We start from the raw sequence: 144,179 nt of genomic DNA on the forward strand, positions 1-144,179 counted from the left end.
AATCAGTTATTCATGAGTGTGAAGTGAGCTTGTTAACCCTACAACCGTTCTGTGTTTATCATATATAGAGAAAAACATATTTCATCCTTCAACTATGACCAGATCACTGATAATTCCACTTATCTTTTAACACTTACAAGGAAAATATCCTTCTAATTTAAATTCAAAAATAATTTTGTAGATTAGGCATAATTGTTTCGGCAACAATTAAAGTGATAAAACCTACTTTAAGTTGTAGCAATATGAAAATATTGTTTAATTTCAATGGAATGAATTCCCCAGTAGGATAAGATCTTACTTTGATTTGTAGTTTAGATGCTAATGGGGATGGAGTTAGTGAATAAAGAAGACATAGATTGTAGGCTTAATCCACCATCTGGGTCAAAATTCTACCTAAACCCCGGAACCGAATTCGTTTCATGATTAGGACCCAAGTTTCAACCATACTTCTTTCAATCTGTCTTGGAGCCCTAAAAAAGTTACGGGTGCTATACCCTTCCTGTAACAAAGCCATTAAAAAAAAATCTTAATTTCACTTTACTTTCGCAATTGAAGGGAGACAACAACGTCTTCATTTATTTGCTATTTTCCAAACAACTGGCAAAGTCAGAATTGCGTTTTAAAATTATTCATATGCAAACTGAGTTGGAAAATGTTTTGTTTATTGACTTTCTGCCTGATAAGTTTGAATTTCAATACCACAACCGAAGTTTTTCCAATATGACATGAAAGCAGACAACAAATTTAATTATATAACTTAATTTTAATAAATCGGCCGCGCATTACAGATTGTGACCTAATATAACTTACTGAAAATAAACTAAAAACATTGGAAAACAAACACAATTTTGAAATATGCCCAACAAATATATTTTTGTAGGATACAAAGTTCCTTTTTTTTTTAATGAAAGACAATGTTGTTGACTGAATTAACTGCTAATACATATGTACCCGGCTCTGTACGTCCCTCTAATGTCCATATCCTTAATGTCAACTTAGCTTTTCATCCAGACCAGTTCGATAGAATAAAGTGCCAGTCAAGAACCGGGATAGATGGTTTCAACAAATCCTCTACCCTTTTATCAAAATTGGCAATAATTACCTGCAAATCCAAACAAAACGATGCGTGTGGATATATATATATATATATTTATATATATCCACATGTATATATACATAGAGACATGCATGCAAACATACAAAATCCAGAAGAACAAGCAGTTAGTAGTCAACAGGTATAAGGTTATATACCAACAAGGGAATGTTTCCTTCTTCCTCAAGACCAAAATTTTCAATTCTTCTAAATACCCATTATAGAGGTAAATAATTCAAAAAGCCTATTTCATCACGTCATAAGCGCCAATTAAAAAAAAAAAAAAAGATAATGCGATGTAAAAACGAAGAAGTGCTAAATATTCTTATTGACCCAAAAGGAATAAAATACAATATCGAAGTTTGAATTGAAAAACATTAAAAGCATCGAACTCGACACCCGTCGACTAAGGAACCGACCGAGAGACCCTTTCTGTTAAGTTACTTGATAACAAATCTATTTCAAATTGCTTCTACTGTCTTAAGAAAATGGAAAGAGATATAATGTGGTATTAGATACATTGTCTAAGAAGAGGAACAAAACAGTCACAGCTGAGAAACTTTTGATTAGACATGTAGTATAAAACATGGCCTATACTTAAAACAACAACCTCAGCACCGTTTTGAATTTAATTTGAGAAAGAATATACATCATCAGAAATGATACAATACATTCAAGATAGAAAACAATCTGAAAATCGACTTACAATACAATAATGAATCGACAACAGCTTGACTAGTTATAACATGTGTCGAGTTGATTTCGGTAGAGGTGCCCGGAACGATCGGGGAAGGTGAAGGTCAGCAGAGAAAAGTGAAAACAGGCGAAAATGTGAGCAGCAGGGAAATAAAAACCGTTGACAACGATCTTCTTAAGAGACGAAATTTTAAAATAAACGATAAGCAATGAATATTTCATGCGACATACACATTCTCAATACACAATAACTGATACACGTTATAGAAAATCGCAGGTAAACAAAAGCAAAAAAAGATCAAAAACTAACTTACTGAGCGACTGGAGACATAGGTGGCTTCTGTTGAAAGGATTCGCTCGATCTCTCGCAAATCAAAAGACAGTCTGAATCAGAGCGCATGCGCACAATCCTCTTCTCTTGTGTTACGCGTATTTACTGGTGTTAGACCAGGCAACTTTTTTCTTAAACAATTTAGTAAGAAAATTAATTTTTAAATCTAATGTATAAAGGCGTGACTATGTGGTAAGAAGCTTGCTTCCCAACAACATGGTGGTATTGCGTTCCCACTGCGTGGCATCTTGGGCAAGTCTCTACTATAGCTTCGGGCCCACCAAAGCATTGTGAGTGGATTTGGTAGGGGGAAACTGAAAGAAGCCTATCATATATGTGTGTGTGTGTGTCTTTATTTCTGTGTTTGTCTGCCATAACCGCTTGACAACCGGTGTTGGTGTGTTTATGTCCCTGTAACTTAGCGACTCGGTATGTAACTGATAGAATAAGAACTAGGCTTTAATAAATTAGTCAACTAAAACTCTTGAAGGTGATACCCCAGCATGGCCGCAATCAAATGACTGAAACAAGTAAAAGAAAAGAAAAAATATCATTAATAGGAACTTATGAAATAGTCTTGCGTCTAAATTTCTAATAAAGGGAAAGCGTCTTTACTTACATTCACAGTTGTTGGATACTTGCGTTACGTAATTAATTATCCAGTAGATTGTTTATTTAGTTAGTTAAGTTGTGAGCTTTCAGTTTTATAATTTTTTTAAAATGATAATGCCGTGGTGAGGGACAAAGTAATATTTACTGCATTTTTTGACTTTGAAAAAAATTAGATTTTTACAAATGTTCACTACCATACAAAACTGTATCAGCTAAGCAAATGACCTTCTCTAAATGCATTATAACATATTCAAAACACTTTCAGAGAATTATCTCTGTTCTCTAGGCGGGGCAAAATGAGTAAGACAAGATAAACTTAATCTGTTTCTTCAGTTTTTTGAAATTACATTTGAAATCAGACTCATACACATCGACATCCATTTTCATACATTAGAAAGATGAGAAATGCAGCAGAAGTTTGAAATATCTTGGACATCTGAAAGAAGATCAGGGAAATGGCACATGATATGAAATTAATGAAACTCAACTAAATCTAAAAACATAAAATATCCTTTGTAGCTTCTTCCCGATCTGCTGTAGCAGCTCTGTCCCTAATATATCTATGCACCATACCATTAAAGAAGTGAAATTATTGAAATTAGTCATTACTCATTTCGCCCCACTTTAAAGTTTTTCTTTTTTTAATTAAAAATTATCACATTGGATATTAGTGTGGGAAATATTGACTTGGACTCCAACAGAGCAAAGAATTTCGATTGTTAAACACCAAAAATTATCCAGATATTTTATTAGCAACCTTAATTACAATCAGGTTAATATTGAGAAAAATGTTCTTGGAAAAAAGTACTTGTCACCTGTTTTAAACTCTCTCAACTTCAACAACATCAACTATGCTGAGTAATTTTTACTCTCAAAGAAGATGCAGCAGTACAAAACAATGATGCAACACTTGCAATGTAATAGTTTCAAACAGGTAGGGAGAAAATAACAAGAAATCAGAAATTATTCATTTACCCCACATCCCCTTCACCTATACATTTGAAGTCTTTTTACGCTTTTACTCCTCTCAATAAAGAAGCGATGAAAACATAGCTTTGCCAACATGTAGTAAGCAATTGTGTAAAGTCACTGCTGATTTGTCAAAAGTACGCTGCAGGTTTTTAGATGTGACATTATAGTAAAATATCCTATGTCAGCAAGCTATTTATAAACAAAAAAGCATAATATAGTCATTGCATTTAAAGCAATTCATATTGCCAATTTTTTAATTAAAATATGTAGTGAAAATTTAAAGATAACTTCATAATATATTTATTAGATTTTTACAAAATACAGAACTGCAAAACTGTTTCCAAAGTGAAATTGCATAGTACCAAATGGATAAATAATACTGTAAAGAACATGCTTGCTCCACACTTTGATAATTTGAATTCTAATGTAGGAAATAGAAAATTAATCTTTCATTAGATGAATTCAATTATATCAGTTAACATAACTGAGAATGCTTAAAATATACATTTATAGCAATAACAAAAACATATTTCAAAAAATGTAGGGCAAATAGAATTGTAGATGTTTTGAAATACAATTAAGGGTAAAAGAAGTTAGAATTAAACATTTATTGGATATCTGAAGTGGCAATACTAATGTCACAATAAGAGTTAACAATGTTGCCTGTCAGAGATTAAGAGAAATTCCATCATTATTTCTGTTAAGAGTGCCATAATAAAAAAAACAGAAAACAGATACTTCAAGCTGAACCGACCAGCAGGAGACCTTGAGGGTAGACCAAGAACAAGATAGTTGGATAATATCCATAGTCTCATTTGGTCATTCTTGAGAACCCATTTGGAAAGTATAATGATGGCTGCTTCTGATATGACCCTGTGTTGTCTCTCTTCTCATTTATTGAATGAAATGCTTTCTTTCAGCAGAAACCAACAATAATCAACTATCATATTTTAATTAAAGTTCTGCTAATATATGCTTTTGGAAATATACTGGAAAGGCTCATTAGGTACAGGCGTGGCTGTGTGGTATGAAGCTTACTTCCTAACCACACGGTTCCAGGTTCAGTCCCACAGCATAGCACCTTGGGCAAGTGTCTACTATAGCCACAAGCTAACCAAAGCCCTGTGACTGGATTTGGTAGACAGAAACTGAAAGAAGCCTATCATATATAGACACACACGCACACACACAAGGTGGTGTTAAAAAGTTCTTGGCTTTGGGTAAAAGAAAATACTGGAGGATCAGTTAATTATGATTTTATCCAACATTTTCTCTTCTCAGATTCACACACTTATTGTATTTGTCCTTCAGTTTTCTAAACCATGTAAAAGAACTCAAAAGGTTGGGCCTCCAACCAGGCCTTTTGTGATACTCTTAAGGCCAGGAACCTTTCAGTACCCGATCGTATGTGTGTGTGTGTGTCTTTATGTCAGTGATTGTTCCCCATCACCACTTGGCAACTGATGTTGGTTTGTTTACATCTTTGTAACTTAGCAATTTGGCAAAAAAGAAATCAATAAAATAAGTTCCAGGCTTAAAAAAAAACATGAGTACTGGGGTTGATTCAAGGTGGTGCCCCAGCATGGCTACAGTTTAATGACTGAAACAGATAAAAGATGCTCATGTCTTATAGCTTAGGGGTGGCAGGGAAGAAGACAAGGTGAGAATGTAAAAAATGGATTTTAAGAGACATCCTATATCTCATTCTTTCATAACATTTCAGTTTGTTGTGTATCAGTTCATAGTATACATCCCTTGGATTTCCAAAAGTATATTAACATCTTCATCATTCTCTTAGTTCTGTTTCATTGTATCTAGTAATGGGGGAATAATGAATTACAGATGATATTATGAATCTGTTTTTTAGCAAAAACACCAGGTGTTAATTTAGCATCTGCCAGCATTCCAGTAAATGTGTCTCCTAAACACTGAAAACTACTATTTGAATAAGCCATAACATTCACAGAATTTGTCACAAGGTCAAATTTAATGTGAAGTGGTGGAAGATATATTTTCTGAAGTTCAACCAGTGTTGATTGTGGCTCATTATATTTACGAACAACATCTCCTGTTTTAGATTACCAATCATATTCTATAGATATATTCTATATACTATAGATATTAAAAAAGTGTATATATCATGAGTAGCCCAATTGTAAACCAAGAAGCTATGATATAACTTTAAGGTGGTCGCAAATAATCCATGTGTGGCCCTTGTATTTCATAAGATTTAGCAGTAGATCCATAGATTCATATGTCACATTAAGGTTAGTGGCTTGTTCAGTTAGGCAACTTTATGATTCTCTGTACATATGTTAATGAAAAGTTTCCATGCTTTGAGATTATAGTCACAGCCACTCTTTTGCATCAGACCATTGGTAACACTGTAGAAACAAACTCTTTTAACCTGTAAATTAAATAATGATTTCATATAATAACAGCAGAAATAGAAAAAAGAATAACAGTTTTGCTGAAGAAGATTCCAGTCTTGAAGTCTAGAACCAAGCAACTTCACCTTTTTTTTTAATTCCAAACTGCACACCAAATTGTTTAGTTCTGTTTGACTTAGCTGATGTAGAGAAACCATCTGTGTCTGGAACATATGGGTTGGCTTTCTTATTCCTTATCACTGAGTATTCAGAACTGTTGTCTATGATCCTTTTTGGTGGAACTGTCAGTGAGACTGCTTCTTAAAATGGTTCCTGTTTTAAGGCTTTGGATTGTTGATTTCTTTTTGTAAAATAAGTCATCCTTGTACAAATATAAGTTATTGCAGAAATTTGTAGGATCACCCCAAATCATTGAACAACACATAGTAATGTATACCACAAATAAATGATATCCAGTCCTGCTTATAGTCACCTACCTTACAAGCAAAATAGTACTTTTAGGCAGGTTTCATCCTTGATGATGTTGCATTGTTGTTGCCCGGGTGTACATAATCCACATATATAGCAAAAGTTGCCTGGGGATTGACGCAATCATGTTTATTTGTTGTCACACGAGATCTACAAAGTTATTAGGATATGTCACTTGATATGTCCAACCTCTCACATAAAAAATAAAAAGAAGCAAGTTTATATATTGGCCTAAATGTACACTAAATAAGTAGAATTCGAATTCACAAAATCTAGAAGTGATAGAAAAAACCTGAAAAGAAAATTGAAATAAGCACAGAAAAATTACCCAGAACCACCCATTTGTGTTCCTGTGACAAAACCTTCATTACCTAGTGTTACTGTTTGCTTGAAGCAACAAAATAATACTGGCACAATGGACATGTATATCTAACTTAAATACAAAATAGAAGTGCTGGAAATACTGAGAAATTTAGATTTCTGAAGATGTTGTTCAGATAAATTGCTTTTAAATTTGAGCACAAGGCTATCAAGCCCAGAGGAGGGAGAAAGTCAATTCATCAACCCCAGTACTCAACTGGCACCTATTTTATTGACCCTGAAAGGATAAAAGGCTAAATCAACCTCAGGAGAATTTGAACTGAAAACGTAAAGATGAACAAAATGCCACTAAGCATTTTGCCTGGAAAGCTAATGATTCTGCCAGCTCGCCACTTTGTCGACTTAGGTATGTTAACAAATGTTTAATTTCTATACTTCTTTTCAAATAAAGTGAGTAACTATCAATATGTACTCTTCATTTGGCAACATTGTTGTTGGACAGCAGCTACAAGTAGTAAGGGTACCTTCTTTTATTTGCTTATCAAAATGAAACTAGGTGACTATCAACTTAGAAAGATGCCAGACAGACTGACTTGGCATTACTAATAAGTAATTGCATTGTTGGAATAAGTCATGAATAAGTCACTGTTGCAATAAATTCCTAAAGTAATATGACTTTAATTTATTTATGCTAGCACTATAGCAAGACGTATTTCATCAAATAGATTTCTTAACATTTTATTTATAACATTTAGATACGAAGAAACAGGAAAGGAGAGAAATAAGAAAGGAAAAGAAAGAAAAGGAAGAAAGGTGGTGGGAGTAAAGCAACATGATGGAGGTGACAGGGCGGTGGGCCACATATTCTAGAACAAATGGCATACTCAGCAGCGCCACGTGATAATGATTGTTATGGTGTTGCTACAAAGAATGGCCAGCAACACTCACTGCAGAAGTCCATTTCTCCTAAAGACCACTGTTACACCCAATTTTACAGAGGAAATCAGTAGTACAGGTTCCTAGAACACCTGTTGTCTCAACAATGACTGGCACAAACTGATAATGGCTGGCCAGGACCCTGTATTTATTGATTTTTCCCTCATAAGATCTCATTTTCTTTCAAGGATATGGCTACCTCACTATACAACATTATCATACTTCATGTCAGAAACCTTAGATTAATTAGTGGTTTAGATTAATTCATAGTATTTCATTTGGAAAGTCACTGTTCTAAGTTAAAATCCTGACATCACCAACTTAGATTTTCAATACCTTTGAGTAATAAAATATTTCAATCACTCAATTGACTCTTTCCCTTGCAAAATCCTGTTTTATCGGAGCAAACATGGCTGTGTGGTAAGAAGTTTTGTTCACAACCATATGGTTTGGGGATTAGTCCCACTGCCTGACATCTTGGGTGAGTGTCTTCTACTATAGCCTCAGGGTAACCAAAGCCTTGTGAGTGGATTTGATAGACAGAAACTGTAAGAAGCCCATCATCATCATCATCATCATCATCATCACCATCATCATCATCATCACCATCATCATCATCATCACCATCATCATTTAACATCCGTCTTCCATGCAGGCATGGGTGGGACAGTTTGACAGTAGCTAGCCAAGCAGAAGTCTGCACCAGACTTCTGTGACTGTTTTGGCAGGATTTTTACAGCTGGATGCCCTTCTTAACACCAACCACCTAGTAGAGTAGACTTAGTGCTTTTTACGTGGCACGAGCACAGTTGAAGTCAATTTTGACAAGATTTTTACAACTGGATGCCCTTCTAAAAGCCAGCCAGTTTACAGTGTGGACTGGATGCTTTTTAAGTGGCATCTGTACTGACAGAGTCACCAAGTAACCTGCAAGACAAAAATCTTTTGAGAGGAGAGGGGCATTGAAGAAGGTGATCTTGTTGTGTCAGATGATGAAAGGTTATAGTGAGACAGAGACAGAAACAGGTGTCTTGCTGTAGAGGAGGTACAAGGTTACCTGACCAGAGAGAGAGGGGGGGAGATACATACACACACATGTGTGTGCGTGTGTGTGTCATTGTGTCTATGTTTGTCCCCCACCACCAACAGGTGTTGGTGTGTTTACATCCCTGTAACTTAGTGATTCAACAAAAGAGACTGATAAGAATAAGTACCATGCTTTAAAAAAAAGTGACCACTTGGATCAGTCTGTCTGACTAAAATTCTTCAAGGCAGTGCCCCAGCATGGTCGCAGTCTGATGACTGAAGTAAGAGATATTTAATAGATACGACTCATTTTTCCATCACCCACATTTCTACCACTCTCTCTTCTATCAATTCTATCATTCAATGATACAAGACCTGCCTAGTTTTTATTTCCTCTACCACCACTCTCATCACACAACCGTTCCAATCCATCTTGACATCTATGTATAGAAAACAATATTGGACCAGTTGTGCCCAGTACAATATTGGACAGTGCCCAAAACAATATTGGACCAGTTGTACCACCTCACCTCTCCTCTTATACTACCTGCTACCACCCTATTTCCCTTTGTGTTCCATCACACTCTTGCTTCTCATACTCATCCTGAATATTAGCCATTGCCCTCTTTTGGATCATAATCCCTTCTGTGATCACATTCTTCTTTTGGTCATATTGTCTTGAATATACATATTATATATATATTTTCATGTCTTGAATATACATACATATATTTATGTACATATCACTCAACCCCTACTACACATCCTCCTTATCACTTACCACTATCATTCAGCTATCTATTTTTCATGCCTCTCACTCTGTATAGAGGTTGGGGAGCAAGCATAATGGTGGAATCATAAGATCTCATTTTGTTTCAAGGACATGGCTAACTCACTAGTGGTAGCACTATGAATAATACACTCAGCACACTCTGTAAGGTGAAAGGTTGTGCGGACCTCTTAGCACTGTCAAGACAAAATATCTCAATAGTTCTGATGCTATGTAAAAGCATCCACTACACTCTGTAAATTGGTTAACGTTAGAAAGATCATTAGCCATAGAAACCAAGCCTAAAATAGAACACATGATGTAAGCACCATATATCCTGATACAAAGATATCTACCACATTATTCATATGCACTGGCATATTTTGCATCTATCTTGCTTGATTGCTTGTTTTATGCCCTTGCTTGATGGGACTGGGGTTATCCTAGGTTAGTGGTCCCAGAGACCTTATCATCCATAGAGCAAACGAAATCCACTAGTGCACTTCAACACTGGTCCTGTGCCAGCACCTCTACATCCTCCAAGGTGACGTCAAGCCTCTGGAGATCTTCCTCAATCACATCCAAGCAACTGGTGCACAGCCTACCACGAGTCCTTTATTTGGTATCTATTTTGCACTTAAAACCATTAATCTACACCCCAATTTCATCTATATACTTCTTCCTCGTGTTTTAGCAAATATCCTAAATACATATACACCCACTTAAGCACTTACATGTATTCTGTTGTTCTTCAATCCAAGACCATCACTCAAAACCTATGCGTGCACACAGTTATTCTTATCTTCCCCACTTACACCTATGTCCAAATACTGGCATCTGCCAATTCTTACACCCACAATTATGTGTACCTGTACATATATACATCTATGTATGTCTTATAGGAAGGTATGAATCTCCATATACTTACCCCATGTAATCAAAAAGGAATGGCTTCAACAATGTTCTAGCCCTTTCCTGAATTATTTAAACAACTATATGGCAAACTCAAACAATGTATACATCGTTCTATCCCTAATATATACATTCTTGCAGACAAAACAAAAATAGATGTGAAACAAAGATCTCCGTGCACAGAAGTCTTTATACAATGACATAAACACTGAGTCAAAGTTGTTCATTTCTCCTCAAAATAGATCGTACGGACCCTTTCAGCATGCTCCCTATATCACGTCAAATGTCCACGAGTCCAACTTTCTTTCTTTTATATACGTTGGATATACAGACTTCACGAAGCAGGGATAGACACAACTGTCTTCAAACGACATACTTCAAATTGCTCCACTAAACATGATACTCCAATGAATACAAACTCTCAACGATCTCTACGACTTTCTACGACTTTCACAAACTTTCAGCATCTCATACGACTTCCCCCATTTCAACCAATACGCTACTCTTTATAAGATCCTTTGGCTCTCTCCATATCATAGGTATGAGCAGATGATGTGCAGGGCCCAACTCTTATCTTGATCCCCGAGAGAGCAGCCAAAGTATAACTGGTAGATCTTCTTGATTTCACTTGTGATAGCACGTTGCTGAGCTTTGGTGGTAAATGAACCACAGGCATGACAAAATATATCAGGACTGTTCTTGCGATGCCTTGAAATTCTGATTAGAATTTGATGATGGTAATGACTTGGCACCTTAAATAGAAAATAAAATGTATGAAAAGAAAAGATTATGAAAACATAAAATTACAAAATGAATATAAATAGTTATAAAACAGAAGTCAGAATTTACCTGTATAAGGCGTTTACGTGTAGCGATACTGCTGATGGGAGTTATATACCTCTCTTATTTCATCAGAAAAACTGTGCTGGATAGAAGGAAACCGATTATATTTTTTAAATCTGCAGACAAACTACATATAAAGCACCATATAATATCCTTGATGAAAATTGGCTGTTGACCAGTGTTATTAATTTTTATGTACACAAACTTTCTCTTGTGAGCCTCGCCTAGACTTTCTGTTGAGAAAACCTTTCCAGAAACGTTTTTTCGTTCGTACTTTCTTTTATTCTGCAATGTGAGCTTTTATGTCCGATTTTTTTACAGTTAAAACATTTAAAATTTTTAAACGGACAATTATTTTATAAAATGTAGACCTCTGCACCCATAGCATGGATTTGGTCTTGATCTTCGTTTTTCTTTTTCCTTATCCGTTACAGATCGACACACATGTATGTGAGTGTAATCCTTTTCTTCAATTTTATTTGTATCATGTTGTAGATTAATAATTCTCTGACACTCCTCTGCCACTGCCTGCAGAGTCCTGTTCTAATTTTGTCAATATCCAGCCACGTATCTCTGCATCTTTGCTTGCAGTTAAACCTTGAAGAAAAATTAGACATTTGAACATGTCCGGGATTAATTCTTTTAGTTTGAATTTTTCGCATTCTCAATTGACAACTCCGGCATTGGTGACGAAATCTTCATCTTTTTTTTTTTTTACTAAATTCAAACACTCGCAGCGTGTATTGGACAGGGAACTTCCCTTACTGAAAATTTTCGATAACTTAATTGTTTCCTCGAAACAAATTTCACGTTTTATTTTTTTTTATTTTTTTTTTTTTGACAGAATGTAGTTACAGTATTTTTCGTGTTCGGCAGAGGATAATTTTCATGTCGTCGTACCTTTTCATTGTCCGTCCAACTTCTACATTCCTCTGAAAATTTCTTCATATCTCCGGAAATATGCAGAAAAAGTAATACCTTTTTCTGGGTTATAACTAAATTCTGAAATTGCGTTTGCTACGCCGTCTGGCAAAAACGAACCTGAAGTATTTTGGGATCTTTTTTAAAACGGGGGCCACATTTTTCATTAACGAAACACTTTGAAACTTGGAACACTGGTAGAATGTGTCATATAAAACATCTTTTTCTCTTAGTCTTCTTTAAAAAAAAAGAAATCCATAAGTTATTCCATGTTAAAGTTGTCGTATTTCTGTAATTTCAACCAATCACTGACGTCCATTCAGCCGATATACATTAAGTGCCGACTACATAAACAAACGATTCTGAAACAATTAACCCTAACCCTAACCCTAACCCTAGGGTTAGGGTTAAAGCAAATTTAAGATGAAAAAAGCAAATAAAACGAAGGTATGGAGATTAAATACGCTTTACATCGCTTAATCAGCCAAAAGAGTAAATATAAACAACTGAATACTTGTCAGTGATTGGTTGAAATTATCGAAATAAGACAATTTTTTACATGAAATAAATTCGAATACAAAAATATTTTTCTGTTCTATAACACAAAATAGATAAGTATACGAAGTTTGAAAGTCTTTCCGTACCAAAAACATTACGTAAAACATTAATGAAAAATGTGGCCCCCGTTTTAAAATAGATCCGTATTTTGGGACTTCAACATTAATTCCAGTGGCTGTTGACTTTGTTGTTGTTGTTGTTGTTACTGCTGCTGCTGTTGTTGTAATTGCTGCTGTAACTGTTGTTGCTGTTGCAACTGCACCACTGAGGCTAATAAGTCTTCCATGTCAAGTAATTTTTCTTTGATTTTGCATCAAAAGAAAATATTAACGTCCGATGTAAGCTTCGAATAAACTCGTTGCCACTTTTATATCCTTCTACACGCTGGATATACAGATTTCACGAGGTGAGGATAGATACAACTGTCTTCACACGACGTACTTCAAACTACTCCACTAAACACGATACTCCACTAAATACAAACTCTCAACGACTTACTATGACTTCCACGAACTCTCAGCAACTCCTACGATTTCCCCATCTCAACCAATACGCTACTCTTTATAAGAGTTCAGCTAGTCCATTCTTCCAATCCCACAGGGGTGTCAATGACTCTCGCCACATCACTTTCCAGTCCTAAATGCAGGTTGATCAGCTACTCAAAGAGAAAAATAGGCGCATTCTCTATGTTAGTAAGTGTATTCTCGATGCTATCGATTTTCATATCAAAAGGGCTACAGGCTTGATTCTGTGGGTTGCGTCGCCACTGTAATTCACTTGTTCCACTGCATCGAAAATAAAGCAGCCAACATTCCATCCAGTTTGATACTATATATTTCTACCCTTTAATACTGAAATCATTTCCTCTTGAACACTCTAGACTTCAGTAGATAATTGACTGCAGTATCATAATAATTCTGAATACTAAGATGATTCGCATGGGGGTAAAAGGTAAAAAGAAAGGCAGCCCATAGGTCGACATTTCCTTGAGGAGCTAGCTAGCTCTGAGTTATCTGGCATGTCTTAAAAAATGCACACCCACTTCACATCACAGTTCAACTATATAAAGGGATGATGGCTTGGTAATCTCTTGTCATATGAACGCCTATGTTATGAATAAATTCAGGAAGAATTTTATAAATAGCTACAAAATATTCGATCCAATTATAACTGTTACCACCAACTCAACAAAGGTCGACTTTCTGGTCCTAAACCTCAAACGAAGAAGCACTACCCCCCCCCCCACACACACACACACAAACAAACAAACTGCTTATATCCATAGCAACTTCAACCATCACAGCTGTAATTAGAAACCTAGTCACGCATATTAATAGAAGTATCTCCGATATATCGGCGGACAGAGATCTTCAACAGGGCCGCATCTTCTTTTAAGGAGTGGTTTTACTTGTAAGTTAGTGCATATATTTCGTTTAATCCTTCGTTCAATTTAGATGTTTCCACTAATGTAGATAGAAGCTTCATGACACTAATTAAATAACATTACCGGGGAGCACATAGATATCATTATCGTAAGTTCTTTAATGTCCATAACGTTAAAGTTAGATACTCATTCTTTGATAATATCGCTTCCAACATCAGACTTTACAGCTGAAACAAACACGTAACATCATAGTTTCCACATATAGCTACTGAAACTCTGCTAACTGTCCACTGAGAGGACCTTGCCCTCATACCATCCGATGGCATCACGAGTCACAACATGGGCATAATATCCAATAATTTCAAAGGAAAAAAATACATACACTTTCAAATTCAGGGAAAGAGAAACTCCAACTCCCTCTCCCGTTTCATCTGGAAACTTCAAAATCAAGGAAACGACTTCTCCAACATCATCATCCTAACTCACTAAGTTCATAATTTTCAAGTTTATCACCGCAAGAAACTGGATATATTGAAACAACCCGCTGTAACAATTAACTGGAAAATAGATCTATCCTTTGTTGTCACCAAATATACGCCGTATTAATGAACTTCAAACGACTGGCCAATAATTATTCATGAAGACCACCTTAACTTTAGCTGGCCCACAAATCGTTGTTTGACCATAGTGAGATTATTTTCTCTTCCGCATTCTAACATAGTGGCCCACTATCAGCCGGTTATTGTATCATGCAGCCTTTCTGAATACAGAAATTGACTTGTGACCTAACACCACATGATAGATAGCATTGCTAAAATGTCAAATACCAGAGACCACCGACTGCCTGATATCAACATCTTTTGTGGTCTACCACTTGAAATATGTAAAAAAATGAATTGTTGTCACAATTTAGAGTATCTACGAGATATAAGTTGAACACTGGAAGCCCAACTCTTCTCTTAAATATTTAGGTTTTCATTAAAAAAGTAGAAGTCACTCTTCACTCTCACTCCATACATCTCAACATATGGCTACGTACTACGCTAACAGTGAGTAAATCTGTTATTAAATAATTGTAACTTCAACTAGATGTTTTGAGTACTACTTTCTTTCGTCTGATCACCTACTCGCATACATACATACATACATACATACATACATACACACACACACACATACATACATACATACATACACACATACATACATACATACATACATACATACACACACACATACATACATACATACATACATACGAGGTGGTATCAAAAGGTTTCGGACTAGTTATTATTTATATATATATCATTCTTTGTCTGTCTGTTCCCTATGCATTCTCAAACGGCTCGACCAAATCAAATCAAATTTTACAAGGTAATGGTATCAGACTCCGTGAGTGTCAACATGCAATTTTTTTTCATTTGGATTAAAACAATATAACATTGGCACTGGTTCGGTATTAGGCATGCTGCAGCACGTCAGACGGAGTCTCAATACAGAAGGGAGATGAGACTTTCTCAAGATCAGCAAATGTATGCTACAGCACGTCAGACGGAGTCTTAAGACAGAAACGAGATGAAGCTTTCTCAACATCAGCAAATGCATGCGGCAGCACATCAAATGGTCTCTCAAGACGGAAGCAAGATGAGACTTTCTCAAGATCAGCAAACGCATACTGCAGCACATCAAATGGAGTTTCAAAACGGAAGCGAGATGAGACTTTCCCAAGATCAGCAAAGGCATGCTGCAACACAATGTTGGATCACTAAAACAACGTTTTAATGGTTTAGCAGAGATCCAATAGAACATCTCTCAGAAACTGACTATGTACAAATTCGTTTTTCACAACTGGAGCTGCTTTCTGATATGATCCATCCCATTCTTATAAAAATGATAATTTTGTCTCAAATTGTCGTTTACGCAAAGCTTTAAAATTTCCAAATGAAACTAATGGCATGTGCTGCTCAGGTGATAAGGTAAGATTGCCAGCACTACCAGCTCCTCCTCAACCTCTTATGGATCTTCTGGAAAGCACTTCCATCCAGTCAAATGATTTTCTGAACAATATCAGACAATACATCATTTGGTGCATCTAAGGAGATAACTGAACATTGATTTACACCGACGTTCAAATTTTAAGGGCAAGTCTCTCACCTCATTGGTTCTCTGCTACCCACAACTGAACAACCACAGTTCCTCCAAATTTACTTTATGAGTGAAGTAAGACAACAAACCCGAAGGAGGTGTCAAAACTTCAGACGATGGGACGTATTAGACACAGCGCTGACTGCCGCAAAGGAGAGTATATCCACTAACAGCTTTTTGGTGCATTCAAAAATCACATACCACCACCTCCAATTGTCCTTGACAGTTTAGGGTCTGGAATACTCCAAACGGACACATGGCATGTCGCTTAGTTGAATTAGCCCATCATTTACTTTACAAATGTTTTGTCGTCAATGCTGCACTTTCCCGTGTCACCTGTTTCAACATAACTATAATATATATACAATATATATGCCATTTTAATCCCGAGCAACGCCGGGTATCTCTGCTAGTGTTTAATAAAAGAATAACTTATTTACTCAAGTTTTAACATCATCTCTTTCGAAATAGTCACTTTGCGCAACAATACACAGGTCCCAGCGTTCCTGCAACTTTTAAATTCCAGTCTGGAAGACTTTTTCTGTAAGCGAGTCGAGAACCTTCTGCGATTCGCTCTGAATCATTTTCACCTTGGGGAAGACATGAAAGTTCGTAAGTGCTATGTGTGGCGAATAGGGCGGGTGCGGAAGTAATACCATGTTTTTGGCGAGAAATTCACGAGTAAGGAGAGCTCGGTGAAGAATCCAATTCTTCGCGCTCCTTAGATCTAGTTGCTTTCGCCGAATGTCCTCCCTCAAAGCTTCAAAACGTCGCAGAAGAACTCTCGATTGACGGTCTGGCTCTGGGGGATGAATTCTCGATGCACAATATTACATTTCCAACGGTGACGCTTGTGGCAGGTCTTCCAAATCGCTCATCGTCTTCCAGGGACGTTCTTCCTCTTTTGAAGCGCCCGTGCCACTCGAAACATTGCGTATGACCCATTGCCTCGTCACCGTAAGCTTGCCGAAGCATGCTCAATGTCTCTGTAGCAGACTTCGCAGGTTTAACGCAAAATTTCACGTTAAGCTCTTTGTTCCAACTTCCTGTTCGTGACAACATTGCTAACTACAGCATACACGTGATCACAAAAACACAAATTTCACAACTTGCGAAGTAAACACAGCGATGTCACTCGGCACACTGCTTCATGAAGGTCACTGTTAGCTCTCACTGTGCACGCAACGTGTGCTGCCATCTGTTGGCGTGCTACAGAACTACTACGGAACTTTTTGATACCACCTCGTACATACATACATACATACATACATTTGCATATACATATAACATATAATTATATATATATATATATGTGATCTTTTATTCCTTACTTGTTTCAGTTGTCAGCTAGCGGCCATGCTGGAGCACCGCCTTGAATTTTTAGTCGAATGAATCGACCCCAGCACTTACCTGGTAAGTTATTCTATCAGTCTCTTTTTTTAAACCGCTAATTTAGGGAAATGCAAACACACCAACACCAGTTGTCAAGCAGTGGTGGTGGGAAAAACAAACATAAACAGACAAAGACAGCTGTACACACAGCTGTACACACACACACACACACACACACACACACACACACACATATATAGGGAGGTTATGAGCGGTAATGGTGTCAATTAGACCCAGAGGTTTCAGGTAATGCTGAGTAAGTGCTAAGAATGGACCATAGTTAAGCTCCAGGTTCGGTGATTATGCGAATAAGGGATCCAACGTAGGTCATATATCAGCGTGTGAATATAAGGATTTACTTTTCATAATGAGATTAAAAAAAAAAAATCAAGGCTGTGTATAATATAGAACATTTATAAATAGGTCTTACAGCTGTTTCCAGGATATTTATAATATCCCTTCGTTGGAGACGGTGTGAGAGGATGGTTAAGCAATAGTTAGTTCAGATAAGATAGGAAATAGAGAGTGAATGTAGGGATATTGTATTTGTAGATCCATTGTTTAGGCAGAATGGTATACATATAAGATTCCAATACCTTGTGAGTAAAATCCAATAGTCTTTAAGATTGGTCATTGCATTTGTAAATCCATTATTAAGATTCCAATACCCTTTGAGTAAAATCCAACAGTCTTTGAAATTGGTCATTCCAAATACGGAGCTTATACACAGTGTTATTGAATCAAGGGTTCTGTTTAAAGTGACCTAAAAGTAGAGAATGTATTAGTAAGGTCAAATCGAAAACAGGAAGAGAGGAGTCAAGAAAGAGAGAAGAAAAAAGGGGGGGGGAGAAAGAGAAGAGCAATTTCAAAGACTGTTGGATTTTACTCATACATATACTGGAATCTTATATGTATACCATTCTGCCTAAATAATGGATCTACAGATGCAATATCCCTACATATCTCACGTCTATTTTCATTCCTCCACTTCACTCTCTATTTCATATCTTATCTTGAATAACTATTGCTTAACCATCTTTTCACACCGTCTCTGATGAAGGGATATAAAAAATATCCCGGAAACAGCCGTAAGACCTTCTATTTATAAATGTTCTAAAATCTTTCACAGCCTTGGATTTTTATCTCATTCTGAAAAAAAATTTTTATATATACACATGCTGATATATAACCTACGTTGGACTCCTCATTCGCATAATCACCGAACCTGGAGCTTAACTATAGTCTGTCCATAGCACTTACTCAGCATTACCTGACATCTTTGGGTCTTATGGACACCATTACCTCTCATAATGTCTTTTTTTATAAATATATATTTGCGACTTCTATAAAATAAGACCCGTTTCAATAAGTATGACCATCTTATTAAATATTAAAAATTCAAAGTCAAAAATTAGGAAATAAGAAAAAATTGGAAATCAAAAACAGTTTTCCCTCATATTTTGTGCGTAAGTTAAGAACCTGTGTGAAATTTTATCTTTATTATTTCTTGTATATGATGTCTACGTAGGAGTCGGGAACGGGGTTCAATGGGTCAAGTGTCAGAAATTCTGTTGAATTGAAAAAAATTGTTTTGAATTGAACAGCAAATTTCTGTTCAGAATATGGTCAGCTGTGCGTGCGCGTGCACGCATGTGTGTCTATTGTGTTAAGTGAATAAAAGATGGCCTGAAAGGGTTTGGAAGAAATTGATTTTCGTGTCTTCTTCATCCTTTTCTTCTTGCATGTTTGTACTAATTATTCATCCCCTTATCATACTTTTATTTATTTTTTGTTTCCTTTTACTTTGTGTTGTGTTGTGTGTGTGTGTGTGTGTGTGTGTGTGTGTGTGTGTGTGTGTGTGTGTGTGTGTGTTTGAGAATATGTTTTAGGGAAGGAATTATTTTTGTGTCAAGACATTTTTCTTTTTCTTTTCTAAATCAGAATATGGTTAGCTGTTAGAATATTGTTATATGGAACTAAGGGAGGTGGGGTCGAGAATTTTATTGAATTGAATGGCAAATTCCATTCCTATTGAGAAAAGGATCAACTGTGTGTATATATTGTGTTAAATAGAAAGGGAGGCGGATAAAGGTCTGTTACAGTGGAGAGAGCTGGGTTTGTTAGTTCCTGTTACAGTTGAGGATGGACGGAAGCAGAGAGTATGGGGCAATCTGCGTTTAGGTGCCACTTTCGATTCTTTCCTTGATCAATTTGATTAATTTTCAAGGTGTCGCCTACTTTCTACTAGTGCAAAATTCTCGGTGAACTGGAATGATGCCCTGCCTGTGGTCAACATTGGAACTCTACTCAGCCTAGATGAATTCTGCATCTCCATTGCACTCACAGTGGGAGCTGAAATCTGTAGGGGACTGAGATGTCGCTGTAGTAGACCCCACAACTTCACAGGTCTTCACAGTTTGTCTTGCCGCCTAAATGCTGGCGGTGAGCTGGCAGAAACGTTAGCAAGCCGGGCGAAATGCTTAGCGGTATTTCGTCTGCCGTTACGTTCTGAGTTCAAATTCCGCCGGGGTCGACTTTGCCTTTCATCCTTTCGGGGTCGATTAAATAAGTACCAGTTACGCACTGGGGTCAATGTAATTGACTTAATCCCTTTGTCTGTCTCCTCTATGTTTAGCCCGCTATGGACAATAAAGAAATTAAAATGCTGGTCGTTTCGCTCGTCACACTGAGTTATACTTAATCATTAAGCAGGCCCTAACTTGGATAAATATCCCCTCGGTTCTGGGGCCGGCGGGATTATCCAGAAGTGATGAGAAGAGACCAGATGGTCTTACCCTTTGTCCCTAGGTAAGAGGTAGGTGCCTCATCTGGACACCGCAGTCTGTGACTCTTTTGTTCCCTCCCAAATCCTGAATGCTACAGTTGATGAATGATTGTATTTGACTTAACTGTTGTTCACCATGTCTCAGCCCCATAGAATAACATCGCTTTTACGTTAGTGTTAAAAATTCTTATTTTGTTCTTTATTGAAATTACATTTGCGCTTCATACTTTTTTTAACAAGTGAAAAGCGGTCCTTGCTTTACTTATTCTCGTCTTAATATCTTCGTCGGTGCCGCCTGAGAACGTTATCTTACTACCTAAATACGTAAACTCGGCTACATCCTCTAGTTCACCGGTTTCTAGTTTAATACGTTCGCCGTTTTCTTCATTAACGCGCATAATTTTTGATTTGTCGCGGTTGACTTTCAATCCTAGTTTGGCAGCTATTGCTTCTAATTTTGATGTTTTATTTTGCATTTGGCTTTATGTTTGTGAAAGTAGCGCTATATCATCTGCAAAGTCGAGATCTTCTAGAGTTTCTGCATCCGTTCATTCAATGCCTGTTTGGCTTTCAATCGTAGTTTCCTTCATAATCCAATCTATAACTAGTAGAAATAAGGGAGAAAGTACACAGCCCTGTCGAACTCCTGTTTTTACTTCGAATTTATCCGTAGCTCCGTTTCCATGCAAGACTCGGCATGACATTTCTTGGTAAGTTGCTCTTATTTTAGATATACACTTGTCTGGTATACCGTAGTGCTGCATAATTTTCCATAAGCTTTCCTATCTACATTATCGAATGCTTTTTCGAAATCAATAAAATTAATATAAAGAGGTGCATTCCACTCTGCACGTTGCTCTAAGATGATGCGAAGAGTGGCGATTTGATTTACACATGAACGATTCTTCCTAAATCCGGCTTGTTCTTTACGCAACAATTTGTCAACTGTTGTCCTCATCCGCTCCAAAAGTATCCTGTTAAAAACTTTTCCGGGAGTCGATAATAACATAATCCCTCTATAATTTCCGCAAACGCTTAAATCACCATTTTTTGGCAATTTTACGATGAGTCCCTCTTTCCAATCATTAGGCACATTTTCTTCCTGCCATATCTTAGAAAATAATGGATGAAACATTTATACCACTATTTCTATAGCTGATTTCATTGCTTCAGCTGGAATATTGTCTACACCTCCCGCTTTCCCATTCTTGAGGGATTGTATAGCCTTTCTTATTTCAAACTTAGACGGTGGGTCAAGGCTGATGTTAAGATCCAAATTTCTTGGCGCAATGTTGGCTATTGTGTCTGGAGGTAGTCTATTGAGCAAATCTTCAAAATGCTCCCCACATCGATTTTTTTGTTCTAGAATTGATGTTAGCATCCGGCCATCCTTCCCTTTTACTGCCTTTTCTACTCTTACTCTCTTCCCGGATAGTAATTTAGTTGTGTTGTACAGCTCTTTCATGTTCTGGTGCTGAGCTGCACTTTCTGCTGCCGTTGCTAAATTTCCGAAATATTGTCGCTTGTCTCTTCTTAATTGCTTTTTTAACTTTCTTATTTTGTTGGTTGTAATTTCCCTGACATCTATTTAACTTTACTTCTAAGCTTGCCGATAGTAATTTTTCCTTTAGCTTCTTTCTTACTTCTATGGCTGTTTGTGTCTCTTGTGATATCCATGCCTTATTCTTTTTGTTTACACACCCTACGCATTCTTCTAATAATGAAATAAAAGCATCCTTAATTTTCGACCAAGTATGTTCTATTGTGTTGCCTTGCATCCTTTTTTATTTGCATTGATTTGCATGATGATGCTTTTCTGTATTCTATTTGGGTGTCTTCGTGTTTTAGTAAATCAGCATTGTATTTTCGTTGAACCTTATATTCCTCTTTTAAAGACCTTAACTTCAGTTGTAGGTGGTGGTCGGAGGCTGCGTCAGCCCCTCTTTTTACCCTAACGTCTAACAGTGATCTCCTTAACTTGCAGCTTACACAGATGTGATCGATCTGATTTTGCCTTTTCAGATCTGGCGACATCCATGTAGCTTTGTAAAGGTCTTTGTGTGGAAATAAAGTTCCTCCAATGACCAACTGGTTATTTGCGCAAAAATCGGCAAATAACTGGCCATTTGCATTCATGCATCCTAAACCATGTTTTCCCATAATGGCTTCATATCCTAAATTAATGTTTCCGACTTTTGCGTTGAAATCATCCATAACCATTATCAACTCTTTCTCAGTCCGTTTTTCAATTACGCTCTGCAGAGTATCATAAAATTCAACTTTTGCTAATTTATCAGCATCATTTATTGGGGCGTAGCACCTAACGATTGTTAGGAAAATCCGCTTATGAGACGTTCTAAACTTTGTTAGTATCAATCTTTCATTTATGGGTAGCCATTCTATTAATGCTTTAACCGCTTTCTTAGTCAGTATCAGAGCTACTCTCCTTATCATCTTTGTGCCCTGAGGATAACTATAGACAACTACTTCAAAACTTTCAGCTTCTATACACCAATTACAAATTCACAATTATGCTAATAATAATCGATGTACTCAAATTTTGTCAGTAAATGCCTAAGTGACAATCTGGAAAAGCTAAGGTTTTTCAAGAACAGAAATCAACCAGCTAACACACTCACTACAAATTAATTATGTAAGTGGAACAATAAAAATGTGTAAGACTTTTCTCAAGTTTAAAATTTGAATTTGTTTTTGTTATCTATATTCCAATGATGGGGCTTTCTATCTTTGTTAGAAACCAACCCCTTCCTCATAATTTAATTCAAATAATTAAAAATACCAGAGAACATACACTCACATGCATGTTTGTATGTGTGCCAATTAGTCAAACTTATTGAGATTTGCAAATTTTATTCAATAATTTCTGAGTCACCGATACCACTCGCTCTTCAGAATATATTTCTATTTATAGTTGCAAATACCACTTCACATATTCTCCTGGTTAGTTCATAGTGGCAACATACGTAAATCAGAAGAGAGAAGAGAGAGAAAGGAAATTATTTTGGATAACACTGAATAGGTTTGAGTGCATGTGTATATATGTGTGTGCGTGTGTTTGCATGAGAAAGTGAGAGGAAGGGAGGGAAACCGTTTACCATTCTGTTGCCTTCACTTATGCGTTCTTTGTTTTTCCTGAAGCTAGCTTAGTTTGTCCATTATCAATCCACCTAGTTTCACACAAACCCAAAATTTCCAATTTGTAATTGTCCATTTCTTTGCTAATATTTTCACACTTTCCAGCAGTAATCATTGTTCGAACGTTCCACGCACCAAACCTCGTGTACTCCTTTGTCGAAAGCAGTATCGGCCAACTAGCTTCCCTAGGGCTTTGGCTATTCGGCGTCAAAAAACACCTTTGACTCTGGAAACATTCGGTTAGTAAAATCATACAAGATTTGTCAACTATCAGTGTTTTCGTAATCATTTTGAAAATCCAGTGCACGGGTGATTAGCCCATTCAGCTTCACCAGAAGTTGGCCAGCTTTACCTGTTTCCATCTCTCACGACGAGGACGAGGGGTTGGGCTTTGAGAGATACTGTTTTATGATATGTATATATAAGCAGATCCACGGATATTGGCTAACAAACAAAAATTGGAAATTGGAGATCGTTTATTTGGTCAAATATCCATAGAGTATATATAACGACAAATATTTTTTTTAATGGAATGAACAATTCAAAATGTGTTATTGAGAAAACCTTGAATTACACATGAAAATTAAGCAGAAATGTTTGTATAATGATATAAGATTGATTATATTAAATTGTGACGAAACAATTGTAAATTGAAGTAGTAAAATGATTTGACTGCTCCATTTTTTAATATTTGTCATTATACATACATACATACATACATACATACGTCGTCAGTGAAGAAGGAAGTATATGTTTTTCTGACCTCAGACCAAATTAAATCTATTTTGCTCACACTGTCACCTTTGCACCTTACTACCAAATATACATTCTGTATTATCCATTCAAATGGAATTTGAATTACTGTTTCTCATTGCATGAATACACACACATACACACACGCACATACATACCCCCCCCCCCGACACACTCACACAAATAACACAGTTGAACCCTCAAATTCTCGTACCAAATAAATAAACCTAATAAATCAAAGAAAACCTAGTAAGTTAAAAAATAAGGAAGACTAAACTTACGTCCACGTGTCGTAAAACTTCCTACCCCCGCCCCTGGGCTAAATATTTTATTCAGTTCCCTCAATGCTTTGCCCCTTTCAATATACCATATCAGGGTTATGAGTCATTGAACTACCTCCCTGTAAGTAGCTCCCTGCTTTTAATTTAAACATCGATTCTTTGTTTACCAATGAGGAAAGTTTTGACAGGGAAAAAAAAAAAAAGATTTTTCAAATTGAATGGTAAGTAGCTTGGTTGCCAACCACATGGTTCTGGGTTCAGTCCCATTGCGTGACACCGTGTCTTCTACTATAGCCTGGAGCCGACCAAAGCCTTGTGAGTGGATTTGGTAGACGGAAACCGAAAGAAGCCCATCATACATATATATGCGTGTGTGTGTGTATCTGTTTGTCCCCCACTATCGCTTGACAGCTGATGCTGATGTATCTACGACCCCCGTAACTTAGCGGTTCGGCAAAAGAGCCAGGTAGAATAAGTACTAGGCTTACAAAGAATAAGTCCTGTGGTCGATGTGTTCGACTAAAGGCGGTGCTCCAGCATGGCCACAGTCAAATGACTGAAACAAGTAAGAGAATAAATGAATAACCAATGATGTCCAACAAACTACACGTCATCTATTTCATTGTCTGGCGTCGGCGAATGTATACAAATCAAAAGTTGTTGATTTCAAATCTGTCAAGTTTCATTTGAGTTTATCATAGAGCGAGGAGTGAATGACAGATGGATAGTCAGAGAGGGAAGAAGAGGTCACTTACAGACAGGAGAGAGGTGAATGCAGTCATGCGACTCATTAACTGCTATTGACTGCCCGATAATGTGAACGACCGAAACTACTGCTAATCTAAAAATAACATGGGTACACACGCATTCATTCATTAATTCATTTTTCTTTCTTTCTCCCCACCCCTCTCATCTACACAATCACAAAAGCTGTCCAAGTAAATCACTAACATGAGCACAGCATTCTCTCTTACTCTATTATTTTCCTTAGACTCTCGCTCCCATGATTACAGATCAGGTTACAATGTTAATCTCATTTTCCGGGGTTGGTTTCTCATTTTCCGATGTTATTCTGTAAGTCCCTTTTCTTGGAACCAGCGTGTTCTATAAAAACTTTTATGCCCCCGTTTTGAACTAGATCCCTTTTATATTTGATGTATATTCGAAAACGAAAATTTCTTCTGATTTATTTCAACATCCCATTTATGTTGTATGGTATTTACTATACTTGTATTTATCTATGGAATACATACGTAGATACGCGCGCGCGCGCACACACACACACATTATTTAGGAATGACAAGAAAAGTATGTATCATACTGAGATCAGCTACCCTGCTGATGTGAATATCTCTTTGAAAATAAAAAGGAAAGAGGATAACTATAGACAACTACTTCAAAACTTTCAGCTTCTATACCCCAATTACAAATTCACAATTATGCTAATAATAATCGATGTACTTAATTTTGTCAGTAAATGCCTAAGTGACAATCTGGAAAAGCTAAGGTTTTTCAAGAACAGAAATCAACCAGCTAACACACTCACTACAAATTAATTATGTAAGTGGAACAATAAAAATGTGTAAGACTTTTCTCAAGTTTAAAATTTGAATTTGTTTTTGTTATCTATATTCCAATGATGGGGCTTTCTATCTTTGTTAGAAACCAACCCCTTCCTCATAAGAAAACTTCAAATAATTAAAAATACCAGAGAACATACACTCACATGCATGTTTGTATGTGTGCCAATTAGTCAAACTTATTGAGATTTGCAAATTTTATTCAATAATTTCTGAGTCACCGATACCACTCGCTCTTCAGAATATATTTCTATTTATAGTTGCAAATACCACTTCACATATTCTCCTGGTTAGTTCATAGTGGCAACATACGTAAATCAGAAGAGAGAAGATAGAGAAAGGAAATTATTTTGGATAACACTGAATAGGTTTGAGTGCATGTGTATATATGTGTGTACGTGTGTTTGTATGAGAAAGAGAGAGGAAGGGCGGGAAACCATTTACCATTCTGTTGCCCTCACTTATGCATTCTTTCTCTCCCAACTCCTGTCAGAAACGTCTGGCAAATTGTGTAACATGATTTTCTATCTTTACAGAAATTCTCTTTTTTCACAATCATTAAATGCTGTTGCAGCAGCCCGAAGGCAAGGAAGAGAGGTGTGCATGGATAAGTGAAAAACTGTTTAAAGAAATGAAGGATAGACATCCGAAAGCCATCCAGAGTATTCCGAACCTTCCGCGGTATTTGAAGGAGCAGGAGGAAAGGGCTGCCTCACACGTGGTGAGGTCAGCCCCAACATCACCAACAAAAGGAAAAGTCAAAGAGTAAGTAGAACCCTTGCTTTTCTTTTGTTTTGAATAACTACACTTAACCTTGGGTGCTTGAATGTGCGTGGTCTTAGCTCGAAGTGGAAGCAAGCTTGTTTCCTCGACAATCTCAGATCACACGACATGCATGTGATGGTTGCTACAGAGACCAAGCTGGACGGTCTACAAGCCTTCTCGCCCCTCCTGCATGACTACGAGAAAATCATGTCTCCTAGCCGGACTGGAGGGCGAGGGGGTGTAGTAGTACTGGTTCGAAAAGGCTTGGCTCTGCAGACAAGTACAGTCTATGTAGACCCAGAAGGTGGGCTGGTCATCCTTGATGTGACATACAGCAGTAAGGCCTTCAGGTTGATCGGGATCTATGCACCTTGTGCTAGAGGATTTCAAACTGATTTTTATCGGTGCCTAGAGAACTTTCTCGTGACGTCAAAGACATTAGTAGTGTTAGGAGACTATAACGCTATAGTTGATGTGCGCATCGATAGCGTTGGCTCAATCCATAGGAAAGTAAACTCACGCCTCGTAGATCTGCTTAAGCGTTTTCAGCTGGCAGATTGTTACAGACTTGACCATCCGAACGTCCCAGAGTGGACCAGGATGAGCGGCGACGGAAGGTTCAAGTCTTACTTAGATAGAATAGTAATAAGAACTGGAGATAAGTCTAGTTTTAGCTGTCCACAGCTCGTCCATGTAGCTTACACTGACCATAGAATGGTCAAGTGTACACTGGATGTAGATAGTACAGTTAAGAGAGGAACTAGCTACTGGAAGCTGAACAAATCTATTTTGACTTGCGAGGCATACCGTAGCCGGATTAAGGGGTTAGTACAGAGGGCGTTAACCGGCGCTGTGGTTAACGACCGATGGTGGTTCGCCCTCAAGAGTGCCATTCGTTTTGAGTCTATTAGGTTTAGCCGTTAGCTAAGACTAGATAAGGCCAGAATAGAAGGGCAACTAGTAAAGGACCTAGAGGAGGCGCTGAGGTTGGGCTTCGCATCTCACATTTTGGCAGCGAGAATGGCCTTGGACCATCACCTCAAAGCCAAACACAAGGGGTGCAGAGTTCGGGCTAAAGTACATGCATTGGGCCGTGAGGGAATTAACGTTGCCGGATGGGCCCGTATGGTAGAAACCCAGCATGGCAATGATGCCACAATTAGGTCTCTTGTCGATGATAATGGGCGTTCGGTCGATGGACGGGACGAGATGTGCGAGGCGCTTCACAAGCACTTTACCGAGTTGTTCGTGAGTAGCGGGGTGCTGGATCATGGCGAGGAGGTGATAGAGGTACTGGGCGAATGCCCCGGGGAGAAGTCGCCTGGTCTCGATGGTCTGCCTTACGAATTCTACAAAAGTATGCCAGACTTGTTCGGGCACCTGCTGGCCAGCGTCTCCGCCAATTGGCAGCAGAACGGGAGAATTCCCAAGTCTGCGAGTCGAGGCGTGGTAACGTTGATCAGGAAGGACCCGAGCAAAGGGGACAAAACAGGGAACTTCAGGCCCATAACTCTGCTGAACACAGAGTTAAAGATTTTGGCCAAGGTGCTAGTGAAAAGGTTGGCACGGGTCATGGACAAACTTGTCGGGGAAGCGCAAACGTGCGCTATCCCGGGCAGGACGATCCACGACAATCTCCACCTTATACACTACTCCTTAGAGAGGGTGGAAAAACTTTCTGGCGCAGGGGGGGAACTGGTACATTTAGACCAGTCTAAGGCTTTCGATAGGGTCTACCATCGGTACTTGGCGGCAGTCTTCGGGAAGGCTGGCCTGGGCCCAACCTTCCGCGGTTGGATTGCTGCATTGTACAGCGACATCGAGTCTGTCGTAAAAGTGAACGGTTTCCTTTCGAAGCCGTTTGGGATCAAGCGCTCAGTGCAGCAGGGGTGTCCCCTGTCTCCACTTTTGTATGTGTTGGCCCTCGAGCCATTGCTGCGGAAGTTGGAGGCGATAGAGGGCGCACCGCATGATCTACAGTGTCGAAAAGGAGCTATGGCGTATGCGGATGACATCACCATCAGCGTGACGGATGAGGGCTAGTGGTGGAAGAGGCTATCAAAAGTTACGAGGCAGTAGCAGGAGCAAAAGTTAACAAGGACAAGTCGATCGGTTTGCAACTCGGCACCTGCAGGGGCAAGCCGATGTCGTCCAATAACATCGTGGAGCATTGGACGGAAGGTCCTGTTAAGCTGCTTGGAGTCTGGTTCGGGCCAGGCCTCCAGATAGAGAAAAATTGGAGCGAGGTGACCAGCAGGGTGACTGCTCTAACCCAGACCTGGTCTGGGCAGGCGTTATCCTTGCTAGGAAAGGCGGAGGTGGTGCAGATGTTTATAGCATCGGTTATCACCTACCGTCTGACTGTGATGCCTTGCCCCGATTTGTGGCTGAACAAGTTGGAAAGAATCCTTTTCCAGTCTTTGTGGAAGGGAGGAAAGCTACTCGTGAAGCGCTCTGTCTGCTGCCAGAAACCGCTAAAGGGTGGGCTAGAGATACCTTGACTGAGGATGCGAAAATTCGCGTTAAGGTTGAGGCACCTTTGGCTTTACCTGGATGGAGAGCAGGTGTGGTCACCGCATGTCCAGTTCTACCTTCCGCAATTAACGTCCTTAACAGATGTTGGCAATTGGATCAAGCAGAGACCTAGGCTGGGGGACTGGCAATTGGAATGCCGACTGGCACTTCAGCTACTCTCTCGGGCGGGCAATGCCGGCAACAAGAATTCCACTGTGGATTTTTATAGTGGGTTAGTGGGATTTAGGTCCGAAGACGCCTAGGGGGAGACCCTGGGCTACGATGAAAATCAGTTGACCAACCTGTTCAGGAGAACTTTACGGTCGGGGTATCTGGACAATTACCAGAAATCCCTGGCTTGGCAGTGCTTCCGTGCGGCGTTACCTGTTCGTGATAAACTGTCAAGGCATGGAAGTGCCGTATCGCCGACATGTCCGATCTGCAGGCAGATCAGGGAAACCATCTTGCACGCAAACATGGAATGTCCGGAATTAATGAGACTGATAGTTTTCGCAGAACAACTGTTGTCATCGATGAGAAGAGTACAGCTATCAGCTGAATCTATCATCGAGATTGTGCCGCCTCCTTCCCTCAACAGGGAAAGGAAGGCTTGCTTTTCCTGCGTGTAAGAGGCATAGTGACGGATACCTTTGTATCTGGCCAGGGGTTAGTTAACTTTTTTGTTACCACCTTAGTAGTAAGATCAGGCTGGAGAAGAGGTATCTGTCACGAGACAGATTCATGAGAAGATGGAAGCTTGTGGTGAGGAAGCTGGGAGTGTCTGGCACCAGGTAAGTGGGAGCCAAAAACAAGGGAAAGAAAAAGCAAGGGGTCTACCCTGGTGGTCGGATGCCTGTCCTTCAGGAAAGCCATTACAAATTGCATCTGTAATGAGCAATACTTCAATCGAACATTGTAAATAATTTTTATTGTGTATTTAAAATTGTAAATATTTAATCGATACAGCTTCTTCACCCCTTTTATGTTTGTCTGTCCTTGTTTGTCCCCTCTTTGTAATGCCTTTATGGCAAATATTTATGAAATAAAGAAGCTTGCTTACCAACCACATTGTTCTGGGTTCAGTCTCATTGCATGGCACCTTGGACAGGTGTATTCTACTATAGCATCAGGCCGACCAAAGCCTTGTGAGTAGTTTTGGTAGATGGAAACTGAAAGAAGCCTATCATGTATATATGTATGTATCGTTGTGTCTGTGTTTGTGCCCCACCAACACTTGAGAACCAGTGCTGTGTGTTTGTATCCCATGACCTAGTGGTTTGGCAAAAGATACTGATAGAATAAGTACCAGGCTAAAAAAAAAAAAAAGCACTAAGGTCAATTCATTTGCCTAAATATTCTTCAAGGTGCCCCAGCATGGCCGCAGCCTAATCACGTAAACAATTAAGATAAAAGATTACGTTCACATAATTTAAGGTTAACACAAAAGATCTCCATAAATATGCAGCAGTGTGCTGTTATGTCATCTTGTAATGACGTAGGTAACTAGATAAGATAGGAAACTTTATATGTGATATATTGATCAAACATCCGTCACAGGACTAACTTATACTGAATATTTTAAGATATGCTTGTTTAAATAAAACAATAACTCATGATTTTAGAACTACAGGGAAGTAACTCCAGACATTACAGTGCTACAGCTTGGCTTTGCTATAATTAAGGCTTATTTTTGCCCTTTCTCAATAACATATTAAAGAATTCAGATTGTATGGCTACATGGTTAAATTCAATTCACAATACCATTGTTCTGCATTCAGTTCCAATGTAACAACATTCCACTTTAACCTCAACACAAAATTCAATGTTAGTTACAGTGTACCTGTTTTTCAGTCGTAGACTTAATCCTTTAGCATTTAAACTGGTCATATCCAGCCAAAATATTCTCCCTGTTTTATGTTCAAGCTGGTCAGATCTGGCCTGTCACACCAATCCTACAATATCATTCTAAAAATGAACGGCTGTGTGGTAAGTAGCTTGCTTACCAACCACATAGTTCTGGGTTCAGTCCCACTGTGTGGCACTTTGGGCAAGTGTCTTCTACTATAGCCTCAGGCCAACCAAAGCCTTGTGAGTGGATTTGGTAGATGGAAACTGAAAGAAGCCCGTCGTATGTATATATATATATATATGTGTGTGTGTGTGTGTGTGTGTGTGTGTGTGTGTCCCCCTTGCAACATCACTTGATAACCGATGCTGGTGTGTTTACGTCCCCATAAATTAGCAGTTCAGCAAAAAAGACCGATAGAATAAGTACTAGGCTTACAAAGAATAAGTCCTGGGATCGATTTGCTCAACTAAAGCGGTGTTCCAGCATGGCCACAGTCAAATGACTGAAACAAGTAAAAGATAAAAGATAAAAGTTACCTAATCAAAATCTCAAAGCTACAAAGCAATGCATGATTCATTCAAAACAATGTGAATAAATAGGCATTACTTTTGATGGTTAGGGTATCTGGCTTATGATCGTGAGGTCTTTTTGATGGTTAGGGTATCTGGCTTATGATCGTGAGGTCATGAGTTCAATCCCGGTGACGCATTTTTCCTTAAGCAAGGCACTTTATTTCACGTTGCTCCAATTCACTCAGCTGGCAAAAATGAGTAGTACCTGTATTTCAAAGGGCCAGTTTTGTCACACCCTGTGTCATGCTGAATCTCTCTGAGAACTACATTAAAGGTACATGTGTCTCTGCCACTTGCATGTTAATTTCATGAGCTGGCTGTTCCATTGATAGGATCAACAGAAACCCTTGTTGCCATAAGCAATGAAGTACCAGACTTTTGACAGAACAATGTGAATGCTAAAGGTTACTCTATCCCCTTACGGCTTAACACTTTAGTAAATTCCATTCTGTTGCAAACATTCAAAAAGATCTTGAATCATGGTATCTTCCTTCCTTCACCCCGACCTAGTCTCAGAAGAGTACATCAAAAAGACTATAGACACTGAAAGAAGAAACACAGTACTATTTTGAAGTACTGAAATAAATTGTATCTGTTGGAAAGTATTTAAGTGCAAGTGGTTTGGCATTTAGCAGACATGAAATGAAAAGGAGATTACCAAATAATAGAAATTTAATGGAGCATTAAATATTTTACAGGGGTTACATAAACATCTTGACTAAAAAAAGTAAATACTACTTACCTTTTAAAAACCATATAAGCAGAATTTCTAGAAATCAAGGAAAACATGTACAAGAAAATGTAAATCGAATTAACAATAATGTCAGTATTGAGTTTACAAGTCATCCAAGGCTAGGCCCCTATATTATATGTTCCCTACTAAAGTTGAGTTCACATCACATAAGAACATTGTGACACAAAATTTTTACTTCAAATGGTCCTGCTTTATTCAATGTTATCCTGAAAGAAAAAAAAGTAATAAAAGATCCCACAACATTCAAATGGTACTGGGACAAATTTCTCCAAGAAATACCAGATAAACCACTAACACCCGGATACATCTCAGCCAACAGCTCTTAGCCCTAGTAGTCTATGGGGTCCCAAAACCTGACTGAAACGACCTCAGGGCTGATAATGGCTGAAACCAATCTAAGTTGTAAATTATCAACCATGATATCAAATACTACTCTGTTATTGTTGATTTTATGCCTGACTTGATACATGTTGACCAGCAGGTAAATGTGTCCCCCCCCCTCGAAACATTTTTTCTATAGAAAATCACTCATCCACGAATATGTCAAAAAAATACAGTAAATTATGGTATGGTGCAATGAATGAAACTTAAATGCATTTGTGTGGTTGTTGATTATGTAACCATATAAGAATTTGATAAAGAAATGTTGACTATAGCATGCATGTAAACAACAATGACAAATAGCATGAGAAATCTTGTCACTTTATATATCAAGCACTGAGAATCATTGCAAATTTTGATCAGTATCTTGACATGGAGAATTTTTTAGATTTCTTTATTCCATGGCTGAGAGAATGAAAGCTAGAATCCATAATGTTTTTGCAGGGCTTTCAAGACAAGTAAAGGAAAAGAGGGAAAAAAAAATCACAGCTCATAAGTTATCCTTAGAAGACCTGATCTAAATTTTTGTAACAAAGGGTATTCTTTTAAATGCAGCCAGGAGTCAGGTGGTTTGGTGGTGGTGTTAAACAGGGTGATGAAGTAAGTCAGCCATCAAATTAACTGTTAGTTTGCAAATGATGAGCTTTGATAGTTTTCTATCTTCTCGCTCTGAGTTGACTAAGGCTATAACAGAAGACGCCCAATATACAATGTAGCTGAATCAGACATTGAAGCTCAAGATGCAAAGCAAACTTGTAAACCAAAAAGTTGTGCCAAATATGATGGTGCCAAGTAAAAACACCAAGTACACTCTGTAAAGTAGATGGTGTCAGGGAGGGTGTCCTGTTGTTGAAATCAAGTCAAAACAGACTATGGAACCCCGTGCGATCCCTGGTCTTGGCAGTTCCTGTCAAGCTGCCCAACCCATGTCAACATGGAAAACGGACGTTAAATGATGATGATGGTGATGATGATGATGATGATGATGATGATAAAATTCTCCTTATATTTTCTGTAACTTTTGTTTTTGTTGTTACATGTGGTTTTTATATCTTACTCATTTTTTCTTTTTAGCAAGTCTTCATGAGAAGATTTGAAATAACACTAACACATTTCTGGCAACCACTCGGCTTCTGATAATATTCTGTATTAACATCTTAAGTTATTTCTATTACGTAAGACAGGTGATGTTTACCGCGTTAAGTGAATAAGTTGTAAATAGTTAATGGTCTCAACATATCAGAAATACATTTTGTAAATATATAGGACACACACAAACATACACGCACACGCACACGCACACACACACACACAGACACGCACACGCACACGCACACACACACACACACACACTCTCTCTCTCTCTCTCACTCACTCATCATTCCTTTTCAAAGACTGGAATTCACAAACGAATAACTCTTTATATTTTACGCACGTAAAAGGTCAGCAGTACTCTAGACATATTTACTTTCCAATAGAATGTCACTCCCTTTTCAATCATTTGTCTTTCTCATCGGTCACTTGACAACAGTAGATATTCCTTCATATATTACCTTTTATATGCACTGTTTTCTCTCAATTAGATAGGACGTGTATTATATTATTTCTCATTTATTTATTTACTAGCAAATTAAATAGGTCGACAACAGTAGGTATTCTATCAGACACTACTATTGATATGCACTGATTCCTCTCAATTGGATAGGCCGCAGTTAAAGATGGCTGCTTTTAATATGATTTCACATTTATCTATTTACTAACAAGTTAAATAGGTCAGCTCTACACAATAGATTACGTCATTTAAGTGTGAAATTAATTTCTAAGCGTATCTACGACAGAGTATGTGCGTAGGCATATATGTGTGTGCATGGGTGTGTAGGTGTGTGTGTGTGAGAGAGAGAGAGAGAGAGAGAGAGCAGTACAACATACAGAACAGAGTATATAACCAATAGTTATATCTGAATGTTTATTGTTTGAAAAGATGTATCTGTGCAAAGAAATATAATTACTTTCCCCGCCCGATATCAACGACAGGCGTAGCTGTGTGGTAAGAAGTTTGTTTCGCAACTACATCGGTTCCGAGTCCAGTCCCATTAAGAGGTACTTTGGGCAAGTGCCTTCTACTAAAGCCACGACCCGACCAAAGCCTTGTAAGCGGATTTGGTAGACAGAAACTGAAAGAGGCCCGTCATGTATACATGTGTGTGTGTGTGTGTGTGTGAGTGTGTGTGTGTGTGCGTGTGTGTGCGTGTGCGTGTGCGTGTGTGTGTGCGCGCGCGCGCGTATGTCTCTGTACCTGTGTTTGTCTCCCACCACCGCTTAAAGACCGGTGTCGGTGTGTCTGCGTCCCTGTAACTTAGTTCAGCAAAACAGGCCTAAAACGAAAATGAGTACTGGAGTCAATTAGGTCAACTAAAATTCCTCAAGTTAGTGCTCCAGCATGGCCGTAGTCTAATGACTGAAACAAGTGAAAAATATAAGATAACACAGAGAATATATGAGGAAGTAAAAAGAACTACATTGGTGATATAGTCATGAATTTATTTGTTACATCCTTACATGTGTTTCAGTGATGAATAGATCATGTAGCAGGGGAAACTGTTAAGATAACTTTTCCCTACAAAATGGCAAGCTTATTTAAATAAATTTTTTCGTCTTTGGCAAGTTGAGATTATTAAGGTAATTAAAGATTTTTGTTTATTTCATTGGAAGCATATGTTTAACATAACAAGTGAGTTTGCGTATGTGTGAGCATGTGTTGTTATCAGAATTTGTCTCTTTTATCTTGTATAATGCTCACCTCATATTTCTTTGTGCTTGGGTGGCCTTTTGGTAATGTGCTTGGAATTTTGGCAATAAGAAGAGGTCTTTATGAGGTGAGCATTATTATGTACTGATGTGTCTTTTAAACTAATTTAAGATTTTTCTTTAATTCATTGGAAAGCAAGTATTGTTTCGATCTATAAGTCTATTAATGTATTCATTTGTATATATGTTGCACTCAAGGTTTGTTTTCTAGTTATTATGTGATATTTTCCAGTAATGCATAGAGAGCAGAATCCAGAACTATTAATAATTGTGTGCATTCTATTATTTCCCATTTTATACATATTATTTTCTTTTAACTTTCAGATGAGCTTAGAGTGGGATGTTGCATTTATTTTATGTTTAGTTCAAACCGTGTGGGTATTGCACGTTCCTGTCCTTGCGGATTCTACTTATTGCATTGATGTAGTTTGGTTTATCCACCTTGTAATACTGCTGCTTTATAGTCTCTTTGGTTGTAAGTAGTTTTTATGTAATGGGCTTGTTCTGGTTATAGTGAAGTTGCATGAGTTTGCAGTTATATGCTGCATGTTGCTTAGTATATTGTTGATTAGTGATTGTATGGTGTATTTCATGTTTTTTTTTGTGCAGTTGTTGCTAACTTTTCTATTATTTCTGTTGAATAGTTTCTGACATGTATCTTTTAGGAAGCTGATCAATGATAGATTGGTATGTACCAGTGGCGTGCAGTCTCAGCCATGCAAGCTATGTGCCGCATGTCCTGTTATATAATCGGAAAATTAGATAAAATAATTACTTTCTTGCAAAAAATAATCCATCCAGTTTTCGAAATATTCTGTCTCCCCTTCCCCTCTCTCAGTGACTAGTAAAAGCTTTGAGAATCCAGCATATAGACACTCCCTAACTCCCTATCTATGTTAGTTTGTCCTTCCTTCCTTCTCCTCTCTCTCTCTTAGTGACCTGTCAAAAGATATGCTAGGACCGATCTCCCCTTCCCCTCTCTCAGTGACTAGTAAAAGCTTTGAGAAGGGTATGCAATGAGAATCCAGCATATAAACATTCCTAACTCCCTATCTATGTTAGTTTGTCCTTCCTTCCTTCCCCCCCTCTCTCTCTCTCTTAGTGACCTGTCAAAAGATATGCTAAGACCATAGCATATATATTTTGTACCCCTTCCTCTCTCTGTCAGTGATTCCACAAATTTATCATAGGAAGTAATGCTTTCTGATAATAACAGTTAGCTGGTTCTGACCGGAACTAGAGCAGTTCTCAAGAACTGCTATAATTAGCCATAATTCTTGGAACAGCCTGGCGGTAAGTTTGAATCTTTTATCCAAAACATCTGTTTGCACTATTATATTTTTGGAGTGTTCTGAAAACAAAAAAATGTGTCTTTTAAACTAACGTCATTTTTCCGTTTTTTTTTTTTTTTGAAATTTACCTACAATATACGCTTACACGTGTGTTACTTTTTTCCAAATGAGTGAAATGTGTGTTATAAACGATATTTTGAGAAATAGTTTTTCGAAAAGAGACTTCGATGGAAAACAATTAATTATAAACGGTGGGTGACCAAAGAATTCGTATATTTAATCAGTAAATATAACCAAAAAATGGAAAGTCATCTAGATACAGCTTCTATCTTCACTGGTCTGTCAAACCAGTGATTTCTTATTTTTGTTAGAAGTATTCAGTGACATTTTTTCTTTTACTGACGTCTTATTTAATATCCAGAGTAAAAGTCATGACATAGTGTATTGTAAAGAGCAAATAGATAAAACTAGAACTGTACTCAAAAACAAACTTGATAATTTTTCAATCTTTTATGATATATTAGGGGGAAAATATGGAGTTGATGCAGGAATCGGAATTCAGAGATCCAAAAATATATCTATTGAGCCTCAACGACATTATTAGAATGCATTGTAACAAAATTATCAGTACAGTAGTTGACCAAATAAAAGCACGATATTCATCCTTAGAAGAGTTTAAATTCATGGAACTTTAAAAATCACTTATGGCAGATTTTTTGATGTAATTCGATTACAAAGTGAGCTCAATGTGACGTATTCAATGAAAGATTTTAAAAAGCGAAGTTAAGTCATTTAATGAGTTACATTTACAGCAGTGACCTTGTTGAAGCTATGCCAGAACTCTTCAATCTGTGCAAGTTGATTTTGACAATTCCGTCTACCACTGCTTCTGTAGAGCGATCCTTTTCTGCATTAAGTAGAATCAAAATATACCAAAGAAATGCGACAGGAGAAAGAAGACTGTCTGGGTTAGCACTAATGTAAATTGAAAAAGATTTATTACAACAATTGATGAAAAGAGAAGATTTCTATGAAAATGTGATAGATATATTTGCCCAGGAAGATCGAAGAATTGAATTAATTTATAAATGAGGTAAATAACATTTTAGAACCTTAAAAAAAAAATTAATATATTAAAGGGCATATATTACAGGTTTTGGTTAGTGTTTGTTATAATGTAAGGTTCGACCATCTTACATCAGTATTGTTTGGCAGGAGAAATGGTTCGACTTCTTCGTCACGCCTAACCTACATAGGTTTTCCTTTCTGTGCTGCTGGGTGTAGTCTATTTACGGCCGTAAATGTCTTGTTTCAATCTCAGAGATGTTGACTTCTGCCACAACAGTTTTGGGGGGCTTTTTATAATGTTGAATTTTCACCGTCTTTCATTGTGTGTGTATTCATGTATATGAGTGTATTTTCAATGTGTGTGCGTGAGACGTAGTCTTTTAATATACGGAGTTCAGTAAGTCTCAGAACAGTTTGCTTGAGTATCGATAATTTTCCCAGAATTGACAAGTAGCATGATAAAACACCTGACTTGTCTTCCAGGGCGTAACGGTCTTAAAGCATGGCCATATAATGTAACTAAATGTGTTCTCTTAATTAAATCATTTCAATGCTTTTGTTTTATGAGCTAGTGGTTTTGGCTGATAGGAATGTGAGTAATTTTGTGTGGAAGATTTGAATTAGCTGTTTCTGGTTTGATTCCTGGATCTGTGCATACTTGTATGGTTTTTGTGGCGTATTGGTGGTTGTACTATTCAATTGGCTTTGGTTTCCTTGTGTTTCTATTTCCCATACATCATTTCTGAAGATGAATTTATTTTACTGGGAAGATAGTTTTTGTATGTGGCAAATGCTCAGGTGCTATAAACACAGAAAATGTGCAGAGAACAGCTTCTGTCACATTCCAGGGAGAAAAACTAGAAGTAGTTGATAGCTTCTGTTACCTAGGTAACCAAGTCAGTAGCGGGGGAGGGTGCTCTGAAAGTGTAGTTGCTAGAATAAGAATAGCCTGGGCAAAGTTCAGAGAGCTCTTACCTTTGATGGTGACAAAGGGCCTCTCATTCAGAGTAAAAGGTAGACTGTATGACGCATGTGTACAAACAGCCATGCTACATGGCAGTGAAACACAGGCCATGACTGCCAAGGACATGCATAAGCTTGAAAGGAATGAAGCCAGTATGCTCCGCTGGATGTGTAATGTCAGTGTGCATATACGACAGAGTGTAAGCGCCCTGAGAGAAAAGTTGGATTTAAGAAGCATCAGATGTAGTGTGCAAGAGAGATGACTGTGCTGGTATGGTCATGTGTTGCGAATGAATGAGGACAGCTGTGTGAAAAAGTGTCACACCCTAGCAGTAGAGGGAACCTGTGGAAGAGGTAGACCCAGGAAAACCTGGGATGAGATGATGAAGTACGACCTTCAAACATTGGGCCTTACCGAGGCAATGACTAGTGACCTGGACCTTTGGAGATACGCTGTGCTCGATAAGATCCGACAAGCCAAGTGAGACCATAGTCCATGTCCTATGCCAGTGGGTGTAACCAGCCCATTTATGAATACTCCTCATTCATTGGACAATAAACCTTGCTTGTGAAGATCTATTGAGGCAAGTGAAATCAAAATCAAAATTGCTGACGAGGCCAACGACAGTACCGCTTGATTGGCACTCGTGCCAGTGGAATGTTAAAGTCACATCCAAACGTGGGGTGTAACTGGGCCACTTATGAGTACCCCTCATTCATTAGACAATGAACTTTGCTTATGAAGACCTATTGAGGCAAGTGTAAACAAACCAAAATCACTGAAGTGGCTGATGACAGTACTGCTTGATTGGCACTTGTGTCAGTGGAACGTTAAGAGCACATCCGAGCGTGATCGTTACTAGGGCCACGGATTGGCTCCTGTGCTGGTGACATGTGAAAAGCACCATTCGAGCATGATCATTGCTAGCGTTGCCTTACCGGCACATGTGCTGGTGGCATGAGAAAAACAACATTTGAGCATGATTGTTGCCAGTGCCGCTGGACTGGCTCCCATGCAGATAACACGTAAAAACACCTTTTGAGCGTGAGCGTGTTCGTTGCCAGAACTGCCTCACTGGGCCTTGTGCCAGTGGCACGTAAAAAGCACCCACTACGCTCTTGGAGTGGTTGGCATTAGGAAGGGCATCCAGCTGTAGAAACTTTGCCAGAGCAGATTGAACTTGGTGCAGCCTCTGGCTCACCAGTCCTCAGTTAAACCGTCCAGCCCATGCCAGCATGGAAAGTGGACATTAAACGATGATGATGATGTCTGCAGTGTAACATGATCTCTGTTCTCTTTTGTAATAAATGTATGTCTTGTATAATTCTGATGTATTTTTCTATGAACCATTGGGATAAAAGAAAGTTTAAAAGAAAATTAGAATATGTGAAATATATCTCACAAAATAACAAAAGAAGATACATCATCTGGTTTAACCTTCCTTTTATCATAAGTGTATCATCCAACAGAGTTAGATGTTTCCTGACACTGAAAATAAAAAAAATGATTTTCTTGTCATAAAAGCATTCCTCCTCAGAACTAACACTTACTGGTGGTATTCCGTCTCCTATATTTTCCTTATGACTGTAAAGACTGTAGAAGCTATTGTACAAGTGTAAACAGAGGTCAAGAAAAAAATTAACATAAAAAAAAACAATGAGAAATCATAATTATAAGACAATGTAGTCAATTTGGTTCTTCTTCATCCTTTCATCATGAGTTTCAAAAATATGATTCTGCTCAAAGGATTCAGTGCTCTTAATGCAAATATCCATCATCAGCAACTAAAGCTGTGAAAGGAGTCACAGCTTTGCTAATATAACACATCTCCAGATTTTGCTTCAGTGAGTATATCAGTGTAATGGTATTCTAACAGAACACTTACCATGAGCAAGTTAACCATAAAAGAAAGCTTTGGAAATGTAATTGTCTTGTATCTAAGACATGTGAAAACAGCAGTGAAGTTGACGTCTCATGAGTAGTGTATGGATAACACTGATTTTGCATCAAGATAGGATTTCCATGTTGGACATTATGTCCTGCCACTTGATCTTACAGATTTTGCAAAGGCAATGAAGATGGAAAGTGTCTAATTGTCTATTATTCAACATCTACTTCTCATCAATGCTTGATTCAGCTTTCAGAGAAACACCAATTGGCTGCAATATACAGCCAACATTTTCATCATTCAACAACTTCATGCAAAACTTAAGATCTTGGAACCACATGAGTTGCTCTTTGAAGATGATTGTGCTCTTGTTGTTCATACTCTTAAAGATATTCAAAGAATCAGCTGTCACAAAGAACTTTTAGTGGAATTCTGGTTTAAGCACCCCATATGACTCCTCATACTTATTTTATTTTTTGGAATTTTCAGAAAATTTTTGTGAATTTCTATTCTACACAAGAATTCATGTGATTATGAATAAAAAAATTTTTTTTGTTTTCTTAAACCCTACCCCTCAAATAAATCCTAAAAAGTTCTACTCTTTTTTTAATTATTTAAAAAAATCAGTTTAAAATAGTCTGAATTTTTTGCTTAAATCCAGCCATGGACCACCCTCGATGCATCATCATTCCATTAAATGTGTTTTTGGGGAGAAAAATATTGAAAAACATCAACATATGTCAGATTGATAAAGAAACGAGGAAGGTGTCAGGTGGTTGTGAAATGTGCTAAAAACTAAATTGCCCTTGAGGGATTATATGGGGTGCTTAAACCAGAATTCCATTGGATTTTGGTCTAACAATCAGCATGAAAAAGACAGAGATCATGAACCACCTTGACCTACTTGTCTCCCAAGTAATCCATAGTGATTGAAAAGTGCAAAAAATGGTAGAGGAGTTTACCTAGTATTGCTACTGGCAGGTTTCCAAACTGGCTTTGGAATGATTCATACATCTCACTATTATACATTTTCTTTACAAGTAAACATACAGATGTTCCACATGAACATTAACTGCATTAATCTTACTGATCTTTAAGGAGCAATACCTCAGACAATCTATTAATATGTTGCTGAATTCATCTTTCTAAGAATGATTCTTTCCGTCTTCCTATAAAAGTAAACATACCATCAAAGCCAGGCATTAAATATATTTACTCCACTAAAACACTGGTTGTAGTGATGTCTGAACTTATGATTATGTGGATGCTAATGTAGCACTTTAATCTTACATGCATCTCTCCTAATAAGTTGAATAGATTTATGCTTCAGCTCTAAAAGGATTGTCTAGTTTATAGTTAGTTATTCAGTTTATAACCAGTAAATTTCCTTGCTTTATTATACATGACAATAATGTATCAGTATATTATTTATACTGCTGAAACTTGAATCAATCAAACACAATATGCATAAAAAATATTTAAACAGAAAGAAAAGGAATTGAATTAAAATAAGTTTATTATAACCAAATCTTTTCATACAAAAATATCATATAGAAACATTACAATGTTGTAAAGTATAGACTTAACAATTTCATTAATTCTTTTTATTTCAAAACTGAAATTAGTGACTGGTGTACAATAATCCGTTCTATGCAAAACTCATCTCAAAAAGAATATCTCCACTAGGTAGATATCTACTGCAGCCACAGCATTTCCCAGCACTATTGTCTATAGTTTAAACTGTCACAAACATTCCTTCAAGAAGCTATTTTCTTTTTAATCGTTATGACATTGAAAATGATGAACATAACTTTCCATATAAAGCTGAGGTGTCAAACTGAAGACAGGTTTTCAGTTTGAATCCAGGCAGTGTTGACATAACTTATTACAATCACAAGAATGTTAATATAAAAATTTTGTTACCAGTCAATATAAAATCATTGTTATTAATACAATTATTATTATTATTATTAATATAGAGCATTATCTTCTAAACAATAAATTTTGGTGAAATTAAATCTAAGACAATTTCAATTATAGTTTGAAAATGCTTCAGTAATGTCCTCAATACCTTAAGTAAAGCATGAGCATCACGACTTACAATAAAAGATCTGTTTGAAACGTTGTAGATGGACTTCAACTTGTTGGTTAACAGCAGAAATGAGAGAAATGAATGCTTTTTGTGAAATACCTTAGCTGAACATTCAAATTAAAGAAGGCCTAAGAAGAAATGTTAAATAAAACAGCAAAAGACAGCAGCGTATGTCAAATCATACTGATACAATAATATATAAAACTAAGCCAACCTTACATAAAAGTGGAAAGAAATATGATACTGAGCAATAATATATTTCAAAAAGATTACCTGATACGAACATGGTGTTTCAAATTTTGTTAGCAAAACAAAAAAAAAGAAAGTATTCTCTGTAAGATAAGAAACATAGCAGAATAAAAGATTTCTGGAAGTATGAAGACTTTAAAGGGCCTAATATCACTCCACTCCTATTATAAAATATTTTTTTAAACATAGCAAAATCTCTCAATAGAAAACAAGTCACATACTCACCGCACTACCATTCTTTTTTTTTATGTTACTTTCACTCTTTCTGTCATACTAAAGAAATGAGGAATTGGTTGTGCTAAGAAAGAATGAAGATATGATAAAGACAGATTGATTAGGTAGCTGGGAGAGAGACACAGAAATAGCCAGCAGTCAGTCAGTATGTGATCCAGGCAGTTGGTATGTAGACAAAATGAAACACAAGAAAATGGAGCAAGGCTTGAAGTTGAAAGATTAAGAATTACTAAAAAGGAGACAAAAATAAACCCCATCATTTTTGATGGGTACTTTGGATGTTTGTAAGAAACAAAAGGACCAACCATGAAACCAGAGTGAGTCATTTTTAAATCTAAATTTTATCAAAAGCTGCAAAGGGTAATAAATAAATTACGGATCTATTTCAAAACGGGGGCACCAGTTTTCATTTACGTTTTATGTAGTGTTTTTGGTACCGAAAGACTTTCAAATTTCGTATACTTATCTATTTTGTGTTATAGAACAGAAAAAAATTTTTGTATTCAAATTTATTTCATGTAAAAAATTGTCTTATTTCGATAATTTCTACTAATCACTGACGTCTATTCAGTTGAAAACAGTTAGCGCTGTAACGGTGTATATCGTATTAATCCCCTAACCCTAACTAGACTGTTAACCCTAACCCTAACTCTAGAATCCGAACTCTAAAATTGTTACACACATAGATACGCACAGCGTAATTTATTATATAAACAATATATGCGTATAAATTATGATTAAACCGGATGAAATATGTCACAGGGAATAACATTTTTATGACCGTCCAGCAGTAACTCTATTCAGCTGAATAGACGTCAGTGATTGGTTGAAATTACAGAAATACGACAACTTTAACATGGAATAACTTGCGATGTACGTTTTTTTATTAAGAAGACTAAGAGTAAAAGATGTTTTATATGACACATTCTACCAGTGTCCCAAGTTTCAAAGTGTTTTGTTAGTGTTTCGTTAAGAAAATACTGGTGCCCCCGTTTTGAAATAGATCCTAAATTACAGAATTATGTGGTTATTAAAGATTTGAAGAAACATATAGTAAACAACAACTATAAACTATAGATTATGAAACTGCTATGTAATAAACATATTGAATCAGATTTGAAAAAATATTACAAAGTATTGAAAAGAAGACAAAACAAAAGCTATAAGGATACAACCAAAATTCCAAAGGTTCTAAAGTAAATCTATTTTCAATACAAAATAATATTTCACTATCCTTTTCAAAACTTAATAATCTGTAACTCATCCATGGCTGTAATTTGTTAGTGTCGTAGAAGAATATCAAAAGAAGTTTATTTTAAAGTATTGAACAAAATAACTCTTAGAGTATTGATTGAAAGAAAATTATTAAAATAATTTGAAAGTGCATTAATTTAGGAGTTAAATTGTTTTAAGATGGTACCAGTTATAGAAACATCAATTGAAGTGAAATAAATTACAACTATTGCAAGTTTCAATTATTGTAAATAAAATGATTCAAATTATTCTTTCTTTTCCTTATAAAAAAAAAAAAAATGTAAAGCTGATCACAGAATATGATTGATTTTAAAATAACCCTAAATCAGAATCAAACTTTGATAAAAAAAAAATTATCTTAAAAAATTTGGTGAGATGAGTCTTTTTCTTCTTGCCTGTTTTTCAGATGTGACAATAACATTAACTTCATTGGATAGAATCTGAGGCAAGCATTTAATTTCGCATGCCCTCACGGAATTCCCGAAGTACTCGTTCTTCCAAATTAAAATCATACTGGTAAAAAAAAAAAAAAAAAAAAGAGAGAGAGAGAGAGAGAGAAATGAAGCAAAATTCAATATACGTAAGAATTAAATAACTATTGATAAATTTATCTTTAGTATTTTATAGCTAATGGCTTCATAACACGGAGTTATATCAATGATTACAAATGAAATTTTAGTGCAAGTATTTTTACAGCTCAATGTCATAACGTTAACTAAGACATCATTATACACTCCTTTGAATGGTATATGTCTACATGAACACAAAGCCTACAATTCCTAACACTCACCTACAATTTATCCACAAATGATTTCCAAATATTCTAGCTCAAAGCCTTACCCATTCTTCTAAATTCACTTGCTCCTAAAACTCCTTTGAATTCCATCAGATATTTGACAATTTCTCATTCTATAGTGAAGACATCAATCATATCTCATCTATCAGGAGTGGCTGTGTGGTAAGTAGCTTGCTTACTAACCACATGGTTCCGGGTTCAGTCCCACTGCGTGGCAACTTGGGCAAGTGTCTTCTACTATAGCCTCGGGCCGACCAAAGCCTTGTGAGTGGATTTGGTAGACAGGAACTAAAAGAAGCTTGTCGTATATATGTATATATATATATATATACATATATATATATATATATATATATATATATATGTGTGTGTGTGTGTGTGTTTGTGTGTCTGTGTTTGTCTCCCCAACATCGCTTGACAACCAATACTTGTGTGTTTACGTCTCCGTAACTTAGCGGTTTGGCAAAAAGAGACCGATAGAATAAGTACTAGGGTTACAAAGAATAAGTCCTGGGGTCGATTTGCTCGACTAAAGGCGGTGCTCCAGCATGGCCACAGTCAAATGACTGAAACAAGTAAAAGAGTATCCCTGAGGTCATTGCTCTTGGTGAATTCAATGAACATAACTACTTCTGACTTTCACTCATTCTACACAGAAGCTGATAGTGAAAAACTTGAATCATTTGCATTCTGAAGAGTTAGACCGATTAGTACCCACAACTACCCATAGCCATGATAGACAAACCAAATATCCAAACTCGATGCCTCCAACACACTTGATGGGCGATCCACTGCCCTCAAACAATTTGCTCCAAAATTAGCTGGGTTATTTTCTAGGTGCTTGAGCAGTAAATTTACTTCTATATGCCTGAGTTAATCTGACAAGAATAGGTACCAAGTTATCTAGGCATGTTATCTCTAACAGACTGGTATTCTATCAAAGGGAATATTTCATCTGCTTAATGCTATAAAAGGAGATAAGAATTACAGTATAAAGAGTAGAGTTTGCATCCCAGTATTGCTCATATTCCCACAATAATGCAGATAAGAAATGAAAGATGAATAATTCAGTTTTTTACAATATTCATATCAAGTTCTCATGAATGAAAAAGAAATTATGAAATAGCATATACTTGGCCATTTTTTAGGTGATTACTTTAAATCGATAGTACTATCCTAAGTTGATGCTACTACAGTAAAGTACATTTCAAAATGTACTTTACTGTAGTAAATTTTTACATTTTTCTCTAGTTTCATCCAAGCCAAGATAAAGAAGTCCACAGATATTAATTCAGATGTAAGCAAACTCAAAAGGAATAAAATTGTGAGGTATTGGAATTAAGCTTATGAAACTTATATTAAAATCATCTTTAAAAAAGTATAAATAAATTAACAAACAAACTTACATTAAATTTTTCCATAATCTTGTTCCGATCCATTTTTATATTTGGAACATTGATCTACAAATAAATACAGAGCCAGAAATGTGATATTAATGACAAGCATATACAAGGTGGTTCAAAAGTAGGTTTACAGTTATCATGTACGCACTTTAGATTTCTTTTAAAACATTTTATTACATTTAAATTTCTATCTTACAATTGACTAAATTAGCATAGAATAATGGTTTCATATTTTTTTATAATTAAGATCTAAACTGTTAGTATATGAATGCAAAAGAGATAGTTGAATAACTAAGCCTACTTTTGGGCTACCCTATATATATAATGACATGGGAGATAACAATATCATTAAAAAAATAGACAACTTGATAAACTATCGCCCTAGATCAATTCATTGTTTTATCAACTGTTTGGCATAAACATTACTTCCAAAACTTATACATTTCCCACTCTCTCAGATTTATCTATTATGATTTAGCTAAACATAAATTATATTACTTGCCAGGAGGATTATTTGTTAAACTCATTTTTTTATTCTGTTTATTATGCTTACTTCTTACATTAGAACAGGCAAAATATTCAGTGCAATCCTTTTATTACTATATTTCTGTTGAACTACACAACCTTTGTTTCAATTAATTTTGAAAATAATGAAGAATTTAATGAATTAACTGTCATTATTAAGCAGGTGTTCAGTATGTAAACAGACAAGAAATTCTATTGGAAGGTTTTAAATTGCATCACTTTAAAACAGGAAGTTTACATCAGAGTTTTGAGTGGGTGGGCAGGTGGATTAATATAAAAAGGGTTACAAACTTTCAAAAGCTTCCCTAATTTTTTTTGTATACTATTAAGAAATTATGAAAATAGGTGCAGGTATAGTCATGTAGCTGACTATTTCTCTTGACAAACATACTGTTCCAGGTTCAATTCCACTGTGCAGCACTTAGAGCAAGTGTCCTCTACTCTCAGTAAAGCAATGCATTGTGATATTTTGTAAATGGAAACTGTACTGAATATGTGTGTGTATCACCATGGAATGGTAGAGATTGTGTGTCAGTGTGGGATGGTATGTAGAACAAAAAATACCTAGTCTACATTTAGTCTCTTTAGGCCCAAAGATTTTGCCTTTTGTTCTCCCCTGGATTGATAAACTAAATACCAGATGAAATACTGGGGTTAATATAATCAAGTAAAGCCCTTGAAGGCAGGGCTTACAGCATGATTACAGGCCATTGGCTGAAACCAGTAAAAGAAAATTTATTGTCAAATCCACAGGTATAACGAAATTTCTCTCTCATAAATTCTACAATTTTCATAAGTTCAAATGAAACCTAAATAAGAGAATTCTTAGTTTAACTTACTTTAGGGTACTCAGTGTAGTTATTTACAATCTTAATTGTAACACCTCCTAAATCTCGAAGCCATCCTGTTCGGCCTGAAAAAAAACATCAAAGTTTCAAACATATATTAGGGCATTAACAGATGAATATTGAAGATAAAGGAAACAAGAGAACAGAAATAAATAAAAAAAGCTTGATTCCCCCACCGAATGTTTTCAACATCAGAAATAGCCATAATAAGGTTAATTACAGTGATTAAGGTAAAAATACTAACATTACTTTCTGGCTAAGCAAGCAAGGGAGACAAATCCAAACACTTCTGGTTTTTTAGGCATTATCAGTATAATTCACACAGGAGTGTGTAGTTAAGAACTTTATTTTCCAACCACATGATTTTGGGTTCAATCCCACTGCATGACTCCTTGGACAAGTAATTTCTACTACATAGGCTCTCAAGTGATCCAAGCCTTACGCATAAATTTAGATTTAACCATTAGAAACTGAAAGCAGTCTTTCATCTATCTCTGTATATACACGTATTCATCATCATCATCATCATCATCGTTTAACGTCCGCTTTCCATGCTAGCATGGGTTGGACGATTTGACTGAGGACTGGTGAAACCGGATGGCAACACCAGGCTCCAGTCTGATTTGGCAGAGTTTCTACAGCTGGATGCCCTTCCTAACGTATTATATATATATATATATATATATATATATATATATACTTTGGGTATGGTAGATGAGTTTAGCAAAAATTTAGATTCAGATGAATATGGTACTTAAGTTGAGGCACCAGAATTAAGTATGGTGTTATCCATACAATTTCAAAGTAAGGTGATTAAAATCAAAATAAGCAACAAGGATATCCAGAGGTAATGCAGTATGATCGTTTCATGCAACTCTATTTAATTTAACTGCAATCATTACATCAATTTAAATGCAGAGCAATCCTCAGTTGCACAAAGACATAGAATCTAATTAAATTAAAACAGATGGACACATTAGTATACTAATGACTCCTGTTTTAATTTAATTAAATTCTATGTCTTTGTGCAGCCAAGGATTGTTCTGCATTTAAACTGATGTAATGATTGCAGTTAAATTAAATGGAGTTGCATGAAATGATCGTACTGCATTACCTCTGGATATCTTTGTTGCTTATTTTGATTGTATATATATGTATATATATATATATGTTAGCAAAAACCAAAATCCTAATAAGTAGGAAGGTAGATAAAACACAAACCCCTTCAGGTAGATGGCCCTGCTCAGTATGCAGCAAAGGAGTAGGTAGTAACTCTATAAGATGTAACCAGTGCAAGCTATGGACACATAAGAGGTGCAGCAATATCAAAGGCAGATTAACTACAAAGTTAGTTTTTGTATGACGACAGATGTTCAGGTACAACACTGTAAACAAACAAGAAACAACTTCTATCTCATTCCAGGGAGAAAAACTAGAGGTAGTTGATAGCTTCCGCTATCTGGGTGACCAAGTTAGTAGTGGGGGTGGGTGCGCTGAAAGTGTAACTGCTAGAATAAGAATAGCCTGGGCCAAGTTTAGAGAGCTCTTACCTCTGCTGGCGACAAAGGGACTCTCACAAGTAAGATCGTTGCCAGGGCCCCTGGACTGGCTCTTGTGCGGGTGGCACATAAGATGTACCATCCTGAGCGTGACCATTGCCAGTACCGCCTGACTGGCCTTGTAGGGTTTTCGGGCGAGATCGTTGCCAGTGCCCCTGGACTGGCTCTTGTGCGGGTGGCACATAAAAGACACCATTTCGAGCGTGGCCGTTTTCGTGCGGGTGACACGTAAAAGCACTCTCTACACTCTCTGAGTGGTTGGCGTTAGGAAGGGCATCCAGCTGTAGAAACTCTGCCAAATTAGATTGGAGCCTGGTGTTGCCATCCGGTTTCACCAGTCCTCAGTCAAATCGTCCAACCCATGCTAGCATGGAAAGCGGACGTTAAACGATGATGATGATGATGATATATATATTAGCCATAAGTTTCATAAACTACAAAATATAAATATCCACACTGCCACACTTGAAACATACCTGTTATAACTTTTTATCTCGATTTGAATGTATGTGAAGGTATTTAGAATGTCCAAACCTATTTTTGCAAATATGGTATTGTGAGATAGTTGTGAGCATCAGTGTCATAAAAGCAGTGTTCTTCATTTCCAACCTGTCATGAAAATAAGTCCAGCCACAGGAAAATATTACATTGCCTGGAAACCAGTGTGGATTGGCAACAAGAATGGCCTCTGGACATAACAAATTCTATCTGACCCTGTACTGACACTTCAGTACATATCATACTGTATAGAGAAATGTGTTATCAGGCATTGTGCAAACAGTTAAAGTGAGTTATGGAGTAAAGATTTTATGAGTTCAAAGCTTGTTATTGCCTTAGTTAGACATTATTTCTAGCCTGGAAGCATTATATCTCAAGTAGTCAGTGTTAAGAAAAAGTAGCCTTAAAATGTAAAAATGCTATGAAAGAATAACTTTACTTAATTGAAATTATCTACTTCTGCATCAGCCTTTGTTGAAACCAATACAACTTATCAAGCTATATATTCTTATTTACTTCTTGCCAATTTTTTTAATCTTCAAAACCTATCTCTTAAATTCATCTAACACAATGGTCATAGGATACCTTTAGTCTTCTATTTTGCAAGTATTTGAGCCAAGATTCTGATGAGAGGATAACTTTCTCTCTCAGTTCCAGTGACCCTAAAATGAGCAATTGAAGCTCCTTTAAACCTTACCAAAAAAAAACAAAAAAAAAAAACTTTAAAACTAAATATTATTGGGCTCTAATGTTTTACTTATATATATATATATATATAAATATGTACACATTAAAATGCTAACTCTACTCATGTTATCACATTAGTTAGTAACAATTAAAAAAAATGTGAGTTTTTAAAAATTTATTCTTATATAACAGCTATGAAAATCAGAGCTTCCTCTGCTAAGAGAGTTGACATATGACACAAAATTGGTAGGTCACATCCTATCTTTGGTGCAAAGGCTTTGTTTTGTTTCTGTGGATTGATAATGGATTGTTACTTCTGCTTGTGTTGCTGCAAATTTTGTAGTGGAAAATTTTGGCCACAAACGGATCAAGAAGACATGGATTATTCATTCCTACATGAGGAAATAAGTAGCAATTCTTCAGAGGCTACCCCAGTCATCTCACAGCCAACTACTTCAGGACACCCTGCAGAAGGACAGGGAGTTGAAGATGCTACCTGAAATGTGACAGAAACAACAATTTTAAGACACCAGACTATGGTGCTGATGGTGCAATTCCTTTACTGGAATCCTAAATTGTCATTGCCTAACCTGCATGTCTTATCAAGCATGGTCACCACTATATAATTGATGATTGTTCAGGAAGCCTGCATTGTTAATCTTAAATCTTCCAAGTGGCACATCTATTCTTCTGAAATATATTTTCCAACTTTTGTTATTTTTGGTAATTTACTAAGCTTTCATAAATGGTACATTATTGTTTTGAATGAATATATCTTTTCACTTGAACAGGTATCTCTTTTACAAGAAGATAGTTTTCACATTCATCACTGGTGTATTATTTGGATGGGTGGCAGTACAGCATATTAATTATAACAATCCTTTGTCTTCTTGTTTTTGAGGCCCAGTTCTTTCCATGCCTTGCTCAGTCTTACTTTGCTACAGGTGCTTAACTCACTTCTACTGTCAGTGTATGCTATTCTTCAAACCAACATTCATCAAATATTTACATCCAGTATTGTTATATTCCTTATGCCTTAACTGATCAGACACCTTCTTGGTTAAGTTGTACTTCACCTTTCATGCAAGTCAACAAGAGTCATACAACAAATCATGCTCAAAACCTTTCTCTCCAACATCTGCAGGATATTTCCATTCAATGATTGTGCACTAGCATGCACTATCACGTTACTTAACCATGTTTCTTACACTGCTCTTGCTAAAGGGAGATAAACACTCTTTGACCAATATGGGTAGTTCTTGCTTACACCATTTCTCACACTATATATATAATGCTCTCACTTCAGCATTAATTAGTGCATTCTGTTTTAAGTAGTTCAAGGACAATTTCATAACTGCTACTAATACTACTGATATCTATTTATATATACCTAACTTCCAAAGTTTTTTGAGTGCTCATTTTTTTCTTGTTTTTGTATTTAGTACACAATACTAAGGACATAATTACTCATTTCCATTACATAAAAAGCAAGACTACAACTGGCACTCAGTCAGTTATGACAATGAGTGTTCCAATTGATTCAGTCGACAGAACAGTCTGCTCATGAAATTAACACACAAATGGCTGAGCACTCCACAGACATGCATACCTTTAACATAGTTCCCAAGGAGATTCAGCATGACACAGAATGTGACAAGGCTTTGAATTACAGGTACAACTCATTTTTGCCAGCTGAGTGGACTGGAGCAATAAAGTGTCTTGCTCAAGGACACAATGCACTGCCAGGAATTGAACTCACAACTGTGAACCGAATACCCTAACCACTAAGACATGTGCTTTCACTAGAGCAAAACAACATCCCTGATGGCCCAAAAATTTTGTGTTTGTTGTTACAAATTGATACTTTGGTTTTTGCCATCTTAGCGTTTTTAGCTAATCTCCCAGAATTGGAAATTTGTTTGTAATGAGAACTGGATCATTGACATGAAAAGTTCACAGAATCCTCCCATTTTGATAACCAGTATTTATTGCTATATCAAATATAATGAAGAAAAAAAACCTATGATACTGCAGACAAAACATACTTGAAAACCCATTTATGCACTCTATTCAACAATGAACTTGTTACAAAGTGGAAAGTTGTTTAAAGTCACTACATAGATAAAAAGGTTAATAGTGATTTCAAAGTTTCAGCCTTTTTTACCTCCTTCATCAGAGAGTTTGCAAGCTGAAGCTTCAAAGTCATTGCCGACCTTTTTCTTGTAAATGTTAATAAATATGAGGTGCAGTTCATTTTGTACAAGAAAACTTCTAATGCCATTTGTCTAGTGAGACAACTAAAAGTAAGCTGCTGTACCTAGCATTACCATTTGTCAAACAAGAGAAAGTCAATTAACAGAGAGCATCACCTGGTGAGCTGATGGTCACTGAGGGAGCTAGAAGTAAACATATAGCTTATGGGAGGACAGTGGTCCTGCAAGGTGAAATTTAGTAATGAGAGTAGTGACAAATTTAGTGTATGTATGTGTGCATCATGATTTGTTTAACATCTACTTTTTCATGTTTGCATGGGTTGGTTGGGATTTGGTCAATGTAAATTTTCTATGGCAGAATGTCTTTCATGTTGCCAACCCACAGTTACTTCAAGGTAACATAATGTAGGGTACCAGTAGGGGTTCACCAAGGATCGGTGCTCAGCCCCTCTTGTTCATCATAGTCTAGTCCTCCAGACAAAAACAGAGGAATTCAAGATAGGCTGCCCCTGGGAGCTCCTCTATGCTGATTATATGCTCTTATAGCTGAATCATTACCTGAACTAGAGAAGAAGTTTCAGGTATGGAAGCAAAGTCTAGAATCAAAGGGCCTTAGAGTTAACCTAGCAAAAACCAAAGTCTTAGTAAGTAGGGAGGCAGACAAATCATAAATCCCTTCAGGTAGATGGCCCTACTTAATCTGTAGAAAAGGTATAGGTAGAAACTCCATAAGATGCACTCAGTGTAGGCTTTGGACACATAAAAGATGCAACAACATCAGAGGAAGGTTAACAGGGAAACTAACTTTTGTGTGTGTGGAAGATGCACAGGTACAATAACCACTGAAAATGTGCAGAAAATAGACTCCATCAACTGCCGGGGCTGGGGGACAAGTAGTAGATAGCTTCTGTTATGTAGGTGACCAAGTTAGTAGTGGAGGGGGATACTCCGAGAGCGTAGCTGTGAGAATAAGATGAGGCTGGGCAAAGTTCAGAGAGCTCCTACCCTTGCTGGTAACAAAGGGCCTCTCTCTCAGAGTGAAAGGCAAATTGTTTGATGCCTGTGTGTGAACAGCCATGCTGCATGGCATTGAAACATTGGCAATGACAGCTAAGGACATGCGTAGGCTTGAAAGAAATGAAGCCAGTATGCTTTGCTGGATGTGCAATGTCAGTGTGCATGTTCAACAGAGTGTAAGCATCTGGAGAGAAAAGTTAGGCCTAAGAAGCATCAGATGTGGTGTGCAAGAGAGACAACTGCACTGGTATGGTTATGTGATGCATATGGACGAGGACAACTGTGTAAAGAAGTGCCGATCTCTAATTGAAGAGGGAACCTGTGGCAGAGGTAGACCCAGGAAGACATAGGACGAGGTGGTGAAGCACGATCTTCGAACTTTGAGCCTCACAGAGGCAATGACTGGTGACCAAGACCTTTGGTGATGTGCTGTGCTTGAGAGGACCCATCAAGCCAAGTAGACCTGTGCTGGTGGCATGTAAAGAACATCTTTTGAACATTGGGCCTCATGGAGGCAAAGTGGCTGAGTTCTTCTCGAGTGTTGATGATTATATATATATATATATATATATATATATATATATACACACACACTTTATTGATAAAGCATATTACTCTACTTCAGAGGATTCTTGTAGATTGAATAAAAATTTCGAAAAAGTCTTAAATTTAAAAAATGGGGAGGGGGACTTAAAATTTCGAAAACGTGATTTTTTGTATATTCGGAATTTCCGTCATCGAAAACCTAGGCATCCGATGAAAAAAAAAAAAATTCCGAAAGCTCGTTTTTTTTTGAGGGGTGGGACTCTCGCCCAGGTCCACCTATATATGCTTTATTTAAAAGCAGCAGAAATATAACAAGACTGTTACTCGGAGTTTCACGTTCCCGTTCTGTCCGATGAACGGGAACGTGAAACTCCGAGTAACTGTCTTTTGTTATATTTCTGCTGCTTTTAAATAAAGCATATTACTCTACCTCTGGTATTTGAGTACTCTTTTTTCCACCTTGTTGCACATTTTATGTGCTTACTCCGGTATATATATATGTGGGGCGAAACCACTATGACATTTTGGCTCGTTGACTGACAAGGAAAACTCAGCTGCGATTAATCCGTGTATCGTGTCTTTGTCTATATTTCCAGTCCGTGAAGTTTTCGTCTAGTTTCCTGTTAGCTCTGATTTCGAGTAACTTTTTCTCTTTGTGTTCTGCCTGTTCAACCCTTGATATGTATGTGTGTGTGTGTGTGTATATATATATATATATATATATATATATATATATATATATATATATATATATATATATATATACGCGCGCGCGCTGGGTTTGAATATAAAGCGTAAATTGATTTTTGTGATTTATTTCACAACACTAGTATTTCCGTGTGCTCAATTCACAGACGGAAGTTTATTAACTGTTTATAATCCTAAACGATGAACGTAATATTTTGAAATATAAATAAAAGTTCCAGCTTTTATTTATTCACATGAAATTACTTTCCTAACTTCAACCAGTGATATAATAATTAGTATTAATAGCCTCGCATAAAATTACACCAAGTTTTTCATAAATAAACTTTGAGTGCAGAAGAGGTGGTACCTAAAAGCTAAGATCGACTAATTGAAAGTAACATTATTGTCTAAGCTCTCATCCTTTTAAATTAGATGAAACGTCATCACTTGCACCAACTTATTTCCTTTTACAAACAGACAAATAAAATCGCAACGGCTTCTCAAATCTGCTTAAGGTAAAGGTGCATGGAAATATCTGTTTACGGTTTGATTAGATAGATGTTAATTGAAGTGAATTTGGTGTGAAAATTCGACGTCATAACACTTTTGTTGTGGTCAGCGTATGGAAATCGACGGAGAAAGTTAAGAGACTTAGTGACACTGAAATGACAATATTTTCTTCATCAGTCACAAAACCAAGTATCACTACAGTCCATTACAAGTACTTATTTAACCAACTCATGATTCAAATGAGAACTGAAACTCTCCACTCGAAATAATTTTGCCGCAACAATGACCATAGAGCATTTGAAACAAAGAAATAACATTACGGGTGACCCTAATCATTATGACAACTAGATAGGTATTCAAGAACATCAGGAGGTTAATACAAACAGCTAAAGGAAGAGAGTGGAATGGTTCAGAGTTTGTGAGTATCCGATAGATATTCCTCTAACAATAACAAAAGGTTTTGAGAGAGATGAAATTAGATATGTTTTAAACCAGTGATATACGATCTTGCTTTGCAACTTGAAACAAAATATAGTAATAAAGGAGGCACAAGGTATCGAAAAACAGTCTTTGTTGGTCAAAAATAAACAGACTAATTCCCATCTGTCTTAGTATACTAATTGGATAAACCGAGTTGATAACTTTACAGTAATACTAAATATTTAAGCAGCAACATCTGGTTTAAAATTTAACAATAGATATAGAAACCTCTAAAATGATATAATCATTGATAAGTTAACTTTATACGAAGACAGAAGATTAAGAAACTTACCAAGAGTAGTGACATGCCGATATGCTGTGTTATCTTCGTACATGATATCAGGAATCAATTTTTATCAATAAAACCCCTAAAACTACCGAAACATTTAATGTTACCTGCTTCAGAGGAGTCAAGTAGGAGTTATCTATCCTTGACTACTTCACAGAATAGAAGAATTAAAGTTTATTGTTCGGTTATTGTGGTCTGTAATTCGATTACTTGTTGAATGTTAAGAGTATAAATCATTTTTTGGGGTCCTCGTAGTTGGTACTGTTAGATGCATCACAGCTAATGGAAGAGATTTTATTCAAGAATTGATAGAAGTATTTCTGCCTCATACTTTTCAAATGACAAAGTATAGGTTCTGCATTCGCAGCTTGCTAAAATAGTTTGCCATATCAGTAACAAAGTTGTAAAATTACTCTAGCTGTACTGTATTAAGTTACAGAATTTAAAAATTTTTATTTTTATTATTGATTCAACGTTAGAGGCTATGAGATTAGGCCTGAACAAATCTAGCATTTTACTATAGACATTGGCGACTAGGTCAAGTGACGAGCTTCCCTGGAAGCTTAAGCTGCGAAATATCTTGAAGCTAATTTAGATCATATACGTTTCATACATCCTCTTCCTGGCGTTAATAGTCAAAGCACCCGACAAATTCGGATGCAGTTTCAAGCCACGCTTAAATACCAGTTCACTTGAAAGACGGCTACTAAAACGTAAGAGAAAGAGTGTTATACAATCTTATTCTTTTATAAATAATCATATCCTTTTGTAAGAAATATTTTAGATTTGATAGGAAACTTTTATTCCTGGTTGAAAGTGATTTGCTTCAACTACGCGCTGCTAATACCATTACAAAAAGCATGAATAGAGTTCTAAGCTTTCGGTCAGGGCGAGATCCACAACTTCTGCGGCCGAGCGGAACAAAATCCTGAAATACCGCGATCTGTCGGCCAACTACATTTTCAATCCTGTGGCGTTCGAGACGTTGGTGGGGTCGGACCACTTACTGCGAGATTCCTGTCTTTACTGGAAAATCACCTTGCAGAGGTAACTGGTGAGGCTCGTGAGGGCGCTTGGCTTTTTCCGGCGCATCGTCCTCGCCATCACTCGCGACAACGCTGCAAGCGTGCTGGCGTGTCTTAATATCCATTAGAAAAGTTTCCCAGCGCCCCCAACTTTTCAACCTAAGGTGGTGAATTGTTTTTTTTTTTGCTTCTTTTTCCTTCTTTCTTTTTAATTTTTTCAATTGTGTTCTCTGTTTTGTCCAGTTTTCTAGTTTGGTTTTGTAAAACGGTAAACTTCCTTGTTATAGTGTACCTTCTTATTGTGTGCGAGACAACGTTCAGTTGGATAATATTTCTGAGTCGCACAACCTAGAGTGTAAGTTTCTATACCCCGTTTGGGTTTTTTGTGGGGTATTTTTTTAGTATCGCATTGGTAAAGGCGAAATCGTAAACCAAATAACCTTCGTTCACCTAAACAATTGAGAAGCGTGCACGTATGTATGATCAAGTACAAATATGTGTTGGAGTGGCTTCAGCTTTTCATAAAAGAATGTGGCGAACGCTGTAGAACAAGTAAAACTCAAAGTTCGATGCCGTTTAAATTCTCAGTTCAATTCTGTTTGAATTTGCACTGGTGTCCTTGTTTCCTACAAATGTCTGGCCCCTGATTGTGAGAGCGTTAGTACAAACATGTTGATCAACATGTAGAAGTATACGCACGGCCTGTACCAGACCAACCGCCCCCAATTCAACTACTTCCAAGGCAGAAATACGAGAGGACACAGCCTGAAATTGGGAAGATCACACTGCAGGCCGAACATTAGAAGCTGCTTTTTCGTACAGGGTGTGACTGCCACCTGGAACAGTCTGCCGAACAGCGTGGTCGCAGCTCCATCAGTCAATGCCTTCAAGAACAGGCTTGACGCACACTGGAGGGAGCTTCGGGCAAAATTTGACCCTGTCTGTTACTATTAGCTACAACTGTCGAAGTGTTGTACCACACATGACAAATTAATTGTACTAGTGGAAAAGGACCTACGAACAAGCTCCTGGGAGCTTCAACACGGAGACCATCCAGTATCCAGTAAATTATTTTAATTGTCAACTTGTCTGAATTTGATAGCCTGGGCAGAGTGGAGTTTCAACTTATGAGTTTATTTTTGTGTGCAAGAATAGACATTTCGACATAAACATATTGTGACAGATTTCTGCTGGGTGTTCATAAATTATTTTTACGGCTTCTGCAATGCATCGTCTAAATCTGTTGCGTACAACCGATGGAACCCACGATAAAGTGTTCTGGGTACTACTAAAGCAGCACGGTCCCGAATGCGCAGTCGCGCGTCCGCACTAGCTAGTCGTGAGTGGTCGATCCTAACCCTATCCCTATCCCTAACCCTAACCCTATCTCGCGTGTGCAAATGAATACGTGTTTAGGGTTAGGGTTAGGATCGACCACTCACGACTAGCTAGCGCGGACGGGACCGTGCTGCTTTAGTAGTACCGTGTTCTGATGTTTCTGATAAAACTTTGTCAATAAACTCTTATAAATTATCTTTATTTTTCTCTTTTTTGAATTCTTCAAATTGTAAAGGTATAGATCCTCTGTTTAATATTCTGGAATATCGAGTGTGACGTTTTGCACACGTTCTAATTCATAGTTTTAAATATAGACACGTACCCCGTGATTTCTGAAGAGTTGAACGTAAGTTTTGATGCACAACTCGTATTTCATTGTACTTGACATGTTTCCTACTGTGTAAAGAAATCGTTTGTTGAGAAACTACCTCTCATCCTGTCAGAAATAGCATATTGGTTTTAAAGAATATTTAACAAATATTTGGAAACAGACCGGTAGCAATGGATATGAAAGATAAGAAAGTTGATGAGGTAAATAAATTATTTATTGTTTTTATTAAATCAATCTTCGATAAACAAGGTACTGGAGGAAATGTCTTTGATTTTAGGTCTACTCGATCAAAATTGATTTGACTCTTGACGAGGTGTCTTCTAGGGAAACCCATCCAATAACTCCCGTTCTCAGATTTTTAGCGATTGATATGCAAGTAATGACTTTTGATAGCCATTATTGAACAGGTCTTTTTATAGCTCGTTGCATTCATAAATCTGTATTCCCCAAAATGAATTGATCCGGACAAGTGTAGCTTACTCCGTTGTCAAAGGGAGTTTCCCAGTTTATTTTTAATCTATTGTCGAAAGCGAGGCTCCCCGGGGGTGACGTGGCTTTACGTCATAGAATCCATTTTGGCAATTCGGAGTTGTGGTAAACATTATATTTTTCACGTCTGTCATCTGCTGTCATTTATATTTGCTAATAACCTGAACCTTGTTCGTCTTTGTAATTATGTGTAGCTATGTATGTAATAATGCATAATGTATTTGTCTGTCAGTGTATATATGTGTATATATATATACATGTTGATGCATGTTCTCGCGTTGTCACTGTTTTATCATTGCACATTCCTGTATTTCTGTTTATTGTGTCTTTACTAAATTTGGTTTAGTTCGATGAACTCGATCACATTTACTTCCATTCGATACGAGCCCCTCTATTGTGCTTAAAAGTAATATATAATTTAGAAAGCAAGCGTCTGCCTAGTCTCTTATGTTTCTGCAGAAAAAACTATTAGGATGTCTGTCAAAGGCAATCTTTTTATTTCAGTTACTTTTGAACTTGACGATATGACTATTTTTGACGGTGTTTCTAAATTGCTGTAGATGCTTACATTATTATAAATGTGTGCGTGGCACAACACGTTAATAACTTCACACAAGTGTTGTCTTGAACTGTAGAACGTACAACTATTTCTTTAGTTCAGATCTCAGTAGCTGTCTCAGATTGATTTTTGTTGCTTATGTGGCAGTCACTGAAAACCTGTCGCACTTAAACTCTTTCGAAAACTAAAAGTTTTCTGTGGAAGTAATTGATATATGTGTGTGCGTGTGTCGGTATTTATTATTATCATTACTTGGTGATAGTTACTGTTATCTTTAAGGCAAGAAAAAATTATAAATGGAATTTTGAGTGTGAATTAAAACATTTTGCTAACGATTAGAATTCTTTGAAAAGTGCTAAGTCAAACGTTTCGAGTTTAGTCATCATCATAACGAGGAGAATGTAACTGTATCTATAATTTGAGAACAACGATCCCTCATATACAAAATTCATTAATTTGGATAAGTGCGCGTGTCATGGAGTAAGATGCAAAACATTGGAACCAGTTTACTTTGATGTACTTTCACCTGACATTTCCTGAATATAGTATAAATATTATGCAGGGTTATTTAAATACATTGAAACCCTAATGTTATTTAAATTGAATGGTCTCGGGTATACGAGTGTTATGAAATTATAGGACAACTTTAATAAAATTTTATCATGTAGAAATGTTATTGTAAAAGTTTGAAGCCCCAAACCAGGTGAAAAGATGTAACAATGTAACACTCATCCTTTAATTATTAGAATATGCCATCCCATTTTGAAATTTTAATCTGACTGTAGTCCAAGTGGAAACTCTTGAAGTGACTACAAGAGAAAGTATCAGAAATTGTTTTACTTGACTTCACAGATTACAAGCAGCATTTCCGCTATGATATTCGATTGGACTAATCAATACAAATATTCTGAAAAGTACACCATGTTACAATGTTTGTGACTACATACCCTCAATAAAAAGTTATAAGGCTTTCAGATTTGAGTTTAAGGGTAAAATTTGCTCAGTGTGCTCAATTGTATTGTACATAAAAGAGATGTTGAAAATGAACTTCATAATCTTAAAATAATGCTCATTTTGTTCTTGTGATGTGAAGGAGGGAAAAGACGGAAGCAAAGAGAGAATTACGGCAGTCTTACCTGTCGGTCCGGAAAAGGGTCGCTCTCAACGTGCACGTGCTCTGTCTCGATCTGCAAGATTCACTCAATGTCCACGTGCTGTCTGTTTAATGCATCTGCTCTCATGCGCTGTTTGCCACCAACTGACTGCTCGCGCCTCGCTAACCCCGCATGCCCACCGCAGCCCTTCCGGTAGGACCCACAGGACCCACTTCCAACAGGACATGCCTACTCCCTCACTTCCAACAGGACATGCCTACTCCCTCACTTCCAGTCCGTTCCTACAACACAGCCTAGCTCATGCGCCCCCTGATCTGAAGATCATTCAGCCAACCTGCCCACACCCTCTCCTCAACCCTGACCACACGCCTTAACTTGTCACGTATTCAGCCAACCAGTGAGGAGGGCATCGCTCTCTCTGACTGCCATGGGGCTTCAGGACTGGACTCATTTCCTTGCATGTTGCTGCTGGCTTCGTCCTCTTGTCCATTGCTGTTGGCCCCATCCTCCGTCGCAGTGATGATCCTGTGCACATCCAAAACACGACGTGGCATGCCATCTATGGACACATTGTTCCTTGAATTCACAGAGGTTATTGTCCCCTTTCCCCCACTGTGATGTGCACCGCGCATTTGGGGGTTTAACCCAGACTTCTTTCCTGACCTGCACAAAGGCATTCTCTTTCTCTTCTGTGGGTTGCGGCGATGCAGTACATGGATGTCGCCACTCGTACTTGAATATTGCCCTGTGTAACACTGACTCCTCAACCTGTCCCGTCCTGGGCAATATATTATACCAAAAAAACAACCTTGACTAGTGAGATGTAGCCCCTCTCTGCTATGGTTTTGATGGTGCAATGATGCTTCTCCACAACCCCATTTCCACTTGGCTGGTATGCCGCCCTGAAGAAACGGCTAACATGCCACTTTTCGAGTGTTTCCCCCAGCACCTCCGAGTGAAACACTGTGCCATTGTCTACAAGCAGCTCATCCACGGGGCCTCATTCTAGGAATATCTCATTCAGTATTCTTGTGGTTTCCTCTGCGGTCCCCATTTTCTTCACCCTCCATATGGCCAACCGCCCTGGTCCAGTCGACCATTGAGAGGTATGTCCCCTGTCAGTAGTGCGTCACATCCACTGCCAGTCGTTTCCAGTTGTGTTCCACTGGAATGCTTCCTGCCCCATGCACACCCGGAGTGGGGTCAATGGACTGGCATCTGTCGCAGCTCCCAACTACTCCTTGCACACTCTGCCTGGTCACGCCTGAGTCAACTTTCCTGGCTAGGAACAGGGTCCTGTTCACCCTCATGTGGTGCGTGGTTTGCAATCTCCTCAGCTCCGAGTCACTCAGTTGACACACTGCAACCACTCCTTGATCTAGATCCTCTGGCACCTGCAACCAGGCTTTCTTTACTCTGGTCAGGACGTCCACTCTATTCCTCTCAGAAGGCTCAAAAACCACACTCAGACTCCAGTTAAACTTGGCAGCTAGCTTGCCCAGAATTCCCAAACGGTGTTTTATCAGCATCTCTGTGCCCCCTTTGGTTCACACCCTCCACTTGCCAGTGACCACTAACCCCCACCCATCTAAGTACAGTGGCCAAATCGGTCCAGATCTTGACGGTATGCAGCCTCCACCTCAGGGCTAGGTTCAGCCCCTTCAACACGGCATCCAGCTCTGCCACATTGATGTGGTTGCAGTTGTCCTTCTTCCTTAGCCAGGCCACATCCTCCACCTTGACTCCTCCAATTTCCAGGACAAGTCCCATTGCTATGCTGCTGGCATCACACCACACGATCCCATTCTTCAGTTTGGGCACATACCAGTTTCCTCTTACTGGGTCCTCCACAGTCACTTTCTCCAAGACTTCTTGGATCATGGCGGTTGTCTATTCACCCACATTATCACTTTACCTCACTCCTTCAGCTTGCCTCTTGATGAAGCTATTTGCCGTCCGGAGCCATCCTGCAATCGGGTAGTGTTCCAGCAGTTTCCTCCACACAGAAAACAGTTCTCACCTACTCATCTTGGAGTCCTGTTCTGGGATCTCATTTCCTCTCCGAAACACCAACGTGCCAGCCTTGTCTCTCTGTAGCTTGAGTCCCAGTGCAGCTCCTCCTTCCTTTCCCTCTGATGGTTTGGCAGTTAGCCCAAAACTCTTCAGGTGGCTTATGACCTCCTTTGCCGACACTATGCTCTCATCCACCGGGATGTCATCAATATGGGAATTGGTGGCTCTTTTCACTTTGTCTGCCTTTCCCAGGAGGGTTTTGAGAATTGTCGCCATAATCTTCGGTGCTGAATTTAGCCGGAATCCCAAACTAGTCAGGCAGTATATATATATATATATATATATATATATATATATATATATATATATATATATATATATGTATATACATATATATATTTAGATATGTATATATATATATTTATATATGTATATATATTTAGATATGTATATATATATATTTATATACATGTATTTATATATGTATATATATTTAGATATGTATATATATATATATATTTATATATGTATATATATTTAGATATGTATATATATATATTTATATACATGTATTTATATATGTATATATATTTATATATGTATATATACTTATATATGTATATGTGTATTTATATATATTTATGTGTATTTATATATATATATATATATATATATATATATATATATATATATATATATATATATATGTTTGTGTGTGCGTGTGTATTAATATATGTACATATATGTGTTTGTGTATTTATATATATGTGTGTGTGTGTATTATATATATATATAATTATGTGTATTTCTTCTATCTTAATGAATAAAAATTCTTCTGATAGAATAAATGGGTTAATAGAAACCAATGTAGCAAAGAACACAAAATAACTGTGGTTAGCTCCTGTTTTTAAGGCAGGAACTCCTTGAAATTTTGGGTATTTGAGTATATTTAAGAATTTAAGGATTGGAGAAAACGCATGTTATAATTGCATACTTTATTCCTACATATGTTTCAAAGGATTACAACCTGTATGATCCATAGGGATCTTTGATATTAAAATTGTAACCTTGTATATATATATATTTATGTGTGTGTGTGTATCAAAGAGTGTAGGATCAAAATGTCAAGGACTTTTCCATTGTTCCTGAGCTTCAAATTGATACACCTGTTTGGTTTTCTTTCACTTGTCTTTGTCTTTTGCTTTTTGTAAATTCAAACTATATATATATATATATATATATATATCATCATCATCATCATCATCATCAATATATGTATATACTCACACATATATGTATATGTAAGTATATATATTCCTGTATATGTGTATATGCATGGATATGTGTGTATGAATATATGTAGATAGACGTGTGCACCTTTCCAATGATTACAAGCAAGCAAAATTGTTCGGATAGCTCTGCACTTTTAAAGACATGTCAAGTAAGAGATCCCTTACTTGAAAAACAGGTAAGGGTTAGTGACTTGAAGGGCATCCAGTGGTAAAGCAATACCTCAATAATATATTTGCCTGACCTATGGTAGCATGGAAAAGTGGACATAGAAATGAACAAAAACTTATTAAAGAAACTACACAATTACTTCAGCATCCCACTGTTGTGTTTCTTTCTCTGTTGCCAAGCATGCTGGACTGGAACTTTTCTGTATCTTGTACAAAACACTGCTTTGTACTAAAGATAAAATTCAAACTAAATTCCTTGAGTTAAGGGAATGAGCTACATGCTGTTGTAACTTATTGAGCTTTGCTAATATCTCAACTGCCTTGAAATGTGCATCTGGAAATTCGCAGTTCTCAGGTAGTATAACATGGAATTAAAAGTATGCATTATAAAATTCTGTTAACTTGTTTACCAGATATGTTTCTATCTCAATGTCCTTCTGAATACAAATATGTGAAGTCATTGCAGATTGTGACTTGTGGGAAATGTGAGAATATTGAATTATGAGCCAAATCCTAAAATTATTAAACTTCTCTGTCAACTGAAACATCGTCAAACTTTGTGAATTGTTTCAAATGTTGCTCTAGTCATTGTTATATATAAATAACTATACTTAACAACTCATTTTAACTATACTTGACTATACTTTCTTATAGTTACGCTCAGTCATATGAACATCATCATCATCATCGTCATCATTCATTAATGTCCATTTTTCAAGCTGGTATGGGTTGGACAGTTTGACCAGAGCTAGCAAGCCAGAGAGCTTCACCAAGTTCCAGTCTGATCTGGCTTGGTCTCTATGGCTGGATGCCCTTCCTAATGGCTACCACTTTACAGTTTGTACTAGGTGCTTCTAATATGGCACTGGCACGAGTGCTTTTACATGGCATTGGCACGAGTGCTTTTCATGTGGCACTAGTACAGAACCCTTGTAGGCCAATCCTCTCCACCAGAGGGAGGGCAGCCTTAACACTTGTGCTGTGGAGGATGGGTCTTCTTGAGTACAGCAAGGCACTAGGTATCTTAGTCCTTTGTCATCTCATCTGAAAAGTTAAAAATTCTGAGGTCGTCCATTAGTACTTCATCCCATATATTTTAAAATATATGCATGTACAATTTATAGCTAAATGTCAAAGTGGAAAAAACTATCCAATTGATGGGACAAAAAAAAAATTCAATTTTTAAGAAATGTAACATCTCTTACAAGGTTACACTAATTTGTATGTGTGTCTGTCTATGTGCTTGCTACACGTTAAAGACAACACAAGAGAATGCTTGAAAGTTTTTGCAATTTATATATTCTTCCACTGTTTTCAACTAATGGAATGTAGCCATGCTAGAATATAGCCATGCATTTTTTTTTTTACAGTTTATAATTAACTCCAAGTTTATATATATGTAATTTGATCCCTCAATTTCAAAGCCAGCCTCTTCTGTAACTCCCTGCAGGGAATTTGCCACTTGTATTATATTACACATTCTATAAGAATTTTTTTGTGCCTGTTTTGATGAATAATTTTATTAACTGTTATAATATTGATTCATTATGTTACAAATTTTGACTATGTGTTTGCTTCCATTCTATAGTTAGCCCATAAAGTGCTGGGATTTGCACTTATATAACCTGGACTGCTGAGCACATTTTATGAAAATGAGACAGACTACCATGCACACATAAAAAACAAAGAATAGTTAAAATATCTTCTTAGTATATAATGGTGGCAAGTTTTGCATCATTTGAAAAGTCGTTAGTTGAACTATTAGTCCTCCTGCATTCTGGGGGTATCGGAGCGTTTGAGTAACATTAGACCCCAACAAACGCCCATAAATTAAATGCATCTATCTGGGCCACGATCGTGGCCTGTTGACCTGTGCCTGGTGGCCATGATTGTGGCCCAGCACTCTTTATATGTTAATGGTTGTTTGAGAATAATGCTTAAGAACATAGCTATGTTCTATACTGATATAGCCGCCACTATTAACTACAATTTAACCTAGTACATGCTCTGAGATAAAATTTGTTACATTGATTTTTGCTTCTTGGCCTAAAATTACTTTGTCAAATTGTTAAATTTATATTATGATCAAGAAAACATATTGCAACTGCTATTTGAGTAAACCAGTTATTATTTTAAGTATTTTGTTAACATGAAAAGCAGTATATATTTGATTATGAGAGTAAATATATTGGCATATAAATTTGTTAAAGGATTTATGAAATTGTGAATGTTTATATACATTTATAATTGATTTTATTTTGACATACTAAGATGTAGAAGTTTTCAGTTACTCTTGTGTTAGAAACTTTAAAGAAGTTTGCAAACTGAGCCAGTTGAAAAGGAATTATGGATAATGGTTGAAGGGTTTAAATAGTACTGGCTCTTTTAACTAATCATGTGATCTGTGATACCATGTGCCATTTAAGTATTACTAACATCTACTCTAAAGTTCATGAGGTATTTTGATTTAGGAATGGAGTAGAGTGATATGAAATTTCTCTACAAGACAAAGGTTGTATTGCTTTGACACATTCCTAAATGTTTTGCCTTGGATAGTTCATATAATGTTTGTGGTTATTCTTTTATCTTTTGATTTCCAAATGTATTTGGAGACAATGTAATATTTTCCAAGTGCTGGTGCAGATTTTTGAATAGATGTTTTGGGAATGTTGGTCAAGTTATCTGTGGAGATAAATACTGACTTTGTAGAATTTTCCACTCCCCTATTCCTTAACTAAGACATCTCTATATGTAGTACTTCCACTGGAATTGCTATCATTTTACAATCAATTTTCTTCCAACTCTTCATTACACTCAACCAACAAAACTTTCATAATTCCCCTCCCAGCATTTTCAGTCTTTCTGGCATTCATAGATTATTGTCTCATGTAATTCCTTGGATCACTCCACCAACATGACAGCCAATCCCCTGCCTCCTTTTTTTGGTTTTCCATAACTTAGTCAGTGGAGGAAAGAGAACACTCAGTAACCATTTTGGGACCTCTGAGACTAGTGGGAAGAAGGGATGAAGTTATCTTCTGATTGGAAACCCTGCCTAAATCCCTGCAATGGAGTAGAATTTACAAATAGCATCAAAAGGTAAGGTGGTAGTGTTAAACCAAACAACAGACTTACTACCCAAGGACATGAACTGTCCTTAAGGTAGGCTTCCATATAATTTGTCAACCAAATTTCACTCACAAGGTTTTGGCCCTACACAGGATACCATATGGTGAGAGTGAACTTGAAGCCCCATAGTTGTGTAACAGACTTCTTAACCACTCACCCAGTCTCTTCCACCACCCTCAGAAAGTAAACTCCACAAGACCTGATTGAAATAGCTAAATCTCCCAGTACTCATCATAGGTTTCTTCAGTCAGCCCCACAAGGCAAACAATAATAGTAGTTCCCAGAGTTATCTCAGAACCTTGAGATAAATCATCAATATCCCCTCACATCAGGAATTTATCCTAACCTTTGGAAAGAGGCTTCAGTGTATCCAGTCTTCCAAAAGAATAACCTCTATGATCTTGCCAACTGCTAACCTATCATTCTCATTTCTAATATGTCAAAAGATGTTGGAAATTATTGTAAGCAATCACTGTATTTCTGTTTTCCACTTCAGTATGGTTTCCATTGGGCCAAATCTACCAAAGGCTTCAGTGTTACTCCATCAAAAGCAAGTTGTTATTATTGGTATTTATCTCTAACCAGGTCAGCCCTAATCAAGTAGACGTGTATGAAGTATACTAACTATTGCCATCCCTTTTTTATCAGATGTAGTGTAACTAAGACTACATCATGAAATGCATCCTTCATCTTTTAAAAACAGAGATGATTTGAAGGAAATTTGGCTACTATTTGTAGAGGGTCAATCGATCGCATAGAGGCTCTCCCATTGGCTCATTGCTATTGACATTATCAAAGCCTTTATGCAGCTACAATGGCATAAATGTGATTGTTATATGTGAGATGTAGAGAAGTAAATGACACTATAGTCATTGAACTATTGTTAATCAATATCTTCAAAAGTTATGCATGTTTTGAGAGCCTATTGAAGATATGTTTAACAGAAAAGAAAGAATGAAAAAATCTAACATAGATCCACTCATACTTTTGATGTAGTTTTCTTCAAACTTACTTGATGTTATTCTAGTGAAGAATTGCTTCGTGTGACAGTAGCAGGTTCACAGCCTCACCATTACCATTGTTTTTAGTCACCTTTAACATTACTGTCTTCTCATTAATTAAATCCAAAGATCATCTTTGCAATGTCAGTGCTCATCTAAATAGACAATTTTCTAATTGCAATGTTCAGAATCTAGTTTTATGTGAACTTAATGAACTATGAGAGAAGTGAAGACTTAATTGAGTCAAAGTTTAAACTTTAATAATTGTTTTGGGAAAGGCAGTGAGCTGGCAGACTTGTTAGTATACCAGGCAAGATGCTTAGTGGCATTTCGTCCATTTTTATGTTGTGAATTCAAATGCTGCCGAGGCCAACTTTGCCTTTCATCCATTCAGGGTCAATAAAATAAGTACCAGTTGACCACTGGGATCAATGTAAACGACTTAGCCCCTTCCCCAAAATTGCTGGCTTTGTGCTAAAATTTGAAACCAGTAATTGTTTTGGGAGATAGAAATATTCAAAGATACTTGAAATAGAGGGTGATATTTGTTTCTTGGGTTAGAATTGGACCTTAGTACAACCAAATAAAAAAGCCTTTCACTGGTTACTCTATTTGTTAAATGTCACAGTTGGCATACTGAAAGGACAAATTCAGTCATTTTAATACAGTTATCAGTTGTGAAGCACAACTGTCTGTTAAAGCTCCTATTACACAAATCTAAAGATTGCAGAAAGCATGAGAAGCATTGAAGAGGTCACAGGATGCGGGATGAAAGATTTCAGACAAAGAACACTAAAATAATAATAATAATAATAATAATAAATGTGGTCTATAGTATAAGATGTATAGAGGGACGATGCAGTAACAAGACAACGACGTATGTAGGTGAAACAGCACGGAGCATAGGGGAGCGGGTAAATGAACATTGGAGGGAACTTAAGGAAAGGAAGAGCTCATCAGTTCTGTACCAGCACGCTGAGCAAGAACACGGAAGCTCACTCAACAACATAGAAATTAAAATCTTATCTACACATAGCACAGACGCAGCACTTAGACAAATTACAGAAGCTACACACATAATAGAAGATAAACCTAGCCTGAATAGGAAACTGGAATGGAACACTAACACACACCTCTAACAAACCACAACATATGACAATAAATTCCCCATAAACCAATAACAATATGAACAAAATATAATACAATACATAGATAAACAAATGGAATTAAATAATACATACGTTAACAAAATTTAATTAAATACAAAAAAAAGTAGGTATAAACACATGAACAAACAAATAAATAAATAAAAACAAAAATAAACGAACATGTATTAACAGAGGATATAGATAATACAGGCACTCCCCATACACACACATGCACTTACAAAACATAGACACACATAGAGGGATGCGCATGCGCAAATGTAGACACATACAATAGGAATACAAAATGGCTGATAGTTAGCAAGGTGGGACACATAAGAAAGAAGAAAGCAAAGGACCACTGATGAGGTCACAGAAGTGTGACGAAAGAACTCTGGCCGAAATCAGATTAATGTAATGTAATCTATATATATAAAAATGAGAATGTGTGTCTGTCTGTCTGTCTGTCTGTCTGTCTGTCTGTCTGTCTGTCTGTCTGTGTGAATCCCTAAAACTCGAGAACTACGCAACCAATTTCATTCAAATTTTACACATGCCTTACTTAGGGTTCCAGTTGTGTTTTAGTAAAAAAAAATTATTAACTTCTTGCAGAGTTCGAGCACACGGCAACATAATATCTCCTCCACTATTTAAGTATTACGTGTCAAAAGTGAAACAAAAACACTCATGTCAAATACTTTCACTTTAAAAATGAAACTATTCCACTAACTGAAACAATCACATTTCGATACTGTGTAGTGACAGATACTTTCACAGAGAGAGAAAGAGAGAAAGAGAGAGAGAGAGAGATGTATATGTATACATATACATGTATATGTACACCATTTCGATACTGTAATGACAGATACTTTCAGAGAGAGAGAGAGAGAGAAAGAGAGAGAGAGAGAAAGAGAAAGAGAGAGAGATGTATATGTATACATATAGATGTACACGTATATGTATATATATATAGATCTATACATACATGTATATGTATACATATGTGTAGATGTATATATATATATATATATAGATGTACATGTAATATGTACACATATATATATATATACACCCATCACACACACATACACATGCACACAAACACACACATTAGTCATATGTTTTCTTATCCAAAACTACGTCAAAAGTACTGAATGGATCTTTATGAAATTTGGAAATTATATTCTTTGCATAACGGCCATAACTCCCATGAAAATTCATATATTTTTGATGTTGATGAAATTTTAACCCGAACATAACAGATGAGCATTATTTAGAAAATGATGTCACACGTTATCGAGGCTACCATTCTTTCTGGATGTGCAAAAGGGGATGACGTCTTTATTCCAAGAATTCCTCTTACTCCATCAGGAACAGACATTCCTTTTACATTCAGAAGACTACAATTCCCCCTTCGTGTGACTTTTGCCATGTCCATAAACAAATCTCAGGGTCAAACACTGTCTGTAGCTGGTCTTCTCTTGGAAGAGCCCTGCTTCTCACATGGACAACTGTATGTTGGCTGCTCAAGAGTGGGCAGCAACAAAAAACCTATTTGTATATGCTCCACAAGGGAAAACAAGGAACATAGTTTACAATGAGGTGTTATAATCACAACAGCAAGAAAGTATGTACATGATCACCTTCTTTTACGAAACTTCATTGACTTTCATATATTTATATTGATATACATATATATATACGTGTGTTTGGGTGCGTGTGTGTATATACATCTCTATATATAAAGATGATGCGTAGTCTAGACGGCGTTTTTAGATTTCATTATTCTCTTTAACCCGGGCAACGCCGGGTATTTCTGCTAGTGTAATATAAAGCTGAAGCAAATTAACGCCAAAATATTCAGTGCATGTGTTTTTATTGGCTAAACTGGTAATATGACCATCCCCAAGTACAACAACAATAATAATAAAGCTAAAGTGAAAAAGGAGTATATAATGTGTGTGGATGATTGTCAAAAAACAAAAAAAGTCCACCATCCCCAAAGATAACATGAAAATCATTACTGTGCTTGAATTATTGTAATATGTAATATGTAAGATTTTAAAAAATACATAAAGAAAACATGAAAATTTGATTATGTTGGAATTTTATATATATATATATATATCATCGGTACCATTTTCCTCTTTCTCCGTTCTTCCATTCTCTGAACTTTCCATCTTTCCGACGAAGGGCTACGCCCGAAACGTCATACACTCTCTCTTTCCTTTCCTGAGCGTCCAATAACACTATCCATATCACGTCCTCACTTTGTTGTTTTTTTGTTTTTGTTTTTTTGAACTTATATATATATATATATATATATATATATATATATATATATATACATACACACACACACACACATACATATTTATATAACATATATACACATACATACTGGTAAATGGTAAAGATCTGAAACTGGTGTTAATTTTCAGTTTTGTATTATTTGCATAGATCTGATGGGCCAAGATGATGGAAGAAGTGTTTAGTGATCAGCAGGCAGAGATTCTGGAGAAGCTGGAATCTTCCGGACCCTCTGCCCAAATTGCTCACCAGCTTCAAGAAGCAGCTCAGACAGATGTAATTTCCTGTGAGTAATTATTATTATATATTCTGAATGCTTATATTTGAACTTTTGTTTAAACAAAGTCCTATTTTCTTTCTTAGAAAATGAAGTTATTTTGTTTGATGTGATAGTGTGTTAGACCAGCACAGTCAAGTGTTGAAATAAGTACATCAACAGACAACAATTCTCAAGATCCTTTAATAATTTGGTTTTCCTTTCAGCTGCTGGTGGCAATGGTAATGGTAGTTCAGCTTCACCTGTGTTGTCTTCTCTTAGTTCGTCCCTCTCCAGTAGTTTTACAGATGGATCAACAATTTTCCCAACGACAACCGATGTAAGTTATTATGTTTCAAAATTACTTCAGATTTTCAACCTTTTACCTTCTATCCTTTACCTATTTCAGTCATTAGACTAAAGCCACACTGTGGCACTTCCTTGAAGAATTTTAGTCAAACTTATTTACCCCAATACTTAATATTTTTTTTGTAAAGCCTGTTACTTATTTTATTGGCCTCTTTTGCTAAACTGCTAAGTTATGGGGATATAAACACACCAACACCAGTTGTCAAGTGGTGATGGGGAACAAACATATACACAAAGACAGACACATGCACATACACACACACACGCACATACACATACACGCATATACACACACACACATGTATATATATATATATATATATATATATATATATATATATATATATATAACCAAATGTTAGCACCAAGCAGTGTTTAGGCATAAGCAAAACATAAGTTAGTTAAAATATGTTTGCGACATATTTCAACTGCCAAAAGGCAAATTCACTGCAGTTACTGTGGAGAAAATATTTCTCTTATGGTAAAAAGGTCTGAAAACACCCTATTTGTTCAGTGTTTCCATCTATCAGGAATCCCAGACATCAATGTTTCAAGCTACTTGGCTCTTATCAACAGGATGTACCTAAGTGAGGCAACTCTGAACAAATCTTGTAAAGCAATAGCTTTGTGTAAAATACAGTCAGCAATGTTAGTGTCAAGCAGTGTTTAGGCATAAGCAAAATTTAGGTTAGTTAAAATATGTTTGTGACATATATATATATATATATATATATATGTATATATACACACACACACATGCACATGATGGGCTTCTTTCAGTTTCTGTCTACCAAATCCACTCACAATACTTTGGTTAGCCTGAGGCTATAGTAGAAGACACTTGTCCAAAGTGTCATGCAGTAGGACTAAACCTGAAACCATGTGTTTGGGTAGCAAACTTCTTACCACACAGCCATGCCTATGCCGACAATATCAAGTATTTTTATGTACAGGGGTGTTGAAGATGGTAAAAAATAATAGAACAGTGCAGTGGATTACTTGCAATATTTACTTTCAGATCTCTTAATTTGATTTAGATTCTAAGAGTGTCAAGTTTACCATTCTTCGCACTCAAACCTCAATAAAATAAGAACCAGTACTATAGTGCAGTTGACCACACCTCCCCTCTACAGGATTTTTTCTTGCATCTCATAAAATACTCAGTATTTTTGTGGATTGTTACTTGATCAAATATGAAAATATTTTAAATATTAAGGTATTTTGGAAAGGTGGTGAGTTGGCAAAATCGTTAGCATGCTGGACAAGATGCTTAGAGACATTTCATCTGTCTTTACATTCTGAATTCAAATTCTGCCAAGGTCAACTTTACCCTTCACCCTTTTTGAAGTCGATAAAATAAGTAGCTGTCAAGCGCTGGGCTTGATGTAATTGATTTAACCTCTCCCGCTAAATTTCAGGCCTTGTGGCTAGAGTAGAAAGTGCTTTGGTATTTTTTGCAGAACCATTAAAAGTAATCGTGTTGGAAATTTAAATTGACCGAGTGAATTAAGACTTCATATATACAATTTATAAGTTTAGAATTACAATTTGTATTTTGATTTTTGATTTTAATCCTGATAAACATGATAATGATGGTTTTACTCTCCTTTAGTGTCAGTTTTGATCAAATGTAATGTTACAGTGCCAAAAGCCAAAATAACAAGATCAATTTGAGCTTAATTGTGCTTTTCTGTAAAATTATCTAATTTCTTTTTTTTAAATCCATAAATATCTGATATTTACAATTTCTTTTTCTTCTTTTTCAGGTCTCTTCTTCCCCCATGACAGCACTAGGAACTCCAAGGTAGGACCTTTGACAATTTTAATATGTGTTTATTTGCGTATTTTCTCTTAGTCGTTTTGTTGTTGTCAAATTTGTAAGTATATTTACAACTCTTGAGAGCACAAGTCCAGACACGTAATGTTTTATTTGAATATCTTGAAACATTTCCAAAGATTTTGCTTATCCTTGTGTTATCTTTCTTCATTTCACTTTGTGTTGCATATCGTAACAGTAGTTTACATTTGGTTGCAATTCCTTACTTGAGCACTCAGCAGATTGCACCACCATGATGAGGGATGACAGAGCTCTCTCTCATGCCTATTCTGTCAATTCTGGTGTGATTCAAAGTAGTATCCCTCACACTCTGTGCTATCATTCCACTAATAACAGTCACCTTTCAAACATTGCTACCTCTCATTTCTCCTTGACCTTTGCACTCAAATATCATCCATATGCAACCTAAGCATCTCACATCAAACTTGAACTGACTCTTAGACTAGAAACCTCATAAACATCCTGTACTAAGGTCATGTCTATTTAGTCTCCTTCAACAGTACAATGACACAATCAATACAAATATCAAGAAAGCAACCTTGTAACTACCCTCCCTAGATTTAAACAACAGTGCTAGGTCTCAGGATTACTCCCTGGCAAATGCACATCCTCAACACTAACTTTTTTCTTTAAAGCCAGAAAATATTTTGCTTGCTTCATGTTCTTGCTTGATAGGGCTGGGGTCCGACGCGGTCCACCAGTGCTCTCCATTGCTGGGGGTCCTGTGCCAACTCCTCTTCATCCTCCAAGAAGATATCGAGCCTCTGGAAAGCTTCCCCAATCACATCCAGCCAAACTTGTCTGCTGCAACTGCAGGGGCATCACACTCCTCTCCATCCTGGGCAAGCTCTTCATCAGGATCCTTGTCAGCCATGCACTTTCTGTAATTAGAAGCAGACACTGCCCTCAACAAGCCAGGTTCATGCTGAATTGATTTATTGCTGATCATATTTTTGCCCTTTGTCTCATCATTGAAAAATCTTGGGAGTTCTGCAAAGAAAATATTTTAGTTCCTGAAAAAAAAAAAGAAACTACTACTTCTCTACTATATTCAGATGTAACCACAGTCAAGTACAGCTCTCACATCTAAATGGAGATACTGCTTCACACACTGACATCCTAAATTACATTGAGAGAAAAGTAATTTTACTACCATAAAGTCTCTCACCATTACACTCCAACTTCTGGGCCACAAATGTGCTCTCTCTCATCTTTTCATTGTGACTAAAGTAGCCTTTGTTTATGGGAGCTGACTCATTTTGTACTGCTTTCACTCAAGGCACATTTTTCTCTCCTTTCATCTCCCATACTGTGTGTGTGTGTGTGTTTCTCCCCCCAGGCTACAGTCCTTTCTCAAAACATCATTCCTCGTAAATTCCCACTCTGCATGTGTTTCTGCTGAAGCTGTTGACTTACAGTTGTTCAAGTGAAATATTAATCACAGTTGTCTCATGCGACTTAGAACATATGCAGATGCTACCTCAATGTACCGACTTTCTTCCGGGACAAAACGAAGAAACAAAAAATAAAAAATCACTGATGCTAAGGGAGATAATTCAGGTTTCTCCTTTGGTTGCCAACATTGGGTAATATTTTTAATACAGAGGTCCGTCTACATGGTCCTTGCTAGAAATAGCAGAGAAATCTTCATCAAATCACATTTTGTTCAGAATATGAATTTTTCAAATATATTCTTTTATTTGTTTCAGTCATTTTGACTGCGGCCATGCTGGAGCACCGCTTTTAGTCGAACAAATCGACCCTAGGACTTATTCTTTGTAAGCCTAAGAGAGCTTTTTTCATTGGATTAAGATTCTTCTTTCATAGCAACAATTAATTTCTTCAGTTTAATGGGCCTAAAAAAATATTTAAAAAAGATCTGCTCAATTAGGGTCACCTGGGATTGAATGTGAATACTTTCTTTTCTTTTGAATACCTTTTCTCAGTTTTTCGTTGCTACAATGCTACCAAGGGTGGGATGATTTTTGTTAGAGCAATTGTTTTTATTGTACTATATACCCCCTACACTAACCATTAAAGTATGAAGTACATGTAACTCAAACAGTGAAATAAGTTTTAGGCTACATGAAAAACTCGAAGGAGACAGAAACTGGATTAGTGGAAGGGAGGTAACAAGTATTTGTAGGGGAGGCAAGGGCTGCGATTATTGGAAGGGAGGTAACCTGTATTAGTACAATAAAACTGCTCTCTCAATCTAATAAATACCTGCTTTTTTGTGAGGGAAAAGGAGAGAGAACGAAAAACTCCATCAAAATAGGAGTCGGTGGCTTGTGTAATTGCATGAGATATTGTCTTGCAAACAGTGGAGAATGTTTTTACGATACTTTATGGTTGTAACCTATTTTGTTTTGTAATGGTTTAGGGACATTTTTAATGCCTTACAACTTGAATTTACTTTTTTACAATGTGTATTTTAGATAGAATTTTTTGTGGGGTGGGGGAGAGGTTGAGGTACATTTTCTTGCATTTTAAAATTTTAATTTAGGCTTAGATTTTATTGAATTAGGTTATGGTCATTTTGAGATTTCTTCATCATCATTAAAACCACCACCAACAACACCACCACCAACAACACCACCACCATCACCATCATCATCATCACCATCACTATCATTTAACATCTATTTCCATGCTAGCATGGGGTGGATGTTTTGACAGGTGCTTGTAAGGCTGGGGGCTGCACCAGGCTCCATTGTTTGTTCTGGCATGGTTTCTATGGCTTGATGCCTTTCCTAACACATTCACTTTACAGTGTGTGCTGGGTGCTTTTTACATGGCACCAGCACCAGTGCTTTATATTTCTAAAATTATCTTTTGATAAAAATATCTTGCTAAAACAACGAACAGAGTGCTCAACAAACCTCCATTCTGGCATAATTCAATTTAAAAAATTTATCCACAACAAAATCTGTCATTAAAGTGACATATTCCAAATAAACTATAAACTAGTTCAATAAAATTTCCAAGATAAATTCCTCAAATACATTCCAAAACAATTAAATTCCTCAAGCACATTCCAAAACAAATATTTCTCAGAGTAAGCAATCTTATTTTGATAAAATGAAATAAATACTTTTAAAATTTATTCCAAATAAACCCTATTGTAAGAAAGCAAACTTACATTGTAAGCCATCACTTGACAATTACACAACACAGTATTCTATTGCCAAAAAATGTTGGAAAAAATTCTTCATTGTTCTTTAAACAATATCTCATATCATCATATAAGCTACCTCTTCTCCTTTCATGTTTTTTATTTGTTTTTCTTTGACAGATCAACACAAATAAAGTTATGTATTAAATGGACTGATTTTGATTTAGTGCATGAAAATCTTTGAAAGAAGTGAAATGAGTGTACATTCATTGAGACCATCACTTTACCAAAATTATAAAGAAGACTACAGCTCATTTGTACATTCCATTTTTTTATGGTTTTTACAGCTAGCAGTCCTTCTTAACACTAAGTACTTTATAAAATATGCTGGTTGCATTTTAGCTTGTCAGGAAAATTGAGACAATCTAAGTTAGATCTACTACTTTGGTCTCACAATAGTGATTGTAGATGGCAAAATTTTTAACTACATAGTCATTGGATGTTTTATTTGTTAGTACAGGGCTTTTGCCTAGAAGTTGGCATATATATTGTGTTTATTGGTCTTCATTGTTGCTCTTAAAAGTACATAAAATACTATAACATCATTGTCGAATTATGCAACCTATTTTCATGCTATGTTCTGAAAAATGCTCTATCTTGAATTCTTCTTCACTGACCAAATATAACCAAATATTTTATATTTCTTTTGATGCATATTTTGTTGGAATGGCAGAGTGAGGGGTTTCCATAGGGAAAACTACTGAAAAACAGAAATAAGACTTTTTATTAGAATTCTAAATCATTTATTCTCTTTTAGTACCTTTACTGTCTTCAATATAATTGTTCATTTCTTTTATTCATGAAGAATACTCTTAATTATTTTTACCTTTTTAAAAAAAATTAAAATAAGACTGTATTTACTGGATTATCTAGAATTCTTCACTGTCTCTTGTTTTGGCAAACTTCAAAAGGAGGTTCACTCAATAAACAGTGGATGTGCAGGACTTCTGGTTCAGGTGATAAAGGTTATTTCTGAATAGAATATTTCACTGTACTTACATAAAAAAAAAAGGTAGGGAAAAAGGACTCAAATAACTTATTAGTACTAGGTAACACTCTATACTTCACTATGCAAAGTTTAGTACATCACTGTAATGATGTACTAAATTTTGTAGTTTCACTTTCTATTTCATCTTTCTAAGAGTGATAACATGTGTGTTGGTTAATTAATTGGCTGTATTTTCACCCTATGAATATAATTATTATAAATAAAGAATATGTAAGACTTTTATGTGCATAATCTTTTTCAGCATGACTATGACTACCTCTTTGGTAACAGAAACCAATAAAATTGATATGCCACTGTCCAGTTTAACTATATCTCAACCCCCATCTTCCATCCGAGACAAAAGTTTCCCATCAGGTGAGTTAATATTTTAATTACAATTAAGATGGTGAGCTGGCAGAATTGTTAGCATGCTGGGCAAAATGCTTAGCAGCATTTCGTCCATCTTTACGGTCTGAGTTCAACTTTGTCTTTCATCCTTTCAAGGTCAATAAAATAAGTACCAGTTGACCACTGAGGTGAATGTAATTGACTTATTCCCTCCCCTAAAATTTCTGGCCTTGTGCTAAAATTTGAAACCAATATTTTAATTACAGTTTACTTATATAGTCAAATGTATCCATTTCAACTATTATTGAATGAAACATATTTTATTAATGGTAGTCTTAAAGTAGTTTTAAACTATCTAATGCAAGAAAGGTTGTACATTTTTAATCAAAGGTAAAATATGTTGCTATTTGCAATAATTTGACTTTAACCTGGTTGTTCTGTCATACGTTCTATTTTGTTTATGCCAGGTTAAAAAAAAAAAAGAAAATTTTAATATTTGAATATAGGTTAAGATGAATTGTATTGTTGATATTGCTTTCACAGTGTCTGATTGTTACTTGTGCTTGCTATGTAATGGACATTATTTCATTATATATCCTGTGAATTTTACTTATTAGCAGAGTAGCTATAGGTATAACTTTAATTACTCAGCCAAGCATGGAAATTCTACTTGCCACATTATTGCAGACTATTTGATTACAGGGTTTATTTTTATAGCTGAGTTCTATTCTGCGCTACTCTGGTCATTTGCTAATCCTGTCCATTTCCAACATTAGATCATGTAGAAACACCAATAATACCAAGAACTGAAACACCTACTGTCCCACAAGATACGACACAAACTCACAGCAGTTTGTTTGGTTGGTTTTCTGGTAGCAATTTTGTTTCCCGTGTTGTTGAGAAAACTAAGGTAATTTCATGTGTGTATGTATTTTGTTTTGTTTTGTTTGTGGGAGGGTTCAGTCATTTTAAACCTTCTCAAAATAGGGATTTATACTATTTAGATGAATTAAGTGAAGAAGGTATTTAATTTGAATTGTTACAGATAATTACTAAGTGTTAGTAGTTGGTTGAATATATTGGTATAATGTTCCAGATAAATGTAATTCTGGGTATAAGTATTTTGTATAATGCTTGGTATGTGGAATACAATAACGCTAACAAAAGATGCAAAACATGTGCAAGATGTGGAAAGATGTAAGAATAATCTAGTGTTAGTGGCATGTTTGAGTGTTGGATGAGATGCCTGGTAGTATCTGTTCCAGTTCTTTACATTCTGAATTCAAATTCCATCAAGGTGCTGATGGGTAGAATTAATCATCTAGCCTCAGGAATGCCTCATCCAACCTGCAGTTATTGAAGTGTGGACAGGTAGGCCTTCAACTAATATAAATAAGCCAGCAATGCCATGTTGAAGCTTTATCCATTGAGCATCAACAACAGCTAAAGAGAATGGGGAAAAAGATAGTCAAAATAATATTACATTATCTCAACTCTTAAAAATTATGGCAATCTTTTTAACTGCTGAAACTCATGGATATTTTTTTAACAATATGCATTTTAAAAATTCTGAATATTTTCTTAATTTGAAAGTATTTTTGATGCTGAGAAACAAAATTTATTTGATATATTTAGCATATTTATTATATATATGTTTCTTTCTACAGAGTTCAGTTGAAAGTGTGATTACAACTTTGGACCCTCAAATGAAAGAATATATAAGTAAGTATTCACTGAAAGTGTATCATGATTCAAGTTAGAAAATAGAGGTTTAATTATTCAGGAGTTATTAATGGTGTATGATTTTAGAAAAAATCTTGCAAAATGGATGTTTTTTGCTTTAACCCTTTCGTATTCAGATTATTCTGTCAAATGTAATTCTTATTCATCCGCATTATTTTGGATTACTCATGCACTATCTCACTGCTTTGAGATTTTGATGATGTGACTATATTTTTTAGACTAACATTGTATGGTATGTGTGAGAGTCTGGATCTGGCTGGTTTGAACATAAAACAAGTAGAATATCCAGATATAAACTGGATATGGCCAGTTTAAATGCTAAAGAAATAAACATAAAGGAGAAGCCTGTTCCTGTGATGCATTCGTTTAATTTCTTGCTGCATAGATGTTGCACTACTATAACAAAGTGATAATATCTGAGAATTTTCACATCATTTAATTAAATCAAAGATAAACACTTTGCTATTATTGGTATCAGTAATTATGCATTGAATATAATATAAAATGGATAGAATGAAGAAAGTGATCCTACTTCACATCCTTTCCTAAAAGTAAGTGAACAGTATGTTAATCTAATCAGCCTGTAAGTTTTTATGTTGCACTGCATTTCTAAATTCTACATGCTAATTTGGGGGAGAGGCAAGCATCTTAGTATTAACCACACTGAAAAACTCTAGAAAATGGCTGTAAGGATGGGGGACAAAAATATTATAATTAGGCTTACTAAGTTACAGATGAAGCAGTCTGGCATTTTGACTATAAAATATTTAATGTGTTTGATTTCATAGTAAATTAAAAAAACCCTCTCAAACAATGTTGGTCAAATATAGCTAAAAAAAAATGCTATATATGCTTTTATGTGGTGTAATTGGCAGTGAAATAATTAAACCTTGCATGCAACATCTGTTGTGTATTAGTTTGTTTAATTATTACAGTTTTTCTTTTTCTTCTTGAGAGAGTGGTGGTGACATTGATATTATTGTGGCTTCCACAAAAGAAGTGAAAATTGGACCTATTCGAGAAGCAATGCAACAAGCTTTTGGTCGGGCAACTGTTACTGGAAGAGTAAGCATCACCTTGAACTAACTTTTTTTTAAAAGTCATTGATTTTGTTATTAAAATCAATGCATCTTTATTTCAATTTTTTTTTCAATTCTTTCATTTTTCAGTTAATAATGAACTTATTGCATACAGTGTTCATCAGAAAAAGTAACTAAAACTGTATGAACAGTACATGAAATATGACAAAAATTGAACAGTGGATAATTTTGTTAAAAAAAAACTAAAAATGGGGTGGGGGTAATCAGGTATACACTGTTCTTGAATTTCAGGGAGCACAGAAGTTTTGAAGGATGTAATGTCTCAACATCTAACATGATGGAGGTGGTTTATTCCATGCTTCAGCAATTCAGTGTCTGAAAAAAATGTTTCTGAAAGTCATGGATACTGTGTTGTTTTTTGATTTTGTAAGTATGTCCATGAGTGTTAGACATATGGAATTCAAAAAGCTACCCAAGGTTGTTGTTGGGAAGACAGTGGATAATCTTGTGGATGTCTACCAAATCAGTTACCTGACATCGGAGTTTTAATGTGTTCACGTCTAGGGAAGTAAGATGTTCACAGTTTGGTAGATGCCGGTTGGTGGGTATTCATCTGGTTGCATGTTTCTGAACAGTTTCCAGGAGATAATATCAATTATTTACATTTTTTTAACTTTTGTGTTGTGTTTCATCTCTGCTTTGGCAACTTTAATGAAGATTATGCTTTAGTAATGAGGTTTTAATATTGGTTTCAAATTCCGGCATAAGGCCAGCAAATTTGGGGGAGGGGTTAAGTCTATTAGAGTGACTCCAGTGCTCAACTGGTATTTATTTAATCATCCTAGAAATGATGAAAGGCAAAGTTGGCCTCTGAAGAATTTAAACTTAAAACATAAAGATGGATGAAATGCCATTTTGCTTGGCGTGCTAATGATTCTGTCAGCTCACTGCCTTAATGAGGTTTAATACTGAAACCTGTCAGTGTTGTGCTGGAGTTGCCAAGAACTAAAAGTCATTTATTGACTAATAAGTGTTTCATTTTCCTTTTTTGTTTCTTTTATTCCATTGTTGCATAATTATTTTTCGCATTAACTAAGCTTACAAAATTAAGTTCTTTAATTCTTATATACCCACCTTAATAGTCGAGTTTATACAATGTGGTCAGAGAGTTTTAAACTGTTTACAACATTGCAATCATCTTAGAAATGCTCTAAATATTTTAACCCTTTAGCATTCAGATTACACTGCCAAATGTAATGCTTATTTATTCACATTGTTTTGAATTAATCATGCATTACCTTGTGACTTCAAGACTTCAATGATGTCATTTATTTTAAGAAAGATATGTAGGTTAGGTGTGACAGGCTGGATACAGCCAGTTTAAATGTTAAAGGGTAAAATGTATTTAGCACAAAGCTTTTTTTTTTTAACAATTTATCTAATTACAATAGTGTTGTAATTAGACTATTAGCTTTCTGCAAGTGTTAGCATTCAGTTACTTAATGGTATTTACTTCAAGCAATCTAGGTAACTTCTGTTCATACTTTAATGTTGAATATTAAAGAAACTGATTGAACAATAATTCATGATAATGATTATATTCATTAGAAAATACCCTAATTATTTCTATTCTTTTTTTCTATAAAATAGTTTTATTTTGATATAATTCAAGGCTTGTTTCTCAAAATGATACTTCCTTGTTTTTGTTGAACCCAATGTACTATTAGTCTACATAATAACTATGTAGTTTCAGTAGTATTGACAACAATAAAGGAAAGGGCAAAAAACAAAAAAGCTGAAAGCAATAAAAGATCCAAATAGAAGTGCTTAGACGAAAGGAAACTGATCCAGAAAATTTTTTTGAATCTAAAATGTTTTCGATATGATAAAATTCATTAAGGTGGTGAGCTGGCAGAATCATTAGCATGGTGTGCCAAATGCTTAGCAGCATTTCATCCGTCTTCACATTCTGAGTTCAAAATCCACTGAGATTGGCTTTGCCTTTCATCCTTTTGGGGTCAATAAAATAAGTACCAGTTGAGCACTGGGGTTGACGTAATCGACTTATCTCCTTCCCCGAAATTGCTGGCCTTATGCCAGAATTTGAAATCAATATAATAAAAATCATTAATTTTTTAAGAGGTTAATAGTCTAAAATATTATAGTCTTGTGGAGGAAGTGGAGGATAAATTTACCAAATTGTTTTCAAAGTATTCAAAAAAATCTTCATCAAACGCATCTACTCATGCACCCATGCAGAAGGATAGCTTTTTATAGGGCTGCAATATCAAATGAAATTCCAGAAACCTAATTGATTACTAACCAGTCATGTGACTTGAATCAAAGGCTTGGTAATCAAAGAGAAGAACTTATGACAGTATATATATATATATATATGTATATATATATATATATATATATATATATATATATCTATATATACACACATTTACATTTACACATATTTTTTGTTAGAAACAGCAAAGTAATTGAGATCTGTTAAGATCACTAGAGAGGTTACATTTGAAACCTGTAATCAAATAATGACAGAATAATGATTCAAATAGTAATGTAGGTTTCAAATTTTAGCACAAGACCAGCAATTTCAGGGGAGGGCGTAAGTCAATTACACCCCAGTGCTGAACTGGTGCCTACTTTATTGACCCCGAAAGGATGAAAGGCAAAGTTGACCTTGGTGGAATTTGAACTCAGAACATAAAGATGGATGAAATGCTGCTAAGTATTTTACCTGGCATGCTAATGGTTCTGCCAGCTCGCCACCTAAATTCAAATAGTAATATTGATATTCAGTGAGGCAGCAGAATTGTTAGCACACCAGGCAAATGCTTAGTGGTATTTCACTCATATTTACATTCTGAGTTCAAATTTTGCCACAGTCAACCTTGCCTTTCAACCTTTCAGGGTTGATAAAATTAGTACCAGATGAACACTGAGGTTGATGTAATCAGCTTACCCCTCCCCTGAAATTGCTGGCCTTGTGTGAAAATTTGAAACTAATATTAATATTCAGCTTATTGTGTTGGTGCATTTGTGTGTTATTTGGTTTTAAGTAATGAATGATGAAATTATTTCAATTATATTTCCTTAGGATAGTGAGACCAACACTGCTGCTCAACCTCTTGGCTATGCTGCTGCACTTAGAGGAGCTCAGGAAAGAATATCTCGCTTACGTCAACAAGATGATATTAAAGAGAAGCAAGCAATTGTTGCAATTGAAGGCTTTATAGTAGAACTTCAAGTTGATGGGTAATGTTTCTAATTAATTGTATTTAACAAGAAAACCTATTGCTGTTATGTTATAGTCAGAGATTAGGTATTTTAACATGCATGAAATGTGAATGGAAACAAAGTGCATCCTTCATTGCACTAATCAAATTTAAATTAGAAGCAGCTTATAAGATATTTCACAGTTATATTGTATGGAAAGATTGCTGAAATTTTCTTTTGTCATTCTTTGAATATTTTAAAGATATACAAGTTGGAAAGTAGCAATTGATGGTTTTCAGGATTGTAAGAAGTTATCTTGCTATATCTTATCATTGGCACTATACTGTGTTCTCAATTCTCACTAATTATATTGATCTAGTTATAAAATAGTTTATATAAAGAGGCACAGTTCACCACTGTATGCAGAGTGTTCACCTAGAAGAAAGGTAATTTTTATTTTTCATCCAATTAATTAGTGTCATTGTTATAGCTTCTGGCCATTTTCCTATTGGATTACTATATTGTGTTAACCATAACTGAACTATATTCCAGATAAGTCTATTGATTTCTTGCATTGTTCATTGTGGCTCAGATTACAAAAAGTAGTACTTTGATATGTTGCAGGATTTTTTAGTCTGTAAAATTCTGTACTCTTTAAGTTAGGACCATTAGTCAAGTGTGGAGTGAATCTAGTGATGTATAAACTGTAAATAGATTTGGGATGTATTTAATTGCCATGGCAGATTGGTAACAGAGATGCATCAAGAATAAGGAATACCCAGTGGCAACTGTGAAAAAAAAAATGATTTCCTATTTTCAAATAAAAGGCTACTTCAGCTGTTCAAAGATTTAAATGAAGAGTGAACTTAGTGTACAGATTCTACTTGGTCACACAACCAGATAGAAATTCCATCCAAACTTCCCTCCAGTTATACACTTTGCTATCTTAAAAATTAAAGGACAATTTGGATAATGTTGTCCTAGATATACCATCTGAAAAAGATTGAATGGTTGCAGCTGGAAAGCTTTGATTGTAGTTGAGCATATATGATCTTTAGCTTAACAAGATAATTATTATCATATGTTTTTAATACTTCTTTTGACTAAAATATCCAAATAATAAACATTGCTAATTGGAGGCTTCATAATTCTGAAATGTTTTAAGATATCTTTAGTTGCAGGGAACAGTAACATAAACAATCATCATCATCATCTTTTAATGTCCGCTTTCCATGCTGGCATGGGTTGGACGGTTTGACTGAGGATTGACAAGCCAAGAGGCTACGCTAGGCTCCAATTCTGATCTGGCAAGGTTTCTATAGCTGGATGCCCTTCATAACGCCAACCACTCCGAGAATGTAGTGGGTGCTTTTTACGTGCCACTGGCACGGGATCCAGTCAGGCGGCATTGGCAATAACCACACTTGAATGGTGCTTTTTATGTGCCACTGGCATGGGAGCCAGTCTGGCAGCACTGGCATCGATCATGCTCGAATGGTGCTTTTTACGTGCCACCAGCATAAGTGCCAGTCAAGTGGCATTGGCATTGGCCACGACAACAATTTCACTTGACTCAACAGGTCTTCTCAACTGCTGCATATCTCCAAAGGTCTCATTCACTTGTCATTGCCTCTGTGAGGCCCAGCGTTTGAAGGTCATGCCTCACCACCTCATCCCAGGTTTTCCTGGATCTATCTCTTCCACAAGTTCCCTCTACTGTTAGGGTATGACACTTCTTCACACAGCAGTCCTCATCCATATACAACACAAGACCATACCAGTGCAGTTGTTTCTCTTGCACACCACATTTGATTCTTGTTCTTCAAAAGCCTGGTTCCTAATGATATGCAAATCTCTTACAAACATATGATTGTATCCTCTTGATATAAGTATGGACATGTGATTGCTATGCATTTGTCTCACACTTCTGATATCAAGAGTATATAATATATACAGTTTCACTAATAATAAATATCCATGTTTTTTCCTAATGACATGGTAGAATTGTAATTACCTTACTCAATAATCTCTAGCATGTATCTTGTGGAATGATGAACATGATGCTCTCCTTCAAGCAAAGAAAGAGAGTGAGACAACAGAAACAGCTTCAGTGCCACTGGCATGGGAGCCAGTGGCACCGAAACTTACAAAGCAAACAAAATTGGTTTTACACAAAGCAATTAATTGCAAGTGAAATTAATAGGGCTTTTTTTTTTATCAGGAACATGACATGAGAATGTAACAACACAATTATTAACAGTGGCAATCGGTGTTAATAACATTAATTATCTATGCTCAACTTAGTTTTATTCATCATCGTTTAACGTCCGCTTTCCATGCTAGCATGGGTTGGACGATTTGACTGAGGACTGGTGAAACCGGATGGCAACACCAGGCTCCAGTCCGATTTGGCAGAGTTTCTACAGCTGGATGCCCTTCTACAGCTGGATGCCCTTCCTAGCTTAAAATTTGGTCAGTCTTTTTTTCTATGTAATAGACGTCTTCTATCTTTTACTTGTTTCACTCATTTGACTGCGGTCATGCTGGGGCACTTCCTTGAAGAGTTTTAGTTGAACAAAGTGACCCCAGGACTTATTTTCTTTTAATCCTAGTGATTTGTTATTGTTACTTGATAAGGCCAGTACAAAATCCATTGTGATAGTTAGTGAGCATAAATAATTTATAATATAAAGGTATATATCTCAATCTTTGAATTACTTTAGTCTTGACATTCCTACTGCTACTCTGTGTCTAATATTAAATCTGAAAAAGGTGGCAAGCTGACAGAATCGTTAGCAGGCCGGGCAAATACTTAGTAATATTTCATCCATCTTCATGTTCTGTATTCAAATTCCACCTAAACCAATTTTGCCTTTCATCCTTTTGAGGTCACTAAAATAAGTACGAGTTGAACACTGGGACTGATTTTATCTAGTCAGGCCCTCTCCCCAAACTGCTGGCCTTGTACCAAAATTTGAAACCAATATTAGATCTGGAAATAACTAAAGACTGATTTAGGAAAATTTTAAAAATCTTTCCATAAAATGCAACTGTGAAAAATTATTAAAAGTTGCTATTTAATATTGAATAATAGAAACTGAAACTTACAAAGCAAACAAAATTGGTTTTACACAAAGCAATTAATTGCAAGTGAAATTAATAGGGCTTTTTTTTTTATCAGGAACATGACATGAGAATGTAACAACACAATTATTAACAGTGGCAATCGGTGTTAATAACATTAATTATCTATGCTCATTAATTATCTATGCTCAACTTAGTTTTATTACAGCTTAAAATTTGGTCAGTCTTTTTTTCTATGTAATAGACGTCTTCTATCTTTTACTTGTTTCACCTATTTGACTGCGGTCATGCTGGGGCACTTCCTTGAAGAGTTTTAGTTGAACAAAGTGACCCCAGGACTTATTTTCTTTTAATCCTAGTACTTATTCTGTAGGTCTCTTTTGCTGAACTGTTAAATTATGGGAACATAAACACACCAACACCATTTATCAAGCAGTATTGTGTGACAAACACAGACACAAAGGACCCCACTCCATATATATATATATATATATATATATATATATATATATATATATATTTGTTCATAGAAAACATGTAATCGTTACCAATATAGCAAGAGATTTCACCACAAAAGGTCTAAATTAGACTCCTCAGGGATCGTTCTCCTTGGTTACATATCCAAAGTTTTAAATTTAAAAGAGAGTTTTGACGCTAATATCCATTATTATTGAAATTTATGATGATTTATGGCAAATTATATGTTTGACTTAAATTTAACAGTCAAATATAGCCTTATACAGAAATGTTGACATAGGAATAAATTTCAATAATAATGGATATTAGCGTCAAAACTCTCTTTTAAATTTAAAACTTTTATATATATATATATATATATATATATATATACGGTGGGCTTCTTTTAGATTCTGTCTATCAAATGCACACACAAAGCTTTTGTTGGCTCCAGACTACAATAGAAGACACTTGCCCAAGGTGCCACACAGTGGGATTGAACTAGGAACCTTGTGGTTGGGAAACAAGCTTCTTACCACACAACCATGCCTCTGCCTATAAGATGTAGCAAGTACTTTTACATCATTAAAGTTATGAAGAATTTCTGGTGAAGTATATACCCTGCTCCTCCTCTTCATCATCATCATTTTATCGTTTTCCCATGCTGACATAGGTGGGACAGTTTGACTGGCTACAACAGGTCAGATGACCTCTTCTTGCTCCAATATCTCATTGTTTGTATGGTTTCTGTTGCTGGATGCCCTTCCTTACGCAAACCACTTTACTGAGTGGACTGCATACATTCTATTGTAGCTTCATCATTATAGAATTTCCTTGTCATCAGCTCACGGAAGATCAAAAGTCACAACTGAATGTGTGTCGTGAACTGAAAGTACAGTTGGAAGTTGATCCGAACCTTTTTCCGAAGGTCATCAGTGGTGATGAAAGCTGGTGCAATGGCTACGACCCGTAAATGAAGCAGCAGTCAAGTCAATGGAAGCCTTCAATGTCACCATGCCCCCAATGAGAGGACAATGCTGATTTGTTTCATTGATGTGAAAGGAATTGTTTACACAGTATTTGCTCCTCCTGGTCAAACTGTTAACCAAACATTTTACTTTGCAGTTCTGAAGCATTTGCAAGATACGGTGAGACAAAAATGCCCCAACCAGTGGCAAAGTGGAGAGTGATGGTTTCATCACGACAATGTGCTTCTACACACTGCTTTGAGTGTGAGACAATTTTTGACCAAAAATGGCATTCCAGTTTCTATTTGGTACCCCCTTGTACTCCTATGTTATACATAGGTGGGTAAAGTGGTGCAAGAAAGAAAGAGAAGTAAGGAATGGTAAGGGAAAGGTAGTGTTAGGGGATTAGTGAGCAGGAGTCACTGTGATAAGGGCAGTAAGGCGAGAGAATGAAGGAATTGAGTAAGAGGAGATGCAATGCTAGCCCTCACCCATGTTATATATGGGTGGGTAGACTGGTGTGGAGGAGAGATTGATAAAATGATGAGAGGTCTTGATCTATCTTCGGGATAACATGTTCAATAAAGCATAGTGACAAGGGAGTCAGGGAGGGTGGGTAAAGGTCAGCCAAGTGCAATTCTTTCCTGCTCAAGCATCATTATTCTGGAGTAAAGATAAATATAGAAGGTAGATGTATGAGGAAGGGAGATATTCAGTTATGCACAAATTATTTTATTCTCAGTTACACGTGTCATGGTATGGTGGATAGATGAGATGAGAGGGTACAGAACAGGTACAACAAATAGGATAATAGACAGTGATGGTATGAAGGTATAGACTGAGCAAAAAACCCAAAGGCAAGGGAGCCAATGCATACTAAGCATGAATGGGAGGTTGGAACTTCCGCAACATCAGTTCTTGGGATCATTTGTCAACACTTCATCTAGTCTTCCTCAGTCTTTTTATATATATATGATTTGTATAAAAAAGAGTAAAGATCCCCTCAGTCATGAGTGACCTTGGGATTGCACCTAGAAAGTTACCCTCTGAGGCAAAAGTCCAGGCAAGGTTATTAATGGAAGACCAGCAAGTTGCCCATGCATGCCAACCTCCCTTCTCCATGCCACCAATGTTATCCAAGAGAAAGGTAAAGGCTGATACAGCTTGGCACCTATAACTGAACGGGAGCAATGTGAAATAAGTGTCTTGCTCAACACACAGCCTGTTTCAGGAATTGAACTCACTACCTCATGATTGTAAGCCTGACACTCTAACCATTGAGTCATGCACCTTCATGATATGTATATTTACTGAGAATGATATGCAATTCTAGGTTTCTGTACTAAATTGAGTTTTGTACATATACTATTATGAATTCAGTGTAGGATTTACTGAAAGTCAGCAATGTTGAGACAAATGACTGAAGAAATTATTTCATAAATCTTACCAATATAGATCAGTAACCTGAAAATTATGATAATCTTTAAAAATTTGATGGTTATGACTTGTTAATAAAATTCAGAAAATGTTTCTGTTGATTAAGTTTAATTTAACCCTTTAGCATTCAGATTACTCTCTCATATACACGGTACGGACAGTATTTGAGGACAGATTTATGGTTTTAAAAAACTCTTATATAATAACAGAAAAAAAAAATGGCATTTTTATAAAAATAACATAAGCATAAAGCTAAGTTATCAATTTAATAATTTCATTCAATAAAATTATGATAAGCATCAATAACTGCCTCAACATGGGGTCGAACTCATTTACACGCTTGGATTATGTGGTCCTTGTTTATATCGAACATGACTCGAACTATGGCAGGTTTCAAAGAATCTTTGGTGCTATGGGGGTGTTCATTGGCATTTTTCTCAATGATGCTCCACACATTGTAGTCCAGTGGATTGAGATCTGGAGAATTACAAGGTCAAATGTTGGGGGTGATGTGATCATGCAAATTGTCGGCCATCCATTCTTGTGTCATTTGAGCCTTGTGTGATGGTGCAGAATCTTGTTGAAAGACATAAGGCCTTCTGTTGCATACACTGTTGACCCAAGGCTTAACTTTATCCAGGACCTCAATATACACAGCAGCATTCACCCTAAGGCCTATGGAAAAAAGTGAGGAGGCATCACATGTCCTTCATTGCTAACAACACCCAAAACTATGACACTTGCAGGAAATTTTGTGTGCATTACTCTTGACACCTCAGAAGGGTCTGCTCATAGCCATCTGTCATTTCTTCTGTTAGTTTTCTGGTCCTTGTCAAAGTTTTTCTCATTTGAGGAAAACCAAATCACACCATCCTCTGATTAAATGGTTTTCTTTTTCCTGACATGAATTGGCCTCTCCTCATCATGTAAGATTTGTATCTGACTTCTTCATGCACAATATTTCTGAATGTTTTTTCTGATACATGAAATTTTTTGCAATTGACCTCATTGATTTTCCTGGATTGTCTTCAATGTTTTGCTTAACTTCCTGAATAAATTCATGTGTCCTGATAGAATCAGAGCGTTTGGAATGTTTTTTTTTGCGTTTTGATACAGGTAATACTCTTCCATCTTCTTTCTCTAACTCGCACCAAATCTTGTGGACAAAAGGTCTTGCAACTTTCAGAAAGCGAGAAATTTCTAAATCATTATGCTTAACCTTCAAAGCCACAATCACAGCATGCCTTTTCAGTTCATTAGTAAGCATGCGGTGTGTCATTGTTATTTTCTGAAGTTCAATAAAAATTAGTTAAATAAAATAATGACTGAAAATACACATGTCCTCAAATACCATCTGCACCCTGTACAATGCTTATTTATGCACATTGTTTTTAATTAATTATGTATTATTTCATAGCTTTGAAATTTCAACGATGTGATTGTTTATTTTTGGAATGATGCAGTAGGAGAGATATGAGAGGTTATGTCTGGCCAGTTTGAATGCTAAAGGGTTAAATTAAATATGTTTGAAATTGAACTGTTGATGCTGCTTTGCTGGTTGGACGACTGTGGTAATAGTAGCATTGTTTATTATATTGTGTACATGTGTTTTATAATATTTATTGTGTTACCGTTTCTATTTTCATCAGGTGGTTTGAGATGAGTTGTTTACACCTCCAAGATCCAGCCCATAATATCACTGTTACTACTTATTCTCAACCAACACCAATTCCAACACCTTATGTATTGACTGCTCAGGACCGAACTCCCACAGATTATCCTTTGCGCTGGTCAGGCCTTGCTGTGACAATTGGGCAAGTAGTAGAAGAGGCCCAACCACATATTGGGCGTTCTAATTGGCAGTTAGCTTTAGCTGGTGTCAGTCGCTACCAAAGTTTAAGTTTAGCTGCTCAGGTATTGGCTTACCTCTATAAACAACAGTTTCCAACATCATATATATCTTGAAGTATATTATTTTTTGGGGTTTTTTTTCTTAGAATGTACTAAAGGAATCTAAACATTACAATCCTCTCTCTCTATTTTTATTTCGAAAATGCAATAATTTGTACTTAAATAAAATGAGATTTTATAACTGGTGATCAAATCATTTCAAACTTGAGGTGACAAATAACTAACGATATCTAAAATTGAGTTTGTTTTGTAGGTTTTTCCACTCATATTTATAAGTTCTTTATTTCCACATTTTAGATTTATTTTATATATGTATCCATGTCACAGAATTATCTAAATTTTCATATATTTCCTTATTTATTAAGCTGTTAGTCTAAGCTGTGCTGACACTTGAACCATTTCTTTTATCTTGTGCTTTTTTGATTTGTTAATTTTTCTATATCCAAGACAAAGAAACAGTTGTTCTTAATCTTACTGGATTGCATTTATAAAGTTCTAATTCTTTAATATTTGCTTTCCTTTTGTATTTAATTCTTATTTAAGCAGGTAGGTATTCACCTCTATATCTAAATGTGATGTACAGTAGTTGTGGTATAACCTACAATAATACAACGGAAGAAAAATTGCTATTTAAGTTACCTGAAAATAACTAAGGAAGCATATTTTCAGGAATTCATTTCAACTGTGATTCTTCTGTTAGTTTATTTGTTATAACACTTCAATGTTTTGGAATAATAAATATTTTATACTATTATTTCACATGTACATTTTTTTTTATTTAGCTTTTTTCATTTAAAGAGAAACCAAAATTAAATATTGTTGGGTAAAGATTTTGGCCTTAGACTAATGTGAAAATGATCTAATAACTGGCCTGATATAATGACAGTTAGGGGTGGAATTTATTTATACCCAGCAATATACTGTCATATATACAGTAAAACAATAAACTGTTTTACTTCAATACTTATTTTCATCAGATATAAAATATGAAACTACATTTGAGCATCATGATTTCATATTGCGTTCAGTACTGTTTCAAAAAAGATTTTTTTCACATATTAAATATTCTAATAGAATAAGTGAGTAGTTGACATAAATCCTTTGTTTGATAACTATTATTTTCTTTCAGTAAACAGATAGTATTCATTATTGTCATTCATATATATATATATAAAGACAATAACTTAGATGGAAATTCATAGACTTTATTAATGCACCACATCATGTGTTTCTGCATCTCATGTGCAGAAACACATGTTGTGATGCATCAGTAAAGCCTATAAATTTCCACAAGTCATTATTGTTATTATATTTATCCTAAGCAATGTGGGAGCTGGCAGAAACATTAGCACGCCGGGTGAAATGCTTAGCAGTATTTCGTTGTCTTTATGTTCTGAGTTCAAATTCCACTGAGGTCACCTTTGCCTTTCATCTTTTGGGGTTGATAAATTAAGTACCAGTTGCATACTGGGATCGATCTAATTGATTGGTCCCTTCCCCCAAAATTTCGGGCCTTGTGACTAGAGTAGAAAAGTATATTTATCCTAAGCTGAAAGGAGTTCTACTTGTATAACCGTTCCATCAGATTACACTGGGAGATGGGACTGGCAGGTGGTAGCCGACAACCAGAAGCATAGGAGTTTTTAAGAGCACATTCTAAGGCTTTTGCCCAAAACAAACTAAATGGATGTGTGTATATATAATTACATCACCGAATTTGTTAAGAAGAAGGTCATATATACTTGTATATATATTTATATATATATATAAATATATATATATACATATATATATATATATATATATATATATATATATATATAACAGATGGTATATATTATGCATATATATGTATGTGTGTGTATATAGAAGAATGATGAACAAACAATAACAGGTATAAGGAATGTATTTATATGAATAATTCCATATGTAATTTATATGATGAAAGTGGGTTGTGTTTTTAAAGCCATTTCACATGATCCATGAGTGGTTGATATAACAATGCATATTATGCAAGTCGGTGCAATACTGAGACATAAGCATAAAAACAAAGATAGTATCCACTCACACACATTTTGGTGGCTGAGTATTTCTGTGCAACAAATTCACAGAATTATATTCAGAAAATGAAGGGCAAGTGTGTGAACAGAGGTGGTGTTTATAACAATTTATATGCATCAATAAATTAGATAAAAAGATTTTCTAGGGTGGTTGTAGTAAGAGACACAAGGTAGGTAAGGAATGGACATGAAGACACAAAGAGAAGAAGGGAAGGTATGTAAGGTGAAGGGAGGTGGGTATGAGTAAAGAATAGGAGGTAAGTGACCCAGGTGATGGGGTGGAAAGAATGAAGAGACAAGGGGAAAGTAAAGAGAGGAAAAGGGACAACTGTGAGTCAGTGGTTCTCAATCGGAGTCGTATAAGATTTTGTTAAAATTTATTTGCAATAAATCACTTATACTTCTACAATTACAATACACAAAATATTTTCATTTTTTAAAAATACAATTCTTAATAATATTTAATTATAAAAATACAGTAGGATTTTATTTGAACATCGAATGGCTATGGGGGCCCCAGTAGAATAAAGTAGGGATCAAAGGGGCCCATAGGCAAAAAATGTTCACTTTCTACAACCAAAAATAATGGGAAGGTAGGGTGAAGTGAATTGATCAAAGGAAATACATTAATCATACCAAAATCGGGGTGGGAGGTGGAGGAGAATAAAAATATAAATAAACCCTGTCATAGTGTAGAGATACACAGTATCAAATGTTGCAGTTGCACCAAGCATAGATATCCAATAAAGGGAGGAGCAATATGGCAAGGAAATGTGACAGCAAGCTACTAGTTAGATGGTACATTAATGGAGGTGGGGAAGAGAAAGTAAAAAAAAAAAAATGGGTGTGAAATAAACAAGGTCATTCAGTTCTGAAGACAAAGCTTAAGTATATTCCAAGATACATTTTGAAAGAAGGGAGTCTTAAAGGTGACAAAGCTATTTTGTCAAGAATATACTAATAAGGAGAAAATAAGTATTAGGGAAAAAGTGCAAGGAAAGATGTGGGATGAAAAGATAAACCCAAGGATTTATTTAAATTGGTTTGAGCATAGTATGTGGTAATAGGTAAAAGACTTGTAAAATTAATAACAGAATGTAATTACATCACCGAATTTGTTAAAGAGGAGGTCATCATTCTGATATAATATTTCTAGGGATTCTTGGCTGTGTAGATTACATGCTAGTTGGCTTCCTTGGTATGGTATTCAAGTCTTCTTGAAGGACCTGGAGATACCAAATATTATATTTTTGGCTTTGATGTAAGTGGCAAGCAAAGTAGGTTTTCACTTGATATTTGAAAAAGAGCTAATGTGTGCAAGATACTGGCACTTAGTCAATCGTTGTTACTTCTATGTATATTCTGGTGGAGTTATGTGTGATAGGAACTATACACCTACATACAACATTATAGCATAGACAGTGGTCTCACAAGAGACAATTATTTGATATTCTACAGTTGTATGTCTTCTTATCTCAAGTTAATATATGGATCTACATATATTATTATAAACAGTACCTCTGTTCACACATTCACCGTTTTCTTCTGAAGAAAATGCTATGAATCTGTTGCACAATGATGTTTAGCCACCAAACTTTGTGCTTTTATGTTTATGAGTACAAATTTTAACCTCTAATCTGAGTGTAGCTGTGAATTTCTTGATAGTTCAGCAAAGATGTTTCCTTTTTCACTGGGTCATCTTGTATTCATTTTCATTTTATATTTCCCTTTTACCTTGCCAATCAAGGAATTCATTTTCCTTGAATGAGTCTGTATCTGACTGTGCCATTATTTTCTGGTTGCTCTTGTTAAATGCAACATTGACCTAATATGGCAAACACTTGTGTTAAATTTACTGCAGACTTTTATATCATCATGTTGATCCACCAAACTTAACTCTTGGTGTTTACTTATTAATATTAAAATTCCTTTTTGCTATGTGAAAGCAGTTTGATAATACTGACTCAAGACTCTTGTTGAGATGGAATATTTGAAGATTGGCTGCTACAAGTAGTTATCTTACAGGTATTAATAAAATATCTGCATATCTACTTAAAAAAGTTTAATAAAGTTTGATATCATCCTATTCTGTTGTGTTTTTTTTATTTATGTTTATGATTTTGTTTTTGTAATCACTTAAAAATGTGTGTTGTGCTTTTCAAATTATTGATAATAAATGTCATTCATAATATTCATTTAGTCTGAAAGCTCCCTTTAGATTGTGACTTTTGCATCCTTGTATTGTGTAAACAAGCTTTTTATAATCTAGTATTATAACTAGTTAGAGAACAATTTTATGATTTATACCTGAGTAATTTGTATCCAGATAAAGTCAGGAGAGTGTAGATCATCATCATTTAACATCTGTTTTCTATGCTGGCATGGATTAGATGGTTTCACTGGAGCTGGAGAGCTGCACCAGACACCAGTCTGTTTTGGCTTGGTTTCTATGGCTGGATATCCTTCCTAATGCCAACCACTGCTCAGCCTTGTACACGTCACTGGCATGGGTGCCTTTAACATGTCACCAGCATAGGTGGCTTTTACATGTCACTCTGGCCATGACTACAATTTCACTTAGCTTGTCATGTCTTCTCAAGCACAACAAATTATCAAAAGTCTCAGTTGCTTGTCATTGCCTTCTTAAGATTCAACATAATTGTTTAGCTACAAGTTGATCAAAAGCAGGAATAGATTTTCGACTGTGCTAAAACTCTACAACTGCCAAAATACAAAATTATTCTACTGGAAGACCATGCTGGTAGTAAGTCATTTTATATATTCAACAATACTTTTTTGCTACATTTTACTTGCACAGCTGTATCCTCTGTGGCATTGAGAATAAGCATACCAATTTTGTAAGTCTGGAATCCCGTTAACCATCAACAATCTTCTCAGCCAGTGTAACCACAACTATATGTACTCCTTACATCACAAATGTTGCCAACTTGTCCTTTTCAATGTATCTTTATAGATTATTTCAGCTTTATGAGAACTACTTCACAACTGGACATTTGTTGGAAAATCTTCTGATGGTACATATGAACTCATTGCTTGCCAACATTATACTTTTGTCACATTTGGCATCCCAGAATTGTCATATAACGGTGGCTCTGATTTCATTTCAACAATGACTTGAAAGTTTTTGTGAAACTGAAACACACAAATAGTGAAGCTCTTTATTAGAGACAACACATTAGGGTGTTATTAACATTGATTCATTTCAATGTGCGATCCTATGAGATTTAGTAGGATACAAAACATTCCCTAACAAGGGAAAGACATATTTTGTGATTATATCTCAATTCCATCAGTAAGTTGTATACTTCATATCATGTGCAAAAGCTTAGTAATAGATGTGTAAAATTTTCTGAACTATCAAGTCTCAGTTGCTTGTCATTGCCTTCTTAATATTCAACATAATTGTTTAGCTACAAGTTTCATAATACTGACTCAAGACTCTTGTTGAGATGGAATATTTGAAGATTGGCTGCTACAAGTAGTTATCTTACAGATATTAATAAAATATCTGGTACAGTGTCAAAAAACTTTTCAAGATCATAAAAGATCAGCAACCATACAATTTGTCCAACTAAATTAAACAAGAGCACTACAGTCTCTTTGCTGTCTCTTAATTACAGAATCAGGCCACATTAGTCTCACTTTCTGGCATTCTATTTGTTCCTTTTCTTGGAATTCTCATGATCTTTCAACATCTTAACAATAAAACGATGGATCCTTTTATAATTGTTAAAACTACTTGAACTCTGAAATTTTCTCTCGAGTCATTTTCCAGAATTCAGAGCCAACTATTTAGCAACAATTGAGTTATGGTAAATGTACCATACCTCAAATTCCATCAAATATATAAAGAATAAAGCTGCTAATGAGAAATAAATCTTTGCTTTAGTAATACTGACAGGTAACACTAATCAGAAGTTAAACTGTCATCAGGAAACTCGTGGAAATACAACCAAGTGATTTGAACTCAAAAGGCCAAAGTTATGTATCAAAGGCATTTTATTTGATGCTCAAACAGTTTTACTAATCCAGTCCTTTTCTTTCTTTAAGTGACAGAATCTGTCATGTGTCAGAATTGGTTTAACATCTGGTTGTAGGTAAGTTTATAATTTCCACTGTTAAAGAAGAAAGTAATAGCTGGCAACTTACTATTCCATTGAACTTGTATATTGATATAAACTGTTTACTTCTCAACCATAACTGGGTTCAGTCCCACTATGTGGCACTTGGGAAAGTGTCTTCTGCTATAACCCTGGGTTGACCAAAGCCTTGCGAGTGGATTTGCTAGACAAAAATTGAAAGAAGCCCATCATATATATCAGTCTCTGTGTGTCTATGTATTTTTCCTTCACCACCACTTGACAACCAGTGTTGGTCTGTTTACATCCCTATAATCTATTGGTTCAGCAGAAGAGACTGATAAAATAAGTATCAGGTTTAAGAAATAAGTAGTGGGCTCAATTTGTTTGACTAAACTTTTCTAGGCAGTGTCCTAGCATGGCCACAGTCCAATGACCAAAACAAACAAAAGATATCAACAGCCTTTGAAAGATTTAAAAAAAATTAGGTATGAACAATTTTTTTTAAATGCTGAGTTTGGGAACAAATTTAAAACAACTATTAAGCTACCATATATGCTATGACAGGAAAAAATATGTATCTGCTATTACTAATCAAAATATTTAGTGTTTTGTTATTTCAATATTTGCAATGGTTCTGAGGTGACAAGCTGGCAGAATCATTAGCACAGTGGGCAAAATGCTTTGTGGTATTTCGTCTGAGTTTGCCTTTCAGGGTTGATAAAATAAGTACCAGTTGAGCATTGGAGTCAATGTAATCAACGTACCCCATCCCCTGAAATTGCTGGCCTTGTGCCAGAATTTGAAATCAATATCTCTATTGGTTCTAAAGAAAATGGCCTCTAGTTGCACTAACTTGTCCAGTTTATTAAAAATACATTTTTCACAAGTAATTAGCAGATTAACAAGCTTTTTGTAAAATGTTCAGTTTTTCTCTTTACCTAACTAGTTTTTTTTTTGGATGAGAAACATTTTTACAGAAAAAATAGTACTTTTTGGTATTAACATTTCTCCCAATTATTCCTGGTAGAGGTTTTAGGCACCAACTCCATAGGGACTATGAATATATTCTATTATCTCATTCTTAGTCTACCTTTAGGCCTCCAGCTGTTTGGCTTGACTTGAAGAATCTTTCTTGTGGTTCTTACCTATGACATTCCAATCAGGTCCATAGTACCAGTGTTGTGTCCTCTTCATGTAGAGAAGTAGTGACTTCTGGAGAGACTCCCTGATTTTCCAAATTACACACCCAACTAAGTAATGTTTCTACAGAGACCCTGAAGGGAACCCCATTTCAGTCACTTGTTTCATGATTGTACACTTTTAGTCATTACTAAAGAGGAGGATGGGCGCAAAAACCAAATAGGATTCATATAAAATGGAACTTGTAATTTTGGTGTTTGAATGGGCAAACTTCGTCTGGTCTTCAACTAATTGCAGTTGCTCATCTATAATGTGTTCAAATAGTTGTTGCTTCATTGAATTACTATAGTAGAGTTGCTATGGAAACATCATCTTTCTACATGTATTTAGACCAGTGGTTCTCGACCATTTTTTTTACCTATGGATCTCTTTGTTTACTATTTTATTCTGATATGTTTCAAAATTAATTTTGTAGTTCTTTCAAAATTTGTATTTTGTTTATCACACATTCACTTGTGCAGGTTGAACTATGTAAAATGTCAGAGAAAGAAACCAAGCTGTTCCTTGCGATAAATGCATCTAAAGCAACATTTTTTCATGGGCCCATAACATTCCTGCTGTGGACCCAATTTATTTTGCTTGTGTGGACCCCCCCCCCCAAATCTTATATGGACCCCAGTCCATATTTGTAGACTCGGACAGTCTACAAATTGAAATCCTTCACAAAATGGATTAAATATATTTGAATATAAACCTACTGAGAAAAAGTGATTAGTGTTAATGAAAATTTGTTGTTAGAAGGGACAAGAAAGAGAATTCAGAAATATTTCAATAAATCAGAATTAATTTTAATGGCAATGTGCAAACCACAAGGTGGGAGAGAGTGATCTTTGATTGGCTAACCTCAGTAAAACAGCTTAACCACAGCTACCAAGATCTTAGAATGATTAATAGAAGTAGATATTTGTATGAAGAACATTTACCAATTAGAAAAGCTGAAATAATGAAAATTACCAAAAATAATTACAAACATGACAAAAAAAGTCATCAGAGATCTGTTTTAAATTAAGAATAAATAATTTACTAAATGGCAATTAAAAATATTTTTTTTTATTATTTATTTTATCAAGCTTTTTTCTCTTTTTGCAAAAGCTTCTGAGGTAGGTTTATGTTATATAAGCAGATATTTTTTGAGAAATTCCACACAACTGTAGTTTTACAGTAATTTCTTTTAAAGAAATTAATAATAAAACATTTATGAACCTTTAAAAATTGAAATTTTTGGTATTTCTAAGCAACCAGAAGCTTTTGTTAGTGACACTGTGTTGGTAGTATGTTTTTTTAATGTTTCAAGACACACAGCTTATTTTCAATGTGGTGGGTGAAACAAAATTTGGATGGATATGTCAAATATGTACCTTATCCCTTTTCCCTTTATTAAAAAAAGGAAAAAAAAAAAAACTCTTTGGGGTTCTGATTTTACCCCCAAAACAGCTTTTCACAATTTCACATTACCACCTCCAATTTTTTGGTTTTAATTTATTTTTGAAATGTCTTTGAAAAAATATAGATTACGACTAAACCCTAGTCCCAAACCCTAATTGTAAACCTTAACTCTTCCAACTAACCAATGTTTTCTTTTACAAGATGTAAGAGTTGAGAGGGTTTGAAGGAGACTTGACTGTTATTTCTACTACATCAAGGTCCTTGCAGTGGAAATTCATATTTAGCATTTGCGATTTCTGTTTGGACTAAGTATAATTACCAAAAATTTTAATCAAAAGTTTCTAACATTTTTATTCATTTCTCCAAAAATTACGTGTGATTTTCTTAATTTGCACACAAAACTACATTCTTGAATTTTAATAAAAAAAAAAAAAAAAAATTGGGGCTATGTAACACAAATTGAAAGACCCAGAGAGGGTGCATCCTGTAGTGTGGGAATCCTGGTTTAAGCACCTCATAACTCTTCAATTTTTGGGAATTTTCAGAAAGTTTTTGCAAATTCATTTTCTACACATGGGAATTTACACGGTTATGGAAAAAAAATAATTCACTTTTTAAAGCCCCTTCCCCCGACAAATCCTAAAATTTCCACTCTTTTACGAACTTTTTTTTTTTTAAATCAGAGTTTAAAATACAGACTCTGAATTTTTTGCATAAATCCCAGCATCATCATTCCATTAAATGTGTTTATGGGAAGGAAGACGTTGAAAAACATCAATACATGTTAAAGTGACAAAGAATCGAAAACGGTATCAGGTGGTCGTGGGATGTGCTAAAAAAACCACCGCTAAATCGCCCTTAATCACAAACACAGATTTTTTTTTTGCATAATCATATGAATTCCCGTGTATAGAACTCAAATTCGCAAGAACTGTTCTGAAAATTCCTAGTTATAAGAGGAACCAGTCTGATTCTTGTGCGTCTTTTTAAATGCGTTTCAACCGCGACCTTCTCGCATTCCAAATGTGACCACCTCATATTTTCTATTATAACCCAAAATGTCTCCACTGTTTTGAAGGCACATTGAGTAATTTCGTCTCTGGTATGCTGCCTGAAGATGATTGCAAGCGTGGGTCTGCAGGGGCTAGTTAAACAACAATAGCAATAAAGAGCGATTTGCGTATACGCCTGCATGTACAGCTGTCTTACAGCATGCTAGAAATAGCAGCTATGACCATAAGTTTATTGGCTCATAACTGAACAACATCAACCATATTATCTCTCAACCAACAAGGAATCCTCTAGGCAGTCACTTGACCTATTAGAAATAGCAGCTAGATCATTATGGAAACCTCTTCATTATTACAAAAATAATAATCGACATCCCATTTCTTTTTAATTTTTCAGTTAATCATCATGGCGAGATTGCCATCATTTTTATGTCTTAATGTTTTTTTCTCCGTGGGTTAATTTAACTACGAAATTTTTATATTGTCGCAGAATGTAGCTGCTATTTCTAGCTTGTTGGGCGAGTGCAGTGCTTAGACCTACATTTTTTTCTTTATAGTTCAAACAACGTGATCTGGATTGCATTGTGTTATGCGGCATGAGCTTAAAAATGACGTGGTGGCTTACGTTTGGATGGACACGGTTGGAATGCTTTTAAAAAAGATATGATGAAGTTTGAAACGCTTTTCAGACAATGATCTCAGTCAAAACGCCTTTCGAAAGAAACATGTTTTCGCGCGTCCGGTTACACGTGTACGCAGACGCACGAATCCATGCATGCGCAAGGTTATTTTAGATTTGAAAATTACCTTTTTCGGTACTTAGGATATAGGAAACCCTTACTTCAAAATTATCTCTATGCTTTAATCTGGGTTTCTCAAGGGAAATTTAAATTGCAATAATAAAATACATGGGTTTGGTTTAAAGAAGTAAATAACGTTCAGCAACTATGTCGTAACTATGTCGTGTAATTAACTGCAGAGCTTAAAAATATAATGTTTATATTCGACAAAATGGTACTTAGTAAAAATAAGTTAATGAATTAGTTGAAGAAAAATGTAGAATAAATTTTGTGTCTAATATTAAATAAAGTACTTTCTTTTAAAGTAATAATTATAATAATAGCCAATCACATTCATCAGCTACTGTTTTACTCTTTGATATAACCACCATTTCAATAATTGTGCTTGTCATGCCGGTTAAGTTGTAAATTCCTGTTAATTACATACAAATATCTATTTATATACATATACCTTACCTTTCTTGCTTGTTTCTGATATAAGCTGAAACAATTATTGAAACTCTGTTTTTGAATTGATTGGATTTACGAGTCAGTTAGATTTTACTAAAAGGAAAATATGGTGAAGAAAGTGGTGAATGATGTTGAGATGAAAGATGTGGCCAGCCCGAGTAGCACCACTGGTGCTGTGAATGGGGTGGAGAAAGAAGAAGTGAAAAAAGACCCTGACTTACTCACATTGGAAGGTGCGTGCTGTTATTGTTCATACTCTTTATTTATAGAATTATTTTTGAAATATTTTCTTACACAATCGATCTGTGATAACATCTTTTAATAATATAATCAAGGAATCATCAACTTTTTTTCTTCCCATTCTGATTATTTGTGACTGGCAAGAGTTCCGAAACTGAATGTAGCATGGAACCAAGTTTGTGTTATCTAATGCTGTATCAACCAGCAGTTTGTCTTTCTCTTAAGATAATTGTCCATGGTTCTTCTGTTTGAAGGAAGAAGCCCATAACTTTTAGAATTCTTCAACAGGATGTTGTTGATTTATTATTCTGTGGAGAGATGAAATACCAGACCTGTTTTTCTAGTATAGAGTAAGTTATTTATTATAGTGAATTCTTCATAACGATGTAATCATCGTAAAGTAAGAGTATTTACCAAATTCTGCACAAGAATTACCTGTACTACTTATACCTTTTCTATGGGTTTGTTGAATTATTTACAAACTCTAGAGATTTAATCTCACGAGATGTATTGGTCTTCGGTCGTTGAAGACCATAAGTCTGTATTTCTAAATGAGAAAGCAACTTTGAAACTAACTACTCTGTGTTGCCTTTATTTAGTGTATAAAATTTATTTTGTTTACATTAGATATTTAGGACAACGGATTAAGAAGCTCGGATATGATTGATTATGAGGTGAAGATAGTTGAGTGAGATTAATTGTGTCTGTCTCAAGTTTAAAGTGGTAACAAAGGATGCTATCTAGATTCAGTAATAAACATTACATGTTTATTATTGAATCTTGAAGGATAAAATATTTCTCTGCTAGGTCATGGTTGTACAAATGTTTCGTTATGATTCTCGCATGAGCACAGAATTCAGAACTTCATTTTGCCTGTTACATCAAAACACTGGCATCTTCTCCGGAGATGGGATATGTCTCCTCTAAATTAATGCTGCTGAAACCAGACTTTTGCACTCTCTGCACAAATCCTTATCATTTATGAAAGGGTTTTGACTAACTGGGAAGACTAACCATTAAAGGGATCTTTGAGTTGAGGTGTGGTTGGCAATGAAATTTCAGAGAGACATAAGGTTAGCTTTACCATTTTTTTAATAGACGGTGTTTTGAAAGTTACAATTACCAAAACTGTAAGCAATATTGGGATTGTCCTGTAAAAACTGCCGTCAATGTGCAACGTTTATGAGTGTTTCTCAGATGATTAGATTGAATACGTACAGAGATTTTGAAACTATATGAGATTCAGTTTTGTTTTCTGAAATATGTCTGTTTTATTGCCGTTGACTAAGATCAAGTTATCAAGAGAATCTCAAGAAGCTTTTAGTTTATGTTTTAAAACAAGTTTCGAATATATGGAAGATGCCTTTATGTAAAATGAAGGAGGAGTATGACTGGGGATGAGATGCAGGTTTTTGAGAATGAAACGCAAAAAGCAATTGATCCCTGAAATTTTCCCATGTAATAGGATGGATGTTGAATGCAACACGTTACACTAGATCATATGGCAGTCCAGGTAGTTACAGGTAGATGTAACTGGTAATTTTGCCAGAAGATTCCCATGTGCTAAATATGGTTATCAGGCATAAAAATCACTAGTGGCCAGTGAAGAATTTGACTCCAGACAATATGAGTTTCGTGTTAGGAATGACAGGTTATATAACAGTGCAAAACCAGTACTTGGTAAGTTTGGTTGGGTTGATTTTCTTGGAAACATTTCTTTTAGTCTTATGCACTGGTAAGGCTCACTTTTAAAGATAATGTGAAAGAGACAGGGAAAAGAGATGTTATGAAGAGGAATGACATATTTGAAATCTTGTTGGGAAGGGGTTGGAATGTAATTATAGATGGACAGAAGCTAAAAGTCCATTGCATCACAAAACCATCTTTTGTTTTTGAGGTGTTTTCTTTACAATAGTTACAATGCCTTTTGTTTGGTATTTGTAGATTTTTCCTACAACTCATGAAAGAAATTCCTGTTGTATACTGTGATTAGTAACATTGCCTTTTAGTAAACTGCTATGTAGCTGTGTCTAACAGTAAAGGTACACGACAAAAAATAAATAACCAGTTACCATTTTACTCAAAGGCCCCATTTTGAAATAATTGAGCCTTAGCTAATATGAGTGTCACCATCTTCATCTTAACTGTGAAAAAAGAAAGCAATTCTAATTTTTTACCATCTTCATTATTGGAACCAAAGAGACAGAACTTTTTAATTGTTTAATACAAAGCCAGTATAACATTAGCGAGCAACACAACTGAACAAAATTTATTTCATTCTAAGTATTACTTTTATAAGTAGAAGGATGTCATGAAGGTGGAAGGCTAAGGGCATCTAGCAGTAGAGACCAAGCCAAAACAGACTATGGAATCTGGTGAGGTCCCTGGCCTTGTCAGTTCCTGTCATGCCTCAGCCTGGAAAATGGATGTTGAATGTTGATGATGATTATAATTTTTTGAACTGTTAACTTCATCTATAGAGTTTATATTTGCAGTCTTTATTACTACACAGTTTTGATCTGTTTAATCTCTAATAATCATTCTTGGATACAGACATAATTCCAGAATAGATCTGAACTGGAAACTTTTATTTATAAATTAAGTGTAGTGATATCCTTGTACATCAAGCCACTGACACGTAGACATGTAAACATTTAGGAGGAGATGCAGACTTTGCAAACTGCAGTGAAAGAAACCCATATTTAAGATTAGCAACACTGAATAAAAACTGCATTGAGTAGTTGATTCTCTAAGTCACAGTGAAGCCCCAACTATGAGAATCATCATCATCATTTAATGTCCGTTGTCCATGCTGGCATCAGTGGGACAGTTTGACCAGGGCTGGTAAGCTGAGGGGCTGCACCAGACTCCAGTCTGATTTGTCATGGTCTCTATGGATGGATGCCCTTCCTTATGCCGACCACTCTGAGAATGTAATGGGTGCTTTTATGAGCCACTGGCATAGGTGCCAGTTGTGTGACACCAGTATCTGCCATGGCTGCAATTTCACTTAGCTTGATGATGGGTCTTCTGCTGAAGCACAGCATATTACCAAAGGTCTCAGTCATTACCTCTGTGACGCCCAATACTCAAAAGGTGCTTTTTATGTGTCAGTGGCACAAGTGCAACACTGACATTGGCCACATTGCCTCTGTGAGGCCCAACACTCGAAAGGTGCTTTTTACATGACACGATTACGATTTCACTTGGCTTGACAGGTCTTCTCAAGTATGGCATTTTGCCAAAGGTCTCAGTCACTAGTCATTGCTTCCGTGAGGCCCAGCATTTGAAGATCATGCTTCACCACTTCATCCCATTCTTCCTGGGTCTAACTCTTCCACAGATTCCCTCCACAGTTAGAGATCAGCATTTCTTTACACAGCTGTCTTCGTCCATACGCATTACGTGACCATACTAGCACACTTGTCTCTCTTGCACACCATATCTGATGCTTATGCCCAACTTTTCTCTCAAAATGCTTACACTCTGTTGTACTTGCACACTAACATTACACATTGCGAAGCATACTAGTTTCATTTCTTTCAAGCCTATGCATGTCCTTGGTGGTCACAGCCCATGTCAGTACATCTATGAACTAGGGGCTGGAGTATGTCTGAGAGTGGTTTTGTCACTATGATCAGTTACTAGATCACCCATTACTCAGGCATGCATGCTTGTCAGAAAAATTTTACCCTGTCTAGGAAATGCATTGGAGTATTGTTGCTTAGTAGTGGAGGCGCAATGGCCCAGTGGTTAGGGCAGTGGACTCACGGTCATAGGATCGCGGTTTCGGTTCCCAGACCGGGCATTGTGAATGTTTATTGAGCGAAAATGCCTAAAGCTCCACGAGGCTCCGGCAGGGGATGGTGTCAAACCCTGCTGTACTCTTTCACCACAACTTTCTCTCACTCTTACTTCCTGTTTCTGTTGTGCCTGTAATTCAAAGGGTCAGCCTTGTCACACTCTGTGTCACGCTGAATATCCCCGAGAACTACGTTAAGGGTACACGTGTCTGTGGAGTGCTCAGCCACTTGCACGTTAATTTCACGAGCAGGCTGTTCCGTTGATTGGATCAACTGGAACCCTCGTCGTCGTAAGCGACAGAGTGCCAACAACAAGATTGTTGCTTAATAGTGATACATGGATGCTGAGTATGGAATGAAAAAAAATCAACCAACCTGTTGGGTTGGATGTGTGATGTTAGCATGCATTTGATATTGAGTACAAATGTTAGGGGAAAAACTGGGTATCAGAGATGTGTAGTACAGGAAAGAAGATGCAATGATATGATTTGTATGTATATTAGTGACAGAGGCACTACAAAAACTGAGAGGTAATAATTATCCTCACTTAAATGTGGATGTTCTGTTAGAACAAACTTTGCTGTGGTAGTTACCATGAGAGAAACTCTCATATTGGCTTTTGGTGCAAAATGCACACTTGTTTATATTGTTAGTGGGGAGATGAATCCCTATCACCTCCAGCACTGAGACCACCAAACTTTCCTTGGTCTTATCAATGATGGATGCTTGATTGCTAGAGATAACAGTGATTCATCTCCCCACCAGCAATATATAGAGAAACAGTGCCAGAACAGGTGCTGGTGTTGCAATTGGTCAGTTAGCTTGTTGATTTTGATTTCTGGTGGTGCACTGTGTCCTTGAGCAAGATATTTTATTTCACTTCGCTTCAGTCCACTCAGCTGGCAAAAGTGAGTAGCATCTGTATTTCAAAGGTCCATCCTTGTCACATTTTCTGTCATGCTGAATCTCCTTGAGAACTACATTAAGAATATGTGTATCTGTGGAGTGCTCAACCATTAATATCACTGTTCTGTTGATTGGATCAACTGCAACACTTGTTGTAACAAGTATAAATATATTATTAAAATTCATTTATTGCTAATTCTTTCCTTTTGATGTTCCTAGTTTTTCAGTTTTGCTCCAGAAATATAAATTCTTATTCATTATTTCAGATATTAAAGAACAAGTGAAACACATTGAAAAGGCTGTTGTTACAAAAGAACCACGTTTTATGTATCGTGTGATACGAGCTCTGGTGTCAATCCGTAGGAGAATTAATCATGCAGTTTTGAGACGTTTACTAATGGCATATCTTGGCAACCAACCTGCTGCACAAACTTTATGTTCCTTTCTTGAAGAGGTTAGTTTATACATATAATACAAATATATGTTTTCGCTTTTATTTTTTTCCCCAGAAAAATGAAGTTTATAAATGTTTTACTCTCATCATCATCATCATCATCATCGTTTAACGTCCGCTTTCCATGCTAGCATGGGTTGGAATATTTTGTATTTATTTTTCAGTTCTAGCATGATCTGTCCAAATTCAGATTGTTTCATCTTCTAATAATGCAACACTAACCACAAATATGGGAATCTTTTATCTTCTATCTTTTACTTGTTTCAATTATTAGACTGTGATCATGTTGGAGCACTGCCTTGAAGAATTTTTAGTTGAATGAATCGACCCTAGTACTCATTTGTTTTCTAAACCTGGTGCTTATTTTATCAGTCCGTTTGCCAAACCACTAAGTTACAGGGATGTATACACACCATTGGTTATGAAGCAGAGGTGGGGGACAAACACAGAAACAAGATACACACACACACACACATATATACGACGGGCTTCTTTCAGTTTCTGTTTACCAAATCCACTCGTAAGGCTTTGGTTGGCCTGAAGACACTCACCCAAGGTGCCACGCCGTGGGACTGAACCTGGAACCATGTGGTTGGGAAGCAAGCTTCTTAGCACACAGCTACTAATTTCAGTGAAATTGATTAGGCTGTATGGAATAAAGTTATTTTGATCTGCTTGGGATATTTCATGTTTTAGTCTGGGATCATGCTATGTCCTGCAGAATTTAGTTCTATGATCTATAATGTGATAGTCAAGAAGTGCCCTTGAAGTTAGTTTATCTGAAAATTTTGCTGGGTATTGCAGTGAAGGCAGTTGTTAATAATCTTCAGTCAACATAAATTTTATTATTATCTCTTAGATTCAGTGATCCCTACTGTGTTATATAAGAAGGCATTTGATTTCCAGCACCCCATCAATCCAGCAAACTGGAGATTTTGTGGGTGGATATGTGAAGTTGTGAGAATATTTTTCACTCAGTTTACCTGGAGCTTTTCGTTATAATTAGTGAACGTGGTTATGAATTGTGTCCCTTGCATCTATATGTGTGGTCTTGCACTAACTATATTTTAAAGAAAGTTGAATGAAACTGAGGATGGAAAAGACATTTTGCAGCTATTTTGGCACGTATATTATATTAGTCATGATCATTTGTGAAACTAATAGAATCTTGGAAGGATTATCTAGCCTTAGTGGGTTAATTGTAATTTGGTGTTTGTAGCTAGATTTGTTGTTGTTAACCTAGACTCGTAGATTTAGGAATAGTTATATTTAAATATAACTGAAAGAAGCAAAGAGAAAATAAACTCAAAGGGACCACTGACATAAATTTGGTTTAAAAAAAAAGGGGATAGGGTGGAGTGAGGGGTTGCACTGAATACCGTATGTGATAAAGTCTTAATTTATTAAAATTTCCTTAGTGGACAGGAAAAGGGAAATAAAAGCTTAATGGTGAATGTTAGCAACTTCAGATAAGAAGGGATGATTTTAAAACTATAAAAAATAAAATGTCACTGAATTAACTATGCTAAGAGAAAAAGTCTCTGTAAAGAATAACAATGGAAATGCATTTCTGTCATTGGCATATTGTCCTTTTCACTTCTGAACAGATCAAAGTTTTTTTTTTATCTATGCAAAATGAGTTGTAAACATTCTTGACCCAGAGTAATTTGCATAGTATAAATGAAAACGAACTAAGAGAAAATAACTCAAAAGGGTCATTGGCATGAGTTTTCATGACAAAGTCAAAGGAAGGTGTACTGAATGCTCTACATAGCAAAATTCTTAATTTATTAGAATTTTCTTTGTGGACAAAGAGCAGATAAATGGTTGCATCAGTATAGTAGAATTTGAGTGAAACCGAATCACATAATTCAACCAATGAAATCTTATGCTACTGTTTTATGTTTACATTGGAATTTAGTCTCAGTATGGTAGTAATTGTTAAGGTGGTGAGCTGGCAGAATATCTGTTAATATCTGTTTTCCATGCTGGCATGGGTTGGGCATTTTGACAGGATCCAACAGGTTGTACTGTCCCAGTTTCGGCATGCTTTCAATGTCTGGATGCCCTTCCTAACACCAACCATTTTATAGTGTACACTGGGTTCTTTTTTTTTGTGACATCAGTTTCACTGAGATCACCTTATAATTGGCAAGAGTAAATAGCCTCTCTCGACTAAGCAGGAGGAAAGGAAATAGAGCGGTTGTTTAAGTGAGGTGTTCAAAAGGTTAAAGCAGTGGTTCTCAATTGAGGTCCATATAAGATATTTTGGTGGCGGTTCACGTAACAAAATAGCAAATTGGGAATCCACAGTAGTATTTTAAGGACCTCTGAAAGAATTTTGTTCGATGTATGTATTGGTATGTCTTGTAAGAAACAACTAGGTTTCTTTCTCCAATATTTTACACAGTTCAATGTATACAAGTTAATATGTGAATAACAAAATAGGAATTTGGAAAGAAGTATCTATAAAACTAGTTTTTAAACATGAAACGGCTAATGGGTCTACCAGAATAAAATGGTAATCAAAGGGGTGAAATGGTTAAAAGTATGATGGGAAGAGTAGGAACAGGTTTACTGTTGTGGAGATTCCTGGCTACCTCACATTTTGCATGGATAGATAGAAGAGACAAGTGGTACCCAGATGTGAGTAAATATGGTGGTTATGAAGTACCAGAATGGTAACATGTCCAGGAAGGTGGATAGAAGGGAGCTTGAACAGAGAAGAATCAGGTAGTGTGGGAGAAGAGTGAGAGCTAGAATAAACATGAGGGTGGAGGTGGTTGGATGTATACTGGGGATAAATGAAGTGAACGGTGAAAAGGAGTGGTGTGGTAAATATGAGATGGAGACAGAAAGAAGGATGAATGCTGATTGGGAGTGACAGAGGAATGAGAGTGGTAATTGCCAGTATAGAAATAATGGCAATATGGTATGGTATATAGTAATAGGTTCTGAATTTTGTCCAACAAGAAAGAGCATTTTGATTGCATAAGTGATGAGAGATCTTCAGAATGCCATTCAAAATATCACTGCAACATGGTCAAACAATACAACACTAACACATAAACCCTGGTTTTATTGAAAATGCCTAATTGTAAATAATTGATATTTAATCACCTTGTGACAAAATTTCAAGTCTGCACAAGTTGAGAATGATTAATTCAAAATGTGTATAAATAAGCATGACATTCGACAGAGTGATCTAAATGGTAAAGAGTTATTGCCCTTCGATTTCGGGTTTTTGTTCTACTTCTGCAATTTTTCTAATTCTATTACAAATCACCTGTAAGAAGAAAACCATCAACATAAAGGAATTTGATAGTTGGTCTTATTTATACTCTTCTGTTTTGGTATGGAGGACTATAATGAATTGCAGGAGACTGAGAACCAAGCCCTGGTGAACTATCTGCTCACTTAATTTGTTGCTGTATCCCATGGTTAACTCTCATCTTAATGACAGCATCCCTGTACATGGCTGTCACTGGCCATTCGTTTACACCTAGCTTCTGCAGTGACCATTAGATTAGGAAGCAAGGGGCCCTGTCAGAGCCTTTCTCCAGGTTTATTAAAGCCACGTACAGTGGCTTATTTTTTGCGAAACATTTCTGCAGTTGTCTCACTAGGAGGAGAGCATCAGTAGTGCTTTTCTCTGGCACAGAACTGAACTGCATCCTATCTAGTCTCAACCTTTTCCTAAGTAGTTTTGCTATAATTCTTTTTGTAACTTTCAAGATTTGGTCTAGTTATTTGCTACCTCTGTAGTTACTCACCTCTAAAGCATCTCCTTCACTCTTATAGCATTTTACTATAATGTTGCTATGCCAATCATTAGGTATATCTTACTGTACAACCTTGTGGGACTAGGCCATATCCCATCCCACTCCACCAGATATTTTAAACATGTTGGTAGTAATTCCTAAAAGATCAGACCCTTTCCCTGTTTTCATATCCTTTATTGCTTTATCTGTCATACTGCTGCCAAATAGAATGGCTAGTCCCTCTGTTAGAAGGTTTGCTTTCTCCCATGCATTTTCCATGTTTACTTGCCTTTCATAGTAGCACTTCTATGTCTCTTTCTTTTCAAAGTCACTAAATGCAAGTTATCCATCTTTACACACTTCTCTCTGATACACTGTCTTGCAATCTGGAACACCTCATGATTCTCTTCTTCACTCTGTGGAATTGTGGCAAACCTCTTCCTTTGCTAAATATATATGTCATCTAGCATCTCTTTTAGCAGTGTGGTACAATTCACTGTTACTCCCATTCTTCCAATCCTGTCACTTAGCTTTTATGGCTGTCTGCTTCATAGTTCCACTACCATGTCACCCTCAGTCTAGATGGAACTGTACATCAATCACAGATTTGGTCTGTAGTTCTCAGTAGTTGTTCTTGTAGTCCTATGTGTTATACATCTCTTTCTCCTCTTCCTTCTTATCTAAGGGTTAGGGATTTTAACAGACTGGCTTTTGTGTGTGCGAGGCCTGCTACCTCTAAGTTTGGAGTTACTAATGACTAACCTATGCTGACTGGTGCATTCCTCACCTGGGAATTACTTTGCATTTACACACATCTGTCCCACTTTTAATGAAGATTTAGTCAGGCTGTCTTGTGTGCCAACCAGATTGATAGGTGTTCTCGTGACTGATTGGTTTCCTGAAGTTAGTGTTGCAGATCATTAGGTCATTTGCAAGATCCTTGTTCCCTCCTCATTTCAGAAACCATATCTATGGCCTCCATGCATACTATGGAATTCTGCAGGATACTCCCCAACGTGTCTGTTGAAGTCACTAACCATGCAGATAAAGATATTGTTCATCATTGAGGTAATCAAAAAAGGGTATCATAAAGATAATCCTTTCGTTCATCCAACAGTCCCAATAGAGTAGCATAGGCAGAAATAATAGTGCAGTTTACCAAGACTAGTCTAAGACTCCTATTACACACTCTGACTATCTCATTCACTTTGTTCATTCATTTCTCTGCTACAAGTATGCCCACACCCCAACACTTAAACTATTGCCTTTCCAGAAGATTTTATACCCATGTTCTTAGCCAGTGAGGAGTCTGGCTGAAGCTTCTCTCCATCTTACCTCTAGCATAATAGCACACATCTTTGTCTCCATTCTAGTATTTCCTCAATCTCATCAGGCCTACATTGATTGTGGCTGTCCTGTGGATGTGTACAGAATGGGAAGAGTGAGTAGGGAGCTGAGGACCATCATGATCACCATCATCATCTAATGTCCGTTTTCCATGTTGGCATGGGTTGGATGGCTTGACAGAGAGAGAAAATGGATTGCAAATGCTCATGTCCATGCTTATTATGAAAATGTTTATAGAGTCTAAAGGAAAAGCAGTACAGCTGGCCACAATAGGAATTATGAATGAATGAGAAAATGGATGGATGGATGGATTGCAGGGCCTTGAGTGACTATTACATTACATATTTAAGAGAGAGAAACAGAGTGGTCAGTACAGTAACTTTGTTGGTATTTGTGTGTTCTAATTGGCAAACAGATCCAAGGACCACATGTGGGTAGCATGCTAAGAGAATACAGAGGAAGTAAGATAGGGATGGAAAAATAGAGATGGGTATCACTAGGTCTCTGAGAGGTTAATAGCAAATCAAAGAAACTTAGAAGTGAAAAATAATGGTTGAGAATTTTTACTTATGATAATACAACACACACACACACACACATTGGTATGCATACACCCTCCCCATACATGCTTATACTAACCCAAATACCAGCCACTGCTTGGAATAAAAACTCTGGGATTAAGTGTTGTGAATCAACAGTTGTATAGTGAGGAAACTGTTTTCTATCCTGAAGAAACTATGAACTACCCCAATGAGTTTTGGTCTCAAGATCATCTTTAACTTATATATATATATATATATATATATATATTTCAAAAATTGTTTTGGATTTCCCCTTATTTGATAGGGAGGATGCAACCAGCCAAAACATTTTGTTTTTGAGTAGTTCTGGAAATTTTTTTCAGAATTCTGTTTTAACCTTTAGTATTCAGAATACTCTGTCAAGTGTAATGCTTATTTATCCACATTGTTTTGAATTAACCATGCATTGTAGCTTTGAGATTTCAATGATGTGATTGTATGTTTTTAGAATGACATTGTAAGATAGTTGTGAGAGGCTGGATCTGGTTGGTTTGAACATAGAATATGTAGAATATTTCAGCTGGATGTGGCCCGTTTAAATACTAAAAACTTAAAACACGGGAGATTTAGCTTAAAAGTAGATTTAGGTTGAAGATTTTAGATTAGTATTTTAGGGTAAGGTTAAGTTTTAGAATTTAGGGTTGGTATGTGGGTTTAGAGTTAAATAGAAAAATGAGATTCAAAACATTCTGCTTGTAAATATTTTCTTTCCTTTTTTTTTTCACCAAACTGTAATCCATTGTTTAAACAGAAATCCAAAGAAGCTTTCTGAAAGACAAAATAAAGTTGTGTGGGTTATTTAGTCTCATACTTTGCCTAATGTTTGCCTGGAAACTTCCTGGTAATTCGAGTAAATTACATTGTGATATTAATGTCAATTTCCTGTGTTGTCAGCCTAGGCAAAGCTGGGTGAAGTGGTACTACCCTTAGCCTACCCGTACACATCATTTCTCTTCTCCTCTGTCAAAGGTATCATTTTTACCCTATTGCTGGTATCCTCGAAACCCACCTGCAACTCATGTATCCCCTTCTCAACCCTTACTCAACTTTTACAGATGTTGCTCACCACTCTCTCCCACTTTCCCTATCTCTTCTCATACACACTCTTGCAAACCTCCATTATCCCCACCCACCACTATCCCCACTACCTGAAGTGCCACTTGGACACCTCATCACCATTGTATGTCTCCTTGGCGATATGCCTAATTCATTCTCACTTTCCTAAATGTGAGTAGCCATGAAGCTCCCCTACAAAGAGAACCGGCTTTATCCCCTCAGCCTCTTTTGTTGACTTGTGAGCCATTCGCTGATCTCATAAGTGCCAGCCCAAAAAATGCACTGACACACTGTAAAATGGTTGGCATTAAAAAGGACATTCAGTCATAGAAACCATGTCAAGTAGACACTGGAACATGATGCAGTCCTTTGACTTGTCTAACTGTCCAACCCATGCAAGCATTGAACATGGACAGTAAATGATGATGATTATATATGTATATATATATATATATATATATATATATATATATATATATATATATATATATATAAAATTATTATTTCTAAATCTCTGAGCGAGAGCCATTCAGTAATAGTACTCTAGAGTCAAAATAATTTGCCAACATAATGTGGCAGTCCTGGTTAGGACGGATGTTACTCTCTTGTTTGAAAATATAAGGACACAGATAGTGTATCATGAACGATGTTTCCGGGGCTAAATGACAGTAACAATCATCCTAACCCGGACTGCCACAATAGATCCACTTATTTCGGTTAGTGACTTATTCACAAATATTCCATGAATGACGATGCCTTTCATATCACTTCAGCCAGTTGACAGGCACTGCATGAAGAACTTTTCAGACTTATTTGAATTGTCATTATCTCATATCTGATTAGCCTGTTATTACATAACATGCCTCACGATTTTGGTATACATACCTTATTGGTATTTGCTCTTAAGTTCTGTACTCTGGGAACACATTGAAACCCTTTTCAGGGCTACTTTATTTGAATTGTTACTATCGGGTGACTAAGTTGCATATTATTATGTAACTGACTTCACGATTTTGGTATTCATAACTTATTGGGATTTCCTCAAAACAAGATTCAATGTAAGATGGTTTGGTGAATTTTTAAAAATATTTAAATGTAACTTCTTCTGTACTTGGAGAATATCCCAAAAGAAACATTTGATATCTCATTTGTGAAATTTGGATGAATATTTTGGGAAATATGACTATTTGAATGGTCAGTGAATTGGTTGAAATCTTGCCTTATTAGGCCTAAATGAATAATTAGTTATATTTGTGATGTCATATCTTTGAAACTGAGGTGATGGTCATCTTGAGATTATGCAAATTAATAGCATCCATGAAATAGTAGTTGCCTATCTTGAAAATGAAACTTTTTTTTGTGAATCTTTAAATATTTATGTGAAGCGTATTTTGTTACATGTAACTAACAGATGATTTTGTGAAATTTTCAGACCTAGTTAACTCTAAAAGTACAAACCACAGGGACTTGAGTTTTGGCACATTTGTTGTAGGTATAGAACTAAATAAATCGTGAGATTTTGGGACATGATCCCATTTCAATAAAATTTTAAAGACAATAAACAATTAAATGGCGGAGCTTGGGATCACACATCTACACATGACCTTGCTTGGTGTGTTTGGGGGGGGGGGGGTTAAACAGTTTTTTTTTTGGCTTAAATCCTAGCCAGGGACTAAACAAAATCTGTGTTACTTCTGCATCATCATTCTATAAAACGTGTTTATGGGGAAAAAATAATGAAAAACATCAATACATGTCACAGTGACAAAGAAAAAAGAAAATCATAAATTTAAAAAAAAATTTTTTAAACGATTTCCCCTTTCATCATTTTCAAGGGTGTGGTGGAAAAAGAAATTGGAAAAATCCCTGTCAAAACAGAAAATCCAACTTATGTGGGCATCCTTATCCAAGCCTCTGCCAATTAAATCAGAATGATTAAAGTCCGTTGCATGCTTTTCATTCATTTTCAGGCATGGCTATATTGTCACCTCTAAGGAAACAAATAGTAAGTGGTGTTCCACAGGACACTGTCTTAGGGTCACTGCTATTCATAGTGGCTCTCTCAGAGATGCTCTCTGTTGCTCTGATAACCACCCTTGCTAACTATGCAGACAATACAAAAGTCACTCAGAGGATACAGAACCCTGGAGAGGCTACACACATGCAACAAGAGTTAGACACAGTATACAGGTGGGATGACGATAATAACATGCAGTTTAATGCTGGAAAATTCCAAGCCCTATGTTACCAGGACATGAAGCCAAATGAAATGCAGATATGATACATTGGCCCAGGAAGGATTGCAGTCCCTGAATCAAAATCAGCGTGTGGCCTGGTCATTGACATGAGTAATAATGCATTTTTCCAGGTACACATTACTAAGTTGGCAATAAAATGCAGTGGTTGGCTAGATGGATACGTAGAACTTTCAGAACAAGAGAACAAGAAACCATGATGGTCTTCTAGTGGACATTTATCTTCAGCTGCTTAGACTACTGCTCCTCAACTATGGTTACCACATAGTGTTAAATTAATGGTAGTAATTTAACTTGAAGTAATCCAGTGAAGAAGATCATTTTAATGTGACAGGTCAGCTACTGGGAAAGGCTGAAGTTAAGATTCTACTCCTTGGAATAAAGGTAGGAAAGACATGCAGTGATGTATAGCTGGAAAATCCTGGAAGGACTTGTACGGTGCCATTGTATAGTGCCAAAAATTCCAACATCCTAAGTTTCATCAAAACGAAATGGATTTCCTCCTGTTAACAGTTCTGGATGAACCTGCATCATGACAGGAAATGCAAATGAGGACAGCACCATCAAAATTCCTCATTCACCAAATGCTACATATCAGAGAAGGATTGAAGTAATGAAAGTCTAGCAGGACTAATGGTGGTGCTCCAGCATGGCTAAGGACGCTGAACATGCAGACAGACAATGGTCGAAGCAGAGAAATGGTGATAAGTCCTAGATGACCGGGTCACGTGGATAGTTAGAGGTAGAGGGATAGAAGAAAGCTATTAAATGGGTGAGAGGAAGAAGAACGAAGTAAGAGTGAAAAGGTAGATAGAAGGAAAGAATAGTCTTAAAGCAAGTTAATCTATGACTTTGTATGTATCACTTTCTCTCTCTCTCCCTCTTTTACTTTTACTCTGTATATTATATGTTGAGCGCGTGATCGATGTGTTAGAACACCAGTACAGATAGAATGGAAGAAATATAAAAGTTGCTAGAAACAACAGCCAAATCTCCCTTAAATCACACAAAGTAAACGGAATTAAAAAAATCTAATTACTGCACTGGAAAGTTCACATCGAGAAAATTCCATTGATGTAAAAATTTTTAAGAAAAAGTGGAAAATGTGGATTTCTATAAACTTTTAAAAAGGCTTCACACAGACACACAACTTCAGCTTTATATATTAAGATTAGCCAGATCTGGCCTCTCACAGCTTCCTAACAATGTCATTCAAAACAAACAATCACACTATTGAAATCTCAAAGCTACATGATAATGCAAGATTTATTCAAATCAGTGTGAAAAAAAGAACAGCTTTACATTTGACAGAGTGGTCTGGATTTTAAAGGGTTTTAACCCTTTAAAATTCAGATAAGGATTTAGTGCAACAATTTGACCTTAGTACTTTTTATTTCTTGTGTTTTTTTTTAAAGCCTAGTACTTAATCTATTGGTCTCTTTTACTGAACTGCTAAATTATGGGGATGAAAAATAAACCAACACCAGTTATCAAGTGGTGGTGGGGAAAAAACACACTAGGACACACATGCAAATACATATGAGCTCACCCCACATATATGTGTGTGTACATATATGTATATTATATATGTTCTTCTGCTGGGTGGTTGGTGTTTGTAAGGGCATCCAGCTGTAAAGATCATAGCAAAACACTGAAGTTTGGTGCAAACTCCTGCCTGGCCAGCTCCTGTCAAACCGGCCAACCCATGCCAGCATGGAAGGTGGACGTTAAATGATGATGATGTACATATACATATAAAGTTTCAAGTGTTGGAACAAAACCTGGAATCAAAGGATCTTAAAGTTAACTTAACAAAGACCAAATTTCTAATTAGCAGAAAAACAGACAGGACTCTAATCCTTTTTGGAAAATGACCCTGATCTATATGTAGACAAGGTGTAGGTAGAAATTCTATACTGTGTATTCGGTGCAAATTATGCACACAAGTGGTGCAGCAGAATCACAGGGAGGTTAACAGAGAAAGTAGAATTTGTTTGTAGTAAGAGCAATAAATAACAAGAGCACATGTGAAATAGATGTTCTGAAATGACCAGGAGGCTCATTAGAAGTTGTAGATAGTTTCTGTTATCAGCATGGTAAAGGGGACATTATTACCATTATCATCAACATTTGATGTCCATTTCCATGCTGGCATGGGTTATATGGCTTGACAGGAACTGGCTAGGCCAAGGGCTGCACCAGGTTCCATAGTCTATTTTGGCTTGATTTCTATGGCTGGATGCCCTTCTTAATGCCAACCACTCTACAGAGTATACCGGGTACTTTTTACGTGGCACCATCACCAGTGCTTTTTACGTAGCACCAGCAGCTACACTAATGCTTTTTGTGTGGTTTTAGGATCTTAATTCTATTGTGGGTGGGTGGGTCTTTGAGTATAGCAATGTGCCACATACCTTGAATGATAATGATGGTGATGTACTCACACACATGCACACACACACACACACACACACACACATATGTGCATATATATATATATATATATATATATATATATATATATATATATATATATATATATATATATATATATATACATACATACACACTTTTGGATTAGCATAGTAAGTCCCAAAACCCACAATGAAAATGGGGTGCTCAGAGATAAAAGACTGGTCAAATGGTTCTTCACTCAGCTATGGTGTTAGTTCAGAAAGCAGTAATGAACTTAGTTACTTAACAACTACAGCCATGAATGAACCAGTGACAGTTAGAGCTTGTATGTTGTCATATGACCTGTTTACTGTAGCAGATATGATCTTTCACTGCAAACTCTAAACCTACTTTAAACTGGAGAGAAAGTTTGAATTCAGAGGATAGTTCATCCTACAATAAAGATAGCATGACCAAGGTTAAGATTGTGTAGTTGTTTATTTAAGAATTGTTTTACATTAAATTTTTCAGTGAATATTAGAGTTAGTTATTGGAACAATTGTTTTACAATTGATGTTCTCATTATTTATTTAAGAAATTACAATTAAGTATTATATAAAACTTATGAAATTAAAGAAAGAGTCTCTTTTTTATAAAAGAAGCTAAATACACTACAAAAGAAAACCAAGAACAGTTCAAATATTTTGAGAGCATCAAAGTTAAAATGATAAAACTGAACAGCTAAAGCAACTTTAGAAATAAACTCAATTAGATATATAATCATTCCTTTTTGTGATTAAAACATTGTTTGAATAAAAGTTTAAGTGAAAGATTACATTAAATGAAATAAAAGTTATATTGTAAAATATTGAATTATTTATCTTATAAAATTCATTGAAGAAACATTGAAATATGACTACCCATTAAGATTTGATTGATTGTTTAAAAATACTATAACATCTTTTTAAACTCCTAATATATTTGGATGGTAAGGTAATGGCGTATCCATCTGAGTATCCTAATGTGCACACATTGTGTTACCCCCTTTCCAAAGGAAGTCTTGCAAGCCTTACAAAGTGTTGTTATCGAAATATATCTGGAATTTAAAGGCTGATAAAATTAACATTTGTAAAACCAATTTGTTCATTATAGGACATTCACATTAATGTCTCTAGATGTGATCATTGCCTCACCATGAAGTATACCATCCAATCTGTTTTTCATGCTGATATGGGCTAGATGGTTTAACTGGAGCTGGCACTAGTTGTCTGTTTTGGTTTGGTTTGTATGGCTTGATGTCCTACCTAACACCAACCTCTTTACTGGCATGGGTACCTTTAACATGTCACTGGCATTGGCCATGACCACGATTTCACTTAGCTTGACATGTCTTCTCAAACACAGCAAATCTCCAGATGTATCAGTCACTTGTCTTCACCTCCATGAAACTCTACAACTGAAGATTGTATTTCACCACTTTGTCCCATGTCTTTCTGGGTCTACCTCTTCCACTGATTCCCTCCAGCCTGGGGCTCTGATAAATGATACTTGCTGAAGTTATGCAGTAGGACTGAATCCAAAATCATGTGTTTGGAAAGCGAATTTCTTAACCATGTGCATATAAATGCAGTTACATATTTGGTGTATGTAAGCATATATGTAGTTAATGCATTTATATATGTGTATATATGTATGAGTATGTATTAGGTCATCCCATAAATAATGCAGTTTTTTAATACTTCTTTTATTTTTCAAAATTAAGATAGTTCTTTTTTAATCTAAAATATACTCTCCTTCATTTTCTACAATTCTCTTCCATCTATCTGTAAGGTCCCTCTTCCAAAATTCACTTGTCTGGGATGAAAAATACTCCTCCAGTACTGTTATGACCTTGTCTACAGAATTCATATTTTTTCCATCCAAATGATTTTGAAGACTCCAGAATAAATGATAATCAGATGGGGCAATGTCCAGCGAATATGGTGGGTGGGGCATCGTTTCCCATTCAAACTGCTTCAGTCTTTGGAATGTCATCCTCACTGTATGTAACCGTGCATTATCCTGATGGAAGAACACCTTTCATCTTGAAACCAAAGTTGGTTGTTTTTCTTCTAGCACTGACTTAAGCTGCTCACAGTAGATCTCCTTTGTTATTGTTTGGTTTGGGTTTAAAAGTTCAAAGTGGACTAAACCTTTCATATCCCACCAAACATATAACAGCATCTTACAGAGGTGAAGACCTTTTGCCTGGAGTTTCTCCTTTCCCTACTCACTGTCTTCAGTGCTTGACATTTTTACAGAGAACCCATTTCTCGTCACCAGTCACTATTCAGTTCAAGAAGGTTCATTTGTGCGATGTGACAGCAAAGAACAACACATGTTCACTCTCTGCATGCGATTAGACTTGGAAAGTTTGTGAGGAACCCATTGACCCAATCTACTGACTTTTCTGATGATATGCAGGTGTTGATGAATGGCTGCTATTTTCTCTCTGCTATTTTCTCAACAGTTGCGATGGGATTTTGTTCCAGGGTTTGCAGGACGTCCTTGTCAAGCTCTACAGATCTTCCTGGAGGAGACTTGTCTTCTAGGTTTTAGTTTCCGGCTTGGAATTTCTGGAACTACTGTTGACACTGGCTTATGCTTATTGTTTGATCCTCATATACTGCATTAATATTCCTCACACTTTCTGTTGCATTGTTGCCTTTATTGAACTCATAAAGCAAAATATACTGAATAAGCTTCTTTGTCACTTCCATTATGGCTTTGAAAAAATAAACTGTTAAAATCGAACTGCACTCTTCAAAATTTGCACTAAGAATAAGTACAAGGTAAAATTACTACCTGCTTTTAAAGTAAGTCGATGCAGGTAATTTATCCCATCCCCCTCCGACTTTTAGTATGCAATTGAAAAAGCTGCATTATTTATGGGATGACCCAGTATTTGTGTTTGTTTGTATATCTATATATGTGTGTGTATATCATCATCGTTTAACGTCCGCTTTCCATGCTAGCATGGGTTGGACGATTTGACTGAGGACTGGTGCAACCGGATGGCTACACCAGGCTCCAATCTAATTTGGCAGAGTTTCTACAGCTGGATGCCCTTCCTAGCGCCAACCACTCAGAGAGTGTAGACCACTCATATGCATATAATTAAAAAGTAATGTAATAATACATTATATTTTATTATAAACAATTAATATATTATGTTATAAACAATAATTATTTATGAATATATCAACGGCCAAATATGTTACTATATTTGGTATGGACATGTGGTGAGAATGGAGGAGGATAGCTGCGTGAAAAAGTGCCACACCCTAACAGTTGAGGGAACCCGTGGAAGAGGTAGGCCCAGGAAGACCTGGGCTGAGGTGGTGAGGCAAGACCTTCGTACATTGGGCCTCACCGAGGCGATGACTACTGACCGAGATCTTTGGAAATGTGCTGTGCGTGAGAAGACCCGGCAAGCCAAGTAAGATCGTTGCCAGTGCCCCTGGACTGGTTCTTGTGCGAGTGGCACATGAGATGCACCATTTTGAGCGTGGCCGTTGCCAGTACCGCCTGACTGGCTCCTGTAGGATTTTCGAGCGAGATCGTTGCCAGTGCCCCTGGACTGGCTTGTGCGGGTGGCACATAAAAGACACCATTTCGAGCGTGGCCGTTTTCGTGCGGGTGACACGTAAAAGCACCCACTACACTCTCTGAGTGGTTGGCGTTAGGAAGGGCATCCAGCTGTAGAAACTCTGCCAAATCAGACTGGAGCCTGGTGTTGCCATCCGGTTTCACCAGTCCTCAGTCAAATCGTCCAACCCATGCTAGCATGGAAAGCGGACGTTAAACGATGATGATGAAAATACATAGAAGAAGAGAAACGTTTATAATTATCAACAAGTCAAAATTATAACTAAGAGGGTTTCAAAACCCTTACATGTTTAGAAATAGCAGTCAAAACTGCTATAAAGCCATTTTTGCCACTCATATTATATGTATATGTGTAAACATATGTATAGCAAAACATAAGTTAGAAGTTATGCAACCATCTAAGGGATAGATGTATCTGTAGGCACTCCTGGTGTATTACCTTACTTTGTATAGTCTTAGCTATAAGGTAGACAGTAGTAGGTAATTTAAAAGTAAAAACCATATATAGAAAAAAAAAAAAAAGAAATGGAGCAATAATTAACAATAAGAAGTTGATCATTGGTATTAAAAGTTATTATTTAATTGTAGTTTAGAACCATTTACAGCTGTTTCTGCTTATCAAATCGGATTAAATTTACATTTACCTCGTTACATTTAACAAACATCTTGAGAATGACTTTAGAGGGCATCCGAAGGAGTTTGTCCCCACTTACTGCCCCATGCATCCAATGGAGGAAACTACAAACACATGGAACCCAACAAGTCACCAAAATGTAAGCCTAAAGACTTAACGAACTTTTTCCTTTTTTTCTTTGTCTTTTCCTTTCATTATCCTCTAAAGTCATTCTAAAGATATTTGTTAGATGTAACGAGGTAAATGTAAATTTAATCCGATTTGATAAACAGAAACAGCTGTAAATGGTTCTAAACTGCAATTAAATAATGACTTTTTAATACCAATGATCAACTTCTCATTGTTAATTATTGCCCCATTTCTTATCTTTTCTACATATGTATATACATATGTATGTGTATATCAAGTTGGTAGAACTTAACAGTAAATTTGACCCTACATTCAATATAGAGTCACACCATCAGTAAATGTTCTGCTGTTATTCTAAAACATGCTTAAAAATAATAACCTTATTTTAATGTGTGTGTGTATATACAATGGTTGGACAAATGAATGGAAACATCTTAAAATTTCAAACAAATTTATTTTAATATGGGGTAGGGACTGTCTTTGGCAGTAAGTACAGCTTGAATTCTACAAGGTATGGACTCGTACAAAGTTTGAATTGTTTCCAAAGGAATTTTTGTCCATTCTTCATCTAAAACAGTCTCCAGTTCTTGTAGTGATGATGGTGGAGGATATTGACTCCTTATTTGTTTTTCTAAAATGCACCATAAATGTTCAATAATATTGAGACCTGGGGACTGTGGTGGCCAGATAAGATGTTCAACTTCACTAGAATGTTCCTCTTGCCATTCAGTAACAACTTTAGCTGTGTGAATTGGTGCATTATCATCTTGAAAGATTGCATTTCCCTCCAGAAACAGTTCCGCAACCATAGGATGAATTTAATCAGATAAAATGCTTGAATAGTCTTGACTAATAATTCTGCCATGAAGGGAAACCATTGGGCCAGTGGATTTCCAAGATATAGCCCCCCAGATCATCACAGATCCTCTTGCATGTTTAACAGTTGGAAGAAGGCAGTCTGGGTCAAATGCTTCTTTTGGTTGTCTCCGCATGTATACTTGGCTGGTGGTTGGAAATAAAGTAAAGGATGACTTGTCCGAGAAAATAACATTCTTCCACTGCTCCAGGGACCAATTCTGTAGGTTTTTACTCCACTCTAAATGCTTTGCAATGTTTGTTTTTGAAAATAGTGGTTTTCTGATTGCAGCCCTCCTGTGAAATCCAGCTTTGTGCAGCTCCCAGTGAACAGTTTTTGTGGAAACTGGGTTCTCGAGGTGGTCATTAAGCTCTGCAGTAATTTTGGGAACTGTACTTTTGTGATCCTTTCTAACAATTCGCATAAGAGTCTGACAGTCCCTATCTGAAAGTTTGGGTTTTCTTTTGGAGTTTTGTTTCAACGAGGAGGTATTTCCTTCTTTCTCAAAGGCTGTCATTACTTTCAAGACAGTATTTCTTGATACACCAAACATTTTGGCTGTTTTCGTTACACTAGCGCCTGCCATACGAGCACCAACAATTTGACCTCTTTGAAAGTCCGATAGATCTGTCATTTTAATAAATTTTAATTACCTTTTTCTGATGATATCCGAAAAGAAACAGCAATTTTAGCAAAATATATTAAGCAACACTAATAATAAATAAAAAAAAACATAAAAATAAACAAGCTTTTGATGGTTTTATAGATATTTCAAAATTATACTGTTATGACGCTTGGTGTTTCCATTATTTTGTCCAACCCTGTCTGTGTGTGTGTGTGTGTATATATATATATATATATATATATATATATATATATATATATATATATATGGGGAAAAAAAATGAAATTCACAAGACTCTTTATTCACTACCATTGTTTCAACCCATCATGCACCCAGTACCTTGCAGGTGGGATGTTGCACAAACAATTGTGGTGCATCATAGGAACAGACTTGTTGAAAGGTAGCTTGTTTTTTATTTGCCATTTCACTTATTTGTACAACGATCCATTTGAGTAGTTGTGGTTTTCTATGCATCTATACAATGAACTCTAATGCAAAGGAATTCCTGAAGTAAATCAAGTGGGATATATCTCCACACTATTTATGACATTAGGTAGCTGAATACTGTGAATGGTCTTTAATAGCATACTACAAGGTGTATAACTGAATGTAAAATTATTACCTATATAAAGGGTGGCCCAAAAGTAGGTTTACAGTTATCACGTAGGCATTCAAATTTCTTTTAAAACATTTTATTACATTTAAATTTTTATCTTACAATTAACTAAATTAGCATAGAATAATGGTTTCATATTTTTTTATAATTAAAATCTAAACTCTTAATATATGAATGCGAAAGAGATAGTTGAATAACTGTAAACCTACTTTTGGGCCACTCTGTATGTGTGTCTGTATGTGTGTGTAATAGTTGCAGGCATGGTTATATTAGTGCAGGTGTGGCTGTATGGTAACAAGTTTGCTTTTCTACCACATGGTTCTGTGGCATGTTGGGTAAATGTCTTCTGCTATAGCCCTATGCTGACCAAATCTCGTGAGTGGATTTGGTAGATGGCAACAAAGATCTTCATATGTGTGTGTGTGTGTGTGTGTCTTTGTCTCTGTTTGTTCCCTACCCACTGCTTGATAATTGATGTTGGTGTGTTATGTCCCTGTAACTTAGTGGACCAGCTAAGGAAACTGATAGAATAAGTACCCAGCTTTAAGAAAAAATAAGTACTAGGGTCGATTCATTAGATTAAAGTTTTTCAAGGCAATGCCCCAGTATGGCTGCAGTCTAATGACTGAAACAAGTAAAAGATATATGCATATGTGTGCATGTATGTGTTCCTGTCATCTTGCCTTGACATCATGTGATAGTTTAAACAAATGTAAGAATCATGCAGGCAGTGTCCTTCACTCATCTTTGGAAATATGTTTGGTCATGGGGAAGTATTACCTTGCTTGGAAACTAGTTAGCAGTAACAACAGGAAGGGCATCTAGCTACAGAAAATCTATCTCAACAAAATTCCATTCAATCCATGCAAGTATAGAAAAGTGGATGTTAAAAACAATAATTATGATATATTTAATGTATTGTTTGAAAAAAAGAATAATCAACAGTCTGAGTGAAAACGACAAGTCACCTGTAATAAGTGTTGTGCTTCAAGGTACAGTTCTAGGACCACTGTTATTTATCGTCACCCTATCTGGAATAAACTCGCATATTCTCAGCCAATTTAATGAGTTATACCAACAACAAAAGTATCAACGGCTACCCAATCTGCAGAAAATTTTGTCAGGTTCCAGAATGAGCTAAATCTCATCTATTGATGGGCAAATGCAAATATAAAATTCAGTGCATGAAAATTTCAACTTCTTTATTATGGTATTAACAGCACAATACAAATTATTTGACACCAGATAACACAATTCAAAGCTCTGATAAAATACTGGACTTATGAGTAATGTCATATGACACATCTTTCATCAGACACATGACTGACTTGACCTTTAAATGCAGTCATCTCATAAGATGGATCCTTAGAACCTTCATAACAAGAGAATCAGTAGTTATTCTGATGCTATGGCTAACTTAGTTTTGAGTAGAGTTCACGCTTTGGTCTCCAAACGCATCTGGTCTTATAGATGGGTTACAAAGAATGTTCACTCATAAAATAACTTTGGCTAAAGGACTTAATTACTGGAAACATCTCTGCTCCCTTGAGTTACGTAGAAAGAAGTATGTTGTTCATATATGAATGATCCTGAGCAGTCACATTCCAAATTTGGCATTAAAGAAAACTTTTATGCAAGAACTAATAGACACTGTCAGTTTTTACAAATACCACCTTCAAAATCATGAGCAAGGACACTATACTGCAACAATTTGATATTTAGAGGCTCTCAGGTGTTCAACTTCCTACTTAAAGAAACCAGAAACATAAAAGGGACTTTGATCGGTTACACTGATGGAAGATTGGCTGCTATTAACTCAATTATAGACCAACTTCTAGTCATAAATCTTCAAAACTGAAAAAAAAAAGTAATAAATAAATAAATAAACAAAAGTAAAAATAGGTATTGCTCCAGCATGACTGCAGTCCATTGACTGAAAGCACCAAATAAAAATAAAAGAATATGTGTATTATGTGTATATTCATATGTGTATATATGTATGTGCACATATATGTTTATATGTATGTATTTATTGTGTGTGTGTGTGTGTGTGTGTGTGTGTGTGTAATGTTCTACACTCATATCTAACTAATATATTTGATCAAGTTTAATTGCAGTTTCAAAGTTTGAACAAAAAGTTTTCTTTAATGTTTAAACATGTAAATTTCTTTGAAATAACATTTTTCCATAGTTTCTTTCAAGTTGTTTGGCTTGTTTGAAATAAAAACATTTGGTGCTTTATGTTCTAATAAATTTAATGTATAATGAAATGTGACATCTGGTTTGTCTCAAAGTGATAAAATTATGGTTTCCTAGTAACTTTAATTCCTGAATTAGGCATATATTTTACTGCTTTATGTTCTTCGACTTTAATTGACATCTTCCTTTGCTGATATTCTGTATATGATGATGACTATGACATGGCTTGTTCCTTCAAGAAATTTCACTTTTGATTTAATTAATTAATTCCTATTTGTTTTCTTATTTCTCACTACAATGAAACAAATAATATTGATGTTTATAGTAGCTTTGCTTTTGCTGAATTAATTTTATGAAAATTTTCTGATAATTTTCATTTAATTTTCCTTTTAAAGAAGTATTTCATTTTTAGATAATTACTAATTGCCTTCAAGTATGAAAAATTCTTCCAACTTTATTATTCTGAAACATTATTTAGATTTCTCTTATAAACTGACTATTTGAAGTATATATGCTTTCTTAATAATTCATGCTTAAGCTATAGTAAGCAATTTGGTTACTTTCTGTGAGGGCTAAATTATATTATTCTCTGTTATGCTCTGTAGAGTATAACTGAGTAAAACAATGAAATATTTTTTAGATTAATTATGTTTATTTTATGCTCCATTTGTTTGTTTGTCTCTTTTCCTTCCTTCTTCCTCCTCCTCCCCCTCCTCTGTGCATTTAATACAGAGAACACTATGTTCAGCCACTAAATCTGGGTAGGGAACCAGCTTTGTTCCTATGGTACATCTCCAGATTCTGTTTTAGTGATTACCCAACATAACACTCACCTTTAGCAAAAGACTGCTTTGGAAATGTGATTATTTTGCATTAAACTGTTTTTCCATGTAGGAAAAGAGTTCTGTATTGGGCATCATGTCCTACCATGATCTTACATATTTTGAGGAAACTATCTAATTGTTTTAGCTGCCTACAGGGTCCACGATTCTGCAACATACAATAGTGTAGTTACTTTGAATCTTTGTATACAGTGAAATGTCTGAATCATCTTAAGCTGATTTGTCAGCCTGCCAAAATGAACACTTACTTTGCCAAGTCTAGAGGAATTATTGAGATCCATAGTTGGTGTACTGGACACTGTGCCATCCGTATCGGTAAAATCCTCCACCACTTCTGGTATATTTCCATTGATTTTGATTTCCAGATTACTCGGGAAGCATTTAAGTTTAGGTCTGGTTTCGTACCCGAGTCCAGTCTTTATGATGACTATGAGATCCAAGTTCTTTGCATTAACAGAGAAGCAGTTTGAGATTCTTTGAATATCTTCAAGAGTATGGGTAACAAAAGCACTGTCATTAGCAAAGAGCTGCTCACACAAACATTTCCGAAATCTTTGTTTTAGCATGAAGTCATTCAAGGTTGAAAATGTTAAAAATGTTACTTGCAACAGATTAGTGTTTTTCTGAAAGTTGTATCAAGCATACTTGAGAAGCACATACTGAATAACTTTGGAGCAAGGACATAGCCTTGCTTGACACCATTTGTCACAGTGAAAGATTCAGCTATGGTTCTATTTTCAACTTGCATCCCATTGTGAAAGGATCTGGTGATCTCAACAAAACAAGACATCTGATGTTAAAGAAACCTTTTCACATGATGTATGTTGTCAAGTGCCTCAATAAAATCATTGAAAATAAAGAAGAGATCAAGACCTTGCTTTTTGATCCTTGGTTCTTTTGAAGTTTGTGAAGACTGAAAATCAAATCAGTTGTTCTTTTGTTTGGTTGAGGATTCATTGAAAAAGTCATTCATTGAGTCACTTCAGGTGTATCTTGGTAATAATGTTCCCAGCAATTTCTCCTGTAGAAGTGAACTATATTTGCATCTTTGAAATCTTGTGGAACTGATTTATAATTGAGGATTTATTCTTATCATTGGAGATTTTTGAACATGGGATCTTTGAGTTTTTGTACATTGGAGCATAGGCTTTGGTTTGAACTTGATTGGGTGTTGCATTTTACTAAATGCTATTGAATCTCAAAAAAGATGTCTTCTACTCTGCTACATGTAAATTTTTCTACAGAAAAAAGACATAATTAGAACTGCTGATGACTTCGACAAATTATTATCTGCAGAAAATCCCAGTAAAGACATTGCATTACAGAATCTTGTAAAAAAAAAAAAATCACGATGCATGAACCATATGGTAACACTCATACTGCTTTTTCTTGTATGGAAAATGGAATATGCTCAACAACTTTGCAAAAGAGCTTCTGAGATATTGCATAATAAAATTAGAGTACAAGTTAGATGACATTCTCTAGACAGTAGCAATGTAGTGTGGAACTATGCCTTTCCACTGAAGAAATTCTGTGTACATATATCTGGAAGTATGTTTATATGTCAAAAGTATCAAATGTATTTTTAAGTATGTCTACAAAAGTTATGACTGCATTGCAGTGTTGCTTACTAACAAACAACAAAATCAGTTGCCTTAAAATGATGAAATTAAGTCTTACCTGTCCTGGATGTACAGGGGTTGGACAAAATAATGGAAACACCTTAAAATTTCAAATAAATTAATTTTAATATGGGGTAGGACTGCCAAAGGCAGTAATTACAGCTTGAATTCTACGAGGTATGGACTCCAGTTCTTGTGGTGATTGATAATGGTGGAGGATATCAACTCCTTATTTGTTTTTCTAAAATGTACCATAAATGTTCAATAATATTGAGATCTGGGGACTGTGGTGGCCAAATAAGATGTTCAACTTCACTAAAATGTTCCTCCTCGTGCCATTCAGTAACAACTTTAGCTGTGTGAATTGGTGCATTATCATCCTGAAAGATTGCGTTTCCCTCCAAACAGTTCCGCAACCATAGGATGAATTTGATCAGATAAAATGCTTGAATAGTCTTGACTATTAATTTTGCCATGAAGGGAAACCATTGGGCCAGTGGATTTCCAAGATATAGCCCCCCAGATCATCACAGATCCTCCTGCATGTTTAACAGTTGGAAGAAGGCAGTCTGGATCAAATGCTTCTTTTGGCTGTCTCCACACGTATACTTGGCAGGCGGTCAGAAATAAGGTAAAGGATGATTCATCCGAGAAAATGATATTCTTCCACTGCTCTAGGGACCAATTCTGTAGGTTTTTTCTTCACTTTAAAACGCTTTGCAATGTTTGTTTTTGAAAGTAGTGGTTTTCTGATTGCAGCCCTCCTGTGAAATCTGGCTTTGTGCAGATCCCGGAAAACAGTTTTTGTGGAAACTGGCTTCCCGAAGTGGTCATTAAGCTCTGTAGTAATTTTGGGAGCTGTACTTTTGTGATCCTTTCTAACAATTCGTGTAAGAGCCTGACGGTCCTTATCTGAAAGTTTTGGTTTTCTTCTGGAGTATAATTTTGACGAGGGGGTTTTTCCCGCTTTCTCAAAGGCTGTCATTACTTTCGAGACAGTACTTTTTCATACACCAAACATTTCGGCTGTTTTCATTACACTAGCGCCTGCCATATGAGCGCTAACAATTTGACCTCTTAGAAAGTCTGATAGATCTGTCATTTTAATGAATTTTAATTACCTTTTTCTGATGATATCTGAAAAGAAACCGCAATTTTAGCAAAACATATTAACCAACACTAATAATAAATAAAAAAACAAAAATAAACAAGCTTTTGACAGTTTTATAGATATTTCAAAATTATGATGCTATGATGCTAGGTGTTTCCATTATTTTGTCCAAAGGTGTTTCTATTATTTTGTCCAACCCCTGTATGTCTCATCCCCCTGAAGTCCTTTGGGAGTTATTCTGTATAAATTTACAATAATGATAATCTATGGTTTAATGTTTTAAATGATACAATGATGTAATAATTATACTGGTACAATAGTGTTGTTTCTTTTCTTGATTTATTCATTTTCTTAATCATATTCTTTATATAAAGTTAGATGTATATAAAATATGTATTTAAAAAAATAATCTTTATACTCATCTTTCTACCTACAGGTAATAAATTACTTGAACAAAATTGTGTTAATATATAAATAAATGTGATTGTTTTAGTTGTTAACAGCTGTAGGATTTCCATGGACCTATATTCAGCATATTGAGATTTGTGAAAGTGCTTTGAACATAGTCATACCATAGCAGAATACTATTATAGATAATGTCTTTGATTTTATTCCAGAGTTAAGATTGTTTAAAATGTTTGCTACATACATTATTCCTTTAACACATTTTCAATAATTTTGAAATCAATGGAAAAGCAAAGCAAAGTGGATCAGTATTTTCTCATGGACAATTGTATGTAGCTCTTCGTAGAATGTGTTCACTTCTTGATGAAAAGATAAAAATAATGGATAATAACTCTCAAGTGTTTAATCATGAATATAGTTTTCTCCTACAACTACACTATCAATACTACCTATGTGAACTTTACACCATCTCAAGAATCAAGTGCATTTGAAAAGCTATAATTTCAGAAGAAATTATATATTTCATGGTTCCCTATAATCTTCCATCTATCTTAATATTCTAGAAAAATAACTGAAATTTTCACAGATGCTGCTAGTGTATATAATTGTTGTAGCTTCTGTTAATTTTGGAATACGGTATACATTAATTATGTTTTTTCTTTAAACTTTCTCAATAAAGCTAGATAACACAAAGGAATAGATTTGTCATCCTGACTATGTAAATTATATTTGCTGTGGACTTGGATGACAATTCTTTACTGAAATGACTTCTCTTTGGATCTCAGTTCATATTTTAAAAAGCTCAAATAAAAAAAAAGATATTAACACTTGATTATAATGTTATTTTGCCATATCTGTTAACAAGTGTGAAGGCCAGTCTAACAAATATTGAATGCCATTTCATCACAGTCTTAGTGATAACTCACTCTGTTTGCAATCAAATTTCAGTCACTTTGTTGTGAAATTGATAAATCATCTCCAGTTGTAATTATTAAATCATTTCCAGTTGTAATTATTAAATTCAGTAAAATTTTCTTTTACTGAAGGAATGACATGGATTATGTGGAAATTTGCCCCAAAAAAACAAAACAAAAAACAAAGGCATGTTATCTTCAGATGACGACATCTTTGTCTTCAACTATATAATACAGCAATCATGATTGGCCAATTGCATTATCAGAGTCATCATACTCATGTGATGCTGCTACCGATAGGCTAAACATATAACTTCTCTGAAAATGTGGAAAGCAAGAAATAGTAGAAAATTTTTGTTTTTTACAGGTTACTATGCAACTTTTATTGGCAGGGATTAACAGTTTTGAGACATATATGATATTTCATGAATCATCAAATGTGAATTAAGTTATGTATGAAACAACTGTTTAATGGCCTCAGCGATATGGGGTTAATATTAAATTAGTCTTAAGGCAACAAGCTGACAGAATTGTTACCATGCCAGGCAAAATGCTGCTAAGCATTTTGTCTGTCTTTATGTTTGAGTTCAAATTCCTCATAGAAACATGGTTCTTGACAGAATTACTCTATGTATGCACAATAATGAAAGTAAGGAGGCATGATACTTTAGCATAATGGCTGTAGGAAATTATTAATTTGACAGATGTAAATTTCACTATGATATAACGAGTTGTTGTTTCATACATGTTCTCTAATTATTAGGAAGTTGAGCAAAGACAAATAAATGTTCTGCCATCATTAGATGACACTGTTTCTGATCTTCCCCTTAATCACATAACTCAAAATAGTAGCCTAGTCCATCTAGCTGCCAATGCCTATCATGAAGAGATGAGTTGGACTTCAGCAATGTTAAAAAAAATAAAATAAAAAAAAACACCAGAAATAAGTAAGCTTCTATAAATTTGTAAATTATCGATAAGCTGTGTTATTCCAGTTTAACCCGTTAGCATTCAGATTATTCTGTCTAATGCATTATTTATTTATTACCATTGTTTTGAATTAATTGTGTATTGTCTGATAGCTTTGAGATTTTTATGAGGTAGCTATTAAATTTTGGAATGATATTGTAGGATAGGTGTGAGGGGCCACATCTGGCAAATTTGAACATAAAACAGGTAGAATATTTTGGCCGGATATGGCTGGTTTAAATGCTTAAAGGGTTAAATGGAATCAAGTACTTTGTTTCAATTTTAATTTTCTTTATGTGATTCTAGTTGATTTCATTGTGTAATATTTTGCCTAAAATATTTCTTTTATATAGCCAATGGAAACAAACAATAATTTAGCACAATTCCGCCCTCGTACAGGGAAAACGGCTAATGCACCACTTCTGCTGGAAATTGAAGTTTATCTCCATTTACTGGTGGTTATACATCTCATTGATGTGAAGAAATATGATGAGGTAAGGTTTGTGTATGTGTGTGTTAAAGATCCTTTCTTTGCTAGGCAAATAAACAAGAGCTAGTTTTGCATTGAAATATTTTAGTTGGAGAAGATAATTTAAAATTTGTGTTAGAGAAGTTGCTTTATCTTTAAAAGTAATTCAAAGCAGAAAATTTTTCATTTTAATAGATGCAATTTTTAAACTACTAAATTTAACAAAAAACTTAATTGATCATTGCAATAGAACAACTAAGAGATAAAGTGAATGATTATCTTCCAGTTTTATTAGATTGTGAAATTCTTTTCTACATGAGGTTAAAGAATGTCATTCAGTTTGAAAAACTTTGGTTGGTAAATATGTACAAGGTTGCAAATTTAGGATTTTTTTTTATTAGTTAAAATGTATGTAAGTTTCTTGAAATAAAGAGAAATATTTGGTTCTCAAACATCTGAATTTCACTCTAAGTTTTGTTTTCTTTCCTAGGGTGTAAAATGTGTTGATTTATTAATGACCAAGATCACCTCTCAAAATCGCCGCTCTCTCGATATGTTAGCAGCAAAATGTTATTTCTATTACTCTAGAGTCTATGAGTTAACAGACCAACTAGACAAAATTCGCACGTAAGTACATTTTCTCGACTATATCTCATGTTGAAACATATTTCTTGTATTATGAAATCTAATTCTCATATTTGCTCTCCATGTTGCCATGGGCTGGGTGATTCAATGGAATCTGATCAGCCAGAGGACTGCATGATGCTCAAATATTTGTTGTGAGATGTTTCTATTACTAGATGCCTTTTCTAATGCTAGTCTCTTTACAGAGTGTACTGGGTGCTTTTTTTTTTGTGGCACCAGCTCTAGTGAAGTTGTCTAGCAACTAACAGAGTAATCACTATTGGAGGAATCAGTGTTGAAGGAACAAGGGGAAGGGAAGAGATTAGTGTCACTGATTAGTGAGAAAGGGATGGACAGAGTAGTAAGGGTGTAGAGATGGGTTGTTTACAGGGACTGTCTCACATTGATATAGTATGGGTGAAAGGTGAAGGCAGGAACATGAAAGGTGTGGAGTTCATGGGAGGGGTAACTAGTGGGATGAGAGGTGGTGGAAAAGTTGTTATGGGAAGGATAGCAGGAGGAAAAGAAGAAGAGAGAGTGACAGTTAAGTGAGCAAGCCTTGCAAATGGTGAGATGAAAGATGATTGATAGGGTGATGATTTAGAGGGGCAGAGAGATAGGTGGAAGGAGGTGGGAACTTGGTTGTATGGAGATGGACCAATAGTCTCTTATACATAGGTCTAGAGAAGGATGAAGGAAGGTAGAGTAGTGGGGCGAGGGCAGCATGTGAGGTAATCAGTCACTCTTTGTGAGCTTTTTAAGTGGTGGATGGGCATGAGTGGTAGTGGAACAAGGAAATGAGTGAAAGTGGGAGAAGGATCAACCAGTAGATAAATGAGGTGGTCAGGGGTACAAAGGGTGGCAGTAAATGTACAAATATCATTGTCTTCATCATTTATGTCTGTTTTCCATTCTAGCATACGTTGGTTGGTTTGATAAGAGCTGGTAAGGCTGGGGACCATACCAGGTCCCATTGTCTGTTCTGACATGATTTCTATGGCTGGATGCCTTTCCTAACACCAACCACTTTACAGAGTGTACTGGGTGCTTTTTATGTGGCACCAGCACTGGTATCACTTCTGCTGTGGTGATCAGATCTTCTTGAGTTCAGCAAGGTGCCAGATAACTTGGTCCTTTGTCATCTCTTTTGCAAGGCTCAGTGTCTTGAGATTGACATTTATACATGCACATGCTTACATATACCCAAATACAGTCACACACACACACACACACACGCATGGCCAAAAAGTCTTTTATCAACACTAAACTTCAAGCACTCTAATAAGTAGCTTACTTCAGTCTGTCCCTTGTGCTTGTGCACTCATCAGATACTTGATATCACAACATAATTTGGCGTGAACTTGTCAGGAGACAAGTTGTATTTTGTGCACTTGGAATCACTCTGAAAATGGAGAGCCAGAATGAATTTTATCAGCACCTCATGCTTTTTTATTTAAAAAAATGCAAAAAAGTGGCAGAAACCTGCAGGTCAATATATGCTCTGTTTGGAGAGAATGCTGTGATGGAATGTGTGTGTGTGCCAGAAGTGGTTTTCAAGATTTTGATCAGGAAATTTTTTAGTTCAAGATGCACCTCACTTTGGCCAGCCAACTGAGATTAACAGCAGCACCAACCCCCATTATAAAGTGAAGATGATTACAGATATTCCCTAAATATCTAAAATGAGTGTTGAAAACTGTCTGTTTCAACTTGGTTATATTAGTAGGCTTGATGTTTGGGTCCCACATCAACTGAATGAAGCTAACTTCACCAGTCAGATTTCAATCTGTGACTTGTTGCAGAAACATGAAGAAAATGATCTTGTTTTGTAGGGAATAGTGGCAGAGGATGTAAAATGTCTGTAAGCAATATGAAGCACATGATCATGGGAAAAGTGTGGCAAATAACCACAAACAACCTTCAAAGTAGAGCTTCACTTGAAGAAGGTTATGCTTTCAATTGGTAAGATTGGAAAGTTGTTATCTTTTATGAGCTTCTTCCCATTGACAGGACCATCAATTCAGATACATGCTGTTACCAGCTGGATAAATTAAATGCAGTAATCCACCAGAAGTGTCCAACATTTGCTAATCATAAGGGTATTTCCTTTCATCATGACACTGTCAGATTGCAAAATTCTTTGTTGATGTGGAAGAAGTTACTGGGGTTTGGTTGGGAAATTTTGCTACACCCTCCATACTCATCTGATCTTGTGCCTTCAGATTTCCACATGTTTTTGTTTTTTCAAAATTCATTGAATAGTTTTGAAGAGGATATAAAAATTCACTTGGAAGAGTTTTTACCATTAAATACAAGACATTTTTTTGAGCAGTGAATAATGGACTTATTTGCCCACTAGATGGCAGAAGATACTGGCATGAAGTGATAATTACATCATTGATTGAATAAATCACTAAAACAAACTTTTTGGCCAACCCAATATACATGATATATTTGGAGAACAGCTTTTGTTTTATGCATGTTACATTAAATATGCAGCTATGTTCAAGTTTTATCTCTGTTTTAGATTTTTCATATTATTAGTTTCTATAATTGGTTTGGAACAATACTGCTCCTAAATCCATATTTGATGTTGTTTCCAGACCTTCACTGTCTCATTTTCAAGCTTTGTAAATATTTGGCATCTGTGTTGTCTCTTTATATATTGGTTGAACTTGTTTAGACTTTTCTGCCAAAGATTACTTGATCATTTGCTCCATCCATCATGTTAATTTTTCCATATGTTTGGAAGCTCTAAATCGTGGTGATCAGTTTTCTCGAGAAATAAAGTGTTAGCAGACATATGCTTCCAGAAGAGTGCAGTTTCATCAACTTTGTATACTTCATCTGGTGTGTTTTCCCCTTCTCCACTTGCTTTCCTCATCTGCTCTGGATAATTAGTTGCAGCCTCTGTGTCAGCACTGGTAGCTTCACCAATCATTTTTATATTATGCAAATGCTTCTTAACCCTTTAGCATTTCAATTACTTTGTCAATTGTAATGCTTATTCATTCACATTGTTTTTCATTAATCATGCATTATCTTGTAGCTTGGTGATTTTGATGATGTGATTGTTTATTTTTTTAATGACATTGTAGGGCAGGTGTGAAAGACTAGATCTAGCCATCTTAAACATGAAACAGGTAGAATATTTTGGTCGGATATGTTCGGTTTAAATGCTAAAGGGTTAAACTATTCAAACCAGCTTTTACTAAGCAGACAAGTTCTTTTCATTAGAAGTTTCACTTTCCTTTTTCTGCAAATCAGCAATCAAACTTTTGACTGCTTTTTTTCTTGAATTGCCATCATACTTATTGGCACGTTATGTCAAGTATGATCCTTGATCCCTATACTCAAGAGCCATTCCATTTTAAGCATACCATTAGATTTTATGATTAAATAAGCTTTGAATAGTTAATGAAGTATCTTCTTGAGCACTTGGCTAATTTTTGTGTATTGTTCTCACTGTAGAAGTTGCAAGTTTTAATGTTTTGGTAATGTGGCTGATTGTTTTCTGCTGCATCAAATCTTTTTAAAACATCATCTTTAATATCTAATTTAATCTCTTTATGATTACTTTTCTCACTACTGGCTTCAGATCCACTTGATGGCTTCTTTTGAAACATCATGATTTGTAGGTAAATCTGACAGCACCAGTGTTTTGTGAGAGCGAAAAAATGTGGAACTACTCTCATGGATGTAACAATAGAAATGAGATGAGGAAAAGATTAAGGAGTGCAGTGGGAGGAAGTACTGTATGATTACAGTTATGCAACCCCTTTCCACCTTGTACCTTTGACTTAAACTGTAAGAACTCTACCACAGGCACACACTTCTCTGCATTGACATACAACATATTTAGCTAATATTGATTCTGTTATTGTTGCTGCCAGCCTCTGTCACTACCAGTTATGTTACATTTGATTTACCTTTGTTGAGTAGCCATATATTTTCTGTACTGCAAGACACCTGTTTCTGTCTCTAGATTACACTCTTCCCTCTCATCACCTGGCACAATGCCACCTCACTCCTCAGTACTACTCACTGTTTAGTTGAGTGGGGTCTTGTCTTGCAAGTTACTTGGTGACTTTGCTGATTGTGATGTCACAAAAAGAAAAAAATCACACAGTACACAATGTAAAGTGGTTAGTGTTAGGAAGGGCATCTGGCCATAGAAACCATGGCAAGGCAGACAGTTAGGTTTGTACAATCTTCTGGCCTGCTAGTTCCTGTCAAACCATCCAACCCATGCCAGTATGAGAGGTGGATGATAAATGCAAATGAGGATGATGATGATTAGGACCAACTCAATAATTCTGTTAACAATTTTATAGACTTGTGATTTAATATTTGATATTTATTTGTATATTAATCAGTTCATTTCAAGTTAAAACTGGTGGAGCTAGGAAGAATATTTGTTTGTATTCTAAAAAAGAATAGAAAAAAATCAGCATTTAACCCTTTTGATAGCAACCTGCCTCAGACTGCCCTCAAGTCCTATGATACAAACCTTATGTTTTAAAGTGATTTAGATTAAAACCACCCTTCAGAACTTTTCATATTAATTTATATTCCAGATACCAGCTTAATAACAACAAACTTCTTTTACTAAATTCTTCATGATTTTCAAAATTAGTTGAATCGGAGGCAGTTTATTTTAACAAAAATATAGTAACAAAAGGGTTAAGGTTTTATCTATGTTCAGAATTTCAAGTAACTTGAGAGTTTATGCAGGTAGTAGCAATATCTACCTTCAGTTTTCATCTAGGCTGTATTGTTAAATTAGTAGAATGGCTTTGATTCAAAACAAGAATTGATAATCCAAAAACAATGTTCTTACACTCAAGCAAGATGCGTTTTCTTGGAATATAGAAGAATTAGATGGTCATTTTGGTTTACTGATATAGAACTGGATGGTTGTGTTGTCAGCATAACAGTTATTGTTAGCCATACACCATCTTCCATTGAGCATGCCTGTGACCAAATATATTCCAAACATGACCATTATGTCTGTCTTATTTTGGCAAGTATATTGTTGTTTTTAAGATTACATTACTTGTCTTCTTTTTTTTTTTAATATTGTAGAGTTTGTTATATGAAAGGTTTGTTGGGTTTAGCTGATATTTTTAGCAAATTTGAATAACTATGTTGGCTTAGGTTAATACTTTCTAATTGATTTGACATAATAGTGTATAGAGCTGGTGTTATCTAACATGTTCATTGAACAGCAAGGAGTTGGGTAGTTTGTTTGACCAAATGATATGAGACCGTAAAAGCTATGTGCATTATTAGTGGACCTTGAGCAGCAGTCAGTATCTTGTGTACCACATTTTATAGTTTTCCAAACAATATAGTAGGTTGATAATAGATCCGACTTTCTGAAATCCATGCTACTGAGTGGGGAAGAGTAAGATAAGTTCAGTGTTAATTATTGTCTTCAAATTCATAATCAGTAGAATGTCTGACTTAATTTTTACTCCTAAGTAGAATCACTTTGCAGACAACTTTCTGAAAAGTATGAATGTTACCTATTTTTTTTTTACATAAATGCGTATGTTTACTTGCCAGTAGGAACATGAGAAAGGGAAAATTTAATTAAGAAAATGCTAGATACTTCAGGGGCATACTGTTTGAAGTTAATGACTGATATGAGCTTTTAAGTTAGTATTTATAATTGATTATTTGGGAATCTGTAGATTTGTTGGGTTTAGGAAATAGTAAATTTGTAAGACTTAGCACCTAAAAAAGTTGATAATTAGTCGTCTGCGTCCACTTAACCCTTCATCAGAAGATTTGGTGGGAAATGTAACTTTTAGAGCTTGAAGGAATACTCAGTTATTCTGAATAAGAATTTTTAATAGTTATTTTATTGCTTTTCATGAATTTCATATTATTGATTTTTCTTGTTTTAGTTTTCTTCATGCTCGACTACGTACAGCTACTTTGCGATCTGATTTTGAAGGCCAAGCAGTGTTGTTGAACCTTTTACTGAGAAATTATTTGCATTATAACTTGATAGAGCAAGCTGATAAACTTGTATCAAAATCTGCATTTCCTGATGGAGCTGCTTCAAATAATGAACTGGCTCGATTCCTCTATTATTTAGGTGAGTAGATGAAATCATTTATATCATGCTTTTTTATTATTATTATTATTATTATTGTTCGTAGGTGGTAAGCTGGCAGAATCGTTAGCATGTCAGGCAAAATGCTTTGTGGCATTTTGTCCATTGTTATGTTCTGAGTTCAAATTCCAATGCGGTCAACTTTGTCTTTCATACTTCAGGATCGATAAAATAAGTACCAGTTGAACACTGGTGTCTATGTAGTTCCCCCATATCTGCTGGTCTTGTGCCAAAATTTGAAACCATTATTATTATCATCATCATCATCATTACTACTGTTCTTACTATTATTGATGTTAAACTGTTCTAAATAGATCTCTATTGTTTATAGATATTAATAGTTTTATAGATATTAATAGGTATTTCAAAATAGTTTAATGTCTCACATTTTTGTGATCAAATCTCACCTGGTTTAACTTTGCCATTTGTTCTTGTGGGCAGAAAATAAGTACCATTGATGTACAAGAGTTACATCAATGTATTATTCCTGTCCTAATAAAGAAGGATATTGTACCAAGAAGTGATACCAATTAATCAAAGACTGTATATTTACCATTCCAGGACCTCCTATACTGGCGAAGCCTATCTTTTATTCACCTTTGTTTCTTAAAATACCAACAGTGTATTGAAGTCATATTAAACAATCTTACAAAGTTCTGTTTCTAAGACAAAAAAAGAAAAAAGCTGTTGTATTTCTGTACTTTAAATACTGCAAAGTTTTAGGTTTTGTTTTCATATCAGTATGGAGTAGCAAAAGAAAATGAA

General features: G+C 35.9%; 4 protein-coding genes and 1 long non-coding RNA gene across 10 annotated transcripts in view; 2 read left to right on the forward strand and 3 right to left on the reverse strand.

Moving 5' to 3' along the window:
- Positions 1 to 2,636, reverse strand: part of LOC106875771 (uncharacterized) — a 7,141-nt gene extending 4,505 nt beyond the window's left edge. The window contains exon 1 of one of the 2 annotated variants that reach the window (XM_014924033.3): positions 2,104 to 2,636. In XM_014924033.3, coding sequence (XP_014779519.1) covers positions 2,104 to 2,189 — 86 coding nt within the window. In that variant the 5' untranslated portion in view covers positions 2,190 to 2,636. The remainder of the gene's footprint in view (positions 1 to 2,103) is intronic. The other variant, XM_014924032.3, reaches the window with a different exon arrangement.
- Positions 2,637 to 22,291: 19,655 nt separating this feature from the next.
- On the reverse strand, positions 22,292 to 23,008 carry LOC149132293 (protein CFDP2-like). Its single transcript, XM_089364890.1, has one exon. The coding sequence runs from the start codon at positions 23,006 to 23,008 to the stop codon at positions 22,292 to 22,294; it is 717 nt and encodes a 238-aa protein (XP_089221016.1).
- A 13,624-nt stretch (positions 23,009 to 36,632) lies between these two features.
- LOC106884436 (protein PRRC1-A) lies at positions 36,633 to 94,575 on the forward strand. Of its 5 annotated transcripts, XM_089364209.1 has the most exons (11): positions 60,329 to 60,354; positions 69,022 to 69,075; positions 73,132 to 73,267; positions 73,465 to 73,577; positions 75,373 to 75,410; positions 79,869 to 79,981; positions 80,731 to 80,864; positions 81,622 to 81,676; positions 82,653 to 82,762; positions 85,847 to 86,004; positions 93,560 to 94,575. In XM_089364209.1, the coding sequence occupies exons 3-11, from the start codon at positions 73,147 to 73,149 to the stop codon at positions 93,873 to 93,875; spliced, it is 1,158 nt and encodes a 385-aa protein (XP_089220335.1). In that variant the 5' UTR covers positions 60,329 to 60,354; positions 69,022 to 69,075; positions 73,132 to 73,146; the 3' UTR covers positions 93,876 to 94,575. The 5 variants fall into 5 exon arrangements, with proteins under 5 accessions (XP_089220338.1, XP_089220336.1, XP_089220337.1 ...); XM_089364212.1 differs by lacking the exons at positions 60,329 to 60,354; positions 69,022 to 69,075 and adding an exon at positions 36,633 to 37,260; XM_089364210.1 differs by lacking the exons at positions 60,329 to 60,354; positions 69,022 to 69,075 and adding an exon at positions 57,541 to 57,779.
- On the reverse strand, positions 42,678 to 57,622 carry LOC106884445 (uncharacterized). Its single transcript, XR_016244593.1, has 4 exons — positions 57,070 to 57,622; positions 48,572 to 48,645; positions 47,211 to 47,264; positions 42,678 to 45,521 (listed from the first exon to the last, which is right to left on the reverse strand). It is a non-coding gene; the product is annotated as an uncharacterized LOC106884445 (long non-coding RNA).
- A 10,171-nt stretch (positions 94,576 to 104,746) lies between the features above and the next one.
- Positions 104,747 to 144,179, forward strand: part of LOC106884432 (26S proteasome non-ATPase regulatory subunit 3) — a 170,619-nt gene continuing 131,186 nt past the window's right edge. The window contains exons 1-5 of the mRNA XM_014935818.3: positions 104,747 to 105,063; positions 110,046 to 110,233; positions 136,551 to 136,691; positions 137,157 to 137,293; positions 143,203 to 143,396. Of these exons, the coding sequence (XP_014791304.1) occupies positions 104,937 to 105,063; positions 110,046 to 110,233; positions 136,551 to 136,691; positions 137,157 to 137,293; positions 143,203 to 143,396 (787 nt within the window). The 5' untranslated portion in view covers positions 104,747 to 104,936. The remainder of the gene's footprint in view (positions 105,064 to 110,045; positions 110,234 to 136,550; positions 136,692 to 137,156; positions 137,294 to 143,202; positions 143,397 to 144,179) is intronic.

The sequence above is a fragment of the Octopus bimaculoides genome, chromosome 16, assembly GCF_046866305.1.
Source record: "Octopus bimaculoides isolate indiv1 chromosome 16, ASM4686630v1, whole genome shotgun sequence".
NCBI lineage: Eukaryota > Metazoa > Mollusca > Cephalopoda > Octopoda > Octopodidae > Octopus > Octopus bimaculoides.

Bases quoted from the DNA above. Each gene is read 5' to 3' on its own strand.
- LOC149132293 (XM_089364890.1), bottom strand. From the start codon at position 23,008: ATGATAAGGAGAGTAGCTCTGATACTGACTAAGAAAGCGGTTAAAGCA.
- LOC106884436 (XM_089364212.1), top strand. From the start codon at position 73,147: ATGATGGAAGAAGTGTTTAGTGATCAGCAGGCAGAGATTCTGGAGAAG. The intron at 75,411-79,868 runs GTAGGACCTTTG...AATCTTTTTCAG, and splicing joins ACAGCACTAGGAACTCCAAG to CATGACTATGACTACCTCTT. The intron at 79,982-80,730 runs GTGAGTTAATAT...TTCCAACATTAG, and splicing joins AGACAAAAGTTTCCCATCAG to ATCATGTAGAAACACCAATA.